At 51.6% G+C, this 106559-nt stretch overlaps 1 protein-coding gene and 1 non-coding gene across 7 annotated transcripts; both read right to left on the bottom strand.

Moving 5' to 3' along the window:
• Positions 1-2505: 2505 nt before the first annotated feature.
• PUM1 (pumilio RNA binding family member 1) lies at positions 2506-98802 on the bottom strand. 6 transcript variants are annotated; one of them, XM_066565027.1, is made up of 22 exons: positions 98711-98802; positions 94023-94396; positions 77667-77735; positions 66103-66211; positions 63360-63538; positions 60855-61021; positions 55585-55855; positions 48243-48336; positions 47102-47206; positions 40882-41033; positions 36941-37079; positions 35406-35549; positions 32959-33255; positions 26846-27082; positions 20161-20428; positions 17395-17524; positions 16403-16537; positions 14943-15080; positions 13111-13236; positions 11959-12080; positions 9356-9548; positions 2506-4357 (listed from the first exon to the last, which is right to left on the bottom strand). In XM_066565027.1, the coding sequence occupies exons 2-22, from the start codon at positions 94383-94385 to the stop codon at positions 4226-4228; spliced, it is 3570 nt and encodes a 1189-aa protein (XP_066421124.1). In that variant the 5' UTR covers positions 94386-94396; positions 98711-98802; the 3' UTR covers positions 2506-4225. The 6 variants fall into 6 exon arrangements, with proteins under 6 accessions (XP_066421124.1, XP_066421127.1, XP_066421125.1 ...); XM_066565030.1 differs by having other exon boundaries at positions 16409-16537; XM_066565028.1 differs by having other exon boundaries at positions 47102-47203.
• On the bottom strand, positions 42963-43047 carry LOC136566077 (small nucleolar RNA SNORD103/SNORD85). Its single transcript, XR_010784984.1, has one exon. It is a non-coding gene; the product is annotated as a small nucleolar RNA SNORD103/SNORD85 (small nucleolar RNA).
• Positions 98803-106559: the final 7757 nt, after the last annotated feature.

Below are 106559 nucleotides of genomic sequence, written 5' to 3'. Positions count from 1 at the left end.
TGTCCCCTGGCAGGGCCAGCAGCTCCGATCCCACTCCCCAACTCCTCGGGGTGGGAACGGTGCCAGGGCTGGCCCTGGACCCGCAGGACTCTGGGGAACAAACACAGAGCCTGGGCACGCTCCCTTCCTCTGCAGCCAGAATGGAATGCTCAGTGCTGAATTAAACATTAAAAAATAGATTTATTTCCCTCATTTTCACCGTGTTTGTCCCCAGACCTGCAGCTGACTGAGCTCCACAGGCACCACCAGGTAAATGAGGTGGTGAAGAGCTCAAGAGACACCCAAAGAGCTCTAAAACCCCAAAGTTCAAGTGTCCATGCCCCTGCCAGCCATGCTGGGACACAGGGTGGGCAGAAACGCTGGGCAGAAATGGAGTCAAACCTCAAATCTGCTGAATTTAACACTAATGGGGTGGGAAAAGGTCAGTCCCAGTATGGGGTCCCAGATCAGTCCCGGTGTGAGTCCCAGACCAACCCTGGTGTAGGGATCCCAGATCAATCCCAGAGTGGGAACAGGTCAATCCGTGTGGGGTTCCCAGATCAGTCCTGGTGTGAGTCCCAGACCAATCCTGGTGTAGGGATCCCAGATCAACCCCAGAGCGGGAACAGATCAATCCCAGTGTGAGTAAAGGATCATCGATCCCAGTACAGCATCCCAGATCAATCCCAGAGTGGGGTCCCAGGGGTGCTGGCCCTGCTGAGGGATGGGAATGGGATGTGGGAAGAGTCCGGGCTTCAAACCCACCCTTTCCACATGCTAAGCAAAAATAAGTAATTTCCTGTAAAATGGGCATTTTCTTGCCCTCTATCACTTGGCCACTGACCCTGCCTCCACAAGTTCCCAGATTCATCAGCATTCTCCAAATGTCCCTCTGGAAAAGGGATTTTAAATGCAGCAAAGGGCAGCAAAGGGATAGGGAAGGTCCTGGATGCTGCAAATGGGGGAAGCTGGTGGGAAGGAGAGGCTGATTTTGGGGTTCTGTTCACACAGGGAAAGAAATGGGGAGCTGGAGCTTCCTAAATAAGGAATTGGGGGAATAAGGGAGACCAGGACATCATGGGGGCAGCAGGGGATGAGCGGGGGTAGAACCATCAGATCCATGGAGCAGCCTGGAGAAGCACCCGGGAAAGAATTCCCATTTCCCAAGATCCCATCCAGCCCTGCCCTCTGCCACTGGCAGCCATTCCCTGCCTCCTGTCCCTCCATCCTTGGCCCCAGTCCCTCTGCAGCTCTCCTGGAGCCCCTGCAGGCCCTGCAAGGGCTCTGAGCTCTCCCTGGAGCCTTCTCCTCTCCAGGGGAGCACCCCCAGCTCTCCCAGCCTGGCTCCAGAGGGGCTCCAGCCCTGCAGCAGCTCCGTGGGCTCCTCTGGGCTCTCTCCAGCAGCTCCAAATCCTTGATTTTGGGGGCTCCTGGGCTGGGGCAGCTCTGCAGGTGGGGTCTCAGGAGAATCCCCCATTCCTGTGCTCATGGAGCCTGTTTAGGACAGGCCCCCAGTCCTGCACTTTAAAATCATCTCTGGGTGTTTCCCCCCCCCAAAAAAAACACCAGCTCAGCTCCCCCCTTCAGCACGTCAGACTTGCAAAGACAGAAATAAAGCCATGAAAAATGCCCTTCCCCTGCTCCATCCCAGCCCTCCAGCACAGCTCCAGCCCCTCCGTGTCCTGGTGCCACATTGAAACTCCAAACTCAAATTCAACATTCCATGAACAGCACAGCTCCGAGCCTTCCCTGTGTCCTGCCCTTGTATTGGTGTTCCAATTCTGTGAACAGCAGAGCCCCAGCTCTTCCCTGTGTCCTGGTCCCACAGTGAAGCTCCAAACTCAAATCCAACATTCCATGACCAGCACAGCTCCAAAGCCTTCACTGTGTCCTGCTCCTACCCTTGGAGTGAAGCTCCCAACTCCAACTGAACATTCCATGAAAAGCAGAGCTCCAACTCTTCCCCGTGCCCCTGGATTGAGGCTCCAATTCCATGAAAAGCACAGCTCCAGCCCTTCCCTGTGTCCTGCTCCCACATGGAAGCTCCAAACTCCAACTGAACATTCCATGAAAAGCACTCCTCCAAGCCTTCCCTGTGTCCTGGCCCTGCAGCAAACCTCCAAAGTCCAAAACAGCACTCCATGAAAAGCACAGCCCCAGCTCTTCCCTGTGTCCTGGCCCTGGACTGAGGCTCCAATTCCATGAAAAGCACAGCCCCAGCTCTTCCCTGTGTCCTGGCCCTGGACTGAGGCTCCAATTCCATGAAAAGCACAGCCCCAGCTCTTCCCTGTGTCCTGGCCCTGGACTGAGGTTCCAATTCCATGAAAAGCACAGCCCCAGCTCTTCCCTGTGTCCTGGCCCTGGACTGAGGCTCCAATTCCATCAATAGCACAGCCCCAGCTCTTCCCTGTGTCCTGCTCCTGCTCCAAATTCCAATTCAACATTCCATGAGAAGCTCCAGCTCTTCCCCTTGTCCCCTGGATTGAGGCTTCAAACTCCAACAAACAATTCCATGAAACCCCGAGCCAGATTCCAAAGTTCTGTATTTTTCAAAATAAAGATCACACGTTGTTTAGAGACAATCTACACAAGAGTTACAAAAAATAGTCGCCCAGGCAGAAGCATACACAGGTTTGTTAATTATACACATATGGTTACAAGTGTGCTTGCAAAAAAGTTCATTGGAAATATACACAAGGCTCTGTAAATGTACACCGTGTAGTGTTACAATTCTATATTCAAACGAGGAAAATTGACAGTATGTTACATTCACTTACAAGTAGACAAAATGCAAAATACAGTTCATCTTCTGTACAAAAAAGGGGGAGGTGATTCACACTTTACAAGGTGAAAAGGGGCTCTGATTGTAAGGAAAACTAGGAGGGGGCTGTACTTTTGCACTTTTTGTTTCTTACTGTCACAAAAGAAGCAAAACATTACTTTGTAAGATTCAAAAAAACACTATTTGGAACTGAATCAGGTCTGTAGAACATTTAGAAAGGATCTCTACCGTCCAACTAGGTGACAAATAAAACCAAGCAGTTTATTTTTCTTCCTTTTTTGTTTTTAAACATTAACTAGGCTGTATAAAGAGAACATTTCCTTCAAAAGAAAAAATTTACTTCTGGTTGAAATTACAATTTACAATATACAACACTATATGCTACGACCATAAAAGGTGTGAATATACACTGAAATGCACAGGTTTTGCTAAATTCTTTTTTTTTTCCTGTTTTCTTACCAAAAAACGGGTTTTATGTCGATTCAAACTTCTCCACATTTACATTACAGAGGTTTACAAATGTACAATTGTACAGTCAGAAGTATGTTCCACTACTAGGGTACATTATAGATACAGATCAGACATCAAAACAAGAAAATACTACAAATTTTTATATATGTAAAGTCTACACCAAGTATACACTATATATTTATAGAAGCAAGACCAAAGCCGAGTTGGATTTTTTTCTTTTTCCTCATGCTAAATAATCAAATTGTGTCTCTCCAGGTGAACAGAGGAGTGGGCATAAAAAACCCCCCAAATCCTCCACTTTTAGATCATCTCTAGGTGTTTTCTCAAAACGCCAGCTAAGCTCCCTCCTTCAGCATGTCAGTCACAAATAAAATAGAAATAAAGCTGTTAAAAAGTCCCAAAACCGGAATTTTGGTGTCTTTGTTTAAAACCAAACTTTAGCAAGTTGAATTTTTCTCTGTTTAGTATTTCTACCAGTGGTGTCACTGAACTAAAATTCCAACTTCTTGCTGATTTTTGGGCTAAAAGGAGGAAAAAAAAACCCCAAAAAAAGGTATTTGCAAAAAAGGATGAATTAAAAACAGGGGTTTTTTTCCTGTTTTGTTTGTTGACTTCGAACCAACCACCCTGAAAGTCTCCACATTTGGAATATAGATACAACAGTGAACAAAAATGTGGCCTTCCATGTACATCTGAGACCTATGTACAAGAATTCTATACACCAGTAAAACAGCAGGGCAATTAGTTAATTAAAAAAAATAATTAGTACATGTTATGCATAATAAAATTAAAGAAATTTACAAAGGCTTCTCTTTTTTTTTTTTTGTGGTTTTTTTTTTTCTGCTTTTCTTTGCTTGTTTTTTTTTTTTCTTTTTTTTCCTGTGGGTTTTGTTTGTGTTTTTTTAGCAACCGTGGCGGGTGGTGTGGGTGGGTTCTGGGGTGGATTCCTGGTGGATTCCTGGGATCCTGGAGTGCCTCTGGAGCAGCCCCTGCTCAGATGATGCCATTGGGGGGGCCGCAGATGGGCCCCAAATCCACCCCATTTTTCATGTAGTATTTCTCCAGCTTGGCCAGGATGTGCTTGCCGTAGGTGTACTTGCGCAGCGTGGCGATGTGGGGCCGGATCTGGGCAAAAGCAACCAAAAAAATGGGATTTAAGACAGAAATAATGCATTAAAAAGGCCCCTTGCCCTGCTCTCCATCCCAGCTCCAGCCCTTCCCAGTGTCCTGCTCCCGCATGGAAGCTCCGAATTCCAATTCAACATTCCATGAACAGCACAGCCCCAGCTCTTCTCTGTGTCCTGCTCCTGGACTGCAGCTCCAATTCCATGAACAGCTCTGCTCCAAGCCTTCCCCGTGTCCTGGTCCCACACTGAAGCTCCAAACTCCAACTGAACATTCCATGAAAAGCAGAACCCCCGCTCTTCCCCATGTCTTGGTCCCACAGTGGAGCTCCAAATTCCAATTCAACATTCCATGAAAAGCAGAGCTCCAACCTCTTCCCTGTGTCCTGCTCCTGGATTGCAGCTCCAATTCCATGAAAAGCACAAAAGCACAGCTCCAGCCCTTCCCTGTGTCCTGCTCCCACACAGAAGCTCCAAATTCCAATTTAACATTCCATGAACAGCACTCCTCCAAGCCTTCCCCGTGTCCTGGTCCCACACTGAAGCTCCAAACTCCAACTGAACATTCCATGAACAGCAGAGCCCCCGCTCTTCCCCATGCCCTGCCCCTAGACTGCAGCTCCAATTCCATGAAAAATACAGCCCCAGCTCTTCCCTGTGTCCTGCTCCTGCCCTTGGAGTGAAGCTCCAAACTCCAACTGAACATTCCATGAACAGCAGAGCCCCAGCCTCTCCCCATGTCCTGCTCCCCTCAGGATTTATGAAACCTGAGTGGGGTCACGCCCATCCCCAGGGTCAAACCAAGCCCCCAGACCCCAGAAGTCTTGGCTGGCACTGATGCCTCAGGTTCAGCTTTTCTGTTTTTCAGATTCTGCTTTAGTGTGTGGGTCTGGGCTTCACATTATGGGATGCTGAGCTCTGTGCACAGAGCAGGGAGACAAAACAATTCCTGCTCCAGCTGGGGACCAAGGACAAATGATCCAAACCTCAGCCCAGGAGCACAAACTCCGTGGGCTGGAGAGAGAAAAACAAGCAGGGTGGGACTGCAGGGGCTAAAGCTGGAATGGGACAATGAACTGCAAGGTGCAAATGGAGCAGAACTGATCCCAGGGAGAGACCCCGTGCCCGGCCGTGCATTTTGGGGCCATTCTGGTTCATCTTGGGTGCAGCCCTGGCTGGGCTCTGGTGCTGCCCAAGGTGGATCCATGGATCCATTATCCTTTTAATTTATCCTTTTAAGAAATCCCTGCTTTATTCTTTAGCTCTGTCCAGCCTCTGCTCTAGGGCAGCCTTCCCAAGGCATCAGCATCACACAGTTCTGGAATCCAGGCAGTGTTCCCCAATTCCCAGTGGGATTCTGCACAAGACAAGCACTGGGGCTTTGGATTAAATGGATTCCCACTGCCTGGGAAGGGTCAGACGGGATATGGGGAAGGAATTCCTGGCTGTGAGGGTGGGAGGGGCTGGGCTGGAATTGCCAGAGCAGCTGTGGCTGCCCCTGGAGCCCTGGCAGTGCCCAAGGCCAGGCTGGAGCAGCCTGGGACAGTGGGAGGTGTCCCTGCCATGGCAGGGGTGGCACTGGGTGGGATTTAAGGGTTCTCTAACTCAAACCATTCCAGGATTCCATGATTTCCCCATTTTCTCCTCTCCAAGTGGATGTGCAGCATTCCCTGCTCCAAGGCTGTCCACATCCACCACTGCCCCTAACAGGGACCTCATCTCCAACTGCTCCTGGCTCAGCAGCTCAGCCTCCAGTCCCTCACATTCCTGTTGCACTCCAGGGACCCCATTCCCACAGCACAAATCCAACCTGGCCCCCATTCCCAGCAGGAATGACTCCTGTGCCCAGCAGGAGCAGAGAAGCTCCAATTCCAACCTTTCCTTCTCTATCCAGCTTCATCTCTTTCACTTTCTCCCTTTACTGACACAACTGTTAAAATCACTTTTCAATTTCATTTTTTAAAATAAAATCTTAAATAAAATCTCATTTTTAGCCCCATCCCAAGCTGCTGTTTTCCACAACCAGCAGCCATTCCCACAGCCCTTGGCTCCATTTTTCCAGGCTTTCCTGAAGCCTGGGATCACAGCTGAAATCACATTCACTCAGGCCCACTTAGCTGTCAACCCTGAGCTATTTTTGACAGCCCCACTGATAATCTAATTTGCATTTTATCCAAGGGCTTTGCTCCATGGGAAAAAGAAAGTAAGAAATGTTAGGAACAATAATTTGTATTTTTTTTTAATACACAATTCTCTGTTATGGATTAACAAATCCAGGGCCCTTCTGCTGCCACAGATAAATTGGGTGTATCCCTTGCCAGATATCCTTATTTAATTATCTTTAGCATTTCTTGTGCACTAAAACAGATTTGGGGTTAAAAGAATGACTCTGAGTGGCTCCTAAACCTAAGATTTAACCTCCCTTAGGATTATTCCAGCTGTTTGTGTTGATTCTGTGCATATGGAGGTCAAAGCAGCTCCCTCACACAAATTCCCACTGCTTTCCCAGAAAAATCAGTCTGGTTTAGTCAAGGATGCTTAAATATAATTTAAAAAAAAGCTTCATTAGCATTTGAATGCCTGACATTATTCAAGATAAATAAATCTCAGCTTTTCCATGCCTGGGTCAGTCAGGATTTCATTTCTCTGGCTGTACCTGGGCTTTTTCATCAAGTAACCCCAACAAATGTCACTGAGGAAAATTAAAATCCCCTCAGCCCCACCCCCATCTAAAGCCTGTTATTCTCCATCCACTGCCATTCTGCAGCCCTGCAAATGTGACCTTTAAAAGCAGGAAAATGAAGATATTCCCTGTTCCAGGGCTCCCTGCCCCTGGAGCAGCAGGCACAGGGGATGGCAGCAAGGCAGATTTCATTGCAAATGGCTTCATTCTGGATAAATCTGAGCTCCTGGGATGGCTGTGCACTCACACACTGCAGGGTAATGCTAAACCATGGGAGTTTGGGATATCAGGAGGATTCTTCTCCATGGAAAGGGTGCTCAGGCATTGGAACTGCCCAGGGAGGTCTGGAGTCCCCAACCCTGGAGGTGTCCAAGGAATTACTGGAGGTGACACTCAGGGCTCTGCTGGGGACAAGGTGGGGACAGGGCACAGGCTGCACTCAGTGGCCTTGGGGGGCTTTTCCAGCCTCAGGGATCCCAGGATTCTGGGAAGTGTCACACCAAAATCCATTTAGAAGTGAGAAACAGGATTTGATAAATTGCTGTGGGCTCTGAGGTGGCACCAGCACGGTGGCACCAGGCAAGGCCAGTGGCCTTGGAGGGACATGGAGGGACATGGAGGGACATGGAGGGACAGGTGGGGCTGGCAGCCACGGGCACAGGGACACATCCAGCAGGGACACAGCCCGAGGGACACAGGGACAGTCACAGGGACACAGCCACAGCAGACGGGCACAGGGACAGATCCAGCAGGGACACGGCCACAGGGACACAATGGGACACAGCCTGAGGGACAAAGGGACACAGGCAGGGGGACACAGCCCACAGGGACAGAGCAAGAGAGACAGAGCCCAAGGGACACAACCCACAGGGACACAGCCCAAGGGACACAACCCACAGGGACACAGCCCAGGGGACACAGAGGGACACAAGCATCAGGGACAGAGGAGGAGGCAGGAGGACACAAGCAGCAGGGGCACAGCCCACAGGGACAGAGAGGGACAACTTGCAGGGACACAGGCAGGGGAACACATTGGGACACAGGCAAAGGGGCACAGTCCACAGGGACACCACAGAGCCAGAGGGACACCAGAGCCCCAGGGACACAGAGGGACAGAGATGGGGGACACAGGCAGGGGACACAGGCAGGGGACACAGCCCCAGGCCCGGGTGGCTCCCGGTGTCACTCTGATGTCCCCAGCCTGGGAGCCACAGGCCCTGGCAGGAGCGCGGCGCCTGCTCGCTGCAGAACTGGGTCACTGGGACACGGACACTGCTGCCAGCTGCAGCTCCAGCCCAGGGCAGCTCCGTACTCCTCCAGAAAGCTGGAGAGGGATTTGTGACACGGGAATGGAGTGACAGCACACAGGGAATGGCTGCACTCGGACACAGGGCAGGGACAGATGGGACACTAGGATGGAATCGTTCCTGGGACCCCAACATCAGCAGCACCTGGAGCTGCTGGACAGAGTCCAGGAGTTTCTGGAGCTGCTGCAGGGCTGGAGCCCCTCTGGAGCCAGGCTGGGAGAGCTGGGGGTGCTCCCCTGGAGAGGAGAAGGCTCCAGGGAGAGCTCAGAGCCCTTGCAGGGCCTGAAGGGGCTCCAGGAGAGCTGCAGAGGGACTGGGGCCAAGGATGGAGGGACAGGAGGCAGGGAATGGCTGCCAGTGGCAGAGGGCAGGGCTGGATGGGATCTTGGGAATTGGGAATTGTTCCCTGGCAGGGTGGGCAGGGGCTGGGCTGGAATTGCCAGAGCAGCTGGGGCTGCCCCTGGAGCCCTGGCAGTGCCCAAGGCCAGGCTGGACATTGGGGCTGGCAGCACCTGGCACAGTGGGAGGTGGCCCTGGGCTGCAATGAGCTGGCACTGAAGATCCCTTCCCACCCAAACCACTCTGGCATTCCCATTCCTCAATCCAGGATGGAAAGCAGCACCAAAAACCATTGCAGCAAATGGAGAAAGGAAAGGAAAGAATGATTTCCTGCATGGTTCCAGGTGCCCCCAGTGCCATTTGCCACAGGGGTTTGTAGCCTGGCAAGGCCTGGTTGGAGAGGTTTGGGCTCTGCCAGGGTGCCCAGAGCAGCTGGGGCTGCCCCTGGAGCCCTGGCAGTGCCCAAGGCCAGGCTGGACATTGGGGCTGGCAGCACCTGGCACAGTGGAAGTGTCCCTGGGGTGGAACAAGATGAGTTTTAAGGTCCCTTCCAGCCCAAACCCTTCCATAATTTCCACCTCCCAGTCACTGAAACACTCCAACCCCTCTGCCTTCACTTCCCTCAGGGCCCAGCAGTGCCAGGCTGTCCCTCCCCAGGCCCAGTGCCCACCTTGTGCATGACAATCTTCCTCTGGGCCGGCTCTGCCACGTCGATCATCTTCTGCACCACGTAGTTGGCGTACTGATCCTTCATCATGGTGTATAAGGCACTGTGGGGGCCGTCGTTCATGGTGCACACCTCGTCGATGAGCATGGCCCGCTCCGTGCGCGACGCGTGCGTCACACACTTCTCCACCACATTGCTGAGGGGACACGGCAGCGTCAGCGCGGCGGGAACAGGAACGGGGAAATGGGGATGGGAACGGGGATGGGGATGGGAATGGGGAATGGGAATGGGGAATGGGGAATGGGAGTGGGGATGGGGAATGGGGAATGGGAGTGGGGATGGGAATGGGAAATGGGGATGGGAATGGGGATGGAAAATGGGGATGGGAATGGGAATGGGGATGGGAACAGGAATGGGGAATGGGAATGGGGATGGGGAATGAGGATGGGGAATGGGAACGGGAATGGGAATGGGAGTGGGGATGGGAAATGGGGATGGGAAAATGGGAACTAGGAATGGGGATGGGGATGGGAACAGGGATGGGAATGGGAATGGGAACAGGGAATGGGGATGGGAATGGGAACGGGGAATGGGAATGGGAATGGGAACAGGGAATGGGGATGGGAAATGGGAGTGGGGATGGGAATGGGGATGGGAATAGGAAATGGGAGTGGGGATGGGAATGGGGATGGGGAATGGGAACAGGAACGGGGAATGGGAGTGGGGATGGGGAATGGGAATGGGGAATGGGGATGGGAATGGGGATGGGGAATGGGAACGGGGATGGGGAATGGGAGTGGGGATAGGAATGGGGAATGGGAAATGGGGATGGGAATGGGAACTGGGAATGGGAACAGGAATAGGGGATGGGATGGGATGGGGATGGGAGTGGGGATGGTGATGGAAAGGGAGAATGGGAATGGGGATGGGAATGAGGAATGGGGATGGGAATGGGGATGGGAATGGGGATGGGAATGGGGAATGGGGAATGGGGATGGGAATGGGGAATGGGGAATGGGGATGGGAATGGGGATGGGAATGGGGAATGGGGAATGGGGATGGGAATGGGGAATGGGGAATGGGGATGGGAATGGGGATGGGAATGGAGAATGGGGAATGGGGAAATGGGAACTAGGAATGGGGCAGGGAACTCGGCAGGGAAGTGGGAATGGAGCACAGAAGTGGGAATGGAGTAGGGAAGTGGGAATGGGAACAGGAACTAGGAATGGAGCAGGGAACTGGGAATAGGGAACTGGGAACAGAGCAGGGAACTGGGAATGGAGCAGGGAACTGAGCACAGGATGTCTCCTCGAACCTTTTCACCCAGCCCTAAGAGGATCTCATGTGCTGCTACAAGGGCAGGGGATTTGTGCTGGCAGAGCTCAGCAATGTCAAACAAGATTTGGGATCTCAGTGGGAATTTGGGATCTGGACCAGCTCGTATTTCACCCCAATTTGTGCTTTGGGATCTGAGTGGGAATTTGGGAACTGGACCAGTTCAGGCCAGTGTCCAGTGATGCTCTATGAGGTCAGTGTCCACTCTCACTAGAGAAGCCAAGTTGTTGTTTTGATTTTCTCCCCACTGGAACGTGGTGGGAATGGACATCCAAGGTTAGAACAACAGAGAAATGCTGGTTCAGGAATGAAAAATCTCAGCCAAGCAGAGGATTTCCAGAATTCCTGAATATATTAATGAGCAGCCTGAGCTCTCTGGAGAGGCAGAAGTAGGGTACATGAAAGGGGACCACGAGCTGTGCTGGGCTCATCCCACACCCCTGCCTGACTCACAGCATCACCCAGAGGGTCTGCTCAGCTCAGGGGACCCTCCACTAATTAATGGAGCTGGAAAGAAGTTTGGGAAAAAAGAACCAGGCAAAGCAGGGAGGAAGAACCTGAAATAACAACGTGAAGACCACGCTCTCCTAATTCTCATTAATGTTCCACTTCCCTTGTGTCCATGGGTACTCTCATCAGAGGAAGGGGGAATTCTGAGCCTTTGAAGAGCTCAGCCTTCATGTTCTGAGGGCTGGAAGCTCATCCAGCAGGGATTCACACATGTGGGAAGCAGTGCTTTGTCCTGACATCACAAATACCTGGATCCTGCCTCACCCACGTGTGGCTCTGAAGCATCTGGGAATGCTGCAGCTCCCCTTGGAGGGGTCCCTCCCTGGGTGTGACTCCAAAGGGACACAGCAAAAAGCTGGGAATGACTCAGTGAGTGGAAATTCCTCTGGGAAAAGCGGGATGGATTGTGCTGCACTGATTTCCCAAATCTCCCCATGGCTGGACACAGCATCCCCGGGCAGTGAATGTTCTTAAAATCCAAGGGGTAGTGACAACTTAAACCCCATGAAAATAAATCAGATAAAGCAAAACACACAAGAATTCCTGGTGAAATTCAGGAGCTTGGTTTACAGCTACCCTTCCACATCTCCATCCTCCTCCGTGACAGACTGGCTGACACACCTCAGTTTATAACTATTATAAATAACATTTTTTATGAAGCAAAAGTCACTTTCACCTCCCCTACACCCACCCCTACATCTTCTGCAGCCCTTCCATGTGTCCATGCTGCCAGAGGGAGAATTTAAGGAAGGAATTACTACCTGGCAAATTTATGTTGACTCAACACAAGCACGTTGCCTCTGATTTCTGCTACAATCTTGCTCTTGTCCTCAGGCCGGCCGTGCTCCAGGACGTGCTGGATAACGTAATTCCCATACTGATCCTGGGTGGGAGGCAGCAGAGATGGGCACAACAGGTGGGTAAGGGACTAGAAGCATTCCCAGAAAACTGATTCCCTAAGTGCATTCCGAGTTAGAAGTTCAACTAAAGATTAATTATAATATTTACTGTACAAATCAGATCAATACTTTCTCTGCAAAATGTGCATTCTAGGGTGGTACCAGGTGGTAAAATGATGCGTTTTTGTAGAAATTTTCTTAATTTATAGAACTCAAAATGATGTCCTTACACAGGGAATGTCCATATTCTGCTTATTCCCAGGTTTTTTCCCCTCTCTCCAGGTTCAAACCTACCAAATCCCATGTCCTGGAGGGGTGTGCCATGGGTCTGGCTATGGGACACTGCTCTGAATTTGGGAATTTTCAGACCACAGGATATTTATTTTCCAGTTCAGGGTACCACAGGTATGGCCTGATGTCCATGCCCAGCCTCTTCCCTCTTCCCAGTGCTGAGCACACAGGACTTGGGCCCTGGACCAGCTCATATTTCACCAGTTTGTGCCTTGGGATGTCAGTGGCAATTTGGGAACTGGATCAGAACTGGGTTTGCTGCTTTCTCCACAGGCCCCAAGAGCAGAATCCACGTAAAACCCTGGCACACCATGTTCTCCCAGGGACTGCAGGGAGGAGGGAAGGCAGCCAGGAGGGGGTGAGCACAGAACCAACTCTTTTTAAGAATTCCAGTGACTTTGAATTCTTAAAGCCAGGAGGGATGCCAGGAGCTGATTCACTCCTTTTCCTTGGAGTGATCAGCTCCTGGCACCCCTCCTGCACTGGAGCTCCTGGAAGAGCTCCTGGCTCTTCCCTGCACTGGAGAGGAGCCCCAGGACATGGAGCCTCCTCAGGCAGGGAGGAGCCAACACCCCTGGCCGCCCCTGGCCCTGCGCCCGTGGCCAAAGCAGGCGGTGCTGATGAAATTCCTGCCTGCTGTGCTCACTCCCATCCCTTCTCCAGGCGGGAATCTCTCTGCAGGAGCTGTCCCAGCACTCAGCAGTGACCTGGGGACCCACTGACCTGCACCAGCTGCTCCGTGTGCTGGTGGAGCTCCTCCAGGATGGGCAGGGTCTGCTCGGGCAGACAGTGCTCCAGGATCCGCTGGATCACCCGGCAGCCGTAGGGGTGCGTGGACAGAGCAAACACCTGGGGACAAAGGACAGGCAGCAGCGTGCCATTAGTCCTTGGGAATCCCAGAAACCTGCCAGGATTCCTGCAGGGAATGCCAGCTCCAGGCAGCACCAGCTGGGAAACACCCACCGGGATCCCAGGCACATCCCATCCCTACCTGGGGAAGGCTCAGCTTTCCCAACTATAAAAAGTAAATGGTGAAACTTCTTGATTCATAAAAAAAAAAACAACCTGGAACAACCAAGCATTGCTGGAAGCTTGGTTATTCTTTCCAAATAATTCCAGCACATTGTTTGCCAGCACAAATTTTAAGCTATTTAAGAAATGCTATGAACCAGAAAAGTTAAAAATGCCCAGCAAAGGATTTTCCTCAACTGTTTGGATTTGTTTAAAAGCCTTAACAGTGCTTAGGAGAAGTGACAACAAAGAATCTTTCTCATTTCTAATGGATTAGCAGATCTGTGGGTGAGAACATGACACATTCTGTTATTGCTGCTCCGTTTTCTGTCTGAAGCACAAAGTCCCATTTGGTTGCTTTGATTTAACAACAGCAGCAAATCCAAGCACTGAAGTTTAAATCAACAGCCACACATTTTTAATAACTGGTGAGTAAACCCTGCAGGGAAACAGGGCCTGGAGTGCAATTAACTGCAGGAAAATCATCTGGAGGTGCTAAGTTTAATCTGCTGTGTGAAGGTTCAGATAAAACTGTGACAACTGGTCAAGGAAATGTCAGCGCCATCAGCTGAGCTCACAGAGCTGTTTCTGCTTTCCCAAACTCCCAGTGGAAAATCCAAGCCTAAATTCTAATCAGGAGCAAGTTTCCAGGCACAATCCTGCTTGTTTTGACCCAGCCAACCAAATCCCCACTTTCCCCAGCTCCTAGCAGCTCCTGGCTGCTCTCACATCCCTGGGGCAAGTCCTCAAAACTTCAAAGTGCCCCTGCAAAGCCAATTAAATTGAGGCTGGGAACACCCCATAAGCAGCACTTTTGTACCGGGACCTGAGGCAGGCAGAGTAAAGCCAGCCACAACTGATACCCAATGATCAATTCAGGAGAGGACGCCAATAAAAAAGCAAAAAGGAAGAGAGTGTCAAGGACAATTGTCCATTTCTAGATGAAACTCTCGCTTCTTCCTTGCTCTGAGGCCCCTGGGAATCAGCATTCAGCCTTCCTCTAAGTCACCTGCACAGACAGGGAGCAGAATGACACTTTGCTCTCCTGTGCATCCCCCATTTTCCTCTCTGCTCCCTTCAAAGAGAAACGAATCTGAAATGCACCAAGTTCACCAATTCTTTGGGTTATCAGGGTCACCTGCCACTAAAAGGGGATCAGCTCTGGGCTCAGAACTTGCTGGGGTTTTACACAAGTGAGGTGATAATTACGGGATTAATGGAGTTCAGACATGGCTAAGGTACCTCAGCAGCACAAAACTCTGCTCACCACCTTCACTGGAAGATGGATTAGGGAGAGCCCTGTTTTCCCTCATCACTCAAAAACACTCAATATTCCAGGAGAACAGACTTGTGCAAGGAGGTTTTACTCTGACAGCTCTGCCCAGAAATGATAACACAGATGTGACCAAGGAGTTTCTGGACTCTCAGGTGGCTGAATCAACCCTGCAAGCAACAGCTGCTGAAACTGAGAATTCCCAGGAGGTGAAGTCCCAGCCACTCTGAGGCTGTTCCAAGCTGGCAGCAGGAGCTGGGCAGGGCCTCACCTGTCCCTTGAAGGCATCAATGATGAACTGCAGGGACTGGGGCTGCACACACTCGATGCACTTCTGCACCACGTGGTTCCCGTTCTGGTCCTTGACGCACTTGAGCACGTGCCCGTCCAGCTCCCGAACCATCTCGTTCTACAGAGGACACAGCACAAAGAGAAAGCACCACCAGCATCCCCAGCTCAGAGGGCACAGCTGGCACTGCTGGCCTGGGCAGGAATGGCACAGGAGTGAGGGGTGCTCCCATGGCCAGGAGGTGAGGCTTGGCTGGACACAGAAACCAGCAGGGTTCTCCCCTGCTCTGACACCCTGTTAGCAGCCTGGCCTGCTGGGAGGGGCCCTGGAACAGAGCCTGGAGCTCCATTCCAACCCAGCCCATCCATGGATGGGACTCTGGGAAGATGAAGCCCTCCTTCCTGATGAGCATCCTCTTCCAAGCATCCAAATTAAAGAAATCCTGACTGAGCCAGAGCTTTCCTGTGCATCCTCCATTGTCCTCTCTGCTCCCCTCAAGAGAAGGAAATCTTAAAATGCACAAAGTTCACAAACTCTGGGTTATCAGAGTTACCTGTCACTAAAACAGGGTCAGCTCTGGGCTCAGAACTTGCTGGGATTTTACACAGGTGATAATTAAAGAATTGATGAAGTTTAGACATGACTTTGTATCCCATGTGCAGGGTGGAAGCTTCACTCACAAACAGAAATGACACTTTGGGGCATTTTAATGCTTTGACAAGATCTGGGTGAATTCAGTTTTGTAACTGAACCAAACCCAGGAATTTGGGGAGGACTGAGTACTGAAAAATGCCACTCTGGAGGAGCCAGAAAATCCTTGGAGCAGCAGTGCTGGAGCCTGGGCACAGCCCTGCTGACACACTTGGCTCAGGCTCAGCCTAAAGGGAAGGACCACCCCTAAAGCCTCTTTCATATTTTAAATTTCATAACCTACATTGAGATTCCTGTTACAACCATTCCCAACCCTTTCTGCCCAGCGTATTTTTCATCTCAATTCATTGTTCCTAAAGCCCTTGAGGAAGTGCTTTATTAATGAGCTCTGAGTGGGGCTATCAGCCACATCTCTCCAAAGCCAGGACGAGGAGCTCCTCATCCATCTCCCTGCAGGAGCGCAGGATGCTGACCCACATAGCAAGAACTCAGTGAATATTAAAGGCAAAACTCTTCCTTCAAGGGATTTAAAAATCTCTTTTAAAAATTCACCCTCATTTTCAGTTTTCCCTACACACATGATCTGCTTCCAGGGAATTAACAGAGAAGCAGCCCCATGGCCAGGGAAGGGGAACAAAGAGGTGACAATGACAACAAGGATGGTGGCACGGACTTGTCACACACAAGGAACACCACAAACATGCCAGGAACCAAACCAAGGGAACAGCAGGCACAAGAGGGACAGCTCAGGAACATCAAACATCAAGAAGAAAGTTAAAATTGAAACTTACAATTACCTGCTGGTCTGGGGGGATGAACTCCAGGGCCTTCTGGATCACCCTGCAGCCGTACATCTGCAGGGCCAGGGACAGCACGTGCCCACGGATGCGCTCTGCCAGCGCCAGCTTCTGCTCCAGGCTGCCAAACTGGGACAGGAGAAACAGTCACTGCCAGGACAAACCCCTGCCCTGGCCACTGGCACTGCCCTCCCACCCTGGAGGCAGGAGCTGCCCACTGAGAAGGATCAAAGATCAGTCCCACGGGAAAGGGGTGAACTGGCACGGCCAGACGTGTTCTGTGCCTGCCTGCCCACCCCAAAGGGGCTGGGGCCACCAGGGTGACCAACCAACCCTGGACAGGTCACAGCCCCAGGGCTGCCAGAGCTCCAGAAGTGCTGGGACAATGTCTCAGGCATGCCCAGTGGCATTGTTGGGGTGTCTGGGCAGGGCCAGGAGTTGGATTTGATCCTTGTGGTGCCTTCCAGCTCAGGAGGTTCTGTGATTCTGACTCTCAATAACTGGGCAGAAGCACCAGAACGCCTGGTGAAGGACCAGAGCAGTGTCCAGGGACACAACACCTTTCCAGCTGCTGCTCTTACTGGAGGAGTTTGTCCCTTGTTCCCAAGTCCAGGAGCAGTGACAGCTCAGGGCAGCACCCTGGACAAGCTGTGCTGGATCTGCACTCACAGAATGCCAGGGAGGTTTGGGCTGGAAGGGACCTTAAGGCTCAGCTCATTCCAACCCCCATCCACCTTCCACTGGAAATTTGCATCTCCTGAACGCTGCTCTTTATTGGGACACATTTTGCTTCTCAAAGTGTCACTTTCCAGAGTAATCTGAGTCCCACCCCTCAGTCACCCCAGCAGTGAAGATCCAACAGCTTGTGGGGAGGAGATGGTGCCAGTGATGAAGGGGTTTAGCCTCAAGGCAGGGTTTGCCAGGCTCATCCAACACCTCAGCACAGCAGGAGCCCCAGGAAGAGCTGCAGGGGAGGGCAGACTCACCTCAAAGAACTTCTGAATGACATAATTCCCAAACACATCCACCATGAGCTGATAGGCTGCCTGCAGGATCTCGTTGAACACCAGCTGACGCTCTGCTGGGGTGGCACGCTCCAGTTTCAGCTGAATAAATCTGAAAAGGAGGCCTTGGAGTGATGCCACAGGCACATCTGTTCATTCAACCCCTTCCCAAAGCCTCACCCGTGTGTTCCAGAAAGGACCATGAAAAATCCCATTACACCGTGAAGATTAAGCACTGTCATTAACCTAAGCTTCCTATCACAAGTTAAATATTCAAATTTAAGACATTTTAGTCATCAACAACTTGCAAAGCTCTTGCAAACACAGGTATTTTATCCAGCCATCTGACAGCTCGGGGTGGTCACAGCCATGAGGTCCATGACCACATGTTGGAATCTTCATTCCAGGCAAAGGAGATCTCAATGGAGTCATGGAGGATGGCCTCGTGTCCAGCTGGCTTTTAAAATGGATTTAGCTGTGCCAGCAGGATGAGTGAGCAAACCACAAAGCAAGGAAGCTCCTTTTCACAGAATTACTGGGTTGGAAGAGACCTTCAAGACCACTGAGTCCAACCCAGCCCCAACCCCTCAACTCAACCCTGGCACCCAGTGCCACATCCAGGCTTTGTTGAACACCCCCAGGGATGGGGACTCCACCACCTCCCCGGGCAGAACATTCCAGAACTTTATCACCCTTTCTGTAAAATCCTTTTCCTGATATCCAACCTGTATTTCCCTTGGGGCAGCTCGAGGCTGTGTGCTCTGGTTCTGTCAGTTCCTGGAGAAAGAGCCCAGCCCCAGCTGAGCACAGGCACCTTTCAGGAGCTGCAGAGAGCGATGAGGGCAGCCCTGAGTCTCCTTTTCTCCTGGCTAAATTCAAGGAGGAATTCCTGCTACCAGCACCTGTCTCCAACCCTGGACAACACCCCCAGGCATGCACAGGCTGGGATCCTTGGGGTGTCTGGGCAGGGCCAGGAATTGGACAGGATTTTGAGGTGGGATTTCTAAGAAGAATTTCAAGGTGGGATTTCTAGGCAGGATTTCCTCACTGGAAGGGTGTTCAGGCATTGGAACCGCCCAGGGAGGTTTGGAGTCCCCATCCCTGGAGATGCCAATGTCCCTGAACTGGACAATCCTTGGGGATCCTGAGCGTGACACTGGCTTGGCTGTTCCTGCTTATTCCCTGGTGTGCCTCAGCTTGGGGAAGTGAGACAAAACTCAACTGCAAAACTCAACTGTGAAACTCAACTGTGAAATGCAACCAACAAAACACAACCACAAAACACAACTGCAAAATGGAACCAACAAAACACAACCAGCAAAATGGAACTAGCAAAATAACAACTGCAAAATGGAACCAACGAAACAACAAGCACAAAACACAACCAACAAAACACAACTGCAAAACAAAACCAAAAAAAACACAACCGCAAAACAACAACCGCAAAACAACAACTGTGAAATGAAACCAACAAAACACAACTGCAAAACTCAACTGTGAAACACAACCACAAAACAACAACCGCAAAAGAACGACCGTGAAATGGAACCAACAAAACACAACTGCAAAACTCAACTGTGAAACACAACCACAAAACAACAACCGCAAAAGAACGACCGTGAAATGGAACCGACAAAACACAACTGCAAAACTCAACTGTGAAACACAACCAAGAAAACACAACCACAAAATGCAACCACGAAACAACAACCGTGAAATGGAACCAACAAAGCAACAGCCAGAAAACACAAATGCAAAACACAACTGCAAAATGGAACCAACGAAACACAACTGCAAAACTCAACCGGCAAAATGGAACCAACAGAACAACAAGCACAAAACACAACTGCGAAATGGAAGCAACGAAACACAACCACGAAACACAACCATGAAACACAACCAACAAAACACAACCACGAAACACAACCACGAAACACAGCCACAAAACACAACCAACAAAACACAACCACGAAACACAGCCACGAAACACAGCCACGAAACACAACCAACAAAACACAACCATGAAACACAACCACGAAACACAGCCACAAAACACAACCAACAAAACACAACCACGAAACACAACCACGAAACACAGCCACAAAACACAACCAACAAAACACAACCACGAAACACAACCATGAAACACAACCAACAAAACACAACCATGAAACATAACCATGAAACGCAACCACGAAACACAACCAACAAAACACAACCATGAAAGATAACCACGAAACACAACCATGAAACACAGCCACAAAACACAACCAACAAAACACAACCATGAAAGATAACCACGAAACACAACCGTGAAACACAGCCACAAAATACAACCATGAAACACAACCATGAAACACAACCATGAAACACAGCCACAAAACACAGCCACAAAACACAACCAACAGAACACAACCATGAAACACAACCATGAAACACAGCCATGAAACACAGCCATGAAACACAGCCATGAAGCACAACCATGAAACACAACCATGAAACACAGCCACAAAACACAACCAACAGAACACAACCACGAAACACAACCATGAAACACAACCACGAAACACAACCAACAGAACACAACCATGAAACACAACCATGAAACACAACCATGAAACACAACCATGAAACACAACCATGAAATACAACCATGAAACACAACCACGAAACACAACCATGAAACACAGCCACGAAACCCAAGGGATGCTCCCCAAGGCGCGGCTGTGGCCAGGCTGCCCAGCCCACCTGGATCCGTGCTGGTCCTGGGAGAACTCCATGATGTGGCCGGCGATCTCGCGCAGCTGCAGGTTGGGGTAGCGGTTGTTGCGGAAGTCCTCGAGCAGGCGGCTGCGGCCCGAGGGCATCACGTCGGACATGCCGTAGCGCAGGCGCGAGGACGGGAACAGCGTGCTGCTGGGGCTGAACAGGCTGGAGGCGCTGCTCGCACTGCGGTACTTGGCCTCCGCCCCCGGCGCCGCCGAGATGTAACGGCCACTGCCGTTCGTCAGCCCCCCTGCAAGAACAGGGAATGGGATCAGGGAATGGGGCAGGGAATGGGGCAGGGAACGGGGCAGGGATGGGATCAGGGAACGGGATCAGGGAATGGGGCAGGGAATGGGGCAGGGATGGGATCAGGGAATGGATGGGATCAGGGAACGGGATGGGATAAGGGAATGGGGCAGGGATGGGATCAGGGAATGGGATCAGGAATGGATGGGATAAGGGAATGGGGCAGGGATGGAATAAGGGAATGGATGGGATAAGGGAACAGGGCAGGGATGGGATCAGGGAATGGGGCAGGGATGGGATAAGGCCATGGATGGGTATAAGGGCACATATGGGATAAGGGAACAGGGCAGGGATGGGATCACGAAACGGGGCAGGGATGGGATAAGGGATTGGATGCGATAAGGGAATGGATGGGATAAGGGAACAGGGCAGGGATGAGATAAGGAAATGGATGGGATAAGGGCATGGATGGGATAAGGGAATGGGGCAGGGATGGGATAAGGAACAGGGCACGGGTGGGATGAGGGAACGGGGCAGGGATGGGATAAGGCCATGGATGGGATAACGGGACAGGGCATGGATGGGGGATAAAGGAACAGGACGTGGATGGGGATAAAGGAAGAAGGAGACAAGGCACAGATGGGGACAAGGGAACAGGGCATGGATGGGGATAAAGGAATAGGACATGGATGGGCCTCATGGGGACACAGAGATGTGACACTGGATCCCTGAGTTCTGTTCCAATATGGGGGTAGGTCTGACATTCAGCTAAGCAGGATTTTGAGGCAGGATTTCTAAGAAGAATTTCTAGGTGGGATTTCTAGGCAGGATTTCCTCACTGGAAGGGTGTTCAGGTATTGGAACCGCCCAGGGAGGTTTGGAATCCCCTCCCTGGAGATGCCAAAGGAATGAACATGTGGCACTCAGTGCCCCAGTGGAGACTGGTCACAGGTTGGACCTGAAGACCTTGGAGGGCTTCTTCAACCTTGATGATCCTGTTTTATGATGTTCAGGCCTTGGAACTGCCCAAGGAGGTTTGGATTCCCCATCCCTGGAGGTGTCCAAGGAATTCCTGGGCATGGAACTCAGCTGGGCTGAGCTGATCAGTCACAGGTGGGACCCAATGACCCCAAAGGGCTTTTCCAACCTCCATGATCCCATTTTGTGATTCCTGACTGAGCTGCCCACCAAGGAATTGAGATGGGGATGTGTCCAAGCATGTGTGGCACTGCTGGGTTAGGCTGGGAACAGCTACACACTCCAGCAAAGAACTCTGATGATCCCTTCTAAACCAGGATATTCTGTGATTCTGACTCTATCCAGTGACATCACATCTCTGACTGTGGCTTTCTGACAGAGTGAAACAACTTCTGCTCCTCCTCCTGCATCCAAAATGTCTGAACCAGAGCAGTGGCAATCCCAACACTCCCAAATTTCAGCTTTTTTGCTGTTTCCACTGCCTTTGCCTCCACCCTCAGGTTTTTCCAACCTGTCCTGCTGCCCTGGCAAGGACTGAGTTAAAAGAAGCGTGCTGGGGGATAGATATAAAAGTATAAAAAATGTGGATATAAAAGCACAAATCTATCACTATTAAACACAGGTAAATACTAATAAATTAATTCCAAGAAAGGTTTTAAATCCCTGTGCTTTCACAAATGGCTGAAATATCTGCAGCCACACTAAGAGATGCTGTGTGACCCCAAAACAGGAATATGGGGACAGGTGATGCTTCATCCCACAAAGAGAAGCTTTGATAGGAACAAACTTAAACCTTCCAGTGCTGTTTCCCTGCAATTTTCAGGATGTGGCTCAGCACTGTGGCAGAGGATTTGGTTTCTGCCTTTCCTGCAGGGCTTGGGATCCCTCTGCTGGCGCAGGAGGAACCTGCACGGATTTTCCTGGGTGGAACAAAGTCCAGGGAACGGGTCCTGATCACACAGAGACCTGCAGGGCCCAGGTGAGGCAGGGGGAATCCCAGGGAAACGAGCTGCAGGAATCTGTGCCACAGGGGAGAGCTCCAAGGAAAGCTTGGCAGGGCTGGCTGCAGAGAGGCTGCTCCTGGCAGCTGGGCTGGAATTAAAATATTCCATAAAAACAGAGCTGAGGGAGCTGCACTCGTCAGCCATCGACACCTGGAGGAAGCACCCATGCAGGAAACTGGATGAGAACTCTGTATCTGTAACAGCCCAATTAATTATTAATGATGACCTCTGTGGCTCACTTCCAGCTCAGGGTATTTTGTGATTCTACATCTCTGAGCTGGGCAAGTTTCTCTGGAGCTGGTGCCAGAACTTTCCTGCCCAAGGAAGGGGAGGACTCTTTTTCCTCCTGTTTTTTCCCCCAAGGAAAAGGAGAGCTGAGAGCTCCTTGTGCTGCCTTGCAATGGAGTGTCCAGCACCTCCTGCACCCCGACTCCCACACTGAGCAACAACTCCCAAATGCCACCAGGTGATATTCCTGATATTCCTGATATTCCAGTCTCCTGGAAGGAGCAGCATTGCCACAGGATGAGTAAAGCACTTCCCAGGTGAGGAAACCCGGGTGGGACAAGCTGAGCAATGGGGCACCAATGCTTCCCACACATCTGGAATTCTCACAATTCCCACTTTTTATTTCAACACCTGGAGCAAAGTTAGGAGTTGGGACTGAAGTGGAAATGGTTCCTGATGGGAAAGGGGAGGGTTTGGCACTTGGGCTGTTATCTCTTGGCTAAGAGCACAATCAGTACAGAAAATCTGTCAGAGGCTTTCTGAGAAAGCCCCAATCACGTGGGGATGGAGAGTGACTCCACTTTCCCCCCGGCTGTCTCTCCTGATGGCAATGCTGACTGCAGGTTCCCCCAGGATGCTCAACATCACCCTGGGAACACAGAGATCCTGTGGGGAACAAGCTTCCTAAATCACAATTCTGAACCTCACCAAAGGCTTGAAACCTCAGGGTGCCTCCAGCTCCTCTGTGCCAGGACTTGGTCAGATCCCAGACTTCAGTGAGACTTTACCAAAAACTACAAAGAAACTGCTCCTTCTTCCTCTGGAGCCAGGCTGGGAGAGCTGGGGGTGCTCCCCTGGAGAGGAGAAGGCTCCAGGGAGAGCTCAGAGCCCTTGCAGGGCCTGAAGGGGCTCCAGGAGAGCTGCAGAGGGACTGGGGCCAAGGATGGAGGGACAGGAGGCAGGGAATGGCTGCCAGTGGCAGAGGGCAGGGCTGGATGGGATCTTGGCAATTGGGAATTGTTCCCTGGCAGGGTGGGCAGGGGCTGGGCTGGAATTGCCAGAGCAGCTAGGGCTGCCCCTGGAGCCCTGGCAGTGCCCAAGGCCAGGCTGGGCATTGGGGCTGGCAGCACCTGGCACAGTGGGAGGTGGCCCTGGGCTGCAATGAGCTGGCATTGAAGATCCCTTCCCACCCAAACCACTCTGGCATTCCCATTCCTCAATCCAGGATGGAAACCAGCAGCAAAAACCATTGCAGCAAATGGAGAAAGGAAAGGAAAGAATGATTTCCTGCATGGTTCCAGGTGCCCCCAGTGCCATTTGCCACAGGGGTTTGTAGCCTGGCAAGGCCTGGTTCGAGAGGTTTGGGCTCTGCCAGGGTGCCCAGAGCAGCTGTGGCTGCCCCTGGAGCCCTGGCAGTGCCCAAGGCCAGGCTGGACATTGGGGCTGGCAGCACCTGGCACAGTGGGAGGTGGCCCTGCCATGGCAGGGGTGGCACTGGAGGGGATTTCAGGTCCCTCCCATCCCAAACCATTCCCTGATTTCTCTGTTGTCCCACAGGAAGGGATCCAGGATTTCAGGGCTCCAGGGGCAGCCCCAGCTGCTCTGGCAATTCCAGCCCAGCCCCTGCCCACCCTGCCAGGGAACAATTCCCAATTCCCAAGATCCCATCCAGCCCTGCCCTCTGCCACTGGCAGCCATTCCCTGCCTCCTGTCCCTCCATCCTTGGCCCCAGTCCCTCTGCAGCTCTCCTGGAGCCCCTTCAGGCCCTGCAGCGGCTCTGAGCTCTCCCTGGAGCCTTCTCCTCTCCATCAGAACTGATTTTATAACAAAGGAAGTCAGACCTCCCCTTCCCAATACCCTCCATCACCAATGAAAGAGAAACTTGAAAAAAAAAAAAGACTTTTCATGGATTTCAAGGTGAAATCCCCCAAATCAGAGCTATCCCAGGTGACACCTGACCTACAGCATCACCCAGCATGGAACCAGCCATGGAGGGGACAAGGTCACAAGGACAGGAATATTTTGGGAAGATGGGAAGCCCCACACTGATCCTCTGGAGCACAACCCATTTCTGGGGGTGCTAATTCCAATTTCTTTCCAGAGTTTGTTCCCAGACAGATCCACCTTCCTCTGATCCAGAGGAATTCTTAAGATTCTTTGATTCCAAAGAATTTTTTGGATTTTTTTTTTTTTTGCAAGGGCAACCAGCTTCTTCCCAGGTTTGGAATCTGCTTCCTCCTCAGGACTAATTTATTGTGGCCATTTAACTGTCAGCCAAGACCTCCACAGCTGCATAAATAAAGGCAAAATCCTTCCAGTTCTATTAAAGTTCTGAACAAGGCACGATGGTAAATCTAAACTTGATCTCCAAGAATCATATTTATGACTACTCCAGCTAACCTAGAGCCAGCACTGGATTTATCACACATGCATGGAACACACATCATAAGTACACAGTCTGCTGAGAGAGGAGAACTGCTCTGAGAAGCAGAAGTTTCGTTAAACCCAGCAGATTCATGACACAACCAAAACCAAGTGAATTTTTGGAGGAAATATTAAATTATCTGCTACAGGTGCAACAAATAATCTCTTTGATTTGTTTATGAGGGAATGAACACTGCAGGAGGTTCAGATGGGCACTGCTTTATTATTTAATATTTGCTTTCTTTATTTTTAAGATTTATTTTATTGTGGGTCAGGCAGAAGCTCTTTGAGAAGCTTCAGCTGCACAAAGTCATGGATCTTCCCAAAATGATTCCTCCTGTGCTTTTGATAAGGCCACACTGATGGGAAATTTTCCAAGGTAAACTCACCAAATCCTCAGCTCAAAGCTGAGCACTGCTCCAGGGAATATTGGTTAAAAGGAGGAATTGTATTCCAAGCTCATTATTCCCAATTTAATGGGTATTTTAAAACATCCCCTTTAAAACCATTTAAATTGAAGATCAACTCTCCTTACCTACTTTATTCCACAAACCATTGCTGCTGTTACCAAGACCAGTGCAAGAAAATCCTCTTTTATAAACACTTGGGAATATTATCCCTAATTTTGAGCTGAGGGAATGTCTCAGGTTGGAAATGGGGCTGTGTGTCCTGTCCCCATGTGTCAGAGCTGGGCAGTTCTCTGCTGTTCTTGGGGCAGTTTTCTTGATCTCTCCCCCAGCCAATCCTTCCTGCAGGAGATCTCTGCTGTCCATGGCCACTGAGTGTCCCTGCAGGGCTGATCCAATTCCAGCATCCCATGGGGAGATGCTGCGCCCAGGGCAGGAGCCAAGCATTCCTACCTGGATCCAATGGGAGCCTGGCACAGCACAGCAGCCTTTGCCCAGGGCATTGCCAGAGGAGCAGCTTCTGCTGCCCTGCATGGCCAGAGGGAGCCCAGGCCCATCTCCAGCAGCCCTGGAGCTGCAGAGGAAAACTCCCCCCTTGTGCAGGATCCCTGCTCCAGCAGAGCCACAGCTGGCACTGCAGGAGGGCTGAGCCCCCATGGGATGGGGCTGTGCCACCCCCTGACCCACAGCGTGCCAGGGCCTGCTCTCACTCTGCCAGGGTTCGTTTGTACTCTTGCATTTGGATTTTTAATTTTCCCTGTTACAAAACGGTTATTCCTGCTCCCATATCTTTGCCTGAGAGCTTTTTAATTTCAAAATTATAATAATTCAGAGGGGGGTGGTTTGCATTTTCCATTTTGGGGGATACTCCTGCCTTCCTTAGCAGACACCTGGCTGTTCAAACCAAGTCAGGAACTCATTCCATGTCCTGCAGCTCTTCCAGGAACCCAAGAGGAGATGAAAAATCAGCATGGCTGGGCCAGAGCTCAGCAGAGCCAAAGCCTGGAGGGCTCCTGGGTGAAAATCAGCTTTTATTTTATTTTTATTTTTTCCCTAATAAAGAACTGTTATTCCTATTCCCATATCTTTGCCTGAGAACCCCTTAATTTCAAAACTCTAGTAATGCAGACAGAGGGGGTTTGCATTTTCCATTTCAGAGAAGGTTCCTGCCTTCCTCAGCAGACACCCGGCTGTTCAAACCAAGACAGGAAATGAGGAGCAAAGATGGAAACCTGTTCCCAGCTGAACCCTGCAGGACACACACTCCAGGAGGGCTGGACCTGAACTAAAGATTGTTCTCCCCCTAAATGATTGTGAGACCACAGAACTGCTGCCTGGGGGAAGCAGGGGTGCTGCAGGAGAGCAGAGCAGGGCCCTTACCCAGGTTGAGGCTGGAGGAGGATCCGTGTGAGGACAAGGAGGGAGGAGGAGTCTGCGAGTGCCCGGGGCCCTGGCTGGGCAGGGGCATCCCCACGGGCCCGGGGGAGGAGGAGAAGCCCAGGCCGTTGTAGAAGCTGTGCCCGATGGGGGTGAGGCTGCTCGAGGTCCTCTTGTACAGCTCGCTGCTGCCCGTCAGCGAGTCCCGGCGCGAGCCGCTGCCCGTGGTGGAGTTCGCCACTGCAGGAACGGGAAATGGAAACCGGGTGAAATGGGAACACTGGGGAAATGGGGAAACTGGGTAAAATGGGAACACTGGGGAAATGGGGGAAACAGGGGAAATGGGGAAAACGGGAAATGGGGGAAATGGGGAAATGTGGAAATGGGGGAAATGGGGAAAACGGGAAATGGGGAAACTGGGTAAAATGGGAACACTGTGGAAATGGGGGAAACGGGGGAAATGGGGAACACTGGGGAAATGGGGGAAACGGGGGAAATGGGGAAATGGGAACACTGGGGAAATGGGAAAATGGGGGAACACTGGGGAAATGGGGGAAATGGGGGAAACGGGGGAAATGGGAAAATGGGAACACTGGGGAAATGGGGAAATAGGGAAATGGGAAAATGGGGAAATGGGGAAAACGGGAAATGGGGAAATGGGGGGAAATGGGAAAAATGGGAACACTGGGGAAATGGGGGAAACGGGGGAACAGGGAAAATGGGGAAATGGGGAAAGGGGGAAAACAGGGGAAATGGGGGAATGGGAAAATGGGGAAAGGGGGAAATGGGAACATTGGGGAAACGGGGGAAATTTGAAAAATGGGGGAAACGGGAAATGGGAAAAATGGGGAAAACAGGGGAAATGGGGAAAATGGGGAAATGGGAAAACAGGGGAAATGGGAAAATGGGGAAAACAGGGGAAATGGGGAAAGGGGGAAATGGGAAAATGGGGAAAATGGGAACATTGGGGAAATAGGGGAATTTGGAAAAATGGGGGAAACAGGGGAAATGGGAAAATGGGGAAAACGGGAAATGGGGAAAGGGGGAAATGGGAAAATGGGGGAAACAGGGGAAATGGGAAAATGGGGAAAGGGGGAAAATGGGAACATTGGGGAAATGGGGGAAATTAGAAAAATGGGAAAACAGGGGAAATGGGGAAAATGGGGAAATGCGAAAAATGGGGAAAACAGGGGAAAATGGGGAAATGGGAAAATGGGGAAAACAGGGGAAATGGGGAAAATGGGCAAAATGGGAAAAATGGGGGAAATGGGATAAATGAGAAAAATGGGGAAAAGGTGGAAAACAGGAAAAATTGGGAAAATGGGAAATATGGGGAAAATGGGAAATATGGGGAAAATGGGAAAATTGGGCAAATGGGGGAAATGGGGAAAAAGGGAAAAATGCAGAAAATGGGGAAAATGTGTAAAATGGGGAAAATGGGAAAACAGGGGAAATGGGGGAAACAGGGGAAAATGGGGAAAATGTGGAAAATGCAGGAAATGGGGGAAATGGGGAAAATGAGAGATGCCACCAGCCCCAACACTGGAGAGCCACAGCTCCACTGCACTGGGCTGGTGCTTGGCAAAATGATCAAATATAGTCATTAAAACCAGTCAGAGTCATTAAAACCAGTTAAAATCATTAAAACCACACTGTTAATGAGAAAACAGCCAAACAAATTATCTGGGATCTTGTCTTTGCCTTCAGTGCCTTGGAGGATTTCCTGTGACAGAGCATAGGGAGAAACAGCTCCAAAAATCCCTGAGCAGAACGGTCAAAGGATAAAAATCTCCCTGAAGGAAGGGACCATGCTTTGGGGACACATTGAGACCTCTGGGGACACACCGAGACCTCTGGGGACACACTGAGACCTCTGGGGACACACTGAGACCTCTAGGGACACACCGAGACCTCTGGGGACACACTGAGACCTTTGGGGACAAACGGAGCATTGGGGATACTCTGAGCACTTTGGGGACATGAGCACTTGGGGACACACTGAGACCTTTGGGGACACAGTGACCACTTTGGGGACATGCTGAACACTTGGGGACTCACTGAGACCTCTGTGGACACGCTGAGACCTTTGGGGACACGCTGAGCACTTTGGGGACACGCTGAGCTCTTTGGGGACACGCTGAGACCTTTGGGGACACACTGAGCTCTTTGGGGACACACTGAGCACCTGGGGACACGCTGAGCTCTTTGGGGACACACTGAGCACCTGGGGACACGCTGAGCTCTTTGGGGACACACCAAGCTCTTTGGGGACACACTGAGCACTTTGGGGACACGCTGAGCTCTTTGGGGACACGCTGAGCACTTTGGGGACACACTGAGACCTTTGGGGACATGCTGAGCTCTTTGGGGACACGCTGAGCTCTTTGGGGACACGCTGAGCTCTTTGGGGACACGCTGAGCTCTTTGGGGACACACCAAGCTCTTTGGGGACACACCGAGCACTTTGGGGACACACCAAGCTCTTTGGGGACACACCGAGCACTTTGGGGACACGCTGAGCTCTTTGGGGACACACTGAGCACTTTGGGGACACGCTGAGCTCTTTGGGGACACGCTGAGCTCTTTGGGGACACGCTGAGCTCTTTGCTCTGCCCTTCAGGAGAAGGCGTGAGCTCCCCAGGGTCCCTGTCCCGCACTCCCGGGACGGGGCAGACCTGAACTCCCCCTGCTGTTTGCTCAGAGCTGAGCCCCAGCCCCAGGAGGTTTCCCCGTGCTGGCTCAGGAGCGAGCCCAGGCTGCTGCACACTCCCTGCAATCCCTGTGCTCACCTGCAGCAGAGGAGGAATCAGCTCCTGTCTGCCCCCAGCTCCATGGAGCTGGAAATCAGAATTCAATTTCACTCCTAACCCCCATGGTTTTTAAGAGCTGTCTCGATAGGCAAATACAAACTCTTTAAATGCACTGTCAACTTGCAGGGGGAAAAATCAATTCTGCATTAAAATCTTGTTTAATAAACAGTGAAATTGTTAACTGCAACAAACTGATCATTTTTGGTGAGTGCACACGGGCTCCAGAAGCAGCAGGATCAGAGTTTTATTCATTGATTGAGGGAAAACAAACTTTGTGAATCTTGGCACTGAGCAAACCACTCATGGAATTCAATTAGTTAAATAAAGTGAGGTGAGAGAAGCAAATGCTTTGTTTACCTGGAACCAAGATGGTTCCAATCTCAAGGCTGGGTTAAAGAGAAATATTTAGAATAACTTTTATTGCAAACTGTTCCTCTGTGAGGTAACAGCCCCTCCCTGAGCCTGCTCTGATGGAGCCAGGTCGGAACCTGCCCCTCACTCTGCTGAGAGCAGCAAAGTTCAGGACATAATTACTGCCCTGAGACTGAGCAGTAATTAAAACAATTGTTCCACTTCAAAAAAACCCACAAACCTGAGGGGAAAAAAACCCTAAAAAACCACAGACATCTCTGGATGGGTTTGATTCTGACAGGAACCTTGGTCTCCACCTACCCAACACCATCAAAGCATGGATGGGAGATGCCTACAACCACAGAGTGATTCTTTGGTGTGTGATGGGAACAATTCCCAGAATAAAGCACAGAAACCACCTCAGATCAGCTTTTTTAGAGGCATGGGGAGTTCCTCAGCCTTTACTCTGAGGTGAGAGGGGTTGATACACTCTGGAACCAATTCCTGTCAGCCAGTACTCCACATGCAGGGAAAAACACTTCCAAGTTAATTACTGCTACTGCAAATTATCACCTACTAAAAGCATTCTTGCCAAGAACTGCTGCAGATTTTAAAGCCTGAAGTGGTCCCTAAAGGAAACTTCCCAGTTAGGCCGGGATGGATGAGGAGGGCTCAGCTCAGAGCACAAACTCCTGAATTCAGGGGTTCTCCCTGTGCTCCTTTCCCCGGCTGTGGGAATCCTTAAAATCAGAGGGGTTTGGGAAAGCTGCAAAAGGCAGGCTCAGAGACAGCAGAGCTGTGATTGGAGCTGAGCAGCTGTCATAAGACTGGTCAGCAGAAAAGTTATATGAGAAGCAGAATGTAACAACAACTAGAACAACGGTCTGTGTATTAACACTTGTCTAGAATAATTCCCTAAGCTACAGAAAAGTTTATCCAGTGAGATATTGGGAATTTCTAAGCTTAATAATGGAGCTCTGTGCACTGTGTTTGAAGGCTCACAAGCAGGTATTGTATTTGAAATAAGCAAGCACTGTTTAACCAAAGGTACCTGTGCTTATAGTGATTGGATAGAACTACTGTCAATGTGCTTCTGCTTTGTGTGATTGGTCAAAATTTATCTTTAGTCAGATCTGTCCAGCCACCATGTCAGGATCAGCCCCTGAATATTGCCTCATATTTCCCCCCAACCTTTCCAAACACTCTGTAGGGGTTTCTTCCCTCTTTTGCTGCCCATCCAAAGCCTTACAGGCATTTTGATTACGTGGAGCTGCCTCCTTGACACCTCATATAATCAGTGTTCTGCATTCCTCCACGTCTTGCCTCCCCCTGTGCTGTTGTGGTCCCAGCTGGGGGGGCACTGTGGGCATTTCCAGATGCCCAGGGGGTCCTTGCCCATGCTCCCTTCCCACATCCATGTCCCAACTTTTAAAGTGAGCTGTAACATTGAGTTCTGTGGGGTGTGAGCTGCTGGCACCTTCCCACTGCCATAAGCATGTCATAAGGCTGATGCTGGGATATCAACAGCTCAAGAGGCTGTTCCCCAAGGGTCCTGTCCTGTTGGTGATTCCCACAATTCCCCCTTGGTTCAATGCAAAAGAAACTTCTGTAACTATGTTGTTTATTAAGCACCTTGTGTTTCACAGCTTTACTAGAGTGTATCTGCTTATTACTTGCTTAAAGCATCTTTTTGCTCACAATAAGCATTGCCATATTACAACACAGCAATTTTAATGCTGTGAAAGTCCAGTCAGTTCAAAGGGAGTAAGTCATGTCTGATAGCAATTACAAGTCATTCTTCAAAAATGTCTCACCAGTTCCAAAGTCTTAATTCAAAACCTTCCTCCATGTCTATATCTTCATCCACTATCTCTGTAAGATTTTGAGAACTCTCTGTGAATCCACTTCCCACCTCTCTCTCTTGCATAATAAAAATTTCCTTGATAGCTTTGTCCATCATTTGTCTCACACACCGAAGCATGCAGGATATCACTACCAGTACCACCACTAAAACACCCAACACACATAAACCTATTTATAAAGTTCCCTTAGATACAGTGCCAAGCTCCATTCTTGGAACAAATCATCCAACCTCCAGCCTCGGAGGAACCACAGGTGTTGCAGTGTGATTTCAGGGTTTACCTCAGAACCCCGGGTCCCTCCCCTGAGGATTCCCTCCCAGCTGTGTCAGTCACCTCTCCTCTCCCCTCCCAGCACTGTCTGTCACTCCTGGCATTCCAGAGGGCCTCGAGTGATTGGCAGATTCAAAGGATGCCCTCTACCCCTGGGGGGCATTGGGCCATCCAGGTGTCCTTTATCCTTTTGTCCCTCCCCTCCTGTCCCTGCTTGGTGCCTCCCTGCCCCTTCCCTGCCCCTCTCCCCGGGGTTAAAGGAGCAGCAGCCACGGGCTCAGGGAGTTTTGTTGGAGCTGGTGCTGCATTCAGAGGCCCGAGGGCCAGAATAAAGCTCTGGATCCAAACCCTCCATCAGAACCGACTCCTTTCCTTCACCATCCCCTTAAAGCTTCTCTGCCAGAGGGAAACCCCAGGAGCAGCCCCTGTTATGGGGGGAAGCTCCATCCCAGCACCACCAGAGCTCCTGCAGGCCTGGACTTGTCTGCACGTGCCAACTGCAGCACCCAGCCAGGCAAAAGTGTCTGTGGGTGAAACACCACACACCCAGGCAGGCAAAAGTGTCTGTGGGTGAAACACCACACACCCAGCTGGCCAAAAGTGTCTGTGGGGTGAAACACCACACACCCAGGCAGGCAAAAGTGTCTGTGGGGTGAAACACCACAGTGCTGCTGTTTGGGTCAGCAGCAAGAGCCAGACAAGCCAAGGCACGTCCCGTCCCCAATACTGGTGACACCAACACAGAGGTGTGCCCATCAGCCCTGTCCCACTGCTGCTGTGTCCCAGCCCTGGCTGGCAGTGCTGGCACAGCCACACTCCTCACCTGCGGTGCCGAAGCCGCCCAGGGCCGAGCCCAGCGTGGCTCCCAGGGAGCTGCTGCTGCCGAAGCCCAGCGAGGTGTTGGCGGGCTGGGCCGAGCCCTGCGAGAACAGCGAGCTGCTCTGCGAGTTGCTGCTCAGGGAGTTGCTGCCATAGAAGGAGCTGGAGGCCAGGTTGTTGGTGGGCTGCTGCTGGGGCTGGGGCTGCGGCTGCTGCGTGCCCAGGGGCCGGAAGGGGCCGTTGGTGGTCCCTGCCAGGCCCCCGGCTGCTCCGTTGGCCGACGCCGCGGCCGCCGCCACGGCTGTGGGACACAATCATGGGAGAAAAAAGGAAAAGTCACTGAGAAAATCCATTTTCATCACAGTTCTGTGTCACAGACATCTTTTATGAAAAATCTTTTCCTTAGGATTTTTCCTCCTGAGAAGCTGAGAGGCCTCAGGAACAAAATGTAAGCAATGGTTATCTGCTGCTGTGGAATGCAACAGGTGCATCTGGGATTGGGCTCATGTGGTTGTTTCTAATTCATGGCCAATCACAGTCAGCTGGCTCAGACAGAGAGTCCAAGCCACAAACCTTTGTTATCATTCCTTTGTATTCTATTCTTAGCCAGCCTTCTGATGAAATCCTTTCTTCTATTCTTTAATATAGTTTTAATATGATATATATCATAAAATAATAAATCAGCCTTCTGAAACATGGAGTCAGATCCTCGTCTCTTCCCTCAACCTGAGACCCCTGAGAGCACCAGCACAGTTCTGGAAGTTAAAACTTAGCAGGTCTCTTTGAATTGCTACAATTTTTTTCTTTCAGGACCAAACTCTGCATAAATCTCTGTTTATTGTACCTGAGCTGCTCACAGCCCCCAGACTCCAGCCATGCCCAGCTGTTCTTGCTGCTCTTGTGCTGTTGGAGCTGCACAGATCAAAACCAGGCATGGCTCTTTCTCCAAAGACCCAAGAGTCCAACCAGTACAGCCTCACACTTGCAAGGGCCAGTTAAGAAACCAGAGTTTTGAAATAATTGAAATGATCCTTCAGCACATGAAACATGAACCTCAGTGCCAAGAACATCGAACCCGAGGACTTTTGGTTTTCAGCCAGTTCCAAAGTTAAAGAAAAAGCAAAATAAACAAGAGCTATGAGAAAACAATTAAAAGGCCCATTTCATAATCTGAGCCCAATGCTGGCAGGGGCTGCTCACACCAACAGATTGAAAAATCCTTTTAAAAGCCTTGAACTCCCAAGGAACCCAAATAAATGACAAAGCAACTCATGGCAAAGGCCATTTTAGGTACGGTGCTGTCATAAAGCACAAATCCTGGGATGGCTTGGGTTGAAAAGGACCTCAAAAATCATCCTGTTCCAGCCCAGGGTCACCTCCCACTGTGCCAGGGTGCCCCAAACCCAGTGTCCAGCCTGGCCTTGGGCACTGCCAGGGCTCCAGGGGCAGCCCCAGCTGCTCTGGCAATTCCAGCCCAGCCCCTGCCCACCCTGCCAGGGAACAATTCCCAGTTCCCAAGATCCCATCCAGCCCTGCCCTCTGCCACTGGCAGCCATTCCCTGCCTCCTGTCCCTCCATCCTTGGCCCCAGTCCCTCTGCAGCTCTCCTGGAGCCCCTTCAGGCCCTGCAAGGGCTCTGAGCTCTCCCTGGAGACACTGGGAATTCTGAAGGCTCCAGCAGGTGTGAAATCTGGTGCCAGGGGACAAATTTAAATACCTGCCATGAAACTCATGGCATGATTTCATGATACCATGAAAATCATTCAGGTTCCTGCTGCTGCCCCTCTCCGTGGCTGCTCCGGAGGCTCAGCCCAAGTTGAGCACAGAGGATGTTTCTCAACAACAATCCCTGATGGATCTCAGTGAGGGCAAGTTTGTCATCACTGCCAGCGGAGCACGGAGGGGTGGGGACACTGGGGACACAGCAGGCACTGGGAGGGACCTGATGTCACCTCCCTGAACCACTGGGGGGGCAGGACTCACCTGTCTGAACCACTGGGGGGACAGGACTCACCTGTCTGACCCAGGGGGGGACAGGACTCACCTGTCTGAGCAGGGGGGCAGGACTCACCTGCCTGAGCAGATGGGGACAGGACTCACCTGCCTGACCCAGGGAGGGACAGGACTCACCTGCCTGACCCAGGGAGGGACAGGACTCACCTGCCTGACCCAGGGAGGGACAGGACTCACCTGCCTGACCCAGGGGGGGACAGGACCCACCTGCCTGAGCAGAGGGGGACAGGACTCACCTGTCTGAGCAGAGGGGGACAGGACTCACCTGCCTGACCCAGGGAGGGGCAGGACTCACCTGCCTGACCAGGGGGGGACAGGACTCACCTGCCTGACCCAGGGGGGGACAGGACTCACCTGTCTGAGCAGAGGGGGGCAGGACTCACCTGCCTGAGCAGGGGGGCAGGACTCACCTGCCTGAGCAGAGGGGGACAGGACTCACCTGCCTGGGCTGCAGAGGAGCTGATGATGACAGGGGCAGGGGCCACCAGGCGCACGGGAGCCCCCAGGCCGTTCCTGGCCCCGGCATTGACCACGAGGGCTCCTGTTTGGTCATAATAAGCAGCAGGAGCCAGCACTGGGTAACCTGCAGAGGCAAGCACAGGTGACAGGGCAGGTGACAAACACATCAGCCATGTCCAGGTGAGTGCAGTGCAAGAGGGTTTTTAAAGGAAAAGCTGAATGAAAAAAAAAAAAAAAAAGAAGCAAGAACAGCCCTGCTTTCCCCAAAAATGTCCACAATGTTGCACTAAGAATTTCAGGTAGAAAAGAGTTTTTGCCCCCTGATTCTTCTATATTACACTGTAACCAGTGCTAATTCAGCTAAAAAGGGGTTTCATTTCTGCTCCACCATATGTACAACATGTGCTGGGATTGCTCAGAGCTGGGGCTGCCTGGGTGCACCCACAGGGAACTTCCACTTCTGTATTTTGGAAGGTTGGTACCATAAAATATTCTTTAATGCAGGTAAATAAACTCTCATAAATGCTGGTGATACACACAGCAGCAGACTGACAGGATACAGTGATTTAGGGACCTCATTAGGGAATTTACTTTAAATGAAAACAATACAATTAAATGCAGTGACTCTCTAAGGTGGGGGGTCACTAAGAGAATGTTCCCTGGGAATATTTGCTTTGCAAATACAGGTACAAAGATATATCTATAATTGTATATATGTGTGCATTTGCTTTGCAAATACAGCCCAAATAACAGAGATTAAAGGAAATCTGCAGACTGCTGGAAATCTGCATAGTTCACTTTGTAACTCAATACTGCAACATTCTTCTTATAAATAAAATAAAAAAACCGAATTAACAGTGATGTGACAGTGCCAGCAAGGAGACCTGAAACCCAAAGAATCCTTTTTCCTTACATTTGTCCAGCAAGATATATCTGCACATTATTCTAATGAGCTCAGGTTTGTGCTTTGCCATCACAATAATATCCTGAATAACTGAATTTCAGCAGCACTTTACCCCAAAGCCTCAGGGATCAGAGTCAGAATTCCTACAGCAGCTCCTCCAATGAAGAGCTAGAAATGAGAACTAAACCCTGCTCCCTTTTATCCCTTTTCTTTCCCCGTTTTTAAGCCTCTTGGAAGAGCAATCATGGAAGGAAGCCCCTGTTAAGTCAAGCACCTGGCAGGGATGGAGAGCTGAGATGAATGAACGGGACTAAGAAACCTCTGAGGTTTAAAATACAGATCCCATAAGCTTGAAAGGTCCACAGAAAAATCTGGAGGTGATTTTCCACAGGAGCAATCAATTCCTGGAGTACAGTGCAGGCACAGGGAGATAACACTGCTGTCACCTGTGCCACAAGGTCACCCGTGAGCCCTCAGTGCTGCCAGCTGGGGACACACCCAACCCCAGAATGAACCCCCAACCCAACACAAGCAGGCAGTGCTGGTGCCAGGCCAAGGCAGCCCTGGCAGATGCCATTTCCCGGGCTCTCCTGGCCTGGCAGTGCTGGTACCTGGCATTCCTGCTGCCAGCCCCTGGCCGAAGGCGAGCGCGGAGTTGACGGCGGCGGCGGCCACCAGAGGATCCGTCTGCTGGCCCTGCTGGTTCTGGTTGGGAGTCAGGGGACGCTGGCTGGCTCCTCCACGGAGCACCTGCAGAGGACACAACAGCCACTGGGTTATTCTGGGTCCAGGACAGAGCCACTGTCACCAGGCAGGAGCAGGAGCAGCACCAGAGGCGAAACTTCTCTCCTTTGCTTTAATTCACTTTTCTTCACATTTGAAAAGGACCTGGAGGGGCTGGAGCAAGTCAAGGGAAGGGAACGGAGCTGGGAAGGGTCTGGAGCCCCAGGAGAGGCTGAGGGAGCTGGGCAGGGGCTCAGCCTGGAGCAAAGGAGGCTCAGGGGGCCCTTGTGGCTCTGCACAGCTCCTGCCAGGAGGGCACAGCCGGGAACAGGGACAGGAGCAGAGGGAACGGCCTCAGGCTGGGCCAGGGCAGGCTCAGGGTGGGCACCAGGGAAAATTCCTTCACTGAAGGGTGTTCAGGCTTTGGCTGCCCAGGGAGTGGTGGAGTCCCCATCCCTGAAGCATGCAAAACACACAGAGTGGTGCCTGCAACAGGGGTCAGTGCTGGGTCAATGCTTGGACTCAATGATCTTTAGAGGGCTTCTCCAACCTTTCTAATTCCCTGATCTCACCTTCAACACTCATCCTGTGCCACAAGTGTGTACCAGCCACCTGCCCACCCCAGCTAACGTTTGGTCCCTGTCACAGCCCCATTAAAAGCCCTCTGAGCAGAAACCTTACACAGCCCAGTTCAGGAGCTGGGGGCGGGTGACAGGAGGTGACCTGGGTGTCTCCAAGCCACCAGCCCCTGCAGAGGGCACAGACCCGGTGACACAAGACTTAAACCACAGGAAATCATGACCAGAGAGCCCACAGTGGGGTTTGCAGGGACGAGCTGCTGTGGTGGAGTCCCTCAGAAGGGACAATGGCAGAGTGGCCACCCTGCAATGCCCTGGGTCAGGCTTGGCTTGGCAGAGCCTCGCTCAGAGCTGGTGCAGGAACCTGCAAGCTCAGCTTATGAAAGGAGCCAGCCCCGTGTCCCCAGCACATCCTGCAGCAGAGGTGACATTGTGGGTGTCACCTGCTGGAGTTATTAACAGGAAACACTCACTGTGCACAGAGAGGCTGGGGAGGATGCCCAGGCTCAGTGACTGGGAGGTGCTCCCGAGCCTGCCAGAGCCTGCACAGGAAGCTACTGGAATGTTGGGGGACACAAGAGAGATGATGGACTCTGGACCTGGCTGACAGAAGAGATTTGATAACAGGATGCCTTGGCAAAAGCAAATGGAACTTTGAAAATTAGACCTGGATTGCAAGAGGATTCAATCAGATGGATTTACCAGAAAAAGAAAATCCCAGTAAACTCTGCAAGCAAGGGATGTTGTTGTATGCATAAGTTTGTGTGTGTGATTTTAACCTAATCACTGCAGTACACATTACCAGTCTCCCTAAAATAGTACCTAAGTGTTTGTATCCCATAATAAAATCAGATTCTGATCTCTGAATCAGTCTCCCTGGCTCTCTCCATCACTGACAGGAACCCTCCAGCCCAGGGAATCTCTGGGAGCCAAGAATTCCAGGGGGTGCAGACTGCAGCACTGGAATGCTGGTGGGTTTATTAACACACTATTAAGATGTCACAAGGGTGACAAATCAAGCGTCCACACTCAGTGCTCCAGGTTCCCAAAGCCTCTGCCTCAGCACTTTTAATGCAAACAATCCCTGCTGTATCCCCTCAGAGCAAGGTTTGCATTCCAAATCCCGCTCCTGACCCCACTCATGTCTGCTCCACGGCCATAAAAGTAATGAAACATCCCATAAAGGCCATTGGCACTGAGATATTTTATTTTAATAGCCTCTCAGCTCATGCCTGCTGCATCTGTAAAGGCCTTAGAACACCTCCTGACACTGGGTTTGGTTTTCAAAGGGTTTTCAGCTTCTGAGCTGAGAAATTCAGCTGCCAGTTGCTCCTTATTCTGCCATAACCAAGGATGAGACAGGAGAGCTGCTGAGGAGACTGAAGGCCAGCTCTGGCTCCTGGTGATTCCCCCTCACATACCAACAGCACCAGGGGTTTGCTGCTGCACAGCTCAGGCCCTTCCCAGCCTGACCCACTGGTGCTCCCCAAAGCTCTGACAATAATTCACCACCAGCCATGTTCATGTGCCTCTCTCCACGGGCATGATGGATAAATCAAATTACAAATGTACAGGTGGCTCCTGTTCCTTTGTCTTCAGGACAGGCCAAAGGGTTTTCTGTTCATTTAAAACTACCCAGAGCTGAGGTCACAATCAGTCATGGAGAACATGAAGTGTTTTGAATGGCTGCAGCTGTGTCAGGGGAGGCTGGGGTTGGGTTTTCCACAGAATCACCTGGACTGGAAAAGACCTTTGAGATCACAGAGTCCAACCTGTGAGCTGACACCACCCTGTCACCCAGACCATGGCACTGAGTGATGCCAAAGTGACACCCAGGCTCTCCTAAAACACCTCCAGGCACGGGGACTCCACTCCAGTGGGCAACCCCTTACACTGTCCCAACACCCCTCCTGGGAAGGAATTCTCCCTGATGCTGGTCCCCAGAGGGAATGGGAATGGGCACAGGAATGGGCATGGGAATGGGAATAGGAATGGGCATGGGAACGGGCATGGGCATGGGAGTGGGAATGGGAATGGAAAGGGGCACAGGAATAGAAATGGGAATGGGCATAAGAATGGAAAGGGGCACAGGAATGGGCATGGGAATGGGGGCATGGGAATAGGTATGGGAATGAAAATGCAAATGGGAATAGGAATGGGCATGGAAATGAGCATGGGAATGGGCACAGGAATGGGAATGGGAGTGGGCATGGGAATGGGCATGGGAATGGGAATGGAAAGGGGCACAGGAATGGGCAAGGGCATGGGCATGAGAATGGGGGCATGGGAATGGGCATGGACACGGGAATGGAATGGGCATGGGAATGGAATGGGCAGGGGAATGGAATGGGCAGAGAAATGGGCATGGGCAGAGGAATTGGCATGGGAATGGGCATGGACGTGGGCATGGAATGGACATGAGCATTGGAATGAGAATGGAATGGGCATGGACATGGACATGGGCATGGGCATGGGCATGGGCATGGACATGGAATGGGCAGGGGAATGGAATGGGCATGGGCATGGGAATGGGCAATGGGATTGGGAGTGGGTGTGTGGGAATGGGCATGGACATGGGAATGGAATGGAATGGGCAGGGGAATGGGCATGGGAATGGGCATGGGAATGGGAGTGGGTGTGTGGGAATGGGCACGGACATGGGAATGGAATGGGCATGGGAATGGAATGGGCATGGGCATGGGAATGGGCAATGGGATTGGGAGTGGGTGTGTGGGAATGGGAATGGGCAATGGGATTGGGAGTGGGTGTGTGGGAATGGGAATGGGCAATGGGATTGGGAGTGGGTGTGTGGGAATGGAATGGGCAATGGGATTGGGAGTGGGTGTGTGGGAATGGGCACGGACATGGGAATGGAATGGAATGGGCAGGGGAATGGGAATGGGCAATGGGATTGGGAGTGGGTGTGTGGGAATGGGCACGGACATGGGAATGGAATGGGATGGGCATGGGAATGGGCAATGGGATTGGGAGTGGGTGTGTGGGAATGGGCACGGACATGGGAATGGAATGGAATGGGCAGGGGAATGGGAATGGGCAATGGGATTGGGAGTGGGTGTGTGGGAATGGGCACGGACGGCCCAGAGGCTGCAGAGCCTGGACAGCGCTCCCAGGGATGCCCAGGCTGGGATTGCCGGGGGCCTGTGCAGGGCCAGGGGCTGCAATCCCCGACCCCTGGGGGTCATTCCCCAGCCAGAGCCCAGGTGTCCCTGGGCAGGAGGTGCCAGCCTTACCTGCTGCTGGCCCTGCTGCGTTTGCTGCGTGCTCTGCTGGCTGGCTGAGTTGGTGGCGGCGGCGGCGGCGGCCGCCTGCTGCTGGAAGAGGCTGGCAGGATAAACTCCCCAGGGAGTGACTCCATAGTACTGGTGAGGCACCACAGCTGGACCTGGAACACAGCAGGGCAAGGTGAGCTCCTGGGGGGGCAAGGGGCACCCCAAAATCACTGCTCATCGTGGCTGGTTTGATGGGATCTGCGTGAAACCCTCTGCAAACACAGAGGGATTTGGCATTTGGGGCACACATTTTATAAAGTTTCAAGTCAGACCTGGAATTTCATCAATGCACCAGGTCAAACTCTGCCAGCAGTGATTCCATGTTTTTACTGGTGTGCCCTGGTTTTACAGAGAAGGAACAAAGATCTCCAATCCCAACAGAGGAACCTTGTTTGAAGCACAGAGATAACTTCTCATCCCGGCTGACATTCACAGCTCACTGCCATCCACCTTCAGCTCCTCAACAAAGTACCAAACCCTCTTCACAGCTGGAGTGCATCAACCCTCAAGTATTAAAATGCTTTTTCCAGCCCTGCTTTGCATTTGCAAATCTCCCCTCAAAGAGGCTGCACCATCCTGTCCCTTCCCACACTCCCTCCTCAAACTTCACATCCCCTCCTCAAACTTAAGAGGCTTAAAAATAATAACAACAACCCTGGAGAGCAGCAGAAAAAGCCTCACTTTTGAAGATTCCTTGTGTTTATCAGGTCTCAGGACAGCACAGAAATTTGGAGACAGCAGAATGGCAGCCTCTCTCCTTAAATAATCCCAGTTAGAATAATGCTGAGGAAGCTCTCAGTACTGAAGGGAGGAGCCCTTCCCACCCAATAACATGGATGGGAATCCAATAATTTTTTAGTATGACTGTTTGATATCTTTAGGAAAGGTCAGCAGAAAAGCAGAAGTGTTCCCTTTGATTCCCAAATACATCCCCATTCCAAGGCTCCCTCCCCACAGCAGGAATAGCTCAGGCAGAGCCAGAGTCAGGTGTGACACTGGAATAAACAAATCTTTAGAGAACCTTGGTCATGCCTGGAGTAAAAACAGGATTTTTTCTTTTTGAAGAGAGAATCTCAGCACTTGGGTTCTGCCCAAGTGTGTGATTCCATGGAAAATGAGGGATGACACAAAAAGGGAAGTGAAAGCAGTGTTCAGTGTTAGCCTGGCCGTGACAACGGGGGAAAATCCTGCAAGTCCCTTTTCCTTTTGGTTTTTGTTCCTTTCTTCTTGATTTTTACAGTACCAGGCTCAGCTGAATCCTGCAGGATGTCAAGGAGCTGGATGAGCTCCTGCTCCCACATCCACACTTCAGAACATTCATTCCATGTGTTGTGCCAAATATTAAATTTGTGTTTCAAACATGTAAGAGTTACTCTCATTACATTATTCTGGTTTTAACTACTGTGCTTTCCCAGATTGAGGATTGAGGTGCTCAGCTCTGTGCACACCAGGGAGGTGCTGGCTAATTCCAGGCAGATGCTGAACACCTGGATTTTAATCTCACCCCAAGCCCATCCTTGCTGGATTTACAGAATCAGAGAGGCTGATCTGCCTCTCCTACTCAGATCTGGAGCAGCAACCACTCATTTCTTACCTTCCACCCTGGAAATTCATGAGCAATGCCAGCTAAAATGGAAAAAAAAACCTGCAGCAAATGAATCAGTGCCATGAAGGTGGTGCCTGTGGTGCCTCAGCAGGCACAGACAGGTAGGCAGGGAGTGATTTTAACCTGTTTATAATCACTGAATGCACATCAGACCCCAGCTCCCAGGGTTCTCCTGCACCCAACAGGGCAAGAGCTGCAACTGCTCCCTTTTAATGCAAGTCATTAACCTGCATTTGCCCTCGGGCTGCTGCAATCCCTTCATCTGGGCAAAAATCTGGGCATCTCTCTGGGATATATTAGTCTCAGCTCTAATTATCAACCAAGCACAGCCTAGATGGGCTTTTCTCCTAGGCAGAGGCTGCTGCCAAAGCCTTGGGTGTACAAAAGCAGAGGAGACTTTGAAGTTTGCAGCAGCTGGGTTTGAAAGGGCTGCGAGTCTGGCTCAGCTGCTCCGAGCACAGGAGAGAGGCTCATTATTGAACAGAGTTCTCAGTGAGGGCAAGTGTGGCATCACTGCCAGACCCAGCAGCACCCAGAGCTGCTCCCCCTCCAGGAGATCCTGCCCTCATCAGAGCTGGCCATTCTGGGAAAAGAAAAATTCCAGCACCTCTGGAGGTGAATATTGAATATTGCCCATGCTGTGTCCCACTGAGCCCCTGGACAGCCAGAGCTGCTCCTGGCAGGGAACAGCAGCAAATCCAGCTGGGAATGTGCTCAGAACATCACTGAGATGAGTGAGAGCACCCAGGGGTTGTGCTTCCATCTCAGCCTGCCCAGCCCAGCCTCTCCTGCAGGGCAGCCAGGCTGAGCAACAGTGACAGCAAATCCAGCTGTGACAGCAAATCCAGCTGTGACAGCAAATCCAGCTGTGACAGCAAATCCAGCTGTGACAGCAAATCCAGCTGCCCCTGGAGCTCAGAGAGGCTGCAGGCACAAACCCCAGGGGGCTGTGGGGTGATCCCCTGGAACTCCCAGGGATCTGTGGGGTGATCCCTTTGGAATCCCCAGTGGTTTGAGGGGTGATCCCTGTGGAATCCCCAGTGGTTTGAAGGGTGATCCCTGTGGAATTCCCAGGGATCTGTGGGGTGATCCCTTTGGAATTCCCAGTGGTTTGAGGGGTGATCCTTTGGAATCCCCAGTGGTTTGAGGGGTGATCCCTGTGGAATCCCCAGTGGTTTGAAGGGTGATCCCTGTGGAATGCCCACTGATCTGTGGGGTGATCCCTGTGGAATTCCCAGTGGTTTGAAGGGTGATCCCTGTGGAATGCCCACGGATCTGTGGGGTGATCCCCTGGAATTCCCAGCATGGCACCCCCAGGGTGCTGCTCCAGGGAGGGCAGTGAGCAGCTGAGCTCAGAGGGGCTGCCCCAGCCCTGCCCAGGCTGGCACTGTGAGGTACCCAGCACAAACCCAGCTGCAGGGGCTCCCAAATCCCAGCCCTGGCAGGGTGTGCCCACACCCACACCTGCTCCAGCTCAGCACCAAGGCCTGATCCTTCCACCCAGGCTGAAACCTGCTGTGGGAGCCTCAGCTCTTGCTGTGACCAGGTCACCCCACATTCACCACCTCCCCACAAAGAACAGGAACACTTTTCTACCTTGAACACCTCACCTCTGAGGGAATCATTTCCTACCCCCAAGTCTGAAAACCTCAGCCGTGGGAGCCTGTGCTTTTCCTGTATCCAGGTTATCCCAGCATTCATCCACCTCCCCACAAAGAACAGGAACACTTTTGTACCTGCAACACTCCACCCCAGAGGGAATAATTTCCAAACCAGCCTAAAAAAGGCAAGTTTTCAGTTTTCTGAGTGACATCTTTCTCAAATGATGGAAGGCAATTCAAAGGCAGCAGTATCTTCCCCACAGTTTAAAATCTAAATGAGGGGTTTTTTTAGGAAGTTCTTCCCTCTGCATTCAAATTTGTTCTTTAAAATGCTGCTATTGTTGGGAAGAGAAGAGCATTATCCTAGAGCTGCCAGTCTCACAATCATGACAAACCTGCCATAATGGCAGAACTTTAATTGACAGATTATCTCTGCCATCAAACACACACCAAAGTCTCCTCTCTGCTCTGAGAGGAACTGTGAGCAATAAACTCCAAATTCATTTCTTCCATCTCAGAAGCTCCTCCAAGTTCTCCCAATTTAACACTCCCAGGCACATCAGTGAGGCTTTTTGGCTTTGTATAAACATTTAAATTGTCTCCTGTTCCTCCAGTGCTGCTCTCAGTCATGACAGGGAAAAAAAGGGTTCTCAAACCTGCTCAGGCCCAGACAGGAAAGATGCTTTTCTGAAATAAACATCAGCATGAAGTTTATCTTGTCATTTCTAGGGTCCAAAGCCTGGTGAGAGGGTTAAAATAACTCCTATTTCCCAGTGTTATAACACTATAAATACACCCAGCACATCACACATTGTTTGGTTTCTTTCAAGAGTCATGAATTTAGAATTACTCAAGTAGAGGCCCTGATGCCAAGTTTGGGATGCTTTAGGTATCCCTGGGGTGTCATTTCCAGTTCAAATGTCTAAAACCTGAGTTAAGCACAGCCTAGATGGGGTTTTCTCCTGGTCAGAGGCTGCAAAAGCTCAGGCAGCTCAGCTTCAGTAGAGCTGAGAAAAGAAAAAAAACCACTTGCTATTTCCTGGAAACGTGGCCCAGTTCCATGTGCTCTTTCTATGAAACCAAGCTGCTGACCTGCTGCTCCTGTGCACTCTGCTGCTACCCAGAAAGGAGCTCTGGAGGCCCTGAGGTGATGCAGAGGCCAAGCAGGAGCCTCTCTGTACAGGAATCGTTCACAGATCTCCTGCTCTGCCTGGAACGGAGCCCTGCAGCTCCTCCTGACTGCACTCCCCTGTGGCACTGGCCAGCAGCAGCTCAGCTCATTCACTCCCTGCTCCATTCCCCAGCCCAGGAGGGTTCTCAGCAATGTCCTTGTGCCCCTGCCCTTGGCTCTGTCCCACGGAACACGGCGTCACCATCTGCCAAGGCCTGGTGCTGCCTCCACCCAATCTCCCCATGGCATTGCACAATCCCAGCATGGAACTCCCAGCAGCCCAGGCCAAAGCCCAGATTACAATCCAAACTCTTCCCACACATCTGCATGATCCACTAAAACCTCCATCCAAGCGGGCAGCAGCTGCTGAATTCCCATTTCAGAGCTGACCCCACAATGGCCTCAAAGCTGAAAGGCTCAGCAGGGGTTTGGGAAGAGCTGGAGCAAAGTTGTGTCCCAAACCACAGAGTGTCACATCCACACACAGCCCAGGCCTGTGCCTCTGATCTGGGGCAAGCCACCCAAAACCAGAGGACTGAAGTGAGTTTACAAGCTGTAAGTAGAGCATGGCAGCAGTGAGAGCCCCCACAAACACCCCACTCCAACCAGAGCAGTGCTCATGTGCAGCACAGAACACTCCCTCTGCCTCGTTCAAGGAAAGCCAGGCATGGTTAGAAAAATCCTCCTCTAAAAGCACATTCTTCCTTTAAAAATCCTCTCCTAAAATCATGTTCTTCCTTTAAAAACCCTCTCCTACAAGCACATTGTTCCTTTAAAAATCCTCTCCTAAAATCATGTTCTTCCTTTAAAAACCCTCTCCTACAAGCACATTCTTCCTTTAAAAATCCCTTCCCAGAAGCATGTTCTTCCTTTAAAAATCCTCTCCTAAAATCATGTTCCTCCTTTGAAAATCCTCTCCTAAAATCATGTTCTTCCTTTAAAAATCCTCTCCTAAAATCATGTTCTTCCTCTAAAAATCCTCTCCTAAAATCATATTCTTCCTTTGAAAATCCTCTCCTAAAATCATGTTCTTCCTTTAAAAATCCTCTCCTAAAATCATGTTCCTCCTTTGAAAATCCTCTCCTACAAGCACATTCCTGCTTTGTCCCCAGTGCTTGGGCAAGAGCTTTCTGGCACCCCCAGCACCAGTTCCATGCTCACCATGTCCCCCACAGTGCCTGACAAGCTGTGGCACGGAGCTGGCACCTCCAGAACCACCAGCTCTGGCTGTGACAGCTGGGAGGAATTTGGGAACTGATACATGAATGGCTGGAGGAAGATCCTGCAGAAAGAGCAGAGACTCCATCTTTGCTGCCATCTGGAAAAGGGCACGTTCCCAGTGTGAGCCCCAGCAGAAATGGATGTGTTCACCTCCTGGGAAGTGGAAATTCCCAGCAGAATTTCAGGGAAAAGTTCATTTGCAGAGTGCACCACAAGCTGAACAGAAAGGAGACACAACTTTCCTGGCAGGAAACACATCCTGCATCTTTCCAGCCTTCCAGAAATGTGTTTTCAGAGGTTCTCCCTGCTGGGTTAGTTTCAGAGGTTTCCCCTGCTACTGTCAGTCACCAAAACACCCCAAAAACAGAGCAATATTTGTGTCTGTTCCCTTCCCATTTGCTCTGGGAGCCTTGAACAAAAATTATCCCACTTCCTCTCCGGTTTTAACAACAAATTCTGGTTTTACTCACAGCCACACCATTCTAGCCATTGTCCCAGCCCAGGATGCTGATGTCTGCCTTGCAGAGCCCCAGCTGCAGAGCAGGGAGGGCTGGGAGTGCAGAGGGAGCTGGGAGCTCTCACCTAACGTGGCAGCTGCCGCCAGCCCGGCCGCGTACGGATCCGTCCCCGGAGGCGCCGCGCTGATGATGTAGGGGTTGGGAACGAAGGCAGCAGGAGCTAAACCTGCTGAAAACATTCCTGTCAGTGCAAACAAACTCAACAGGACTGCAGCCCCACCACAACCCCCCTGTGCTGCCTGGACAGCACCAAAGTCGGGCTGGTTTTGTGGTTTGAAGCTTTTTGAGGGTGGTTTTCTATAGGGAGTGACAACCAGTGAGTGTTGATGGGCAGAGGAGAGATCTGGCATAAAAAAAAACCCAATTCCAAGGACTCAGTGCTCCTTAAGAGGCAAAATCCTTTATATCCAACAGCTCAGGTGCTCCTGCAGGGCAGACAGACCCTGCTCAGGAGACTGGAGCTTGTTGCTACTCTGTATTTCCTACAGTGAGTAAATCAGGACCCAAACCACTCCATCCTGAGCTCCACACCCACCACAGCATCCCAGCATTCCAGCTGGTCAGTCTGGAAAGGGCTCAGAGAGGAAAAACAGTTTAATGATTAGAGAAAGCCCAGGTGGGCGGGAGAGGGGTGTGCAGGGGAGGTGAAGGTGAAGAGGAGGAAGTTAAAAAGCTGAATCATTTCCATCCCTGAACTGCACTGAGCACACAAGGGCACAGCACAGAGCCTGGAGAGCCCTAACACATTTATACTGGGGTTCTGGGCAGGAAAAACTACCACAAGTTGCTTAATGTGCTAAAAAAAATATTGCATTGTTTTCCTGGGTTTCTACACATGATTAAGTGCTTTATTCCCAATTAATAAATATATATAAATTTTTAAATTTTTTTGAATAATTTTGTTTGATATCAATCATGTGTTTGCATAAATTACATTTTTAACTCATAGGACCCCTGGCAGCACATCCAGCTGATATTCAATTGTGCATTTCTCCTCACTTCACTGTGCTGTCACTCTGATTTATGCTTCACTCAGAGACTTCCAAAGCCTGTCCTGACTGACAAGCACCCTCAGAAGGGTGAGTGTGTCAGTCCTGCCACACAGGGAACTCCTTTAAAAGGCTTCTCAAGTGTGCAAGAGACACCCAGAAGCAAAACTGATCAGGAGGAGGGCTGGGGGACAGGCTGGGGAGAGGCAGACTCACCTATGTGTGGCTGGTGGGCAGCAGCCAGGGCGTACTGCTGCTGCTGGGCTGCTGTCAGCTGCTGCACTGCCAGTGCATTGGGCCTCTGGAACAGCTGTGGGGAGAGCACAAACAGCCCTTAAAGTGGGTACAAATAACCCTTAAAGTTGGCACAAACAGCCCTGAAACCAAGCACAAACAGCCCTTAAAGTGGGTACAAATAACCCTTAAAGTGGGCACAAACAGCCCTGAAACCAGGCACAAATAGCCCTTAAAGTGGGCACAAATAACCCTTAAAGTGGGTACAAATAACCTTTAAAATGGGCACAAACAGCCCTGAAACCAAGCACAAACAGCCCTTAAAGTGGGCACAAATAACCCTTGAAGTGGGCACAAACAGCCCTGAAACCAAGCACAAACAGCCCTTAAAGTGGGTACAAATAACCTTTAAAATGGCCACAAACAGCCCTGAAAGTGGGTACAAACAGCCCTTAAAGTGGGTACAAATAACATTTAAAATGGGCACAAACAGCCCTGAAACCAAGCACAAACAGCCCTTAAAGTGGGTACAAATAACCTTTAAAATGGCCACAAACAGCCCTGAAAGTGGGTACAAACAGCCCTTAAAGTGGGTACAAATAACATTTAAAATGGGCACAAACAGCCCTGAAACCAGGCACAAACAGCCCTTAAAGTGGGCACAAATAACCCTTGAAGTGGGCACAAACAGCCCTTAAAGTGGGTACAAATAACCTTTAAAATGGGCACAAACAGCCCTGAAACCAAGCACAAACAGCCCTTAAAGTGGGTACAAATAACCCTTAAAGTGGGCACAAACAGCCCTGAAACCAGGCACAAATAGCCCTTAAAGTGGGCACAAATAACCCTTAAAGTGGGTACAAATAACCTTTAAAATGGGCACAAACAGCCCTGAAACCAAGCACAAACAGCCCTTAAAGTGGGCACAAATAACCCTTGAAGTGGGCACAAACAGCCCTGAAACCAAGCACAAACAGCCCTTAAAGTGGGTACAAATAACCTTTAAAATGGCCACAAACAGCCCTGAAAGTGGGTACAAACAGCCCTTAAAGTGGGTACAAATAACATTTAAAATGGGCACAAACAGCCCTGAAACCAAGCACAAACAGCCCTTAAAGTGGGTACAAATAACATTTTAAATGGGCACAAACAGCCCTGAAACCAGGCACAAACAGCCCTTAAAGTGGGTACAAATAACCTTTAAAATGGGCACAAACAGCCCATAAAGTGGGTACAAACAGCCCTTAAACCAGGTACAAACAGCCCTTTAAAGTGGGCACAGACAGCCCTGAAACTGGGCACAAACAGTGTGTTGGGAGGCCACCAGTGGCACCAGTGTGCCCTCCCAGTTTGGCTGAAGTGGGAAATGGGATGGGAAGGGGATGGCCAAGGGATGCAGAGCCAAGTCTGGGACACCCAAAAAGCCTTTAGAGCCAGCAGAGGGGACACAACCCCAGACCAAACACTACCTGCTCACTGCTCAAGGTTATTGAGAATTTATTCCTCACTAAATAAAAATAATAGGATTCCCTTGAAGTATTTTTGCTGAGGGTTTGGGGTTTTTTTCCTTTCTTCAGGGCCTTACTAAAAGTTTTCTTTCCCAGCTTCTTTTGCCTCTCCCTGGAGGAAATCCCTGAATTCACCCATCTTCAGCTGTAATTAAAGCATTTAAGGACACATCAGCTGAACATCTCTGAAATTATCCAGCATGTCCATCTCCCCTCACTTCCAGGGATCATTTCTAGGTGGGAATGACTTCACAAAGCACTGTGAGAAATGATTTCTCCCTCCACTCCCTCAGAACAGACTTGGATGCCCAAATGCCTACGATTTTCACACCTATTATCCTGCCCTCCTTTCAGACAAGTGAACTGCTGGCAGACACAGCAATAATTCTGCCCAAATTTTTGGCAGAAACCCACAACCATCAAGAAGAAGCCCAGAAACATCAAGAAAACTCTATTACTTATTTTATTTAGAGGCAAAAATTGGCACTGGTTCTCCTGAGAGCAGGGTGAGCAAAGCTGTGTGAGAAAATCCACCTTTATTTTTGTCTTTTTACAAGTTCAGGTGGAGAAAACACATCTGAGGGATCAGCATTGGGTTTATGAGGTGGAAATGCAGCAGTTAGGGCAGCCAGAATTAACCTGCTGTGTGCCAAACCCTCCCCCTCACAATGGCTTTGTTTGCTCATCCCTCAGGGGTTATCAGAACGTTCCTTGTGGAGGAAAATATCTGATCTACAGTTCCTTTATTGCCTCCTGGGCCATAAAACACCCTGAGCAGGCTGGGTGCACAACACACCTGCTTTTCCTGCCCTTTCTGTTGTTTCAAGGTGTTTTTTGTGGTCACACAAAGCTGGGTGGCAGCTCTGCTCAGGTCACCAGGAGCTTGGGCAAAGCTCCACTGACATCTTGGAACCCAAACCCTGCGAGTGAGGAACCCCTGAGGGAGCTGGGGGTGCTCAGCCTGGAGAAAAGGAGACTCAGGGCTGCCCTCATCGCTCTCTGCAGCTCCTGAAAGGTGCCTGTGCTCAGCTGGGGCTGGGCTCTTTCTCCAGGAACTGACAGAACCAGAGCACACAGCCTCGAGCTGCCCCAAGGGAAATACAGGGTGGATAGCAGGAAAAGGATTTTCCAGAAAGGTGATAAAGTTCTGGAATGTTCTGCCCGGGGAGGTGGTGGAGTCCCCATCCCTGGGGGTGTTTAACAAAGCCTGGATGTGGCACTGGGTGCCAGGGTTGAGTTGAGAGGTTGGGGCTGGGCTGGACTCGATGAGCTTGAAGGTCTCTTCCAACCCAGTGATCTTGGGAATTCTGGGAATTCTGTGAACATCCCTGAGTGCAAAACACCAGGGAGATCATGGACAACAGGAGCAGCAGAACATGGAATGAGGGGCAGTGGCTCTGTGGGAGTGACCAGCAACATTTCACTGATCAGCAAATATGGGGGAAAAACCCTAGAAATCCCCTAAACTGCTTCCTCCTGAAGTGTGGATTCCTCTGCAGCATCCTCAGGGTTGGGGTCTGCTGTATCAGCTCAGCAATTTCAACTTTTTAGCTTTCTTCAGCTGCACAATTTCACCAAACCCTTGAGTTCTCACATGCTTTTCCAGCCTGCTGATGTGGATTCCATCACAGTGAAGCAGAGAGGAAATGGCTGCATTATTATTTCCTTGTCTTGAGGGCACAAAAAGCATTTTTCCTTCCTAAAAACACTTCTGCTCACTTTACACATGTGAGGACTTCCACACTTCCCAAATGCAACTCAATGAACCACATGGGAATCAGAAAAGCTGGGAGAAAGGAACCCACACCCACTCAGAGCCTCAGCACTTCACCATCAATATTTCACCTGCTGCTCGTGGCTCTTTTTGCTGTCTGCCTGCTCTGGGGGTTCATCTAGTCCCTGCAAAATTTGACTCCCAGACATAAAAGGTCTGCAAGAAAGCTGGAGAGGGACCTTTTACAGCACAGGACAAGGGGGAATGGCCTTAAACTAAGAGTGCAGGGATTTAGATGGGATCTTGGGAATTGGGAATTGCTCGCTGGGAGGGTGGAGAGGGGCTGGGCTGGAATTGCCAGAGCAGCTGGGGCTGCCCCTGGATCCCTGGCAGTGCCCAAGGCCAGGCTGGAGCAGCCTGGGACAGTGGGAGGTGTTCCTGCCATGGCAGGGGTTGGAATTGGATGAGTTTTGAAGTCCTTTCCCACCCAAACCATTCCAGGATTCTGTGACCTCTCCCTCTCCCCTTGAATTCACAGCCTTGCTCAGCTCCCTCAGAAGAAACTCAGCCCAGCTGCAGATTTCATCCTGCAGCCTGTCCAAGGAAGCAGAGCCAAGAAAAATCATCCCAAGTGCAGCCTCTCCTGAGGCAGATAACCAGGGGAGCTCTGGGAATCATCAACTCCTTTTATTTAGGGAGAGCTGCTGAAGCCTTGCTGGGCTGTCTCCATCTGCTGAGAGCACAGCCCCACACTCCAAACCCAGAGTTCAGTGCTCAAAGGCGGCACTGGGAGCAGACAAAGGACAGGAACCTCTGCACTGCAATATTAACCTGAATTGACAAAGATAGCAGGAAAGGGCACCTGGGGTGTTCCAGGCTGCTGGAAAATGCATTTGGAGTGAAAAGCTACAAAGGCCTGACACGGTTCAGGAGGAGTTCAGGGAGATCATCCAACATTTCAGTGAGGCTGTTCCATGTGCAGACAAATGAAGGATGATTTCCAGCAAGTGGAGGAGCTCACTGAGGGAATTCCAAGGGAGAAGAACCCCAGAGTTATGGGAATTCTGAAGATCAGATTTCCCTCAGCAATATCAACACCTGACATCCCTAATCAGATCAGACGTGGGTAAAACCTTCCTCTTCCTCACACTGCCTGCAGCTGGGCTCTCCTGTAATCCCCTCCAAGGATGGGACACTTCCCCACAGCCCTAAAAGGCACTTTCAGGGAGGAGACCCCTTGTTCAGGACAGATTTCCTGCTGCCAACAGAATGGCAGAAGTCAGATTCCTTTCCTCCAGGCTGAGAGTGGCAGTGGGCAGCAAGGACCCCTGGCTCTGGGGATCAGGAATATGGGGAATGGGCACAACCCCCTGGATTTACATCAACCTGCCCTGGGAGGGCACATCTGGCTGGGGAGTGATCCCTGACCTTTACTACAGCACCTCAGGCTGACTGAAGGCTCCTGTTTGCTTTCACTGCAGGTGGAAGCTGCAGCAAGGCTGAAAACTGAAAATAACAGATTTGTCTGACAGCCCAGCAGAGCCTGGGTGGGACTGAGGGGCAGCAGCTGTGTCCCCACTGCTCCCCCAAAATCAGGGAGAGATCAGAGGGGATTTGGGCTTCACAGTACAGAAATGGAGCTGGGAAGGGTCTGGAGCCCCAGGAGGGGCTGAGGGAGCTGGGCAGGGGCTCAGCCTGGAGCAAAGGAGGCTCAGGGGGCCCTTGTGGCTCTGCACAGCTCCTGCCAGGAGGGCACAGCCGGGGGGAACAGGGACAGGAGCAGAGGGAACGGCCTCAGGCTGGGCCAGGGCAGGCTCAGGGTGGGCACTGCAGGAATTTCCCCATGGAAAGGGGGCTCAGGCCTTGGCAGGGGCTGCCCAGGGAGGTTTGCAGTGCCCAGCCCTGGGGGTGTCCCAGGAATGCCTGGAGGTGGCACTCAGAGCTCTGGGCTGGGGACAAGGTGGGGATGGGGCAGAGCTGGGATTGGATGCTCTGGGAGGGTTTTCCAGGCTCAGTGATTCCATGATTCCCAGACAGTTGGTGACACAGAGGTGACATCAGCTCCACATGGACAGTGCCCATCCACTCGGTATGAAATAAAAAATGCAAACCCAGCCTGAAATCCTCACTTCATCTCCCCCAAAACAGGGGCCCTGCCCTGCTCTGCCTCCCTTTGGCAGGGTTTATTTCCACCAGTGAGGTGCCAGACGTGCCAAATCTTAATTTTTAAAGGCTGAAGGAAGCAAATAAAAACTCCTCAAACTTGTAAATGAGCCTTCACTTAAATAGAAAACCCTGACAAAATGCAAATTCCAGGCTTCCCACCCGTGCTGTTGCAGTCCCATCTCTAATGCTTCTCCAGAAGCAGCTCACTTGTGGAGCCCTCATGCTTTAAAAAACACCCAACTTTCCTGGTTTAGAAGTAATTCTGGCATCCCAGGCCTTACACCAGAGCAAGACAAAGACTTGGAACTATCTGGTTTTTTTTTTCCTTTTTGAACTCTACAGCAGCTATTTAGTTTAATCATTAAATTTTCCATCATTAACCTCCCAAAGATGCTGTAGAACAGAGCAGCCAATTGAGCTCCAACCCAGATATTTACATTGCTTTTAAGGCTGTGATAACTCAGCACAAACTTGGCAATGCTTTCCCTCACTCCAGAGTGCCAGAGGCTCTTCTGCTAAAAAAAATCAGATATTTCAGGGAAGCCAGGGAGAGTTATATATCTCTGCAATCAGCTCCAACAAAGGATTCCCTTCCACTCTGAGGGATATCAGACTTGCAAAGGGAGAGCAATAAAGTTTCCAATCATTATCCAAACGAGCAGGAACAGGAGCAGAGCAGGAGTCGATTGCTGGAGCCAGGCCCAGCATTCAGCAGGAGCCAAGGGAGTCTGGGCTTGTGTGGGAGAAAGGTCAAACAAACCTAAGCCAGGCTCAGATAAAGGTTTGTAGTAGTGGACTCTGCCCTTAGGGTTTAAACCAGGCTCAGGTAGAAGAAAGTTTGAACTTGTAATTGCCTCAGGCTGCTCTGGCTGAGCAAAGCTGAGTGTGGGGCTCAGCAAGGCCCAGTGTGGGGCTCAGCAGGGCCCAATGTAAGGACCAGAAGGGCCCAATTTGAGGCTTAATAAAACCCAGCGTGGGGCTCAGCAAAGCCCAGTGCAGGGCTCACACCTGGGCTGAGCAGCTCTCAGTCACTTCCTGAGCTCCAGGGTGGGTGTTTGGGGTTTTTTTTTAGCAATTTTTGCTACTTTAAAGCTCTTTTTCAATGCCAGCTCCTCAGACAGCCAGGACCACCAGAGAGGGCAGTGCTGTGGGAACTGCTGGGGGAATTCTCATTATTCCAGCTGCCATGGAAGGCTGATCTGCTCAGTTCCCTGGGAGGACACACACAGCACAAAGACAATGACAACATCTCCAATCTTCCTCCATCCCTTCTCCCAGGACAGGATCCTGAGCTCATCCCACCCCACAGCAAGCACAGTGCAGCCACAGGGCTGGATCAGGGATCAGGGATTGGGATCAGGGCTTAGAGATCAGGGATTGGGGCTCAGAGATCAGGGATTGGGGCTAAAGGATCAGGAACAGGGATCAGGGATGAGGATCAGGGCTAAGGGCTAAAGGATGAGGAGTCAGAGATCAGGGGTCAGGGATCATGGCTCAGGCTCATGGCTAAGGGCTCAGGGATCAGGATCAGGAATAGGGCTCAGGATCAGGGCTCAGGATCAGAGATCAGGGATCATCAGGGATCAGGGATTGGGGCTAAAGGATCAGGATCAGGGATCAGGGATGAGGATAAGGGCTAAGGGCTAAAGGATGAGGGCTCAGAGATCAGGATCAGGGATCAGAGATCAGGGACCAGGGCTCAGGCTCATGGCTAAAGGCTCAGGGATCAGGATCAAGAATAGGGCTCAGGATGAGGGCTCAGGAATTAGGGCTCAGGGCTAAGAGATCAGGGCTCAGAGATCGGGATCAGGGATAGGGCTCAGGATCAGGGCTCATGATTAGGGCTCAGAGATCGGGATCAGGGATCAGGACCATGGATCAGAGCTCAGGATGAGGATCAGGGCTCAGGGATCAGTGTCAGGGCTCAGCTCTGTACCTGCTGCTGGGAGTTGTAGTCAAAGAGCCCCACGGTGGCCGCGGCCGAGTCCACGGGGACCTGCGTGCCGGAGTAGTCGAACTGCAGCGGCTCCATGCCCACGTGCTCCATGGCATCCAGGGGCACGCTCTGGGACTCCATGTTGGAGAAATCCTCCACAGGCTTGGCCCCGTTGGTGCTGGCCAGCTGGGCCAGGCCTTCAGAGCCGTTCTGGTTGGGGCCCAGCAGATCCACCTCGCTCGCCGAGTTCTGGCAGTTCCCGGGCGTGCGGCTGTGGGGGAAAACGGGTCAGGGAATCAGGGAGGAGAGCTCCAGCCCTTCCTAGGGGGGATGTTCCTGCAGGGAATCAGGGAGGAGAGCTCCAGCCCTTCCTAGGGGGGATATTCCTGAAGGGAAACAGGGAGGAGAGCTCCAGCCCTTCCTGGGGGATGTTCCTACAGGGAATCAGGGAGGAGAGCTCCAGCCCTTCCTGGGGGATGTTCCTACAGGGAAACAGGGCAGGAGAGCTCCAGCCCTTCCTAGGGGGGATATTCCTGAAGGGAAACAGGGCAGGAGAGCTCCAGCCCTTCCTGGGGGATGTTCCTGCAGGGAAACAGGGCAGGAGAGCTCCAGCCCTTCCTGGGGATGTTCCTACAGGGAATCAGGGAGGAGAGCTCCAGCCCCTCCTGGGGGATGTTCCTGTAGGGAAACGGGGCAGGAGAGCTCCAGCCCTTCCTAGGGGGGATGTTCCTGCAGGGAATCAGGGAAGAGAGCTCCAGCCCTTCCTAGGGGATGTTCCTGTAGGGAAACAGGGCAGGAGAGCTCCAGCCCTTCCTAGGGGATATTCCTGCAGGGAAACAGGGCAGGAGAGCTCCAGCCCCTCCTGGGGGATGTTCCTGCAGGGAAACAGGGCAGGAGAGCTCCAGCCCTTCCTAGGGGGGATGTTCCTACAGGGAAACAGGTCAGGAGAGGTCCAGCCCCTCCTGGGGGATGTTCCTACAGGGAAACAGGTCAGGAGAGGTCCAGCCCTTCCTGGGGGATGTTCCTGTAGGGAAACAGGGCAGGAGAGCTCCAGCCCTTCCTGGGGGATGTTCCTGTGGGGAAACAGGGCAGGAGAGCTCCAGCCCCTCCTGGGGGATGTTCCTGCAGGGAAACAGGGCAGGAGAGCTCCAGCCCCTTCTGGGGGATGTTCCTGCAGGGAAACAGGGCAGGAGAGCTCCAGCCCCTCCTGGGGGATGTTACAGGAGTTACAGGATGGAAATTAAAGAAATGATCTGAAATAGTTCTCCAAATTAATTCTGTGGAGAATTGATGTATTAAATAAAATAAAAACTAAAACCAGGTATGCTCCATCACATCCCCAAACCCTCCAGAACTGCCCAGAGGTAGTGGAATGCAGGAGGGAAAAATAAAGAAATGGTCTGAAATAGTTCTCCAAATTAATTTTATGAAGAATTGCTGTATTTAAAAAAATAAAAATTAAAACCAGGAATGCTCCATGACACCCCCAGACCTATCAGAACTCCTTGGAAGGGTTGTAGAAGAGAGGGGAAAAAATAGAGATGGTCTGAAATAGTTAATTCTACTGAGAAATTGGTGTATTTCAAAAAATAAAGCCAGGAATACTCCATCCCAACATCACATCCCTAAACACACCAGAACTGCTTGGAGGTGTTGGAGTAAAGAGGGGAAAAATAAAAAAGATGATCTGAAATAATTCCCTGAGTGAATTCTCCAGAGAAATGGATGTATTTAAAAAAATAAACAAAAATAAAAGCAGGACTGCTCCAGCCCAGCATCACAGCAGCAATACACCCCAGCCCCAGCAGAACTCCCTGGAAGTTACACAAGTGTTGTAGAAGACAAGAAAAAGAATAAAGAGATGTCCTGAAACAGTTCCCTAAGTTAATTCTACACAGAAGCTGATGTATTTAAAAAATATAAAAGCAGGAATGCTCCAGCCCAGCATCAGAGCCACCAGAAGGGCCTGCAGGTGGTGTAATAAAGAGGGGATAAGGAAAAAACATGGGCTGAAATAGCTCCCTGAGTTAATTCTACAAAGAAATTGATGGATTTTAAAAACAAACAAAAATAACCCACAAACCCCAGTGCCAGCCTCAAACACCTGTTACAGTAAAAATGAAAAAAGTTCAGTTTCTGTTTTCTCCTCAGGTGAGAGCCAGAGAGAACAAGCCACAATCTCCCCAGATACTCATATTTAATGGAGTATTTGGTGATTTTTAAATGTGGAGCTCTGGCACCAAACCTCACTTAACACCACTCCAAGCAGCTGCCATGGGCTCCTGACCACCCAAAATGAGGACTGGACTTCATGGCAATGCTTCACATCCATGGAAGAGCCAGGAAAGGGCATTTCCCAGCACTTTGTTTGGATTCTATATTTTATTTTACCATTTCTTTGGCTTCTCCAGTTTTCCTACAGGCCATGAGGAACCACAAGAGATCCAGAAATGAGCAAGGAACACAAATGTATCAATGGCATCAAGGGCCACAGTTTGAGGTTTTCAGGCCTGCAGAGGTGCAAGGAACAAACCCAAACCCCAGCTGTGGTGGGGACAGGACAGGACAGCAGCAGAGCCAACACTTCCCACGGGGGCTTCCATGGGAATCCCACACAGAGGGATTAAAAATGGGTGTGAAAATCACCGGGATCACACCCAGCCCTGAGCTCTCAGGTGCTCCCACCCTCTCCCCCTGAGGACATTCAGAACATCCTGGGGACTCCACAGGATGGAAAAACCTTCCCAAAGCCATGGAGTGCATGGGCTGATTGCACAGGGATGTGCCACTGACACATCTCATGAAAATCTTTTCTAGGGTTTTTCTCCTGAGAAGCCTCAGAAAAGAAATGTAAACAGTAATTATCTGTGGGATGTGGTCTGGAGCTGGTTTACCAACGGGTGCATCTTTGATTGGTCCATGTGAATTGTTTCTACTTGATAATCAACCATGGTGAGCTGTGTCAGACTCTCTGGTCAGTCAAGATTTTATTATCATTCCTTTCCAGCTTTCTGATGTCTCCTTTCTCTTTCTATAGTATAGTTTTAGTGTATCATTTTCTTTTAATATAATATATATCATAAAATAATAAATCAGCCTTCTGAATCACAGAGTCAAGATTCTCATCTCTTCCCTCATCCTGGGGACCCTCAAACAGCAGCACAGGGATGCCCAGAGCCAGGGGCTGCTCTGCTCCTCACCCCACCAGGGAGGGGCTGGGGCACACAGGGAGGGTGACACAGCTGGGACAGCTGATCCCAACTGATCCAAAGGGTTTTATAAAAGAGATTTTATCATTCATTTATCAAATCATCTGCATCAGATAAAGGAAGGAGTTTCTCACACTGAGGGTGGGCAGGGGCTGGGCTGGAGTTGCCAGAGCAGCTGTGGCTGCCCCTGGAGCCCTGGCAGTGCCCAAGGCCAGGCTGGACATTGGGGCTGGCAGCACCTGGCACAGTGGGAGGTGGCCCTGGGCTGCAATGAGCTGGCATTGAAGATCCCTTCCCACCCAAACCACTCTGGCATTCCCATTCCTCAATCCAGGATGGAAACCAGCACCAAAAACCATTGCAGCAAATGGAGAAAGGAAAGGAAAGAATGATTTCCTGGATGGTTCCAGGTGCCCCCAGTGCCATTTGCCACAGGGGGTTTGTAGCCTGGCAAGGCCTGGTTGGAGAGGTTTGGGCTCTGCCAGGGTGCCCAGAGCAGCTGTGGCTGCCCCTGGAGCCCTGGCAGTGCCCAAGGCCAGGCTGGGCATTGGGGCTGGCAGCACCTGGCACAGTGGGAGGTGGCCCTGGATGGGATTTAAGACCCCTTCCAACCCAACCCACTCTGGGATTCTGTGATATCCCAGCCCACCCAGCAGCCAGAGCTGAGGGAGCAGGGAAGGGGAGGGTGTTTGGAGGGATGTGTTTGGTCTTCACCAGTCCCTGTCACAGAACCCCAGAGTGGGTCAGGCTGGGAGGACCCCAGGGGGTCACTGGTGCCACCCCCTGCTCCAGCAGGGCCATCCCAGAGCTCAGGGCACAGCAGTGTCCCCGTGGCTCTGGAATGTCCCAGGGAGGAGACTCCAGCCCCTCTCTGTGCTCTGCTCAGGGCTGGCACTGCCCAGGGCAGCTCTGCCTCCTGGGCAGGGGCAGCTCCTGGGCTCAGGCCCTGCCCGTGGCTCTGGGGCCATGGCTGGGCCTGGAGCAGAGCCTGGGGCTGCTCTGAGCCCTGCACACAGGGACAGACAGGGACAGACAGACAGGGACAGACAGGGACACACAGGGACACACAGGGACACACAGGGACACACAGGGACAGACAGACAGGGACAGACAGACAGGGACAGACAGACAGGGACACACAGGGACACACAGGGACAGACAGGGACAGACAGACAGGGACACACAGGGACACACAGGGACAGACAGGGACACACAGGGACGGACAGACAGGGACACACGGGGACAGACAGGAACACAGACAGGGACACACAGGGACACACAGACAGGGATAGACAGGGACAGATAGACAGGGACACACAGGGACACACAGGGACAGGGACAGACAGGGACACACAGGGACACACAGACAGGGACACACAGGGACAGACACACAGGGACAGACAGGGACACACACAGGGACAGACAGGGACAGACAGACAGGGACACACACACAGGGACAGACAGGGACAGACAGACAGGGACGCACAGGGACACACAGGGACACACAGGGACACACAGGGACACACAGGGACAGACAGACAGGGACGCACAGGGACACACAGGGACACACAGGGACACACAGGGACACACAGGGACAGACAGACAGGGACACACAGGGACACAGAGACAGGGACACACAGGGACAGACAGACAGGGACACACAGGGACACACAGGGACAGACAGAGAGGGACAGAGAGGGACACACAGGGACACACAGGGACAGACGGACAGGGACAGACAGGGACACTGGGTGATATCCAGGGGTCAGGGCCCCCCTCAAGGCTGAGCAGCCCCAGCTCCCTCAGCCTCTCCTGGGCAGGGAGATGCTGCAGTGACCCCCAGCTTCCCTGGGAATGGGGCCCTGACACCTCCTCTGGGATGTGCCCCATCAATTCCTGCCTTAGCTTCACTTCCAGGCCCAGTTTTTCCTTTCCCCATTTAAATGTCTGAATTTTCACTTTTCCCCTTCCCATTCTCCCCCCGTGGAGCCTGCAGGGCTGAGTTTAGACCCCAGCAGTGATTGCTATAATTGATTAATTACTGAGCACCCATGCACGTACCTGAAGTCTTTGACGTCGGCGTCGATCCCGTTCTGGACAGGCAAACCATTGGATTTATCCATCACATCCCCCTCCTCCTTCAGATCTCCCAGTTTATCTCCATCAAACGTGCCCTTGCTTTTCTTATCCCCTTTGTCATTCTCATCACTCTCTGCATCCCTTGGCCCCTGGGCAAAAGAGACATTGTTTTCATAAGCTGAGTTTTCAGATCAATTTTCCTGTTACCCCAAGATGGTAACGAATCAAAGACACGTGTCACCATAAAAGAAGTCACTTGTAAACATTAATTCCTACCCCATAAAATCGTTAAAAATGCAAAATATTCAATAATAATCAAAGAAATAAGGGAATTAGCTCTCACTCTTCCAAGAGCTGCTTCATCTCTTCAGGTTTCTTCATTTAGTAACTCAAGGTTTGCTTTTATAGGCTCTAAAAATCCCATCCCAAAATAATTTTAAGGAGTTCTCTTTCTAGATGGGACTTAAGCACTTCAAAATCAACACCAGCAAATGCTGCAGGGACATAAAGTGAATTAGTGCCTCTCTGAAGAGCCTGGCTCAGTGTCAGACACTGCTCTTGACTGGACAAGTGTTTGAAAATCACCTCAGTTTTGGAGGCATCAACAGTGAATTCCAAAGCACAGCTCATTCAGGAACACTCAAATAAATCACTGCCTCAATCATTAGCCCCTGTGATCCTGAAGCACATTTCTTTGGGAGAAAAGGGGAAAAAAAAAAAGAGGGAAAAAAAGGATTTCTGTTCTGTTGAGCATTCCATGAGTGCTGTTACATCTGCAGCGTGTCTGCATTTTATTGCACTTGGGAGGAGAATAAAGGGTGATGATGCCTGGGGCATTGTTTTGAACAACAAAAGGGAGAGGAAAAACAACATAATTTATGATAAAAACCAGCACAGGGCATATAAACATATTTATCAGAGAGAGCTTTGGTGCTGCCACAGGGACAGCCATCCAAAGCCTGCCTTCCACTTGACTGGAGGGAGAAGTGCTCTGCACACAGCATTTCTGCCTCTATCCACTGAACCCTTTTCCCACTCTCTCTGATTGGAGGGAGGGATTTTCCCTCATATTTAGAGAAAAAGAAATTGTTCTAAAAGCAAAAATCTTTTGCTGTTGCTTCTGAAAGAAAACAAATTGTGTTTCCTTAATATTCCTTGGAAATGCCACCTGTAAATCCAACCCCAAACAAGGGGGTGCTCAGCAGTGACAGCTGTGTCACCACTGTCACTCTGATTGTGGTGACACTCCTCCCTGGCTGCCAGCTGGGATAAATTGGCTCCTTGCTCTGAATGCTCACATCCCAAAAATCCTCCTTGCTCTGCCCCAGGGCTCTCCCCAGAAATCCTCCTTGCTCTGCCCCAGGGCTCTCCCCAGAAATCCTCCTTGCTCTGCCCCAGGGCTCTCCCAGCTCCCTGGGCAGCCCCAGTGAGGGCCAGCAACCCCAGCAGGCTGAGGGCAGCTGCAGAGGACAGCAGCCAAAGGAGGCTCTCCCACATTTCTGGAGCCCTTTCCCCACTCCAGGCTGGGTTTGGTGCCAGCTCTCCCCACATCCACGAACTGGAGGCTGTGCCCCTTCCCCACCCCACAAAAGGGGGGTGCCATTCCCCAGCCTGCCCAGCAACCCCAGCTGGGAAACACATCCAGCCACAAGCAGGAGCTCCAGGGAAGGGTGCCTGACACCAATCTATTTGTTAAGGGGGGTTTATCCCAAAAAACAGCATGAGGAAAACCTCCAGGACAAGGATGAGCATTATGCCATGACATTATCACCAGGTAAAGGGTTTGGAGCTGGAATCCCATTTTTGGGATCAGCACCAATGTAGCTGTGATATTTTCTGAAAAACCCTTTTTTTAGGATTTTTTCCCCTGAGAAGCTGAGAGGCCTCAGGAACAAAATGTAACCAATGGTTATCTGCTGCTGTGGAATGCAACAGGGGCATCTGGGATTGGGCTCATGTGGTTGTTTCTAATCAATGGCCAATCACAGCCCAGCTGGCTCAGACTCTCTGTCCGAGACACAAACCTTTGTTATCATTCTTTCTTTTTCTATTCTTAGCCTGCCTTCTGATGAAACCTTTGCTTTTATTATTTTAGTCTAATTTTAATATAATATATATAAAATAAAATAATAAATCAGCCTTCTGAAACATGGAGTCAGATCCTCATCCCTTCCCTCATCCTCAGACCCCTGTGACACCATCACACACCAAGGCAGCCACAGGCCCAGTGCAGGTTTGTGGGACCTTTTCCAAGGATTAGCATGGATGGGCTGTTTCTGCTGGGGGGCTTTTCCAAGGATCCAGGGAATGCCAGCACCTTCCCATCTCCCACCCCACACCCCCAAGGCAAAGACTAAACCTGCCCTGTTTGAGAGAAGAGCTGAACTGAGAGCAAAGAGAGAAACTCTGCCCTAGAAATGATTCACAGCCAAGCAAACCAAGCAGCAAAGGGAGGAAAGAGCAGAGATGAGGCAATGAGGCACTTACAAATGCTCCTTTCCTTAGGCAGGAGTCTCCAGGAGATGAGCTCAGCACATACTCCACCATGCTCACCCCCAGCCCTCCGCTCTCAGAGCGTGGGGACAGCACTGAGTTCACTTCACTGTTCACATGGAAGCCCTGCCCAGGTCTTCTCTGCACCATAATTGGCTGGGAAACAGAGTGATCTGGAACAAAACATGGGAAACTCTCACAAGCACATCCAACCATTCAAAGGAGGCAAATTAAATCATTCAATATGTACTCCCCAGGGGCTTATTTGCACTCAGAAGTGCCAACTTTGTGATTCTGCTGATGTCCATTCGTTAAACCAGGATGGCTTTCTCATTTTTTAAATACTACAACATGTAAACCTGCAAGTGAGAGCTAGGTTTAAAATCTGAACTCATAAAATGTCAGAAATGTGAGAGGAATTAAAGGTTCCAATTAAAAAACCAAAGGTTTAGTTTTTAGTTTTAGTACAATTCTTGCATTAGTACAATGAAAACAAGTTTTGGCTTGTCATTTAAACCACGATCCTGCTGCTCCACCATGTCAGGATCAGATTTTTTTGGCTGTTCTTTCCTCAAGGAAAGGTTCCTGAGGAGTTCATTTCTCCTTCCTCATCCCCCTGTCCCCCTGCACCACCCCAGCCCTTTGCCATCCCCGAGGCTTTGAGGTCCAAGCAGGGCAGACTCGGGGGCTCCAAATCCTGCTGGGCTCTGCAAAAATCCCTGCCTGGGGAGGGGAGAGACCTCGAAAGGGGAGGGGAAAGGGGGAAAAAAAGGGGAAAAGGGGGGAAAAAGGGGGGGGGAAGGGGAAAAAAGGGGGGAAAAGGGGGGAAAGGGGGGAAAAGGGGAAAAAAGGGGGAAAAGGGGGGGAAGGGGAAAAAAGGGGAAAAAAAGGGGGGGAAAAAGAGGGAAGGAGGGAAAAGGGGGGGAAAAAAGGGGGGAAAAGGAGGAAAAAGGGGAAAAAGGGCGGGAAAGGGGGGGAAAAAGGAGGAAAAAGGGGAAAAAGGGCGGGAAAGGGGGGGAAAAAGGAGGAAAAAGGGGAAAAAGGGGGGGAAAGGGGGGGAAAGGGGGGGAAAAAAGGGGGAAAAAGGGGGGGAAAAAGGGGGGGAAAAGGGGGGGAAAAGGGGGGGAAAAGGGGGGGAAAGGGGGGGGAAAGGAGGAAAAAGGGGGAAAAAGGGGGAAAAAGAGGGAAAAAAGGGGGGGAAAGGGGGGGGAGGGGGGGAAAAAGGGGGGGAAGGGGGGGGGAGGGGGGAAAAGGGGAAAAAAAGGGGGGAAAAAAGGGGGGGAAAGGGGGGGGGAAAGGGGGGGGAAAGGGGGGGAAAGGGGGGAAAAAGGGGGGAAAAAGGGGGGAAAAAGGGGGGAAAAAGGGGGGGAAAAAGGGGGGAAAAGGGGGGAAGGAGAGAAAAGGGGGGAAAAAAGGGGGGAAAAATGAGGAAAAGGGGGGGAAAAGGGGGGAAAAAGGAGGAAAAGGGGGGGAAAAGGGGGGGAAAGGGGGGGAAAAAGGGGGGGAAAAAGGGGGGGAAAAAGGGGGGGAAAAAGGGGGGGAAAGGGGGGGAAAGGGAAAAAGGGAAAGGAACTCTCTGTTCCGGGCAACAGGCAGGGAGTGAAGAGCTGTGGGATGAATGGGAACCAGCACAGGGAGGGATGAGAAGGGCCTGGGGGAGAAAATCCCAAGCTCAGCTGGTCCCAAAGCCTGGCTCAGCCCCAATCCCCCTCAGCTCCTCCGGACTAAGGCAGACACAAGGTGCTCCCAAGGGTGGGACAGGCAGCAGCACCCAAAATCCCCCAGTGCCCAGACTGACCCAGGCAGGCACATCTGGAGAAGCTCTGTCCCCTTTTCATGGCCATTTTCCAGTGGAAATAATAAAACAAAGTCTTAGTACTAATTTAAAAATGGGCATTTTCATCAGGGAAAACCCCACACAACAGTGAGGTAAATGCCATTTCCTGGGAGCTGCAAATGCCATTTCCTGGGAGCTGCAAATGCCATTTCCTGGGAGCTGCAAATGCCATTTCCTGGGAGCTGTAAATGCCATTTCCTGGGAGCTGCAAATGCCATTTCCTGGGAGCTGTAAATGCCATTTCCTGGGAGCTGCAAATGCCATTTCCTGGGAGCTGCAGGTTTTGGGAGCTGCACCAGACCCCAGCTGAGGTTCAGGAGCAGATTCATGACACAAAACCCATGGACAGAACAAATCAAAGATCAGCATTTCAAACCCAGCACTTGCAGGTTGTTTTTTTCCCTAAATATTCTCCCCCAGAGTTCAAAATCAGGGACAGTCTCTGATGCAAGAACAAAATCTTTGGCAGATTTAACTCAACACTAATTCAAAACATCATTTTGATTTTTTTTAACTGAATGATGGGTTTTGTTTGGTTGATTTAGTATTTTAAAATGAAGGGATTTTTTTTATTCATCTTGTTGTCCAAGACCCTTGTTCAAACTTTCAGCTGATCCATCCCAAGGCAGAAAACACATCAGAAATTGAAATTTTAAGGGTAATTTAAGGTTTTTAAGCAGATAGACATGAATTTACATTAGACAATGTTCTGACATCCATGGATATCCTAATTTTATCACAAAGCAAAGTGAGATTTTCTGTTTATTTTTATTATATAAGCCAGATGGGTTTTTAAATCTTTTCAAAGCTGTGTCATCCAGCCTGGCCATGGACTTTGAGTAAATAAATTGCACATTTCTGTATTCAACCCCAACTAAATTAAGGAAATAATTGAGCTACCTGATGTTCCCCAAGCACTGTCTCTCCACTGATCTCCCAGAAATATCCCTTTTGGTCCATCTTTGCTGGAATCATCAGATTCCCAAAACTTTTTACCCGGCAACAGCTGCTGCAATTAAAAAAAAAACAAAAACAAAACAAAACAAAAAACAAATAAACAAAAAAAAAGAACAGAACAAAGCAAAGCATGATTAAAATAAGTCTAAAATGCAAACATAAACCCCATAAGCGTCTCCCTTCTATCAGCTATCAACCATTACACAGAACTGAGATAATCAAATATTGACATCTCCCAGGTGAAAGCTGAGGGAACAATTCCATCTCCCCACTCCTGATTGTCCTCCCAGCTCCAGGAGCCCCCCACACATCAGACACTCACAGACACTCTCCAGCCTCTCTGCACTCACAAGGAAAAGAAAGAGGGGGAAAATATTGTGAGTTTTCCTGAGGTCATCTGGGAATAAATTCCTGCCTGCCAATGGGAGCTGCTGCTGGAGGGCCAGGAAATCAGGGAGAGAAAAGCCCAGGAATTCCCATTTCTCCTTCTGCAGGAGGGACAGGAAAGCTCAGGAATTCCCATTTCTCCTTTGCCAGAGGGACAGGAAAGCTCAGGAATTCCCATTTCTCCTTTGCCAGAGGGACAGGAAAGCTCAGAATTCCCATTTCTCCTTTGCCAGAGGGACAGGAAAGCTCAGGAATTCCCATTTCTCCTTGTGCTGGAGTGACAGGAAATCAGGGACAGGAAAGCTCAGGAATTCCCATTTCTCTTTGTGCTGGAGGGACAGGAAAGCTCAGGAATTCCCATTTCTCCTTGTGCTGGAGGGACAGGAAAGCTCAGGAATTCCCATTTCTCCTTCTGCAGGAGGGACAGGAAAGCTCAGGAATTCCCATTTCTCCTTCTGCAGGAAGGACAGGAAAGCTCAGGAATTCCCATTTCTCCTTTGCCAGAGGGACAGGAAAGCTCAGGAATTCCCATTTCTCCTTTGCCACAGGGACAGCAAAGCTCAGGAATTCCCATTTCTCCTTTGCCAGAGGGACAGGAAAGCTCAGAATTCCCATTTCTCCTTTGCCAGAGGGACAGGAAAGCTCAGGAATTCCCATTTCTCCTTGTGCTGGAGTGACAGGAAATCAGGGACAGGAAAGCTCAGGAATTCCCATTTCTCTTTGTGCTGGAGGGACAGGAAAGCTCAGGAATTCCCATTTCTCCTTGTGCTGGAGGGACAGGAAAGCTCAGGAATTCCCATTTCTCCTTTGCCAGAGGGACAGGAAAGCTCAGAATTCCCATTTCTCCTTGTGCTGGAGGGACAGGAAAGCTCAGGAATTGCCATTTCTCTTTGTGCTGGAGTGACAGGAAATCAGGGACAGGAAAGCTCAGAATTCCCATTTCTCCTTGTGCTGGAGTGACAGGAAATCAGGGACAGGAAAGCTCAGGAATTCCCATTTCTCCTTGTGCTGGGGACTCTGGGGCTGCAGGGGTTCTTTGGGAACACTGATGGGAGGGAGGGCAGCACGTGCCGTGTGTGGAATGGGACAGAGCCACCCTGAGCTGGGATAGCCCAGGGGTCCTGGCTCTGCAGGGGGAGACAGAACAGCTTCCCTGGCAATTCCAGCCCAGCCCCTGCCCACCCTGCCAGGGAACAATTCCCAGTTCCCAAGATCCCATCCAGCCCTGCCCTCTGCCACTGGCAGCCATTCCCTGCCTCCTGGCCCTCCATCCCTTGTAAAAATCCCTCTCCTGAATCCTTCCTCCCGTTCTTTAGGGGGTTTGGGAACAGTTTCACCAGGGATCACCTCCACACTGGGAATTCCCAGCCCTGAGGTGACCAGGGGACAATATCCCAGGAAATCCTCTGGATGGGATGGATGGAATTCCCAGCAGCACATTCACAGCAAATTAACCATGAAATGAGCCTTGCCTCAAGCTGGGATAAAACTCAAGGCACTGAAGATGAAAAGAACCTGAATGTGCTTGAAATTACCATGGAACAAACAAGAATCATCAGCTCTGGGGATCTCTCCTCTGGATCAGGAGTGGTGATAAATCCTGATTGCTATCTGTTTCAATACCCTGACTGATAGCAAATTAAATATCCTGATAACCACTTCAGTATCTCGATTTGGTATCAAATTCCATGCCCTGATTGATATCAAATTCAATATCCAGACTGATACCAACTCCTGCTGATAACTCCAGCAGCAGAAGTGCAAATCTAAGGCTGAATTGAGGAGTAAATCAGCTGCTGGATGCAGAGGAAGCAGCAAGAACTGATTTCACACCTCTCCTGTGCTGGTTTAAAGCACAATCACAAAGTTGTGCTCTCCATTTCCTCCCCAGCTCAACAAAGAGCTGTTTGTTTACAAAACCAATCAGTCTGCAGTGATTTCAGACAGGATTTCTCCTCACACCCTCAACACGGTGCAGGCTGCTTGAGGATAAAAGCAGGGACCTTGCCCCATGCTCCCCTTCCTGCCATCCCAAAACAACCCCAAATGGAAGGGCAGGAGGCTCCCATGAGCAGCCATCAGTCCCAAACACAGATGAACCTGCTCCTCCATCTGCACCAGGAGGGGGGGACAAGCCAAGCCACTGCTCTCCAGTATTTATAAACATCAACACACCTCAGGTGTCTTGCAAATTCTTTTAAGTTTCTGTCATTCCCATATTTCTTCAAATGCAGCTATTTTTATTCCTGCTCATGCCACAGTGCAGAAATAACAACTCTGCTCATGGCATTGCGAGGAATTTTGAACAGAAAGGAGCACAAACTGATTCAACTGAATTTTACCTGCAATTAAAACACTTCCCAATACCCCTGACAACACCTCACAGTGCAGGACACAAAATGTTCTGCAGCCACAGCTCCAATCATGGAATCCCAGGATGGTTTGGGTTGGAAGGATCTTAAACCCCACCCAGTGCCACCCCTGCCATGGCAGGGCCACCTCCCACTGTGCCAAGTGCTGCCAGCCCCAATGCCCAGCCTGGCCTTGGGCACTGCCAGGGCTCCAGGGGCAGCCACAGCTGCTCTGGGCACCCTGGCAGAGCCCAAACCTCTCCAACCAGGCCTTGCCAGGCTACAAACCCCTGTGGCAAATGGCACTGGGGGCACCTGGAACCATGCAGGAAATCATTCTTTCCTTTCCTTTCTCCATTTGCTGCAATGGTTTTTGCTGCTGGTTTCCATCCTGGATTGAGGAATGGGAATGCCAGAGTGGTTTGGGTGGGAAGGGATCTTCAATGCCAGCTCATTGCAGCCCAGGGCCACCTCCCACTGTGCCAGGTGCTGCCAGCCCCAATGTCCAGCCTGGCCTTGGGCACTGCCAGGGCTCCAGGGGCAGCCCCAGCTGCTCTGGCAATTCCAGCCCAGCCCCTGCCCACCCTGCCAGGGAACAATTCCCAATTCCCAAGATCCCATCCAGCCCTGCCCTCTGCCACTGGCAGCCATTCCCTGCCTCCTGTGCCTCCAGGCCTTGTAGAAATCCCTCTCCTGTATCCCTAAAAAGAAAATCATGGAATTGCTAAGGTTGGAAATTTCTCTGTTCTGCTCATTCTCTCCTGCCTCTGCCCTGTCCTGCAGGGCCCAAACCCCTCTCATCCTTATTTCTACTTGGGAAGAAATTCCTCCCTGGCAGGGTGGGCAGGGGCTGGGCTGGAATTGCCAGAGCAGCTGGGGCTGCCCCTGGAGCCCTGGCAGTGCCCAGGCCAGGCTGGAGCAGCTGGCACGGTGGGAGGTGGCCCTGGGGTGGAACTGGGTGGGCTCTGAGCCCCCTCCCCACCCCGAGCACTCTGGGATTCTCCCACCCCTGCAGCAGCTCCAGCACACCCGGGGCTGCACCAGCATTTCCAGCTGGAGAGGGACCTGCAGCTAATCCAGGCCTGCCCTCTCTGCCCTGCTCTCCTCCTCCCCTTTCCTAAGGAAAAGAAAACCTTTACCAGCACAGTCCTGCAGAACTGCACCCCAACACCTTCTGAATTCTGCAGTGGCTCACACCCAAGGCTCACAAAACATTTGAATTCTCACTGTGTCCTGCACAGCCCCTGCTCCTGCACAAAGCCCAGCCCTGTCCCCTCCAGTTTCACCTCTCCCCACCAGAAACACCAAGTTTCCACCTGGAAGCTCTGCACCATCAGCAGAAACAAACAGAAGTTTACCCCACACGGAGATTCCAGAGCTATTTACGGATATCAGGGAAACCCCAAAGCCAATATTAACAGATGCTAACGAGGGGAGGGGGCTTTGTTCTGTCAAGTGCTGCTCCAACCAACACAGAGCATTAGCAAGCAGCAATCGGCTGCAATTATGCAACAGGCTGCTAAGACAATGAATTTTTCCTCAGGGAAAGTTGTCAGTTGCAATGGAAGAAAAAAAAAAAAAAGGCGTATTTTAAATGACTCTCATGCAGTTGTGCAGGTTGGAAATTTCAAAAGAACAAGCAGTGGTTTAAAATCAGAGTGGTTTATTCATTCCCTGGTTTTTATTAAAATTGACCCTATCCAGTATGAAAATAATCCTGCTAAGCCCTCTTACAAAGGACTTACCAGTTAGGCCAATATTCAATTTGGCAGAGCAGGGAGGAGGGGAGGACTTACCCATCATCAACAAAAGCAATTCTTCCAGCAGCCAGGGCACAGAGATCCCACTGAGATGGGATTATGAATTAGACAAATTAAGAAAACTGATCCCCCTTAGACAAAGCAAATATTAAGATAAAAGCAGCCATCTGTGCAGTGCAGAACTGGGTTTGTCTGCAGCAACAGGCAGGGAAGGCAGAGCGGGTGTTGATGGGTGTGTACAGGTCCTGCTTTGTACCACAGATGTTATCAGCCCCTTCCAGCTCGGGCAGGGAGGGGAGCACCTGGCAGCGGTGCCAGCAGTGCCAGCCCTGCACAGGGAGGGGAGCACCTGGCAGCAGTGCCAGCAGTGCCAGCAGTGCCAGCCCTGCACAGGGAGGGGAGCACCTGGCAGCAGTGCCAGCAGTGCCAGCAGTGCCAGCCCTGCACAGGGAGGGGAGCACCTGGCAGCAGTGCCAGCAGTGCCAGCGGTGCCAGTCCTGCACAGGGAGGGGAGCACCTGGCAGCACTGCCAGCCCTGCACTGCCCTGCACATCCCTGGCACTGCCCTGCAAGGACCTGGCATTCCCTGCCTGCTCTGGGACTCCCACTGCTCACAGCTCTGGGGAGAGAACAGGAAAGGGAGCAGAGGATTGGGAATGTCTGACCATTCCTTGTGCTCCTGCTCAGGTCTGCTCCCAGCCCTGCTTTGAGCTTTCCTGAAGTGCCAGGGGAGCTGCTGTGGCACCATAACCAACCTTGCTCCACTGATCCCATCTCCATCCCAGCCCCATTGTTCCCATCTCCATTCCAACCCCACTGATCCCATCTCCAGCCCATGCCCATTGTTCCCATTTCCATCCCAGCCCCACTGTCCCCATTTCCATCCTGGCCCCACTGTCCCCATTTCCATCCTGGCCCCACTGTCCCCATTTCCATCCTGGCCCCACTGTTCCCATTTCCATCCTGGCCCCACTGTTCCCATCTCCATCCTGGCCCCACTGTCCCCATTTCCATCCTGGCCCCACTGTCCCCATTTCCATCCCAGCCCCACTGTCCCCATTTCCATCCTGGCCCCACTGTCCCCATTTCCATCCTGGCCCCACTGTCCCCATTTCCATCCTGGCCCCACTGTTCCCATTTCCATCCTGGCCCCACTGTTCCCATCTCCATCCTGGTCCCACTGTTCCCATTTCCATCCTGGTCCCACTGTTCCCATTTCCATCCTGGCCCCACTGTTCCCATTTCCATCCTGGCTCCATTCCCATCTTCAGTGCAGCCAGCACTGGGGAAACTGAAAAACCCAACCCAAACATTACTGCCAATGCCAGGACTCCCCAGCTGCCAATGAATCATCAATTTATGGGGCCAATAAATCATAAATTTATGGGAACACAGCACATCAGTAGCATGGAAAGCAGAGGCACAGGGGTTTAGTTTGGAGTGGTTTTTTCCTTCATTTTTGTTTGATTTGTGGTTGTTTTCTTTAATCCAGGTACACAAGTGTCCAGCCCCAGTCTCAGCACCACTGGGACTGTGTCCCTCTGCAGGGGCTTCTCCAGAACCTGCCCAGCTGCACCTTTAACCATGGACATGGGCCCAGAACCATGGAATATCCTGAGCTGGAATATCCACAGGGATCACTGATCCAGCTCCTGAACCCCTAACAATCCCATCCTGGGCTGGAATATCCACAGGGATCACTGATCCAGCTCCTAAACCCCCCAACAATCCCATCCTGGGCTGGAATATCCACAGGGATCACTGATCCAGCTCCTGAACCCCCCAACAATCCCATCCTGAGCTGGAATATCCACAGGGATCACTGATCCAGCTCCTGAACCCCCAACAATCCCATCCTGAGCTGGAATATCCACAGGGATCACTGATCCAGCTCCTGAACCCCCCAACAATCCCATCCTGGGCTGGAATATCCACAGGGATCACTGATCCAGCTCCTGAACCCCCCAACAATCCCATCCTGGGCTGGAATATCCACAGGGATCACTGATCCAGCTCCTAAACCCCCCAACAATCCCATCCTGGGCTGGAATATCCACAGGGATCACTGATCCAGCTCCTGAATACCCCAACAATCCCATCCTGGGCTGGAATATCCACAGGGATCACTGATCCAGCTCCTGAATACCCCAACAATCCCATCCTGGGCTGGAATATCCACAGGGATCACTGATCCAGCTCCTGAACCCCCAACAATCCCATCCTGGGCTGGAATATCCACAGGGATCACTGATCCAGCTCCTGGACCCCCCAACAATCCCATCCTGGGCTGGAATATCCACAGGGATCACTGATCCAGCTCCTGGACCCAGCAAGCCCAGCCTGGGCATCCCTGGAGCTCTGGCAGCCTCGGGGCCATGCCCATTCCCTGGGCAGCCTGGGCAGTGCCCGGCACCCTCTGGGGGAAGAGCCTTGCCCTGAGCTCCAGCCTGAGCTGCCCTGGCCCAGCTCCCTGGCTGCTGTCCCCTACCCCTGTCCCTGCCTCTCCAGGTCCTGATGTCCCAGAGTTCCCCCACAAGGATCCCCCGGGGCTGCAGGAATTTCACTGCCCACACTCAGTGATCCCAGCACTGCCCCCTGCAAGGGCAGCAGCCCAGCAGTAATTAAACACTTCCAGAGAAATGCATCATTCTTTCTTACCAGCACTTCTCTTGCAGGGCAGGCTGCAATTCCCTGCTACCCCCAGCCCTCCAGGTTTGAGTTAAGCACCTCCAGTTGCCTCATGGCTCTGTGTCCCCATCCTCCTCCCACCCTCGGGATTAAGTTTCACCAGCACCTCACCCAGCTGCTCCTGACTCCAGACACAGACTTTGCACAACCTACTCCAAATCCAAGGTCCCAAACGCCTGGGAGGGTTGGGGACAAACCCAGCTGCACCTCAGAGCCCCTCTGTGCTGCCCACTGTCCCCAGAGACACTGCACCCATATTTCCTGCTGCAAAGGGATAATGAAACCCAAGGGATTTCAGCGAGGAAAAGCAGACATGCAGCTGCCCATCCTGAGGCTGGGGGACAAAGGGAACTTGCAGGGCTTGTGTTAAGGCAAAGATAAGGGGCAGGGCTGTGGGATCAAGGGCCAGATGTGCTGGGCTGAGCCACAGCACCAAAATCCCACATGGAGCTGCCAGACAAAGCTCCAAGGTGAGTTCTTCATCCCAGAGAACAGCCTGGAGCAGCTGCTGGAGCAGAGGCACAACATCCCCTGCCCCAGAGCTGCTTTAACATTACTGACCAGCCACTACCAACAGCACAAAGCTTTCACAGTTCAGAGTGGAGAAAAGGGGGCTCTGGGACCCTTTTCAATCCCTGCTTGAGAAAATATTGCACTTCCACTCGCTGGAAATTGGGGAATGTGAGGCTGGGAGTCTGAGGATGGAAACAGCCCCAAGAGAGAAGGAAGTTGTGGGTGCTTTTAAATTATTCTTAATGCTCCCAGATAAGGATATCTGTTGATCTCCAAGCATTATCTACATTTTGAGAGCAGGATAGGTAAGAGATTTAACTGTTTGACAGTGCTCTTTAACAAACTGCTCTGATGTTTTCACTAACACCTTCCATCACTGAAATTATGACGGTGCTTAACAAGGAGCAAGGAAACCAGAAGATAAAAGAAATCTAACATTAAATGCAGAAACAGTCGTCCTCACCTTTCTCCACTATCAATTTATTTCACTATCATTTATTTCAGACTCTCTGCCTTTCTCCCCAAGTCCCCTTCTCATTCCAGGAGCAGAAGGGGTAGAAACCACCTTCTGGTTTCTAAGGCATCTAAACTGCACAAAACCCAGGTGAGGACCATGGCCCTGAAAGCCAAAACAGATCCTGTGGGATCTCCTGAAATCAGCCTTGGAGAGATACAGAGAAAATTCCATGGGTAAAGAATGGAAACTGTGAGACTGAGGGAGAAAAGCCCCAAGAGACAAGAAACAGTGGTTTAGCTGAAAGAGAAGGGTGAGATGTCACCTTTCCCAGAAAAACCCGCTCATTCCAGCATGTGCAAAAGCCCAGTGACAAAAGGATGCCACTGCCAAAACTTTCTGCATCACAGTTACAAGAAGGGGGAAAAAATGAGTCATCACTGGGAGGCAAAGCTCCAAAACACAAACCCAAACTCTCAGAAATGCCTAAATAAACCAAAAGGTGGGAGAAGTCAGCATTTTTAGGAATTCCTTCAGGCGTTCCAGCTCGGTGACCTTGTGTCCTGACAAGCAGACGAGTGCTGTGCTCACTGTGAACCTGCTCCCAGGCAGCCTGGGCTCTCTCTCTCTCTGGGAATGAACCTCCTGCCCAAATGAGGCGTCACAAACTCATCTCTGAGAACATTCCCACCCCCAGCATTCCACAGGCAAGCTGCACATGGAGCACAGCAGCTGCTGTGCAGCAGCTTCAGGCAGGTTTTTAATGTCAGGTTTGCTCCTTTGAAAATCATTTTCACCTCCTCTTAGTCAATAGTCTTGGGGTAAATTCATCCAACCTGGAGAAATGGATTTTCCTCTCAAGTCACATCAAAATCCAATCCTGGATTATGGTTTTCCACAGAAGAAAAGGGAAAAGGGAGAGAAGGCAAGGGGAGAGAAAGAAGGCAGGGATGGAGGAAGAAACAGAGGAAGGAAGGAAGGAAAAGGCAGGGATGGAGGAAGGAAGGAAGGAAAAGGCAGGGATGGAGGAAGGAAGGAAGGAAAAGGCAGGGATGGAGGAAGGAAGGAAAAGGCAGGGATGGAGGAAGGAAGGAAGGAAGGCAGGGATGGAGGAAGGAAGGAAGGCAGGGATGGAGGAAGGAAGGAAGGAAGGCAGGGATGGAGGAAGGAAGGAAGGCAGGGATGGAGGAAGGAAGGGAGGCAGGGATGGAGGAAGGAAGGGAGGCAGGGAGGCAGGCAGGAAGGAAGGCAGGCAGGAAGGAAGGCAGGCAGGAAGGAAGGCAGGCAGGAAGGAAGGCAGGCAGGAAGGAAGGCAGGCAGGAAGGCAGGAAGGAAGGCAGGAAGGCAGGAAGGAAGGCAGGAAGGAAGGCAGGAAGGAAGGCAGGAAGGCAGGAAGGCAGGAAGGCAGGAAGGCAGGAAGGCAGGAAGGCAGGAAGGCAGGAAGGCAGGAAGGCAGGAAGGCAGGAAGGAAGGAAGGAAGGAAGGAAGGAAGGAAGGAAGGAAGGAAGGAAGGAAGGAAGGAAGGAAGGAAGGAAGGAAGGAAGGAAGGAAGGAAGGAAGGAAGGAAGGAAGGAAGGAAGGAAGGAAGGAAGGAAGGAAGGAAGGAAGGAAGGAAGGAAGGAAGGAAGGAAGGAAGGAAGGAAGGAAGGAAGGAAGTCTTTCACCTGAGAGAGGGCACCTCCCTATGAATCCCACCACACCACTGTCCTGGTTTGCTCTTTTTCTCCACAACAGCTACTTCAGGGTTCCAGGGGTTTTTATTTTTCACACCTGGCTCATGCACTGGGTAACAGAGAGGATGGATTAAACATGGAAATAAACTGGTCTGAGCTTGAGAGGAGCATCAGACTTGCATCAAGCTGAGCTGCCACACATGACCATCCTCCTACCAGACATGATTTTCTCCTCTGTCCTTCCACAAGGGACTCACTAAAGGCAGAAGGAACCAGGCAAGGCAAAGAAGTCTTTCCATCCAACTTCCAGGAACCCACAGGAACAAGCTATTCTTTCAGGTCACTCCAAAACCAGATAAATTCTCTTTTTTCCAAGAAAACCAGTGGGCATTTCCCCCTCAATGTGCCACCTCCTTGCTGCTGTGAGAGATCAAATTAACTCTGGCTGGGGGTCTGTGAAGTTCCAGCTGCAGGGCCATTATCTGTGCCCTGCTCTTATTCACCCTGCAGCCCTGGCTCACCCTGCCCAGTTACTGCAAACCCTAAACACAGCCCTGGCCTTTCTGCAAGAGCCAAAAAAAGGTGGCCAGGACTGGAAACAGAGCAGCAGACAATGGCCCACAGCCCAACGAGGTCTGAGCTCAGTGAATCCCAAAATAAACCTGCTCCAAGGCTTGGGACACCTGTTCCCAGCTGGATTTGGAGCTGTTGTTGTGCAGCCACTCTCTCCTGCTGGATGAGCCAACAGGTGGAAGTTTAACTGTTCCTCCCTCTGAGATGGATTCCAGCCTGGCAGGTTTGGGGCCGGGCAGGTTTGGGGCCGGGCAGGTTTGGGGCCTGGCAGGTTTGGGGCCTGGCAGGTTTGGGGCCTGGCAGGTTTGGGAGCTGGCAGGTTTGGGGCCGGGCAGGTTTGGGAGCTGGCAGGTTTGGGGCCTGGCAGGTTTGGGGCCTGGCAGGTTTGGGAGCTGGCAGGTTTGGGGCCTGGCAGGTTTGGGAGCTGGCAGGTTTGGGAGCTGGCAGGTTTGGGAGCTGGCAGGTTTGGGAGCTGGCAGGTTTGGGGCCGGGCAGGTTTGGGGCCGGGCAGGTTTGGGGCCGGGCAGGTTTGGGGCCTGGCAGGTTTGGGGCCTGGCAGGTTTGGGGCCTGGCAGGTTTGGGGCCTGGCAGGTTTGGGGCCGGGCAGGTTTGGGGCCGGGCAGGTTTGGGGCCGGGCAGGTTTGGGAGCTGGCAGGTTTGGGGCCGGGCAGGTTTGGGGCCTGGCAGGTTTGGGGCCTGGCAGGTTTGGGGCCGGGCAGGTTTGGGGCCGGGCAGGTTTGGGGCCGGGCAGGTTTGGGAGCTGGCAGGTTTGGGGCCGGGCAGGTTTGGGGCCTGGCAGGTTTGGGGCCGGGCAGGTTTGGGGCCGGGCAGGTTTGGGGCCGGGCAGGTTTGGGGCCGGGCAGGTTTGCAGTTGGATAAACCACGCACACAGACACACAGACACACAGACACACAGACACACAGACACACAGACACACAGACACACAGACACACAGACACACAGACAGACACACAGACACACAGACACACCTCGCAGGCAGAGCAGAGAACCCTCAGCATCACACTCATCCCAGCAGCCTCAACAGCTGCTATTTCATTTCTTGCCCCTCCCAAAACACAGATTTGTTTCTCCAGGCCTCTCACTTACCTCTCCCATAGCCCGTCCCTCCAGAGCCAGCGCTTGGAAATCGTGATTCAGTTCATCCATGGAACGCACCTATCCAGAGAGGGGAGAAAAGGCCATGAGGAAATGCTTTTCTTTGCTGCTATTTTTATTATAATCACAGTTTAGAGCCATTTTTCTGCTCCAGACTGAGAGCCTGTAACAAGGTTATGCAGCTCCAGAGGATGACTTACCTTTAACACTCCCAGCAGTTACAACATTATATACTTTCATTATTTTACACACACATGTATTATTACACACAGATTTATTTCTGTGTGTTAGATTTATACATGCACAGGAAAGGAACAACCAGCAATTACTTTTAAGACACACAAAGCCTTAACACAAGTGTTTCTGCTCATATTTCACAGTGGTTTCAGGTGAGGGACTCAAGGCATGAGGAGCCAGCATCATTTCAGGTGGGAATCAAGGAAAATCTCCTGTATAAACCTGGCAAATTTACATTCAGGTTACACTGACACAAAGCAGAAAAACCAACACTTTGATTTGATGAAAACTGAGTCATTTGGAACAGAAAAATAAAGCATAAACTTGAAACTATTGGATAAATAAACTGACAGAAGCACAGAATGGATCCACAAGGATGATCCAAGTCCAGCTCCTGTTCCTGCACAGACTCCCCAACAATCCCACCCTGAGCATCCTGGGCTGGAATATCCACAGGGATCACTGATCCAGCTCCTGAACCCCCCAACAATCCCATCCTGGGCTGGAATATCCACAGGGATCACTGATCCAGCTCCTGAACCCCCAACAATCCCATCCTGAGCTGGAATATCCACAGGGATCACTGATCCAGCTCAGTGACCCCCCAACAATCCCATCCTGGGCTGGAATATCCACAGGGATCACTGATCCAGCTCCTAAACCCCCAACAATCCCATCCTGAGCTGGAATATCCACAGGGATCACTGATCCAGCTCCTAAACCCCCAACAATCCCATCCTGGGCTGGAATATCCACAGGGATCACTGATCCAGCTCAGTGACCCCCCAACAATCCCATCCTGGGCTGGAATATCCACAGGGATCACTGATCCAGCTCCTGAACCCCCAACAATCCCATCCTGAGCTGGAATATCCACAGGGATCACTGATCCAGCTCCTGAACCCCCAACAATCCCATCCTGGGCTGGAATATCCACAGGGATCACTGATCCAGCTCCTAAACCCCCAACAATCCCATCCTGAGCTGGAATATCCACAGGGATCACTGATCCAGCTCCTGGACCCAGCAAGCCCAGCCTGGCATCCCTGGAGCTCTGGCAGCCTCGGGGCCGTGCCCATTCCCTGGGCAGCCTGGGCAGTGCCCAGCACCCTCTGGGGGAAGAGCCTTGCCCTGAGCTCCAGCCTGAGCTGCCCTGGCCCAGCTCCAGCCGTGCCCTGGCTGCTGTCCCTGGCCCAGAGCAGGGATCAGTGCCTGCCATGGACTGGAAATGTTGTAACTGCAGAAAAATCCTTCTCCTGCTTCTCATTCTCAAATCTCAGCTGCTGAGCAGAGAGGAGGAAGCAAATTCAAAAAGAAACCCCCAGAGTCCAACTCTGGACTCGAGGCCAAAGCCCAGCAGCTGAGCCACGTGCTGGGACTGGAGCACTGCCCTCCCCTGCCCCAGTCCAGGGTCCCAGCAGCCACCAACACCCTGCACAGCAGCACAAACTCCCCTCCTACTCAGTGTTTACACACTCCCTGCAGCCCAGAGGGCTGAGGCACCTCTCTGCTCAGCAGGGAGGAGTTTATTAAGCTTTTAAAAAGGAGTTTATGAAGTTTTTAAATGAGTAATGCCCACACTGATCCAGGTTCCTTGCAGCATGCTGCAGGTTTACACACAGGTTTAGTCCTGGCTCTGCACAGAGCCCTGCCAGGCTGAGCAAGGAGCTCAGCAATACCTGCTGGGTGAGTTACAGACAAAAAAATCCCAAAAATTGTTCAGATGCCCACCAGTGACCAGCACTGGAATGTTACACCACCCTCAGTGACCTTAACCATGACTTCTGATACTGCAGCACCACTTCCAGCAGGACCAAGACCTTGGGATTATGTTTTATTTCTATTCTAAGATAATATTCTGTAGGTCTCATCTATGACAATATTCTGGAAATTTCAACTAAGACAATATTCTGAAAATCTCACCTAAGAGAATATTCTGGAGATCTCATCTAAGAATCAGACAGAAGAAAGCACCACATTAACCTCTAGAAATCCCCTCCAGTCTAAATTCTTCTATTCTGTGGCCATCACACTTTGCAGAAGATAAGTGGTATATTAGTGAATTATTTATTAGTTATTTACATTATTTGCAAATCCTCAGGGGTCACTCACTCACTCAGAATCCCAGTTTAAAAATCAGGTTTAAAATCTCTTGTTACTGTACCTCAGTTACTTTCAGTTCTGCCTCAGCCTTGCCACCTTTTGCAGTGACATTTGTCACATGGGCCACCGACACCAAGTGAAACCCTTCCCCAAACTGCAGCCACAGGGGCTCCCCTCCCCTGCCAGCTCCACCCCTGCTCTGCAGCTGCCACAGCTCAGCTGCCTGGTGCCACAGAAACGTCACTGGGACCAAACTCTTCTGTGGAGCACTTCGAGCTGAACTCATGGAAAGCGCTGCAACCTCCAGATGTGCCAAACCACAAAAGCTGGCAGAGAGCAAATTATTGTTTCCATCAGACATCTGAGGAATGGAGAAGTTGCACAGAGAGATTCAGAAGGTGATGTGAACTCACAGCTGCTGAAGTGATGTCCCAGCAAACCACAGAAGCCACACAAAGGCTGCTCAGTGTGCCCAGCAGCTTCCCCAAAACAAACCAACTATCTCCCAGGGCTGGGTGCTGAGCTGGGGGAACCTCAAAACAAAGCTGCTCAAAGATCCAATCACTACATTCCCAGCAAAATCCAAAAGGATATTAAGAGATATTTTTACTTGGTTTGGTCAACATGGAATGGTTTGGGTAGGAAGGGACATTAAAGCCCATCCAGTGCCACCCCTGCCATGGCAGGGACACCTTCCACTGTCCCAGGTTGCTCCAAGCCCTGTCCAGCCTGGCCTTGGGCACTGCCAGGGGCAGCCACAGCTGCTCTGGGAATTCTGCCCCAGCCCCTCCCTACCCTGCCAGGGAATAATTTCTCCCATACATTGAATTTAAACCTATTCTCTGTCACTTTGAAGCCATGTCCCCCTGCCACCCCAGGTTTGTGCCAATAGTCCCTTCTCCATTTTTCTCCGCAGGCACTGGAAAGCCACAATGAGATCACCCCAAACCTTCTCTTTTCCAGGCTGAACAACCCCAGTTCTCAGCCTCTCCTCAGAGCAGAGGTGCTCCAGCCCTGCTGATGACTTGGTGGCTCCCAGACAATGCCACAGAACAAACAGGCTGTCCCCATCCCCTCCCCAGTATCCCTTACCCCAGCCATGATGAAAAGTAGAAAATAAAAATTGCCTTCTCTATCAGCTACCAGATGTGAGGAAACGAAGAAATTATTCATTCACAGATATTTCACATCCCTTATCATCTCTCTTTCAAGAATCTTAACAAATATGGATAAAAGCATTTTCTAAATCAGGTCTTTGTGCCTGATTTTGGCCACTCTGCACTCAAAGTGTCCATAAACAGCAATTCTCCAGCTCTTTCATTCACACACTTTCTTTCCCTTCATTGATCATTAGATCTATTTATTTGATTTTCAAAGACTGCACCCAAAGGATCCTTTTCCCATTTCTCAGTGCCTGTAATGTTCAACAGCAACACATTTTCACCTCACTGCACACAAATATCACAGGGCTCCTTCAAGAGCAAAGTGTCTGAAAGAGCAGAACACAAAGGCAAAGCCATGACTACCAACACCTCTGCATTCCATCAGTCAGGGATTCCTCTGGAATGGCCATCAAACAATAGAGTTGATCTTCCACCTCATCAGGATCTGTTCTTGTTCTGATCCCTGAGCTCTGAGGAGCACAGAGCAGAGCCAGGCTGGTGTAAACACAAGAAACAAGGAGGTCCACAGAGACAGAACTTCTCTCCAGATGAACATTGATGCTGATGAGATTTGATTACCAGAAAATGTGGCTCACCACTGAAGCAGAGATTTGAAAGAAATCCAGAAGACAACGCCAGGATCAATCGGCTGCACGAGGCAGCAACGCCCTGACACCTGAAGCTGATGTGACATCCTGGGAGGGAGAGGTGAGCTCCACACACTTCAGGAATCAGGAATCACACAAGGAGAGGGCAGCTGGAGTCCCAATCCCTTGGGAAGTGATCCAAGCAAACCTGAGTCCCTCTGCTCTCAGCCAGCAGCACCCCAAGGCTGCTGCAGGCAGGCTGTGCCTCTGGGAGGGGATGCAGAGTGCACATCCCCACAGGAGCTGCTGCCCTCCTGGGGATGAGGGAACCCCTCCCTTCTGCTCACACACCCCATGGAACCCCACTTCACGAAATGAGGGCTCTGGACACGAGCACCACGTTCTGGAAGGAGTTCAGTGCACAAGAACATCCCTCCCCTCACCATGAACGTGTGGATGCACTCAGGAGTTATGGAAATCTCATTCACGAAGGATTTCCACACACTAACACAGGAATGTGTGTCACTGTAACACACTCCAGCTCCAGCCACTCCACTGACTCAGAAACCCTTCCCTGCCTGCCCCGTGGGAGCACACATCCCAAAGTGGGATTCACCACCAGCCACACTGAGAAACTGGAGCAAAACCAGGGGATCACTGCACCTCCTGAGGCTGGGGGGAACTCAGCCCCTGCTCCGCACCAGTTCCACCTCTCTGCTGAAAAACATGGGGCAAAGCAAGACACAGCTGGATTCCCAGTGCACACCCAACAGGCACAGCTGGATTCCCACTGCACACCCAACAGACACAGCTGGATTCCCAGTGCACACCCAACAGACACAGCTGGATTCCTCACTGCACATCCCTGAGGCACAGCTGGATTCCTCACTGCAGATTCCTCTCTGTCAAACCTCCAAACCTCATTCATTCTCCCAGATCACTGAGGGCTCCAGGACCATGGAGTCCCAGCTGTGCCCAATGCCCACCTTGTCCCCAGCCCAGAGCACTCAGTGCCACAATCTGAGCCCTTCCTTGGGCACCCCCAGGGCTGGGCACTGCAAACCTCCCTGGGCAGCCCCTGCCAAGGCCTGAGCCCCCTTTCCATGGGGAAATTCCTGCAGTGCCCACCCTGAGCCTGCCCTGGCCCAGCCTGAGGCCGTTCCCTCTGCTCCTGTCCCTGTTCCCCCCGGCTGTGCCCTCCTGGCAGGAGCTGTGCAGAGCCACAAGGGCCCCCTAAGCCTCCTTTGCTCCAGGCTGAGCCCCTGCCCAGCTCCCTCAGCCCCTCCTGGGGCTCCAGACCCTTCCCTGGACACTCTCCAGCCCCTCAGGGTCTCTCCTGTCACGAGGTGCCCCAGCAGTGGCAGCACAGGGACAGTCACTGCCCTGCTCCTGATGGTCACCCTGCTGCTGCTGACACACCCGGGTCCGTGTTCAGACTGTCACCAGCACCCCCAGGGCCTTTCCCAGCTTCCCAGGCTCTGTCCCAGCCTGGAGCTGCTGGGGGCTGTGGTGACCCACGGGCAGGACCCTGCATCTCACCATGCTCCCAACCCCCTTGGCCTTGCACAGGTGCTCCAGGGGCCTTGCACAACTCCAACAGCAGACACCCAATCCTGCACCAGGAGGACAAAAAGCATGAAATGCTTCCAGCTCTCCTGTACTGCACAGTGCAACAGCCCAAACCCATTTGTCCCATGGTCAATGGCCACTTCACACCTCACATACTGCAGAGGAGCCTCTCAGCAGCTCTGAACCAAACACATCCACGGGGATTTTCCAGCCCTCAAGCAGCTCATTCATGTCAGGCAGCCACCTCACACAGGACAACTGCACTTTCTTTCCTTTTAAATACGATTAGACAGCCTCAGCATCGCAAAACTCAGTGACAACAACTCAGAGCAAATGTTTTCCTTGTCCCAAAGCTACCCAGACACCAGCCCCTGTCCATGTCTGGAACATTTCAGAATGGATGGAGCTGCACCAGACAGGCACCAAGCACAATTCCAGCAGCTGGGGATGCTCTGTGTGCTTGACCTGCTGCTCACCCAGCACCCCACAAACCCAGGCAGACACTTTTCCCCATCTCCAAGCCCCTTGCACACACCCCATCACAGATTTAAGTTCTCCAAGTTATCTCGTGCAGAAGAGCAAAGACTGAGATGCTCATCACAGACATCACCAAAGATCCACAGGTCTGAACAGCCTGGAGAGAGTGGAGGAACACAGGGACAGGGACTGAGCCCCTCCTGCTCCAGCTCTGCACCCCAAACAGGCCTGGGGTCCCCTGGGGTAAAACACTGCAACACAGCAAAGGGGTCATAAAGATCTTGCAGGGCTGGAGCCCCTCTGGAGCCAGGCTGGGAGAGCTGGGGGTGCTCCCCTGGAGAGGAGAAGGCTCCAGGGAGAGCTCAGAGCCCTTGCAGGGCCTGAAGGGGCTCCAGGAGAGCTGCAGAGGGACTGGGGCCAAGGATGGAGGGACAGGAGGCAGGGAATGGCTGCCAGTGGCAGAGGGCAGGGCTGGATGGGATCTTGGCAATTGGGAATTGTTCCCTGGCAGGGTGGGCAGGGGCTGGGCTGGAATTGCCAGAGCAGCTGGGGCTGCCCCTGGAGCCCTGGCAGTGCCCAAGGCCAGGCTGGGCATTGGGGCTGGCAGCACCTGGCACAGTGGGAGGTGGCCCTGGGCTGCAATGAGCTGGCATTGAAGATCCCTTCCCACCCAAACCACTCTGGCATTCCCATTCCTCAATCCAGGATGGAAACCAGCACCAAAAACCATTGCAGCAAATGGAGAAAGGAAAGGAAAGAATGATTTCCTGCATGGTTCCAGGTGCCCCCAGTGCCATTTGCCACAGGGGTTTGTAGCCTGGCAAGGCCTGGTTGGAGAGGTTTGGGCTCTGCCGGGTGCCCAGAGCAGCTGTGGCTGCCCCTGGAGCCCTGGCAGTGCCCAAGGCCAGGCTGGGCATTGGGGCTGGCAGCACCTGGCACAGTGGGAGGTGGCCCTGCCATGGCAGGGGTTGGATGGGATGAGCCTCAAGGTCCCTTCTGAACCAAACCCCCTGAGATGCCATGAAAGCACAGAATGCCAGGATCCCAACCCTGCAGCAGCCCCAGAGCCAGGAGCCAGGGCACTGCTGGGGCTGCAAACTGCAGCTCATTGGAGCCCAGCAAAGGCAGGCCCCGGGGAATGGCACTTGTCAAAAGGGATTCTGCACTCAGGTCAATTAACAGCAGCCAGGGCCCCAAACTGTCCTTCTGATTACTAAACACCGAGCTGAAGACCCAACAAATTAGCATGAAAACAACAGGGAATTTACCTTGCAGATTTCCAGGACTGTATTTTTTATTCTAGAATAATCCAAGGGGGGTTTTCATGCCCTGAGAGCGACCAGCAAAGCATGGGAATTGTAATTTTGGGTAAATATTAATGTCAACAGTGTGTGTTAATACTGCACCTTATATTAAGCAAATATGGTTGCTAAAATGACCTTTACATACAAATTCCAAGTGCAGGGCTGTATCACATTTCAGGTATCCCAGGGGATTGTACACCAGTTTTTATATATTAAGGAATCCTCATTTATGTAGAATTTACATTCACCTGGGCAGACAGGCAGCCAAACTATCCAAGGCTAAATTTCACTCTCAACCCCAAAGGATTCTTTTTCTTTCTCCTTATCCAAGAGATGTTTCACAGGAAGCAAAAGGCAAGTGGAATTAAACAAAGAAATAAAACAATCTGGCATACAAGAGGGAAAGAAAACCCAGAAAACTAATTAGAAATTTCTTTGGAGAAAAAGAATCTAAAAAATATTTGCTAAGAAATATTTGAGCTAAGAAATATTCTAGTGATGATCTAAAGTGTCTCTAGAAGTGCACTGTGAAGCTGGATTTATGATTTTTTATTTTAATGTTGAACATTAAACAGAGTAAATACCTGTATTTACTGGGGATGGCAGTGACTGAAGAGGGTTTATATGATCTGTTTCTATTTTGCAAAGCAAACCTCTGCCAGCCCCAGCTCTCCAGGTTCCCATTCCCACCCCCTGCTCCTCACCTGGCCCCATTCCCTGCTCCCATCCTCCCTCGGCCCAGGATCCACCTCCCCTCCCTCAACTGGAACATTTGTTCCCCCAGTTCCTCTCCTGGCCAGGAACTCCTGAAGCTGGAACATGCAAATGGATCATTTCAGTCTTCCTTTGATCTGCACTCAATTACAGGGCCCAGTGCTGCCCTCAGCCCTGCAAACCAACCCCAGGGAATCCCACAGACCCTTCCACGAGGAATTCTGGCCTCAGCCCTGCAAACCAACCCCAGGGAATCCCACAGACCCTTCCACGAGGAATTCTGGCCTCAGCCCTGCAAACCAACCCCAGGGAATCCCACAGACCCTTCCACGAGGAATTCTGGCCTCAGCCCTGCAAACCAACCCCAGGGAATCCCACAGACCCTTCCACGAGGAATTCTGGCCTCAGCTCCTCTCTGCCACCCTGGCAAACAAAGGCCTGGCCAGGGATGGGTGCTGGGACCACAAATGGTGGGAAGGACTCTCCTGCTGCTGCCTGAGCTCCTGCAGGGCCTGAGGAGCCTCCCAGGATTTCAGCTCTGCTGGGGGATCTCTCTTGTTCTGCTCCTCCACTGCTGCAGAGAAATGTGGGGAATTGTGTCATTGTTGTATTTCTCTGCAGAGACAAATGTCCTGATTTCTCAGCTCTAAGATCCCACAATTCCAGACTCATTTGGGCTGGAAAGGACCTTAAAGCCCCTCTCATTCCACCCCTGCCATGGGCAGGAACTCCTCCCACTGTCCCAGGCTGCTCCAATCTCTTTCCAACCTGCAAGATCCAACAGCATTTGTTTTGTTTGTGAGAAAACAAGATGAGATCCCAAGTTCTCCCTATTTGTACATGCCAGGTGCTTACCCAGAGCACCTTCAGAGTGTGATTATTGCTTGGATATTTATTTTTAACTCCTGTGCACTCTGCAAGTGGGAATGTAGTATTTCCATCCATTTAGCCTCTATATTTTAAGTCTTGCTCAATTTGCAATTAAAAAAAAAAAAACAACAAAAAACTCCAACCAAACACTTCTTTAGTAAAACATCCCTCAAAAAAAAAAAAAAAAAGGCAACATTACTACAAGAACACCAGAACTGAGACAGGAAGAACAAAAATCATCAAAACCAAGAAACATCCTTAGAACGGAGAGGAGAAAACCAAAACCAAGAAACATCCTTAGAACGGAGAGGAGAAAACCAAAACCAAGAAACATCCTTAGAATGGAGAGGAGGAAACCAAAACCAAGAAACATCCTTAGAATGGAGAGGAGGAAACCAAAACCAAGAAACATCCTTAGAATGGAGAGGAGAAAACCAAAACCAAGAAACATCCTTAGAATGGAGAGGAGAAAACCAAAACCAAGAAACATCCTTAGAATGGAGAGGAGGAAACCAAAACCAAGAAACATCCTTAGAACGGAGAGGAGAAAACCAAAAGCTACAGCTGAATACTTTGATTTATATACCCACGATTGTTAAAACTCTTGAAATGAACTAAAGGTTTACAAATTACAGATGGAAACAAATCCTCCTTCAGCTGGGGGAGGCTGCTTGAGTTTGAACAGCTCACAGAGGAGGTTATTTCAAAAAAATGCCAGATTTGAGTGCAGTCAGACAATTTATAGCATCCAGGAGAGGGGAAATGCATTCCCCAGCTGACAGCAAGGAAAGCATCACAAACTCCTCAACAGGTCTGCACTGACAACCAGAGGCAGGGTTAAAATACCTTGTTCCATCAACTGATTACTGCCCTATTTTTAGCCTTCTCCCATAACAATAGTGGGTAAAGAAAGAATGTGAAGTCACAAGTATTAGACAGGATTAGGTGGTTTAACTACTATTTTTGTAGTAAAGGATTCATGGTTAGAATTGCTACTACCATTAGCACTGGAAGCAAAAAGCCATTGAAATTGCAGATTGGCTAATGCCTTCCCTGGCACGGGGCCAGGCTGATTAATGATTCAGGGGCCAGAAATAACTGCAGCAAAGGCAGCCTTGCAGAGGGGCTCTCCTTCCTTAGCTAATTATGTTTTTCCTCCCATTTTATCCACCCAGGGAAGCGCTTCATTAATGTGGAATTTAGGTTACCCTGCCATGTCTCAGGCACATATTGGGGTGCAGGATTCAAAAATACTGGATTAGGAAAGAAACAACCTTAGTTTTGTCCTGCTGGAGCTGGCAATCCCTTGGGAAAACCATCTTCTGCACCCCAGGGATGTGCCTGGAGCCATGGGTCTGTGCAAGAGCTTGGGGCCGTGCTAAGATCTGACCTTGGGGGGCTTCTCCTTTTACCCCCAGCCCCACTCTGACCTTCCCAGGTTTAAATTCAGAGGGAAAAAGATGTGGAGAAGGGATGCAGCAGTGTTTAACTGCACCTCTGTCAGAAGAGATGAGAGTGGCCTCACACCACCCTGACAGGGACTCACTGAGGTTTAGCAACAGTCGAGTTTCAGCCCAGAATGAAAGTCTGAACAGGGCAAGAAGCAAAGCCAGATGTTCCCAATAAAAACAACTGCCCTGGAACAGAAGTTACCCCTAACAAAGGCAGGAGTAACAGGAGAGCTGAGAGCAGCTCCTTGCCGGGAGGGAGCAGCATCACATGGCAGCAGCACAAAGGAGTGTTTGTTCAGCCTGACATCAGCACTCAGGGAAAGCAGCCTGGAAATCATCCCTGATACACCTAAGAGGGAGGGAGCTCTCTGAGCCAGGCAGGCCAGAGACAATGCCCTGCAACAGCTCTTCGTGGAGATTTCTGATCAGCAGCTGGAATTTGTGGCAGTTCACAGGCGGCTGGGGATGGATTGGGGTGGCTGGGGAGGGACTGTGGGGCTCAGACCCACTGTAAAGGTTCACCCATCTGCAAAAATGCTCCCAGGATCACAACCTGCTCTGCAGAAGCACAAGGAGGTCACAGCAACTCAGCAAACCACAAATGAGCTGCTAAGGGGAGAGCAAAGTTGGGGAGAGGGGAGGAGAAAACAAGCAGGACAAGTTCTGTAATAAACCTCTTTTCAAAGCACACTCATACAAGATACCCACTGAAATACCTGAAGTCTCCTGCAAGCACTGAATTTGCAAATTCAGTAATGTGAAAGTGGTTTTGCTCCTCCTGAGTGAGCACCATGACAAGGAAGCAGAGCAGAACAGCAACAACCACAGAGAAATCCCAACACCAGCACACACTTGGGCAAGCCCAGCTGGACAATCTTATCTGTAGCTGCCCATCAGGAACAGTAAAATCCATGGATTTGGAAGAAGCAGAGTCTCAGAGTATCTTTCTGAATGTTTCAGAGTGTTTTCTCTCCCCTGCATACCACAAGGATTTTCCAACCTGAAATATCCAACTAAGCCAATCTACTCATGCCCCTTCTACCTCAGGAGAAATTTTCAGGGAGCAACACAAAGCAGAAAATCAAATTAAATGTTCCAGTTCCCCTCCCAAGCTACCCCTCCACTATGGAGAAATCTCTGTGAAACAGATCAGCCAAACCAGACATTTCATTTCAGCAAGGAATTGTGTTTCAAATTACCTGGGTATCAAATTAGCACAGCCCTTTCAGTGTCAGGGAAAGGAAAGCCCTGAGCACTTCACTGGGACACAAGGAAGTTCCCATGAAAACTCAACAGGTTTAATGAAACAGAGGGCAGAAACCACCTTCAAGGGCTGAGCCACAGGTGCTGTCACATGGTTTGTGTGACAAGGGACTCACTCCATGCTGTCAACCCCAGTACAGACAACACATCCCATTATGTGGAGCACATATCCACAGGCACATCAGAAATCATGGAATGTTTGGTTGGAAGAGACCTCAAATCCCAGCTCATTCCACCCCTGCCATGGGCAGGGACACCTTCCACTGTCCCAGGTTGCTCCAACCTGGCCTTGGACACAGCCAGGGATGGGGCAAAATCTCTGTCCTAAGCGTAAAGCATCACTTAGCCAGGATTTCCCTTTGGAAGAACAAAGAACACCAGGGCTGCCTTCGCTTCCAGGACCTTTTTAGAGGCTCTTGCCACGAATTTCAGACAAGCTCTGGCCACGGTGCCTGCCAGCAGCACCCAGCATTGGCAAACATGCTCAGATCCAGCTGCTCCCAGGGCAGGAAGGAGCCTGGTTGGAGGAGCTGTGCCCCACGAGGGCAGAATTACCAGAATTACCTCCTGCCTCCGCTTGGATCCAGCTCCCAGTGAAGAACTCACATGGTCACACTGCCAAAAGGCAAAACTGAGCAGAAAGCCCAGTCCCAGCCCTGTTGTGCTGACTATTCTTCACCAACTCCATGTGAAAAATTCCCCACATTCAACAAGACCATCCCTGCAGAGTTCTATTGTCTCCAATTATTAATTAAACATGCTCTGAGAGAAAGCAAATGCCTAAAATCATTTGCTTCTACCAAGCAACTCCCACACTACCCGAGTGCAATTCCAGTGACTGCAATTCCAGAGGGACACACCACAGAACTCTCCCTTCACTCCAGTTCAGGCACACACACACACACACACACACCAGCCACAGGAGACCCCAGCCAAGAAAACCCAGCCAATTTTCCTGAAAACCTGCTCAGTGTTGATAACTTGTCCCAGCTGAATATCCCGAGTGTCTTTGCACTGCCCCCAGGAGCAGCAGAGGCTGTTTGGGTTTGGGAGGAGATCTGTGCAACCTTTCATAACCAAGGCAGACCCAAGCCAGGCCATTCCTCACCTGGAGCCATCCTGTGCCTCCCTACGTGATGTCCTGATCCCTGCCCGTGGTTTTGCAGGATAAACAGCCCACAAACAAACACTCTCCTGCAGCCAGGGTAACACTGCCCAACACCAACCAGGCAGCAGACAGCCCAAACCTGCTCACTCCAATATTAAAATTACTGGGGACCCTGAACCTCAGCCTCCCCCTGCTGCTTTCTGTGGATAAAAAGAGAAAAAACTGCAGGTCAGTGTCTTCCATAGAAGTTTGGTGATTAAGGATCTGGAGCTGCAAACAGCTGAGATTTTGCTCGAGAGACCAAGTTAGGAAATCAAAAGGCTGACCCCAGCATCACTTCAGTGTCTGCAGGGACAAAGAAGACAATATCAGCTTTTTGTGTGGATGGTGAAGCTTTGACACCTACATTTGTGAAATGACAGGGGCATCTTTAATTGTTTCATTTTATATAAAAACCTGGCCCCAAACACACCTTCCAGAGAAGGGGAAAATGCAACAGGAAAAAAAAGTTTCTAAGCAAAACACAAACAGACACAGCATTTTCCTGCTGCTCACAAGGAGAGCACACCACAGGAAGGAGCTTCTGTCCTCCCTTCCTTGGGAGGAACTTTTCCTTGAGCCATCCCTGCTAAAGCCACTCTCAGCCCAATTCCCAGAGCTTCCAGGAGGAACAGCACAATGAAACCCATGGGAAGGAAGTCAGGGGACTGCAGCTCAGGTGTGACTCAGAGCACTCCTGGCTGTTTAATGCCACCATGAAATGTCATCATTGGTAAAAGCCACTGCAGTGTTATCACCAACAGACACACGTCTGTCTACACATGCAACAAAAAGAATCTGGGATTCAACAATTAAAATCCTTCTACCTTTAATCACGACCTCCCAAGCTCTAGGCAGACATTAACCTATATTAGCCTATAATTATTTTTTTTCTGACTTCCCATTATCTTTTAGCTACTGAGTTTCCTAACCAGTCTTCAAGGCTGGGCCCTCACTAAACCATCTCTGAAAGTCTAAAATGAAAAGTACAGCAATAAAAGTGCATCCATAAGAAAGAGAGTCAGGAGACATCCCTAATGATTCCCTACCTCCCTGCATGTCCCAGCACTTCCTGCCACTTCTGTTCTTGCAGGCCAAATTCAATTCTACCCCAGCTAAACCCAAACTGAATTAAATCATTCTGCATGCATAAGATTAGTCCGTGCTCCAAGGAATTTATAATTTAAGCAGCAGATGTGGAGGTGGCCAAGAAGTCAAGAAGAATGGCAGTGCTAGGATTACACATATCCTGCATTCTGCTTCCCAGGAGCAAAACCCTGAGGCAAGCAGAGAACCATGGAAAAAGAGGGATGGAGCAGCAAACTCTGATAAAAGTGCCCATCAATCACTGGAGCACCAATATCAAACAAGACTGAGGAGAACAGGGTTAGTGCCCCACCTCAGAGCTGACCTGGAAGAAATTAGACACAAAGATTGCTTGGAGATGAGCACTGAATGCAAAAACACTGGAACTACAGCTGTACCCCATTTATCAGAGTGTAAAAGCAGCAGGAAGCAGAGCAGATGAAAACCCCAACGTTAATTCTGGCCTGGTGGGTATTTCCTGAGCCTCAGCTCACAGAACTCACAGGGGAAACTGAGAGCATCACACAGAATCATCTGTGAGCTCCATCCTCTGTCCACACAACCTTCTCACCACTGCCCACTCTCACAACAGAAACTGGATTTGAAAAGTTCATTTAAACTAGCATAAGTTAATGAGCTTTCCTTTCATTAAGTGGTTATTTATTAGGATCATTCCATTCCCCAAGTTACTGAAGAAAATCAAGCTGAGCAACACTTCTGCTGACAACAGGACAAGCCTCTGAAAGAGGCAGGATTCTGTTGTTTGAGTGAAAGTTTAAGTCTTTCCATTATTAAATAAATAAAAGTTCGAATACCAGCAGAGTTTTTAATGACTGCGAGCTTGGAGTGCCCTGTCCCCACCCCCCTTATCTCCAGAGAGTTTTGTTGTCTTTGCTTTCAGGGATTTGCAGTAAAAGGAGGATGAAAGTGTGAGCTGGAGGAAAAGAGGATTGAGAATTTATGACATCATTTTAATTCATGAAGTCATCTTGCCACAAAATGCCCAAACAATAGCAGGCCCTGCCCAGGCATCTCCACCCCAAGACTCCGTGGCTGCTTTGATTTGAAAAACCTACAAGTTCACAGGAAGAAATTCTTGCTTATGGTTTCCTTCAGAACTTAAAACATTAAGATCTCTGGCACTGATGTCTCTTGAAGAAAGTTTTACAGTTAGTGACTGAAAACTTGGAAAATAAACAGAAAAATTACATCTGTTTCAATGAAGTTATTTCTTCTGAATTGATACCCAAATACTACATTTCTCCATAAGGGAATAACAACAATATTTTTCTAGCTCTTTACCTCATATTGCAGTATTTTATGTGATTTTTCTTCCAGAACAAATTAACAGGGCACTTGGGTTTATTTCTTTGTTGATGTACACACTGCCTTCGGTGAGGCTGCAAAATTCCCTGCAATGTTTGCTTTTAAATGCTCTGGTTGGCAACACATCCCCTGGGGAGGCACAGCAGAGGAGCCAGGGCTTGGCCGCTTAGATTCCAGAAACTGGAGGCAGGAGATGTTCACAAAGGTTGCAAAAGCTTTGTGTCTGCTGCCCTGGCAATATTTGTGGGGATCATTCTGCTTTAAAATGTGCTTACACTTGGGTTCTGCTGCCTCGGAGAGGAAGCACTCGTGTGTCTTTGATGAGTGAGCTACAGGTCACAGACAGAGTGGAGTGAGTCAGCCACTCATTTAACTGCAGCACGAGTGACAATGCAACTGCTGAAAGGACTTCTAGTAAACAGCACCAGCACACAGCCTGGCCCACCACCCCTCTAGAGACTGAGTGGCCCTAAGGAGGTCCTAAAACCACTGCTTGATGACACTCTTAAAGCTGCTCTTCTCAGTTCAGCTACACTCCTCATCACCACCCTCCTCTGTACATGATAACCATAAAAACCCAACCCCTAAGCAAAGAAACCCAGTCAAACATACCACCAGCAACTTCCACTCCTGTGTTTTCCAATATTGGGAATGGTAAAAGCCCAACCTACATGCATTGGCAGTTTTGTAATACCATTACATAAGAATTATTTAACTACAGCAACAGATTTGAAAAGCAGCAGCAGCAGCAGTCACGGCTATGCTGGTTCACACATCAGAAAAAAAAAATCAATAAAGGGAGTGATGAATTTTGTAAACATGCATTCAACTGTGACAGGGAGTGGATTGGGATTTGGGATTTCAACATCCTCAAGAGCAAGAAACCTTTCAACTCAGAGCTACCAGGGCACCGCCACCCTGAAAAGAGAAAACAAACAGCACCACTGTGGCCACTCCACCAGAACCAGCTCCAGCTTTAGAAGAGCACCATGAAAAGCATCTCTGAGAAGGCTGCAGGCTGAGTTGGGAAAGCTGGGAGTGGTTTTCTACCTGATGCTCTGCATGGATGTTGTCCCCGGTGGGCCAGCGGTGTTTGCTGTTGTTGTAGCCGCCGCCGCCGCTGCCTCCTCCCCCGAGCTGCTCCCCGTGCTGCCTCTGGAAGAAATAATCCACCATGGCGTCGTCCTGGGAGCGCCCCGCCACTCCTATGGATCCGGGCACGGGGCTGGAGTGTGTCCCTGCTGCAAGGGCCTGGTTTGCAGCTGGCTGTGGCTGAGCCTGCGAGCCTGTGCCAGATGTCAGTACCACAGGCATGGTGGGGTTGGCTGTGTCTTGAGCGTGCTGCTTCAGGTGGGGGCTGAACGAGTCCTGCCACAGAACTGCTTTTCTCTTCAAAACGCACGCTACGCTCATTCCACCAACACCTGCAGGGGCACATGGGGGAAAGAGAGGGGAAAGAGACATGAAATCCTCCCAGCTGCAGCTTTGAGCATTAAATAACACACCCATCTTGTGACTGGCAGGGGAACATCGCTGTGGCAAAAGTGACTCCTCCAACACTCACTCACTCCGTGAACCCAGCAGCTAGAACAGCACCGAAAATGCACAGATCCCACTGAAAATGCACAGAAATCCCACTGAAAACCCACAGAGATCCCACCAGAAATCCACAGATCCCACTGAAAACACACAGGTTTTCCCGCCCGAAAACCCACGGGGATCCCAACGAAAACCCACGGGGATCCCAACGAAAACCCACGGGGATCCCGCCCAAAAACCCACGGGGATCCCAACGAAAACCCACGGGGATCCCGCCGAAAACCCACGGGGATCCCAACGAAAACCCACGGGGATCCCAACGAAAACCCACAGGGATCCCAACGAAAACCCACAGGGAACCCGCCCAAAAACCCACGCAGATCCCGCCCAAAAACCCACGGGGATCCCAACGAAAACCCACGGGGATCCCAACGAAAACCCACGGGGATCCCAACGAAAACCCACGGGGATCCCACTTTCTGCGCAGCACGGGCTTAGCGGGAGGCACAGGATGCCCACGGAGCAGCAGCACAATGGCAATTTCTGCCAGGGACAAGACATGACTGGAAAACTGCGGGGAAAAGCCCCCCAAAAACCCATGGAAGGCAGTGACACCAGAACCTGCTGTGTCCATTTACACCAGGCAAAAAGGGCCTGGTCCCCCATCCATATAACACTCAAGGCCCCCTGTATCCTAAAGTATTCCCTCAGTCATGCAAAGCAGCAAAGCAACAGTTTGGTTTGGTTTTGGTTTGGTTTTTGTTTTTCAATGCAAACTTAAAATCCCGGATTTCTGCTCGTACAGCTCACGGAGCCCAAACACCGCGTGTGCCCTCCCTGCTAACTCAGGAGTGTGCTCAGGAGGCAGTAAAACCCATGGACATGCTTTATGCAATTCCCTAGAGAAAGAACAGCAAACCTGGGATCTCAGCAGAACTTTCCAGAGCAGGCACAGCCAGCACTGCTGGTCCTGCTGTGGATGGCACTGGGGGAAATTTGGAAAACTCCAAAAGACTTTCAGTGCCCAGAGCACTGACCACCCCAGTAAAATACCCCAATAAATTAAATAACTCAAATGTTTTACATGCATCCAAATGATCTGTGACCAGGACAAAAACCTGCACATTAAGCTGACAGCAACTCACTAACTTCCTTTTCCCCAAATATTTTGATAACATTCCAGCAGCACAAAACCACAGAAGTTTGTTTGTTATTTTAAGGCAGGACTATCAGAGCAATAAAGACACTACAGGTGTGAACAGCAAAGCGTTTTCCCCCCATTATGTAATGCTCACACAACAAGCCAAATTCATTTTTAAAGGCATGGGATAGTCTGAAATAATCTTCATTTAAAAGATCAACAGTTTATCACCTGAGGTATCCAAATGCAGCCCCACAGAGCTCTGAGGATGAAACTGGGGTGGTGGAGCCCTGAGAAGCTCCTGGCAGAGCAGCCCCAGGATGTTCCACTGCTGTACCTTGGTGGCTGCAGAGCTTGGCCCTGCTCCTGCCAGCGCCTCCGAGGGCCTGAAAGGCAGCTCTGTTCCCTCCCTGCTCCTCGTAGTAGCCCTGAACAACACTCTACTACAAACTACTTCCAAGAACAATTTACTAATGGTGGGGAGACCAAAATAAAAAATCTGAGTCCTATCTTTGATCCAACTTTGTCAGGTTTGCCCCACGAGTCGAGCATGGGGTTAATGCTGAGAGGAAAATGACTCTGAAAACTGCAGAGATCAGGTTGTTTTAATTGCACCTCCAACATAATTCGGTGCTGCACACACACAGCCCCCAGGGCCACTCTGCAGGGCTTTTTATACACTCACAACTTAAATACCAGGGACATCCAACAGGACTCACTCCTCCAGCTTTCAAAGAGTCTGGAAATCACCACCTTCCCCACATACTTGAAAAAACACTGAAAACACGATATGACTAAACCTTGACTGATTTTGAGACTACAATTCAGTTTAATGGCATTTTCCTCTTAACTTCCCTTTAGCAAACAATATCAAAATCCGTCAGTAACATCACATGAAGCACTCAAGCTCCTCCATGCAAAAAGAACGAAAAAATTAAGTAATTAATGGTAAGAAATTCATTTATCATCAAACTGAGGTGGGTATTAGCTGCAGCAATGAAATCTGAGCCGCCCCTTGAAAGGAAGTTACAAGTTATCTCAGGGCAGACTGTAAAAAAAAAAAACAAACAAAGGAAGACACTATGAATCCCCACCAAAAAATTCCCAGTATCTATAGATTGTGACAAGCCCATTTCCAGTGAGAAACAAGGTACAAAGTTGCACTGCCACAGTCTTTGCTCCTTCAAAAGGCTGCAGCCACTAATTAATTTCTGAGTTAACAAAGGTGTTATAAAAATCAAGAGGGTCCAGAAAATCTCAGTCAATGGATTAAGGAGAGGCTGCTCCCAGGCGCTTCCTCTCTGGGCTGCTCCAAACACGAGCGGAAAACTTGGCAAAGGCGACATTTTGCAAGGGAGCAAAGGGGAAGGGAGCATTGTGGGTAGTTCAAGTTTAGTTCCAAGCCGTGTTTTTATGGGAATGCCGCGATCGAGGCAGCAGCGGGACAGCTGAATCCTGTCATTCAAAGCTCCCGGAGCGCCGGGAACACGGGCAGTCACCTACACAGGCACTGCAAAGCCGCAGCTGCTCGGGGCCTCCAGAGCCTCTCGCACTCCCGAACTCTTCCTGAACACAGAGGATCAACTTTTCCCAGGTGAAACCCCGGCTTTGCAAACAAAGGCTTCCACGCTGCTCCACCGCGCTCAGGGCAGGCGGCTCTGCTCTTCCCTGCGTGAAAACGCGGTGGGGAAACGAGCTGCTCCGTGTTGTCACCGCAGGCAGAACACTGCAGATTATGGGACGTTCCACAAACAACAAAAAACTTCGGAGGAATCTCCCTGCGAGTTTGAAGTACCGCTGGTGACAACACTGAATAAAGGAGCTTTAATCCACACAGAGCCCGGCTCCACAGCCAGATCCTCCCGGCTCTGGTTCCCTATTACCCTCAAAATCACAGATTATTGCAAAATTAACACGATGTAAAACGATCGTTCCAAAAAAGTTCAACCCCAAAGCGGAGGAGTTTGGGTTGGGTGGGTTTTTTTTGGAAAGTTCCACTGGAAATGAAAGCAGAGCCATTGTTTGAGAGCTGTGTGGCCTAGCAGAACTTTTAACGTTATCCCTGTGTTTTCGTGAAAACCTGGGGAGCCGCAGCACTGAATTCCTGACCCATCGGATTCCCAAAACCAGCACTGAAACACAAAAGGACCCACGGTCCCCCTTTCCCCCACCTCCATCCCTCTTAATAAAGGAAATTCCTTACTCATGATCTGCCTAATAAAATCTCTGCTCCGAACAAAGTTATTAAACATTGACCAAAGCAAACAACAACAATAACAACAACAAAAAAAACCAGAGCATTTCTCAGGTTGGCCCGAGAGGCTCTTAAAATTCCAACTTTGCAGCTCACAAGGGCCGAGGCTGTCGTTATGTGAGCACGAGATAAAAACAAGGGGGGAGAAAAACCCCACACAAACACAAAACCCCCAGGGTCACCCAGCACATCGGAAAGGATTGTCTGCTTTTTCCCTCCCTCCCTCTGCCAGCCCCGACCCTCTCCCCTTCCAGGGACCCCCAGAGCCGCCGAAACCCCCCCAAAATCGGGGGGGAAGGAACCCAACCACCCCCGGAGCCCTGGGGGCAACAAAGCGGGGCCTCGGCCGGAGCGACAGAGCCTCCCAGGATTGAAGGCCCGGGACAAGGGGGAGCCCCCGCCGGGATCAAACCCGTCCAGGAGCAAGGGCAGACCCTCCCCAGGAGAAGGGGGAGCCCCACAGACCGAGGGGCAGCCCCCGGCGGGCCGGGCCCGGGCCAAGGCGGCTGAGGGCTGGGATGGGCCCGCGCCCCCCCAACAATAACCCCCGTCCCCGTTACCGGAGCGCCCGCGGGGCCGCGCTCGGGGCCCGGGGGTCCCCCCGCGCCCCCTCCCCGCTAACAATGGGCCCAGGCCGCGGCCCCGACAGGGAGCCGGGCGGGAGCGCCGGCGCAGCGCCCCCGCCGCCGCTCGCCTTCGGGGCGGCCTGGGGCCTCTCCTCCCGCTCCCCCCGCCAATATGCGCCCACCGGCGGGTCCGCGGGGGTCCGCGGCGCGGCGGGGCCGGCCCCGGGCCGGTACTCACGGGCGGAGCGCTCGGATGCAGACGGATGCCGGGCCCCCCCCGGCCGCTCGCCGCTGCCTCTCCCCGGCCGCTCACTCCGACAACATGGCGGCGCGGCGGGGCCGCGGCCGCGCTGCACCACGGGAAAGCGAGGCCGCTCCAGCGCCGCCGGGACGGGGCGGGAGGGACCGGGAAGGGCCGGGACGGGACGGATCGGATCGGGATGGACCGGACCGAACCGAACCCGAGCCGGCCGGGACGTGCCCGGGCTGTGCCCCGACCCTGCCACACTGCCCAGGCTGGGGTCAGCCCGCAGCGCCCTCCCAGCGTGGCCCCTGCCCGGCCGGGGTGCGGGCACAGCCCCGCCTTCAGCCCCGCGCTGCCGCTGGCACCGCCACCGGCGCTCACCGGGCTGGCGGGGATGTGGCTGAGCGCCCCCAGCCTGGGCTCCCTGATTTCCCCCCTACTCCGGGCATCCTGAACGCTCTGCACCCCGCTGCCTGGACATCCTGGAGCCCCCGAGTCCCCCCTGGACATCCCACATCCCCCGAGTCCCCCGAGTCCCCCGAGCCCCCCTAGCCTGAGCACCCCGACCCCCCCAGCCTTGTCACTCCCAGCTTGTGCACAGAGAGCCCCTCCAAGCCGGGACACCCTGAGCCCCCCCGGCTGGGCAACCTGGACACCCCAAGCCTCCCAGCCTGTGCACCCTGAGCCCCCCAAGCCTGGGCACACCGATCCCCCCCAGCCTTTGCACTCCCAGCTGGTGCACACCGAGCCCCCCCAGCCTTGGCACTCCCAGCTGGTGCACACCGAGCCCCCCAAGCTGGGACACCCCAAGTCTCCCCAGCCCGGTCTCCCCCAGCCCCCAACAGCGCTGATTCCCCTCCTGCCCCAGAACGGCACCGGGGGCACCGAGCGCCAGCGGCACAGCGGCGCCTCCTCACCCTCCACCAACACAAACACAACTTTGGGGCGCTTCTCCCTTGGTGCCTCCCCCTCCCCACGTCCCCTGCCCACAAAGCCGGGGCTGCGGGGGAACTACAGCCCCCGGCGTGCGGAGCCCGGGCAGGGCAGGGCGGGCGGCGCTGGCCGCTGGGAGCGGTAGTTCTGCCCCGGCTCCTCCATGTTAAAGGGGCAGCCCGCGGGCAGCGCCTTTGTGCCCTCCTGTCCCTCTGCCCCTCCTGTCCCGCCGTGCTTCGCTCCCGGGGCCCTGGGGGAAGGCTGAGCGCTTGATGCGCTCATGGAATATTTTCTCCCCGTCTTGGCGGGGCACGCAGGGAACCAGGAGGGAAGAGCCGGCGCTGGGGAGAGCTCGGGACGTGCCCGCACTTGCACGGAGAGAGAAGCGGCAGCTGCTCCCAAGGGCTCCGGCCGGCCGTGGGGCACAGAGCCCGCGGCGCGGGCGGGTCCCGCAGCCGCAGCTTTTGTGGGTTAGGAGGGTGCAAGAAATCACTTCAAGCCCGGGTTCTCGGTCATCAAAACGCGTGAAAAGCTGGATCCAGCCGTGCCTTGCATCCATTTTCTGCTCGATGGGCTGCCGGGGTGACTGATGGGTGTTTCCATCACCTCACTGCCTCTTCCAGCGTGCACTCCCTGGTGGGGCAGTAGGGCCTCGCCCCGACCCCCAAAACCCTGGGGAAACACGGCTTGAAGGGTTTGGTGTGGGTGCCCCAGGCCGGGCGTGACAGGACAGTCAAGATAAACAGCGAGCAAAGGTTTTCCCTGCCGAGGGTGGGTTTGGAGCCGAGCCTTGTGCAGACACCCAGAGGTGGCTCTGGCCAGCAGCAGCCTGGCTTGTGTGGCCTGGCCAAGCCCTGCTGAGGTAAACTCGGTTCTGTTGGGCTCGGCTCTGCAGGGCTTGGCTCTGCTGTGACACTGGGCATGGGCCCAGGCATGGCTGAGAAGTGGACACGGCTCTGCTGGGTCATCCCTGTGGCTCCAGTGTCTTGAGTTCCCTGGAGAGGGGAAGGGGCTGGAGGAGGAGTCTTGTGAGGAGAGGCAGGGGGAGCTGGGCAGGGGCTGAGCCTGGAGCCAAGGAGGCTCAGGGGGCCCTTGTGGCTCTGCACAGCTCCTGCCAGGAGGGCACAGCCGGGGGGGCCGGGCTGTGCTCCCGGGAACATGGCAGGAAATGGACTCAAGTTGTGCCAATGGAGGTTTCAATCAGGAAAAATTTGGATATCAGGCATTGGCACAGAAAGTGAAACCACAACCCCTGAAAGTGTTCAAAGAATATGTGAATGTGGCATTTGAGGATGTGGTTTAGTGGTGAACACGGCAGTGCTGGGTTAATGGTTGGACTGGATGATCTTAGAGGTGTTTTCCAGCAGCCCAAATATTTCCATGATTCTGTGGGGGCCCATGCAGTGTCCCCAAAATGCCAACTGTGTGGGCAAGGCCAGCCTCTCACTGGGGTAGAAATGTGAATGGTGGAACTGTGTCATCTGGGCACTGGACCAACTCAATCTGCCTGCACACCCTTCTCCTCTGGTTCCACCCTTCTCCTCTGGTTCCACCCATCTCCTGGGCACCCTGGGCTGGTACAAGGCACCAGCGATGGCTCCTGGCTGACAAAGATTTGGGCTGCAAAGCCTGAGAGGTCAGGAGTTCATTCCCACACCATGTCCTCACTGGGGACAGGGGGCTGGGGTGTCCCTGCAGTTCTGCACTTTTTCTGGCCACTTTTGGGGTGTTGTACCTGCCAGCTGCCACCCTCAGCTCCCCACCAGGCTGTCCCTGAGCTGTCCTGCTGGCAGGGCCCTGGGGTCCCCAGCAGTGCTGTCCCTCTGCTGTGAGGCAGAGATAAGAGCTCTGCCAGGTGGGCTCAGCACACACCCAGGCTGCTTGCTGACACTGGGAACGTGCTTTCTGTTAATTATACCTGGGATAATTACAGTTATGCTGGTGTAATGAGAGGGGGAGGGAAGGAGTCCTGCTGGGGATGAAATGTGAGTGGTTCAAACCCTCATTTGCCAGTGAATTTTGCCAGATTTAGGGAGAAGTCCTGCGGCTGTGAGGCTGAGGGGAGTTTGGGTCTCATCTCCAGCACTTCCGTCCCTCCCACAGCCTCTCCTGCCTCCCACCACTGCCATCCTCTCTTCTGCCTCAGACCTTGCCCAAGCTCCCAGCTTGTTGCCATCCATGGAAAAGTCTCCCACTGGGAGAACATGCTGCTCCAAAAGCTTCAGAGCCAGAGTGAGAGGAACAGGCAGTGAAATAACTTCCACCTCCACAGGAAAAACCTTCTGGGGGTGGAAATGTCCTTCTGATCTTCCTTGCACCGTTGGCCACCAAGAGCTGCCCCAGCTGCCTGGCCCTGGCTGACCCATACCAGTGCTGACAGAAGATATCCTGGGATACATCTTCATCTGCAGAGGGAAAAGGGACCTCCAGAGGGTGACTGTGTCCTCCCACTTCCGAATGTCTTGCTCCCTCTCTGCCCCACAGAAGGGGCTTCAATCCATGGTGAGCATCACTTTGAACAGCAAAATTCCACAATCCCATCAAATGGCCAAATCCAGACCCTCCTTCCCTGCTCTGCCCAGACGCTGTGCCCGGTGGCACGATGCCCAACACCACAGAATCTTCTCTTTGAAGGAGTCTAAGAGCAAACAAACCCAGCTCTGCCACCGTGATTCATCCTCCTGGGAGCAGAGCTTCCCACAGCTCCACAAGGGAGACACCTGCACAGGACAGGGGGTTCACCTGGGACAAAAAACAGCTTGGGGGGCTCCTAAAAGTGGCTTCAGTGCTGCCCCAGGGAGGCCTGGCTGGCCCCAGCCTTGGGATATCCAATATTTTTATTTCAATGACAATTTGATGCCTGCAATTAAAAGCTAAATTGAAGGAAGGAGGATCTCCCTCTGTGTGGGGCACCAACATTTTCTTGGCCACCAGAAAAAAAAAATTAAAAATTCACTGACTAACTCAATTTTTCCCAAGCCAAGCCAAAAACTGCTGAGGTCTTTATGCAGAATATTTTCAGAGTGTGCTGGCTTGACCAAAAAACCCTTGCAGAGCCAAGTGCATCATTGATTTGCATCACTGGGGCAGCATTTCGTCAAACCCAGTGCCTTGAGACACAAAATAATGACCAGCCCTGAGCTGGGCAGCTCCAGTGCTGCTCCAGAGCACATCCACTGCTCCAGACACCTGAAATCAGGGCCCTTCCCAGTGCCACCTCCATGGAAAGGCTTCCTGAGCTGGACCTGTCATCAGCAGCAGCCAGGGAAGGTCCCTGGGCTCTGCAGCAGCTCTGAAACCCCTGCTTTGCACCAACACCTCTCACCCACGGGTTTCTTTCCACGCTCATGTTGAGACACCCAGAGCAGATGGGTTGGTTTTTCTTCAGGAGTCCCAGCCAAGTGTCTAAAAGTGGCTGCTGAAATGTTGTGGTTATGGGAAGCTGCAGGGAGTTCTGGCTGTGGACCCACCTGGCAGCAGCAGGGTCTGAGAGTTTGGTGTTGGCTGCAGAGCTGCTTTTTCTTGTGAAAATACAGCCCCCAAAATTAAAGCTCTTAAGCAGCTCCCACCCACCAGCTGGGCTTAGGGCTGTGCATGGGGTCCCCAGTCCCTGGTGCAAGGACAAAGCTGCTCTGGGGGATGTCCTGAGGCTGCTCAGGTCCCACTGTTTCCTCTCTGTGCTCAGGGAAGCTGCTGGCAAAGCTGCACCACATCCCATGGTGAGGAAAGAGCCATGCCAATGCCTCTGCTGCCCAGGGGAATGGGCTTCCAGCACAGGATGGGCATGGACCACTGCAGAGTCCAGAGGAGGACACCAGGATGGACAGAGGGATGGAGCAGCTCTGCTGGGAGGAAAGGCTGGGAGACCTGGGGGTGTTCAGCCTGGAAGAGAAGCATCTTCCAAATTGTGACCAAATTGTCACCTTCCAGTGCCTGAAGGAGCTACAAGAAAAGTGGAGAGAGATTATTAATGAGGGGCTTGGAGGGACAGGAGGCAGGGAATGGCTGCCAGTGGCAGAGGGCAGGGCTGGATGGGATCTTGGCAATTGGGAATTGTTCCCTGGCAGGGTGGGCAGGGGCTGGGCTGGAATTGCCAGAGCAGCTGGGGCTGCCCCTGGAGCCCTGGCAGTGCCCAAGGCCAGGCTGGAGCACCTGGCACAGTGGGAGGTGGCCCTGCCATGGCAGGGGTGGGATTTAGATGATCTTTGAGGTCCCTTCCAACCCAAACCATTCCATGGTCCTGTGATCCCAGTGATGTCCTCTGCTGTCCCTCCTCCAGTTTGTCACAGCTCACGGAGACACTGCAGGAGACAGCCAGAGGCTGGCAGTGAGAAATGCCCTGGAGAAGTGGAGATAAACCCAGGATGGATTTATGGGATCCACAATAGTCTAAATCCAGGATAAGAGACACACGGGGCTTCTCACTCTGTGGGGTCAAGAAGGTTTTCCCCAGAGCCCAGGCAGCAAGGAATGTTTTAGTCAGGAAAATGCTTGGTAGACAAAAGATTTTTGGTTTTGGCAGGCACAGGGGGTCAAGGGTCACTGGAAGGGACCCCCGAGTGCCCCTCTGCACCCCCCTGCCACACTGAAAAATGAGGATGGACTTCAGAAACCTGCAGGAACTGCAGCCACACAAACGCCCAACAGAGCTCTAAACCAGGAAAAAGGAAACTCGTGTTTGGTTTAAAAACCACCTGGGTTTTCCCCCCAGTCCTTGCTGCTGAGACGTGTCACAGCCCTGCTCACATCCCCACCCTCCAGCAGCCCTTTGAGGCAGCTGCCAAACCCTGCAGGGATCTGGGCAGAGAGAACAGGAGCAGGGAGAGAGGCTGAAGGGTTAAAAGGTGAGAGCCTGGGGAGCCAGAGCTGCTCCCTGCAGACAGGGGAGGCTTGGGCTGAGGGGATGGAGCACAGAGCTGGGAGCTGCTGGGATCTGAAAATTCCTGTGCCTCCTCAAAGCAGCTCCAGGCAGGAGAGTTCAGGTGGTGGCAGCTTCACCCCAGAGGGGAGGTGGCAGTGGTGTCCCTGCTGTCCCTGTGCTTGAGATCCAGCTGGGAAGGAGCTGCAGGATCCATGGGCAGCACTTCCAGGGCCTGGAGGAGCCTTGGCCCTGCTCAGGACATGTCACCTGCAGCACCTGTCCCTCCAAACACCCCAGGCGGCCACAGCCAGGGCTGGCCCTGTGTGGGGTCACCCTGATTCCCTCAGGAGCTGAAAGAGAGGCCAGATGGAGTTAAGGGGAATAAAGTGAATATTTATTGCAGAGCCTTCAAAGGCCACACCCTGGCAGCACAAGAGCCACAGTCGTGGCTCTGCCCAGATGGCTCCAAGATGGAAGCAAAAGAGAGCTTGGTCACAAGAATTCACATTTTTATAAGTTCTGCTCCATTTGCACATTGGAGTTAATTGTCCAATTACAGCCCCAGCCCATGCAGTCCCATCCTTCTTGGTTTTCTCTCTCCAGCCCATGTTGTTTGTGCTCTTGGGCCTGAGATTTGGATCATTTGTCCTTGGTGCCCAGCTGGAGCAGGAATTGTTTTGTCTCCCTGCTCTGTGCACAGAGCTCAGCATCCCATAATGTGAAGCCCAGACCCACACACTAAAGCAGCACAGAACCTGAAAGAAAAAAAAAAAAAAAAAGCTAAAATCCGAGGTACCAAGCCCAAATTCCCAGCTGGACCCTTCCCCCACCCACCTGCTCTGTGGGCACCAGGAGGGGTGGCTGGGACACAGGGGCTGTCCCAGGGGAGGGAGGCAGACTCTGCCCGGGGGCATTTCCCACCCGCTGCTGCCACCTTGTCCCCAAATGCTGCCGTGGTTGGAGCGACAGCAGCTCCTCAGAGGGGCTGGTGAGGCTCCCCTCCTTGGGGATCATCCCCCACCCCGTTCCTTGTCCCAGATTCTGTCATTAACGCTCTGAACAGGAGGCTGATTAAGGTTTCCAGCTCGTTTGTTATCATTAAGGACATGGAGGCTGGCTTTTCTCAACAGGCAATTACGTGACTCAGCCCTTTGGAAGCCTCCTGCCCTCCTGTCCGCATGACTTCTCACAGCCCCACGGTGTGATTGCATTTCTGGGGAGTGATTTCCCTCTGCCAGCTCCCTGCTCCTCATTTGCATTGCATCAGCCCTTCCTTGGAAAGCTGGAGAAGGGATGCTCTGACTTCCTCCTGCTGCTCTGACAGGATCATGGAATCCTGGGATGGGTTGGGTTGGAAGGGACCTCAAAGCCCATCCAGGCCCACGGCAGGGCCACCTCCCACTGTGCCAGGTGCTGCCAGCCCCAATGCCGAGCCTGGCCTTGGGCACTGCCAGGGCTCCAGGGGCAGCCACAGCTGCTCTGGGCACCCTGGCAGAGCCCAAACCTCTCCAACCAGGCCTTGCCAGGCTACAAACCCCCTGTGGCAAATGGCACTGGGGGCACCTGGAACCATGCAGGAAATCATTCTTTCCTTTCCTTTCTCCATTTGCTGCAATGGTTTTTGGTGCTGGTTTCCATTCTGGATTGAGGAATGGGAATGCCAGAGTGGTTTGGGTGGGAAGGGATCTTCAATGCCAGCTCATTGCAGCCCAGGGCCACCTCCCACTGTGCCAGGTGCTGCCAGCCCCAATGTCCAGCCTGGCCTTGGGCACTGCCAGGGCTCCAGGGGCAGCCACAGCTGCTCTGGGAACCTGTCCCAGGGAAGAATTTCCTCCTAATATCTAATCTCAATCTCTCTCAGTTGAAGACCATTCCCCTTTGTTCTTCCACTCTCTCTCTCTCTCTCTGCAGAAAGTCACTCTTCCTCTTTATCAACATCTCCAGAGCCGAGCTGGGCTGGAGCACAGCATTGAGACCAGGGGACCCTCCCCCTGCAGCCAGAGCTATTTATTAAAATTTCTGTGTATATTGGACAATATTTACCATTCC

The sequence above is a fragment of the Molothrus aeneus genome, chromosome 23 (genome assembly GCF_037042795.1).
Source record: "Molothrus aeneus isolate 106 chromosome 23, BPBGC_Maene_1.0, whole genome shotgun sequence".
In the NCBI taxonomy this organism is placed as follows: Eukaryota; Metazoa; Chordata; class Aves; order Passeriformes; family Icteridae; genus Molothrus; species Molothrus aeneus.
The sequence above is the reverse complement of the archived record's forward strand: the minus strand, read 5'-3'. Positions and strand labels throughout refer to the sequence as shown.

Bases quoted from the DNA above. Each gene is read 5' to 3' on its own strand.
- PUM1 (XM_066565027.1), bottom strand. From the start codon at position 94,385: ATGAGCGTAGCGTGCGTTTTGAAGAGAAAAGCAGTTCTGTGGCAGGAC. The intron at 55,856-60,854 runs GTACGTGCATGG...TTTCCCCCACAG, and splicing joins GCCGACGTCAAAGACTTCAG to CCGCACGCCCGGGAACTGCC. The intron at 16,538-17,394 runs GTGAGTCTGCCC...CTCCTGTCCCAG, and splicing joins TCATTCAGAAGTTCTTTGAG to TTTGGCAGCCTGGAGCAGAA.